Source organism: Mustela nivalis, assembly GCF_964662115.1.
Source record: "Mustela nivalis genome assembly, chromosome: 4".
In the NCBI taxonomy this organism is placed as follows: Eukaryota; Metazoa; Chordata; class Mammalia; order Carnivora; family Mustelidae; genus Mustela; species Mustela nivalis.
In genome coordinates this window covers 152,708,771-152,852,949 of record NC_139023.1, presented here as the reverse complement: position 1 = coordinate 152,852,949, position 144,179 = coordinate 152,708,771, and the positions used below count along the sequence as shown (strand labels likewise).

The window sequence follows — 144,179 nt, the reverse complement described above, 5'->3', positions numbered from 1 at the left end:
CTCTCAAGGTCCTCAGAAGGAACCAACCACTAACACTTTGATTTTGGACTCCTAGCCTCCATATCTGTAAAACAATATATTTCTGTTGTTTTACCCGATTTGTGGTACTTTTTAAATGGCGGCCCTATCAAACTAATACTTGGGGTTCTCTACATATTTTCTCCAAATTCTTATCAGTTCTCCTTCCCAAGTCAATTTGCTGTTGAAATCAATCCACTGATAGGTAGAGGAGAATCTTTAGGCTTAAAAGAGATCTTGGCAGAGAAAACTGATGAGGACTCTTTCTTCCCTGGGCTAGAATAGAATCACCATGTGCTTGGCAAAAACTTGGCACATAGAGATTCCTAGAGGAAAATTTGACTTGGTGAAAGTTTTTCCAATATGCGTGATCTTAGAAACTAGTGAAGAGATGGACTACATCTTCTCTTGACATTGGGAATATGCCTGGAGACCTGGGATCTGCAAAGTCTTCATCCTGCTACTCAGCGGGGACTAGTAGCCCTTCTGCTCCTCTACCATTGGCTCAGAGTTGTAAAAACTAGCCAGACTGTCCCATTTGTTTACTCCTATCACCAGATCTAAAGGCTAATAGAGAAAATAACAAATCATCTAAAGGTTTTGAATGGCCAAAGAGAGGAAAATCCAGTAGGCACAAACACATTTCATGCCAGCAAAAGAGAGTTGCTGCAAGAGACAGAAAGCTGCTTGAACAAATAACAAAAACCCTTAAGAAAACTCAAGTGAAATTCCAATCACAAATGCTTTCTGGATCTAAAACAACAGGATTTCCCAACTAAATACTTCAGTAGGTAAACTGAAAGATAATATGTTCAAATCATGAACCCACTTACAGATACAGAAGATCTAGTAGAAGAACTGTCTCTAAGCAGAGTGAAAATATAAAACAATACAAGTTATGGTAGGGGAAAAAAAAACCTTCAAGCAACATGCCATTTAGAGAATATATACAATAAAAATAACAAAAAATTTGGAATTCCATAAGAAAAAAATTATAAAACTTAAGAGATAGTAAGAAAAAAGTATATAAAGAAATCTTTTAATGAGTTGAATAAAGAACTAAATTATCCAATTGATGAGAGTCACTGAAATTTAGGCAGGTTCAAAAAAAAAAAGCTAGGTATACTTTGTCAATGAGTAACTAATAAATTTAAAATCAAGAAAATTATTACAAGCTTTCAGATCGATTCTAGTGTAAAAATTTAAGTAAACAATCAGAGAAGAAAAAGAATCCAGCAATTTAGCTAAGGGGTAAAAAAGTGTAACTAAGTGGAGTTTATAGCAAGAAAACAAGAGTCTTTTGATATAAGAAAATAGGCTAACATAATCAATATCAACAAATTTAAGAAATAAAACATGATTACTAATATAGTTTGTCAAGATTTGATAAAATTTCTAAATTTCAAAAATAAAAAGGTACATATGTATAATAACTAAATGCAATAAATATTGTCACACATGCTGCAGAAAATATTATGGTGAAAGTTAAAGCATTATAGTATTTTAATAATATTTGTAAATTAAACCATTATTATTCTACAATGATTTGAAGGTTTCCAATAGCCAAATTGTGGAAGGATCTGAGATGCCCTTCAACAGATGAATGGGTAAAGAAGATGGGGTACATATACACAATGGAATATTATTCAGCCATCAAAAATGATGAATACCCACCATTTGCATTGACATGGATGGAACTGGAGGGGATTATGTTAAGTGAAGTGTAAGTCAAACAGAGAAAGACAATTATCATATGGTTTTCACTCATATGTGGAAGATAAGCAATAGCATGGAGGACCATAAGTGAAAGGGGAAATCAGAGAGGGAGATGAACCTGAGAAACCATGGACCTTGAGAAAAAATCTGTGGGTTTCAGAGGGGAAGAAGGTGGGGGAAGTGGGTAACAGGGTGATGTGTATTAAGGAGGGCATGTGCTATAATGCGCACTGGGTGTTACATACAACTAATAAATTATTGAACACTGCATCGAGGATTAATTATGTACTATACAGTGGCTAACTATTATTAATAAAAACATAAATAAAATAAAATAAAACATTTGGAACATTGAAATGACTCATTTAAAACTCAAAACTAGAAAGCTTACAGAAGTAAGAATATTTAGTACGGTCTATTTATATAATTGTCAGAGAGCAAGAATTCCTGTCCCCTTCAAGGTCCTTCTAGCTGGACTAAGACTCAAAGTAACAGGAGACATATTAACAGGAGAAAATAAAATTTAATAGCATGTGGGAATCCACATAGACATGGAAATTCTAAAGACAGGCAGAATGAGGTATATATGTCCTTCTGAATTAAAGAGAAGGAGGTAAGGGTCTGGGTCTTCAAAAGACGGAAACGCAATTCTCAGAAAGAATGAAACAGTATAAATATTTGGTATCCAAATGTTTGCTGGGCCACCCAGAAGACATGAGACAGAAAGGACTTGGATCAAAATGGCCTTGCTAGGTTCCTGCTATATCTAGATCATATCTGCTTGCTACATCTAGATCATATCCTAACGTAGCTATCTATGTATGGTGTTAGCTCTCTTCCTGGAGAAGGTTCTCTGTCTAAATCCTTTAAGGCAGTTGTGGGATGGCAAAGAGCTTTCCCTGAATCTTCTGAGTGGGTCTCAATTGCTTTAAACTCAAAATAATCATTACACCAAAGCAGCATATTCTTGCTCTCACAATTATATAAATAGACTGTACTAAATATTCTTACTACTGTAAGCTTTCTAGTTTTGAGTTTTAAATGAGTCATTTCAATGTTCCAAATGTTATATTTTATTTTATTTATTTTTTTATTAATAAAAAAATATTTTGTGCCCCTTCAATAGGATAAGTATATTTAGATTTAAGTGAAGAGAGGGAAATGGAGACATACATACAAATGGAAAAAAAAGACACTTAATGCTTCCTTAATTTGTGTATTTTTATGAAATTATTTTGATGTGCACACATGTAGAGAAAAAGTTTGGCAAGTTTTTCCATAATAACTAGGGCTTAGAAATCTTAGCACATACTGTTTGAGAGACAGTCTTGGAAAATTATAACTGAATTAAGGGTTTTTAGACCAGATTTTCCTGTGGGCTATCAACACAGTTTTTCTTATGTTCTTCAAATTATATAAAAAGTGCTGACATCAGCCAATCAACATAGTTTTTTACTATATGTACAGTTTTATCAGAATTTTATTCCCTCATATTTATTGGTATCTAAAAATTTAAGACATTTATGATAATATTTATGAGATTAATTCTATAGCTAATAAACAATAAATTTTATTTGTTTTATGAGTTAACCATAAAAATTTTGATTTGTGAATATTGACAGCATCATTCTGTTTAATGTTTAGGGAAATAAAGAAATATTTATAAAAATAAAATTTGTGATTCCTGTGATATGTTCATTCATTTTTAAATTTTTTAAAATTTTTTCACTAATATATAATGTATTATTAGCCCCAGGAACAGGTCTGTGAATCACCAGGTTTACACACTTCACAGTACTCAGCACAGCACATACTTTCCTCAATGTCCGTAATTATTCATTTTTGAAGTTAAAAGACATCTATTACTTATTTAACCTTTTAGCCCCCAATGTTGGAATTATCTTCAGAATATCATGTTTTTTGTCTGTGTAATACTAACTTAAAACACAGAAGCATTTTACCTAAGATACTGTTAAATGTTCCTCTAAATAAATTATGTACATTGTATATTTTCTTTTGAATTGATTTTGTCTATGAATTACATAAATTTGCTTCCAGGCAAAGTATTTAATCATATTTTCAATACAAAAGATTTTTCCCAGTCAGATTAGTATAATTGTTTTCCGATTAGTAATTTACTGTTCTCTTCTCTTCTCTTTTTTTTTCTTTTTCTCTTTTCTTTTCAGAGAGAGAGAGAGATTACATGCAGAGTGAGGGGTGGGGTAGGGGAGAGGGAGAGAGAGAATCTTAAGCAGGTTCTACACCCTGTGTTGAGCTAAACGTCAAGCTGGATCCCATGACCCTGATATCATGACCTGAGCCGAAATCAAGAGCTAGACACTTAATGGACTGAGCCATCCAGGCACCCCTATTTATATATATATATTTTTTGGTCTTATAATAGAAGGTTCATATATGCTTAACTTCCTCAAAAATATTAATCAGTATATAAATTGAAAAGTACTATAATATAAATCCTCAAATGAATCCCAAACTCTTAAATGCCATGTTTTGCATATGCTACATGATCTGTTTGGGGGATAATGAGATTCACTAAATTTATGTATAATTTTGTGCTCTTATTTGTCTGAAACTACACTGATTTCTTTTTTGGTAAGCACAGAAGTTAGGTTGTAGCTGGTATCGCTGATTTTTTTTTTCTTTTAGCCACCATACTGTACAATACATCCACAGGACTTACTTGTAAGTGGAAGTTTATACCTTTTGACCACATTTATACATTTTGCCCATCCTCCAACATGAACTCCCCGCAACAACCAATCTGTTCTTGGTATCTGAGTTTTGTTTTGTTTGTTTGTTTTTAGTTTCCTAAAGGGGTCATACAATATTTGTCTTTCTCTGTCTGACTTATTTCACTTAGTATAATGCCCTCAAAAGCCATTCATGTTAGAACTGGCAGGATTTCCTTCTATTTTTATGATATTCCTGTATTTCTAATTCTATTATATGTATTTCTATTTATAAACATTTCTTATTTCTTTACATGTACATCCATCAGTGGACATTTAGGTAGTTTCCATAACTTGGATATTGTAAATAGTCCTGCTATAAACATGGCAGGGGTGGAGATATCTTTTTGACAGTGTTTTCATTTCCTTTGGATAAGTATCCAGGAGTGGAATTGCTGGGTCATATGATAGTACTATTTTTTATTTTTTAAGGAACTTCCACACTGTTTTCCATAGTGGCAGCACCAGTTTGCTTTCCCATCAATAGTGCAGCACAAGTATTCCCTCTCTTCCACATTCTTGCCAACACTTGTTATTTCTTGTCTTTTTAAAGGTAGTCATTCAACAGGTGTGACTTAATATCTCATTTGGTTCTGATTTGAATTTCCCTAATGATGAGTCGTGGTGAGCAACTTTTCATGTACTGGGGATTACTTTTTACTTGAAAGCAAGAAGAGTTGCAGCTTCAATAATTGTCACACATTTTTTATTTTGAAAAAATAAAAAATTCTTGACTTTTTAAATGAAAAATTTAATTGCAATACTGCCACTCATCTACCCACTCAATAGATTTTGGTGTCCCTCCTCTATACTGTATGCTTATATCAACTTTAAAATTATTATAAGTATTTCAAAGTTTCATTTACATGCTTGTTTCTTTAACTATACCAGGAAGACCTTTAAATATATCTTACATCACAATCTTAAAACTCACTAAATTATCTGACACAGAATATAAGCTAGAGGTCCATTTAGAATGAATGAATAAATCAAACAAGTCAGATCTATATATTTTAATTAAAATTGATGAAACTTTTTTTTGGTAAGTTGGAATTTTTTTATCCAGGGAGATTGGCTTGCCTTCATTTAATAGTGACAGACCTGATGAATGGCCTATTTTCATACCAAAAGTTATTTTTCATATTAAATAGACACCAACAAAAGAGATGTTTCTGAATTAGGTACCCAAAAATAAATGAAACAGCTTTAATGCCATGTACATAAACAAATGTTTCATAGGAGCAGTTTCAAATCTTTGGTCACAAAGGTTAGAATACTATTTGTTTGTATTTTCATTAGTCCTTTTTTGGATGTTTTTGAAATTTTGACTGTCTGGTGTATTTAATATGCATTTTCCCTTTCTTCTGCCCTGAAGGAAAAATGTTAGAAGTGTAAATATTTTAAAAGTATGAATTCTTTAACACCTTATAGGTATTTTTTGTCCCAGAAATATCATTTAATATGCAGAAGAAATTTATTTGCTAAGACCCAAGAATTTTAAGAAAACTTCAAGAGCAAAACAATATTTTTGACATTGGCTATAACTGGCCTGAATTCAGGTACCAGCATTGGCACTCACTCTCCTTGTTACCTTGGAGAAAGTCCTTGTTTTTTACTTATTTTTTATTATTTATCTATAAAGTAAACATTATAATGAGTTTCATACATTCTCCTTTTCTCTTTAATTCTTCTAAAAATCCGACTTCTTTTGAGTGACTTTTGAAAATTCCATTATATTATCTGAAAAGTTTGTAACTCTATTACTATTTGATTTTATGCACTTGTAAAACAACATTTTAATGTTTGGAGATATTTATATTTTATTAATTTTTTTAAAATAACAAGTTTATTGAGATATAATTTACATTTGCACCATAAAAATTCATCTTTTAAAGATGTACATTTCAGGGCACCCAGGTGGCTCAGTGGGTTAAAGCCTCTGCCTTTGGCTCAGGTCATGATCCCCACAGGCTCTCTGCTCAGCAGGGAGCTTGCTTCCCCTGCTCTCTCTGCCTGCCTCTCTGCCTACTAGTGATTTCTGTCAAATAAATAAATAAAATCTTTAAAAAAAATAAAAATGTACATTTCAGTATTTTTAAGTATATTAGTATAACTATGCAACCATTATCTGTATCTGATTTTAGATACATAAACAGTATCTGATTTTAGAAAATGTTAATTATGAAAGAAAGATCCATTAATAGTCATGTCTTGCTTCCCCCTGTGACCAGTCCCTGGGAACTACTAATTTACTCTCTGTCTCCATCAACTACCTAATTCTAAATATTTCATATAAATGGGATCATATAACATGTGGGTTTGTGTGACTATTGTCTGTGACTATTGTGTGACTCCATTAATATGTTTTTCAGGTTTGTTGTCATACATTGATCTTGATACCTTAAATTAGTTTAATGTCTAGTAAACATAAGTGCTTACAGTCCTTTTTTTTTTTTACCTTAATTCAATAGACTTTATTTTTTAGAGTCGCTTTTAGGTTCACAGCAAAATGGAGCAGAGGTACAAAGATCTCCCATATGCCCCAGCCCTATACATGCACTGCCTCCCCCATCATCGACATCTTCAGTTCTTAACATTTGTTAAAATTGATGAGCCTACATTTGAACACTGCTATCACCTGAAATCCGTAGTTCACATTAGGGTTCACCCTTGGTGTTTACCTTCTATGGTTTAGACAAATGTAAAGGGCATGTATCCCCTATTACAGGATCAAACAGGATACTTGTGCTGCCCTAAAAATATTCTGCTCTCTACTCATTCAACCCTATCTCCCAACTAACCCACGACAACTGCTGTTCTTTTTACTGCCTCCAGAGTCTTGCCTTTTCTAGAATGGCAACTGGTTAGAATCATGCAGTCTGTAGCCTTTTCAGATTGGTCTTTTTCACTTAGTAATACACATTTAAGATTCCTTCATGGCTTAACAGCACATTTCTTTTCTGAAAAACATTCCATTCCCTGGATGTACATAGTTTATTTACCCCTGTACCTGCTATTTCAGTTTCACTGATCTCTGCTCCAATTTTTATTATTGCTTTTGTTTTGCATGCTTTGGGTTTAATTTATACTTCCTTCACAAAGTGAAAGCTTAGGTAATTAATTTTAGATCTTGCTTCTTTTCTAATAAATTCACTCAATGCTGTAATTTTACTTATAATTATAATCTTCCATTTTTGCTGGATCCCACAAAATTTGATAAATTGTGTAACTAAGTTCAAAATATTTTAATTCTTTCTTGAGATTTCTTCTCTGACACATATGCTAAATTTAGGAGCATATTGTTTTTCTCTAAGCATTTTGGAAATTGATGGCTTTTTGTTACTGGTTTCTTGTTTAATTCCCTTGAGATATGAGAGCAGACATTGCATAATTTCTATAATTTTAAATTTATTAAGATGTGTTTTATGGCCCAGAGTGTGTTCTATCTTGGGGATTGCTTCCTGTGAACTTGAGAAGAATGTGTAATCTGCTGGTGTTGGATCAACTCATCTATAGATGTCCATTATACCCAGTTGATTCATGATGGTGTTGAGTTCAGTTATGCCTTACTGACTTTCTTCCTGCTGAATCTATCCATTTCTGTTAGAGGTGTGTTGAAGTCTTCAATTCAGTAATATTGGACTGTGCTGCAATAACGGAACAATAGTAAATAGGCCTTTAATAAGGTGGTGGTAGGGTGTTAATGGGGGAGTCTATGATTAAGTCTCAGTCTTTTAATGAGAGTGTGCTTCTGGACTTTGAGCTTCACAAGCGCTTCCTGTTTTTTGGTTTTGCTTTTGCTTTTTGTTTTGTTTCTTAACCCTTTAGATGGTGTAGGATGACTGGAATGGACCAGAATTGGGGATTTCTCTTCCCTCAGGTCATTTTAAAAATATATTTATTTATTTAAGTAATCTCTACACACAACGTGAGGCTTGAACTCACCACCCTGAGATCAAGAGTCACAGACTCTTCTGACTGAGCCAACCAGACACACCTTCCTTCAGGTCATTGAAACTCTAATAGAAAACAGCAGCTTAGGCTTTGCTTAAATAGTTTCTCCTGGGGAAGACATTATTAAGAAGAAGAGAATGCTGTAGTATATTCCAAAATGGTTCCTTTCCCCCTCCCCTGGCAGTGAGAAGGCAGGTATTTTTCTCTGATATTCACCCAGCTAAACTGGTAGAGCTCCAGGAGGTGAAACTTGAAAAAGTATAGGTCTCCTCCTACGCTCTTGAGTCCCCTAAAGTCTTACCCCTCAGACTTATTCACCCAGAGCCTTCAGTAATTCATTTATTCAAGATTCCCTTCCCTGTGACTTCTGCTCATGGGTTTCTGCTCTAGTAAGATGTGATTCTTTGTATTTGCCTCTTGGTTTCTCCAATTTGGGGGCATTGACTTGCTTTGTGACATCACTTCTCTCTTACATATCTAAGACAGTTTATGAATTTTTCAGTTTGTTCAGCTTTTTACTTATTGTTAGAATAAAGTGGCAACTTCCAAACTTCTTACCTGCTGGACCAGAAACTTCAAGTTTCTTATAGTTTTATTTAAAAAGCCTAACCTGATATTCAATTTTTAGGGTTTTCACAGCTTTGGGGATTTCTTGGCCTTTTTAACCATTTTGTATTTTGACCTACAGAGAGGACTTCACTTGAGCCCTTTAATATAGGGCTATTTAAGGCATTTAAGAAAACAGTAGGGTCTATATTCATATATAAGTGAATACCAAGAAAAAAGTAATTAAAAGTAGAGTCTAGTCATATAAATTAAATGATAAATTAGCTTCATTTCAGTTCCTTAATATACTTAGCTCTCTCTTGCCTAAAGAATATAAATTTGGTCTTGCCTCTAAATGGAATATTCAGTGCTCTGCATGGTTAACTTTTCTTATTCTTTACATTTCAGGTTAAATACCCTCAAAAAAGGCTTTCCTGACATATGTAAAGCAGTCACCACATCGATTATTTTCTATTGCATTACCCACTTTATTCATTTATTAGATAATGATTATTTATCTACTTACTTATTTTCTACCTTTCCTACCTTAAATTAAGATCCAAGAGGTAAATATCACTTTTGACTTCCAACTTGCATTTTTCTGTGTCCTAAGACACTAAAGCAAAACAGTGAAAAATATAGGAAGAAAAACTGTCACAGAGGGGTCATGATGAGGAAGAAGAGCAGCAGAGGAAGCTCCAGGGATACTCAGCAGCCAAGGGAAAACAGAAGTGCTAAAACACAAAGCCTTATCTAAAATCCAAGAGTAGTTATCTGAATCCTTCACCCTCTTTGTTTGTTTGTTTGTTTGTTTTTGAAAGATTTACTTATTTAGTGTGGAGGGAAAGAGAGTGTGCTGGGGGAAGAGCAGAGGGAGAAGGAAAGAGAGAATCCTAAGCAAACTCCCTGCTTGAGTGTGGGCTCCAATGCAGGGCTCGATTCCATGACCATGATATCATGACCCAAGCTGAAATCAGCTGTTGGACACCTGATAACTGACAGAGCTTCCCAGATCCCTCAATCCTCCACCTTCTAAGTCTGCTGTTATACCCATAGGATGTTACCAATCGTGTTTCTTTGCCTGTCAAAGCTATAAGACCCATCAGCATTAAACCCCAGCCCAGACCTGCCTGTATCAGGATCCCAGAAGCCAATGTTGGAACCACCAAAACTTCTGGGCAAAAGACTGACTTCGGGGTGAACACATCCTTCTTAATCAAACTGTAAGCCTTCTAGCATGAAGGTGGATCCATCCACTACTGGAGAACTGTGTAGAAAAACCATGGGGTTACTTAATATACAGGAATTGAAAACTACAAAGCAGCAGTAGTAGGTCAAGGAAATGCTAAATGTGCAGACTCTGTGGACAATAACCGTGTTGAAAATGAATCTTTTGATAGCTTTCTAAAAAAGATGAACAAAGAGAACTTGCCCCAAACCTTACCAGACTCTGAATGGGAACCAAATCCTGAAAAATAGAGAAGAGGTAGCCAAAGACTAGCTCCTATCATTAAATCAAGACCAGTTTGTCTCCTATACAGGCCATGAGCAAAAAAAGTTCAGGGAATAGTGCTTTTCTGAAAGACAAAGCTAGTAAACAATTTGTTGGAGAGACACAAATTTGGATTCCACCAGTAGAGTCATAGCAACTCTCCAGAGGAACAAATCTTGCAAGACCAGGAGAAAAACTCCCAAAGATAATTCCCTCTCACTATCTTCAGATCCTTAGTAGGATTCAAGCATGAACGAAACCTGTGGTCAAAGACATAAAAGAAATGGAGGTTAATGGAGATAAATATGAAAGACCAAATAAAACTAGGTTACAGTTGTACACTGTTACTGAGCAGAAAGTAGAACAAACCCTGATGTGTTTCTGGAAGGCCATAACAACAGACATCCAAACATTGAGCAAGATCAGAAATCCACTCAAACTTGTTTTAGACCTTGGACATCATGTACACCGCAAGAATCAAAAGCCATAAGCCAAAGGCCTAATTTGACAGTTGGCAGTTCTAATTCAATCATTCCAAACACCCCTAACACAACAGCAAATGGAACCCATGGGAATAAATGCAGCAATGGCTATAAACCAAAAGCAAACTCTGGATGCCAAGTTGAAAAACGCTCTTCCCCAGAACCATGTTTTCAATGAGACAGCTCCCAAAACCAAACTGATAAGAAAACCATAAATAGAGGTAAAGTCCCAAATGGGACCGAAACTCATCCAAATATTAAGGAGAAGATCACAGCAGAAGATTGAAGGAAACAACTGGAAGACTGGCAAAAATCTAAGGGGGGAAATCTATAAATGGCCTCCTATGGAACTCAAAAAAAAAAGAAGAAAAATAATAAAGGAAATAAATATTTTGTTCTGGAAAAGTATGGAAAAAGAAGATGAAGAAAAGAAAGCAAAACCTAACCTGTCCAATAAAATTAAGAACATTCTCATAGAATGTCTGCAGCCCATTGAAGAGGGTGTACTTTCTAATGAAATAGTGACCACATTGTCCAGTATTCCTGAGGTGAAAAATTTGCTACATTTTGGATCTGCAAATCAAAGTTGTTGGCAAATAAAAGTACTTCTGCTGTTACTGGGCTGTACAAAGAAACCATTAGAAATGAGGCAACACTGGGACAAAAGCTGTGAGAAGTTGTTCTTAATATTCTGCAAGACCCAAACAGAATCACTGAAGGAGTTACTTCTGACTCTTTAGCTGCTGAAACAGATACGGTAACAATAGAAGAGCTGGACAATAAGACAGAATTTGAAGTCTTATCTTTAAAAGAGACAGCAACAACCCAAATAACCAAGGCAGAACAGGATGACCATCCTGGTATCAAGTTAGAGCCCCCTCTCCCAACTCTAGAGTAAGTGGAATGCCAGAAGTGTAAGACATGAAACTCATCATTCTTGTACAGCCTTGGACAAAGACTGAGCGAGTTGTGTCCCATAATCCAGAAATGTTGCGGGTACATGATTTAGTATGGTTTCTCTTAATAAGCTATTAGAAGTGGGAGAAACAGAGTGTTTTATACTCTGTAAAAATGAGGCTTTGCCTGTAATGTTAGGGTTTAAGATCCTTCAATCATAATTTCTCACTGCCTTTTTTTTTCAAGGTGTTTCGGAGTGTCCATGAAAGAAGGAATACCCTTGTCCAGGTGACCTGGAGAAAACTATAGAATGGACAGACAGATTATGGGCTCTTGGAATTTAGTAATTCACTGGACTTACTCAAATTTAATATCCCCATGAGACTGTCTTTGGTTTATTTAAGACTATAGTTTGCCACAATTCTCTAGCATACATACATTTTAAAATATTGAATATTATTAATTTACCCCACAGGTATGGTAAAAATTTTGACTTTATTGATCTACTTTACTCTCAATATAATTCTTATTTGTATCAGAAGTTTGGTGCCACAGTATGGTAGACTTTCCTTCCAGCAAACACCTTAGCAGAGAGGGCAAGTTCTTCTAGCCAGAAAGAGCTTGCTTAGAAGCCAGTCTTTCTGACTAGATGCCACATGACAGACCATCTGGTCAAATCCCCTCATTTTACAGTCAATGCTAGCTGTGCCTTTGCTCAGAGATTGCAAATGACTTTTATATGCAACTTTGACTTCTGTCACAGTGTCCCTGTAGATGAGGGGCAATTCATGTCCTGCCTGGGCCAGGGCTCCTCCAATGAAACACAATTCTGAATTGGGGTAGTCATCTAGCTTTTTATATATGAGTCTAATTATATATTTATTATCCAGAAATGCTTCAAGTAAAAACAAAAGGAAACAAGGGAGAGGGGAGGGGAGGGGACACTTATTCTTTACTTCAATTCTTTGCTCTGCTATAGGACACATGGCCTGAGAAGAGTACAAGCCCCACAGACTAAGACAGGTTGCCTTTCCTTCCTTTTGGCAATTGCTCTTGGAAAGGTAAAATCAGAATCATTATGTAAATGTAAAGTGTAGAAAGCCTAGCCAAAATATTTTGAATTTTAAAATTTTAGCTTTCTTATTATTGAAGTATTATCTAAAACAAAAAAAAAATTGTTTAAAAAAAAGAGACAAGAAAAACAGAGAGGGAGAGGATGAGAGACAGACATAAAAGGGACATAGATATTTTTCTATAATATGAAGTCTTAAAAATTTGAGAACACAGATCAGAGACGACATTTGTGCTGATGGATGGAGACAAGGATGGCATATTTGGCAGCATTCCTGTCCTAGTCAGTGGGGTCCTCAACATTAGCAGTCAGTAATAATTGGTGTAGACCTTAGTACCAAGGTCAGCCCCAGGGCAGATGTTTGAATCTGTGGCAGTAACAGATGGAGTTGTGTCTCTAGTGGGTACTGATAGCATAGTTGACATTTTAAGGATAGCAATAAATGGGATATTCAGGAAGCAAAAGAAGAAAGACAAAATGCTAAAAATCATGCAGTAGTCATGGAGACAACAAAGTTCTTGGAGCATTGACACTTCCAGGAACCTCTCAAAATTGTTTAGGAGGAAACTGAGGAAGACTGGATTTCCTGAAGAGTAAATTGGAACATGAAGTGCCAGAGAAATTTTACTTTGTGGACTTGTTTTTTATCTTTTCTTGTTGCTAGACTAAGATGCCTAAGAAACAAATATTTCCTTTTTCTTGTGTCTTACAGTAATCTAGAGCACAATGAATTTAATATAGTTAGCATGATCTTCCCTTTCTCTCTACAGATAATTACTTCATCACTTGGCATTCATGCTTTACCTTTGAGGCTTAGGATCCTGTGATATTGAACCATATGTCTCATCTGAGTTGTATACCTTGCACCTAGGTTGTGTTAAAATTGTGTATCTTCTTAGAACACTTAGAGGCTGGCAAAACCTTAGGACAATATCAGATAAAATTACATTTTATCTTTATAAATGAACATTAAAAATCAAAAGCATTGTTAAATCTTGACATTTATCCAAAAGGAAATTCAATTTGGAAATTGCAGGGCATTTCTGAAATGAAAGATGAGATTTGGGAGTCAAAACCAAAGACTATGTCTTTTATTTTTTCAGTCATTTTCTTTTTCCCAATGCTGCTCTAGGTAAAACAGGTGTTTATTACAGTCGTTATTGAATTCTTTCCAATTTATGACATAATGTTTTTCTTATTCTCGTAAAACTGTCTGCAAGAATAGGTTTTTCTATATCTAGAAAGTAAGAAATTTATAAGTCTACAAGCAGGACCTATAAAGTAATATCTTTTGCTCAAAAAGATCTCATAAATTGTATATGTAATAGATACTTAAATATTTATTCTCTTTCCTCTCAGGTACACTCTCAGTAAATATGAATCTTTCAACTTTTTTCCTTTAAAGCCTTTTGTATGATATTAAAATATATATGATATCAAATTTTAGAGAAAATATAGTAGCATAATATTGTGAATGAGAGGAGGCAATATAAATATGAAAAGAAATAAGTAAATGGCAGATGTGTATAACCACATATTTTTAGGACAATAGACATAGCCACAATAGAAGTTAAATAAACAATCATACACTTTTTCAGAGTCGGTTCAGTCTGAGGGTGGTGATATACTGCCATTTACAGTACCAGCTGCTTCCCCAAAGAAGTATTTGAGTAAAACTCAAGGAAGTATGATACGTGTTTTCTTCTCAGTCAAAAGAAAGTGATGGATCTGAAGAGAAATATGGAGCACAAACTAGAAAACATGACCTGTGTGCTTTGCTCCTGGAGCTGGAAGTTAGGAAAATCACATTCTCACAGTAAAATTACTCTCTGCCTGAGATGACTTATTTCAAGTGGAGATTTCAACATATCCAATCCTGAAACTAGTTGGGACACTGCATGTCCAGGGTCTCCTATCTCCTAATGGACCACTGCTGGTAAAAGTCTACCACTTCCATGACCTGTGTTTGGGATAAATTTAGCCTAAAAATGTGTTCACATAAATCCTGGGCTTTGTTTGTTGTATTTAAGCTACTCCAGTTTTCTACCTGTTTGATAATTTTTTTTGCCTGAACCCCTTGATCTTTGCTCCCAATGCTGTACTTTTGAAAGCAACTTGATCATAAACTTCAAACCAGTGAAATTACCTCAAACCATTTGAAATGCAGCCCTAACTTCTAAACCAAATTTGACTACATACTTCCAGATTTTTATCCTCCTCCTTGAATAAAGACTTTTTCCAGAGTTTTTTTTCCCGGTTTTCAAAGAATATTTATTGATAAGAAAAAATGTTCCTGACAATTTGTTAAATAGAAACTAGAAGTTATAAGGGTATATGCTTGAACTGAATGTTTGTATACCCCACCTCCTAACCAAAATTCATTTGGTGAAACCCTAACCCACAATGTGGGAGTTTTGGAGGTGGGGTTCTGGGAAGGCAATTAGATTTAGATGAAGTCATGAGGGTGGGCCCCCGTAACAGGATTAGTGCCCTTATAAGAAGAGAGACACCATAGCTCTCTTTCTTTTCTTTTCTTTTTTTTAAAGAATTTATTTATTTATTTGACAGAGAGAGATCACAAGAAGGCAGAGAGGCAGGCAGAGACAGAAAGAGGAGGAAGCAGGCTCCCTGCTTAGCAGAGAGCCCAATGCGGGACTCTATCCCAGGATCCCAGGATCATGACCTGAACCAACTGCAGAGACCCAACCCACTGAGCCATCTAGGTACCCCATTGATCTCTTTCTAACATGTAAAGATACAACAAGAAGGTGGCCATCTATAAACCAGGAAGTAGGTCCTCACTAGGAACTGAATTTGCCAGCACCTTGATCTTGGACTTCCCAGCCTTTAGAATTTGAGAAATAAGTGTTATTTCAGTTACCTTATCTATGTTATTTTGTTACAGCAGTCTAAGCTAACTTATATAGAATACATAGTGAGCTCCCATGTTATTTTGTCACAGCAGTCTAAGCTAACTTATATAGAATGCATAGTGAGTTCCCATGTTCTTCCAGTGTTTTTTGTTTTGTTTGTTTACATGAATCTTCATTTAGGATGCCTAGATTAGAATTGCCTTTAGGGGCGCCTGGGTGGCTCAGTGGGTTAAAGTCTCTGCCTTCGGCTCAGGTCGTGATCTCAGGGTCCTGGGATTGAACCCTGCATCGGACTCTCTGCTCGGCGGGGAGCCTGCTTCCTCCTCTCTCTCTCTGCCTGCCTTTCTGCCTACTTGTAATCTTTGTCTGTCAAATAAATAAATAAAATCTTTTAAAAAAATTGCCTTTAAATTCCAAGAGTTTAGTCCACTGAAGTCCTGCATGACTGACTAAATTTTTTTCTCTAAGATCTCTTCAAGAACTAAGAAATTTATATTTTTGTAAGGCTTATATCAAAGATATATGCACCTAGCTAATATAAAATTTGGACATTTTTATCATGGTCAGAACCATCTTAATCTTAGCATGTACTGGATAAGCTATAAACATATGAACAGACACTGACTATGTATATACTATGTTTTAGGCACTGAGTTAAAATTCACATTCCTTATATAATTCTATTAAGAACCCACAAGGGAGTCACCAATCTTATTTCCTATAATATAGAAGAAGAAACTGCAACTTGGAGAAGTTAAGAGCAGAACAAGAGACCCTAAATGGAGTTGTTTATACTAAGCCCTCAGTCACTAAACTAATATTTAGTCACACTTTTGGTTGTAAGGGAATCTTAAACCAGTCAGTCAGGTATTGTCTGATCAGCACTAGTTAGATAATCTGCCTGGTAGACACCTGCCATCCTCTAAGGAAAAGTGACCTTACAGTAACCAACCACTGGCCTAATATAACTTCCTTATTCCTGCTTGCTTTTGCCTATAAAAGTTTTTTGTGCGTGTGTGTGGATCCTTAGAGCTTCTTTCTATCTGCTAGATTGGACACTGCCTGATTTGTGTATCATTAAATAAAGTCAATAAGATCTTTCAAATTTAACAAAGTTAAATTTTGGCTTGTAGGAAAGGTTATGTAACTTATTTATGGTCAAACAGAGAGAACAGATCTGACTCAGTTCCATGCCTATCCAACTCCAAAGGCAATAGTCCGACCTACATCACACTGACTTTTGTGTATGGAATGTCAATTATTAATCTTACCCACCTCTGAATGGTGGGGTGAAGAAGATGACCTCTTTTCTTATTGCTTTGGACATGGTATACTCCCTTACATTTGAGTATATTTTAGAGTCATATAGGTTTAATTTTCCTTTTTGTTTTAAAATTATATTCAGTGTTTATGACAGCCTAGAGCATATTAGTCTGGCTATAAGAACTCTGGTACTAATGAGTTTCAATTTTAGATAGGTGTTTTGCTAGCCTTGGCTAGCCATTCACAGACACATTTAATTGGCTTTAAGGAGCTCTGAGAGTTAGTTTAGTCTGTCAACAAAAATAGCAAAAACCAAAACAAAATAAAAACAAAAACTAGTGTTCTAGAGTATGGATGGTAATTCACATGACTTCATGAATCAACTTTAATTTTACTTTAATCAATACTTGAATTGCAATCATATGTAGTAAGTTAATTTTATTTATCATCATGAGATTTTAAAACAAATAGTAGTACCTCAAAATAATCTATATATGACATGATATCATGAAATATTAATAATAAATTGGGAATATAAACACAAGAATATTACCATAACTTGGCAAGTGATTTTTCAAACTGAAAAAGCTGAATGTTAATTGGTTAGGAGTAGAATGTACCATTTTACCTGCCAAGTGCCTTGAGAAAATTTCTTCACATTGGAAAAATGATTTGAAAGCCCAAATCTGCTTACTAAATTTTATTGATTTTTATTTTCTTTTATATAAAATGTTACAATCCGGGATGCCTGGGTGGCTCAGTTGGTTAAGCCGCTGCCTTCGGCTCAGGTTATGATCCCAGGGTCCTGGGATCGAGTCCCACATCGTGCTCCTTGCTCAGCGGGGAGCCTGCTTCTCTCTCTGCCTCTGCCTGCCTCTCTGCCTGCTTGTGTTCTCCCTCCCTCTCTCTCTCTCTGACAAATAAATAAATAAAATCTTTAAAAAAAAAATGTTACAATCCATAGATCCCATCTATAAGACTTAAAGACCAAAGGCTACCTGTTCAAGAGAGTTCATAGTTGTAATCCTTAGATTATAAATGGGAAGAAGCTATAAAAGGATGTGTGTGTGTGTGTGTGTGTGTGTGTGTGTGTATCCTTAGAGCTTCTTTCTATCTGCTAGATTGGATAGGTCTACTCCCAGGTCTACTCTGATCTAAGTGAGGTCTTGGAACCACTATTTGTCAATAAAATGTGAATAAAAATGTGTTAGGAGAGAGTTCTTCATGTTTCTCTTGCATATCTGTGAGTCTTGTGAGCAGAGGCATTTACTACATTCTGTTTAAGGCTCTATTTTCAAGGATACTTGAAAATAGAAATAGTGTCCCCTCCTGGAGAAAATGGCAAGCTTGCTTACAGCCATGGAAGATAAAGACAGGGTCTACCTGTCGAGCATAGGGCCATAGGACAAGCATACTTATTGCCTAGTCCTAAAATTATAATGAAAATAATTATAATATTTCCTCAGAAGCAGAGTATAGGTATCATTATGCCTATTACCAAAAATTCTAGTTCTGTAAACTCAGAGATTCTCTCTTGTAAAGTAACCCACTGTGTGTTCAGGTACCTGGCCTTCTCTGTGTTGCCCTGTAGGGTTCAAAGCTTGGGAACTGCCAAAACTAAAAAGAAGCTGACACTCTGGCTGTGCTTATTGGTGTAACTAATAAATTGTCTTTTGCCTCTGATTTCAGAGTCTTGTGTCTTTTGAAAGCATTCATGAAGTTGTGGTAGAGGCAGGGGAGGGAAAAAAGAAAACAAACCCCCAAAAATCCTCTTCAGCTATCCTCCTAGGTTCAAAGAATGGGGCCCTTGGATCAAACTGATAACAGACAGATAAACAAGAGGAAAGAAAAAAAACAGATTTAATAATGTATGTGTACATTACAAAGAAATATTACTCAAGTAGGTGGCCTGAATTTGGTGGCTTATATACTACCCCAAAGAGTGAAGAAGTGTGGGGAAGAGGCTAGACAAAGCAAAAGAGGGTTGAAGCCTCTTGGGGAGGGAGTAAAATGTGGAAAGGTGACTAGGAGCATATGGTAAACAAGAGTTGTTCAGTAAGGTTTGCTATGCAGAATCTGGGCTAATAGGAGTCCAGTCATCTCAGATGATTAAGTGTCCCCCTGGTAAGAGTTGTTCTCTTCCTGGTATAGGAGAAGACACATTTACAAATGTAAATTTACTTTATACATGCAAATTCCCTTTACCAAAAGAAAAAAAAAAAAAAAAGCTCTGTTTTTAGAGCTTTTCCTATGTCTGTTCTTCAATTGCCTTCAGCTCAAAATAAGCCTCATGTGAAAGTGGCATATTTTAGGGTTGCATATTCTGGTCCCCTTCACAGGTTAGCTGGCAAGTAGGGTAAAATCTCAAACTCTTCACAGTTCTTGATGGTTTTGGCTCTGAAGATGTGACGCTGACAGAGACATGGATTTTTGGAAGAGGAAGGACAAAAGCCCTGCATTCTGGGATCAGTGATACGAGAAAACTACCTAGGGAGGATTATCACTCAAGTGTTGAATGGGGAGAAGGAATAATGGGTAGCACTTGCCCTGTCTGCTAATGAAAGTTTAGAGGCCGAGCTGCAAGAAGTATGTTTGAAACAAATGGCACAATGGTGACTTGGTCATACCCACTCTTGTCTGGGCATGCAGAGGAAGAGGTATTATCAGGAAGATGGGGTGGGCATCTCCACAGCCTCATCTGAATGGCAATGTAATTGTGGCTACTGAGCCAAACAGTTTCTGAGCTAAAATAATGTTGGCAATGAGTACCTTGCAGTGCAATTTGGAACTTGACGTGTATTGAAAGCTTTAACATTTATTTGGTTGAACCATAGGTGACTGATAGCTGAAACTGGAAACAAACTGCAGTGTGTCTTTCTCACTAATGAGGAGCCACTCTCTCCGTCACTGAGTCCTCACTGGACTACTGGACTCACTCTTCTACTATTCCAACTTCATCTGCTTTTAAGGTAAAGCAGTAGAGCAAAGGTCTTTCTGATCCCAAGGAGGACCAAAGGTCATATACACTTTGAACTTTGGGATAAGGAGGACTTCAAACTTCTATTCCTCTGTTGGATTGGGTAGCCAAACAGATAATGAACTCACTTCCATGGTGAGAGGAGTGCCCAAATACAGCTAAGGCAGTTTGGCTAGTGTTCATAATAAGTGAGAGATGTTAATGTGACCTTGTAGGGATACCCTTTGGACCAATTCAATGTACTTTTTGGGACTGCCTCTACATCTGGTAGGGCAGGAAGTGATACGTTATATGATTTACTTCTCATGCCAGTTGTGTCAGGGAGATGCATATAGGAGTCAGTGTAGAGAAATGCTTCTGCCTTTGCTGTACTGCAACCCCACCAACCTCCTTGAATTTCAGTGACTAATAATTTTGATAACTGGAACCTATTGTGGATTGAATTGTATCCTCCCAAAAGATGTGTTACCAGTACTTGTAAATGTTAGCTTATTTGGAAATAAGTTCTTTGTAGGTAAAATAAAGTTAAGATGAGATCATAGAGAACTAAGGTGGTTTTAATCCAATGACTGATGTCCTTCTTGGAAGTACATTTGGGCACAGACACACAGACAGGAAAACACCACATGAAGGCCCAAGGCCCATAGAGTGGAGGCTGAGACTGGAGTGACACAGCAGCAAACCAAGGAATGCCAAGTCCTTCTGATAACCACCAGAAGGAAGGAAGAGGCAACGAAGGTGTTTTCTCTGGGGCCTTCAGGGAAAATATAACCTTGCCGACATCCTGATTTCAGACCACCAGCCTCCAGAGCTGAAGGAGAGGTAATTTCTATTGTTCTAAAGCACCCAGTTTGTGGTACTTTGTTATGGCAAGTACTAATATATAGGGAACTAATAGATGCCTCTGGTTTCTACCTAGAATTGCTACCAGTTTTGATTCATTACCTCCCTGACATGACACTCAGGTACAGACCCTCTGAAAAGGAGCTATTAGTTGCTACTGACCTTTTATCAAAACTAAGAGTCTGGGGGCGCCTGGGTGGCTCAGTGGGTTAAGCCGCTGCCTTCGGCTCAGGTCATGATCTTAGGGTCCTGGGATCGAGTCCCACGTTGGGCTCTCTGCTCAGCAGGGAGCCTGCTTCCTTCTCTGTCTCTCTCTCTCTCTGCCTGCCTCCCAGTGTACTTGTAATTTCTCTCTGTCAAATAAATAAATAAAATCTTTAAAAAAAAAAAAAACACTAAGAGTCTGATTTATGGAGTCATTGTGAGTCTCCTGTCTGATATTCTCGTTTTGGGGTGGTTCAACTCGGACGTGGTGACCAAAAAAGATAGGAAGGCCTAAAAAAGCCTTGTTAAATAGAAATGGTAGGTTCTAGGTTCTAGAATACAGCCAGCCTTTTTTCACTGGAATCTATTTTATATTTAAAAAGTGGCAGCTGTTCCTTTGGGAAAACATAATATCCCCCTCCACAGCCTAAAGTAAAATTGCTAGCTCAATGGGACCCACAGTTCTCAGAGATTTCCCTAAATGCCTGACCTTGGATCACTAATGGTACCCACTAATCTGAGTTACTTGACTATTCAGTCTCAGCCCTAACTATGCAGAAATAAAAGCACCGGTATTCACTCTACTCAGTAGGTACAAGTAAAAGCTCTTATCCTATCTCTGGCCAATACCCTCTTCAGTACATTTTTTTAAAATACATAATTTTTCAGAAACATAAGCTATGGCAAATGACCTAGCTGCTTGGTATGCCATTTTAAACTTTGTAACCTGGCAGATTAAAGACCTCCTTCCTTGAAATTATGAATGGTAGAAACAAACTGCAGTTGCTGTTCGGACTCCCTAATTCCTAATTCACCCATGTAAATATTCATGATAAGGGCCTGTTTTCTGATAATACCAACTAGATCAACAACAGGCTCATAGATGAGGTGTTTAATGAATCTACTATCCACAGCATTTGGTATTACCAAACATTAGAATAACCTTTTCAAAAATTGACTTAGAACATTTTCTGACTCTACATCCTATACCTCTTTCTTTCTTTCTTTTTTTTTTTTTAAGATTTTATTTATTTATTTGACAGAGAGAAATCACAAGTAGTCGGAGAGGCAGGCAGAGAGAGAGAGGTAAGCAGGCTCCCTGCTGAGCAGAGAGCCCGATGTGGGACTCGATCCCAGGACCCTGAGATCATGACCTGAGCCGAAGGCTTAGTGGCTTAACCCACTGAGCCACCCAGGCACCCCCTGTACCTCTTTCTAATCCACATACCCTAGAAATGCAAATCAGTCAATGAATGCAACTATCTCTAGAAAGGTATCACGTCCTCTTGGGTGCTGCTTGGGTAATGATCAGGATGAAAATGATGGAGGTTAATGGACTTATTTTGAAAATTCAAGAATATGCGTTGACCATTTCTGGGTATGATACTTCTTTCTTTCCTCCAGCAATAACTCTCATCTGGCCTGATCGGTGTGCCCTCTTGGTGGCAGTCTACTGTTTACCAAGTCCCCTAGAATGACCTGTACATGACCTTTTTGGGGATGTGTAGGGTTTCCTTAAGTTTTATAAAAAATCCCTTCTATTTCTTGTATATGAATTTTACAGACAAAAGGTTTGTGTGTGAGTAGAAGATAATTGAGAGGGAAAAAAATGTAGATAGAGCTAACTGGAAAGGAATTTATGGGTGGCAGATGTAGGGTAGCTCCCCAGGATTCCCATCTTCTAATGTATATGGTGGCAGAAAGCTTAGCAAAACTGTCTCCTGATGTCAAAGGAAAGTAGAATTATAAATGAAGAACTTGTTTGTTTAGCTAAAATGATATCTAAGCAAAGTAAGGAAGGTAGTACCTCTACTTATGGTAAAATGGTTTCTCTCCTCTGCTTGTAGTAAAAGGGAGGAGAAGGAAATTTAAGATAAAACTGTTAAACAAAAATGAATCAGAACTTGATGAATTTGGAAATTCTTACCATAAAATGGCAAAAGATGCAAAAATTCAGACATCATTTCTGAAAACTTGGCTTAGGAAAACTGCCAAGGATGTGGCTGTATAAACTTTTGCTAAAACTTCTGAAAAAAACACAGAGCATTCCTTCACACAAAGGGCCCTTTGAGGAGATTAAGGGTTTGCCTCATTGATCCTCTTAATCAAACCACAGGGCCTCCAGGAGGCTTAAGGGCATTTGACCCTCATCTATCACAGCAGGAAGCTAAAACAGAGAAAGGATTAATTTGGAAAAATCTGTGGAGGTGAATTTTGTCAAATGGAGTTAACCCCATCGAAATCAAAGGGAGACCTAGAAAGTTTTGAGAAGTTTATCTAAAAAAAAAAAAAAAAAAAAAAAAAGGAAGGAAAGAAAAGAAAAAGAAAAAACCCCAAACCACCACAGTGCACTGGACTGAAAGTGACAAAAACAGTGTAAAGAAAAGGGAATTGTCAGATCTCCAAAATTCTACTGGCAGGAAGTAGACGGATAAAATTATTCAGCTTCAGAAGTGTGCTACCTCCATTAAAAAAAGGAGGAATCCAGAGAATGAAGCTGAATGACATGGAGAATTATCCTCAGATCTTAAAAATGAATCAAGAAATGCCAAACATTTGTCCAGCTATATTTCAGATCTGCCAGTGACCCCTCTGTATCCACCCCCAGCCCTCCTTTCTGACTGGAACTGTAACAGGGTAGCAGAATATTTATTCCATCACCCCAAAATAATGCCTTTTGGCATAAGAATTAGTTTGAGCTGATTATTTTGAGAAACTGCAGACACAGAAGCTCTGAAAGCAGAGTAGAAGTTATCCTTTTGTAAAGAACAGCTCTATTTATATGGACAATTTACATTTAAAAAGGGGACCTGTACCACGGAGAGAGTTATTATCCACAATAACTTGTTGTCTGAGAGATTGATCTGCGGGGCAGGACAACTTTTGTTTACCAAACATTTCCTCCACTCACTTTCCCTTGAATTGCCTCCCCTTCCCTCAACACCTTTCTTTTGTCTTCAGCTGCAGATGATATTCAAGGTGATTGGTTGGGCCATTTTAGAGGGTTATTCAGGTTTCCTGGGTATCTCCCATGTGCACATGAGGTATCCATACTAATAAAACTTTTCTTTTTCCTCCTTGTTAATCTTTTATTACATAGGTCTTATCAAAGGTCTAAGAAGGTTAGAGGAAATTTTATTTTAGCTTATAATTATCTATAATTCTTATTCTATGTTAGTCTCACTACTTAATATTGGTGTTCTGGTTGTTGAAGTTGTCTTTAGTTTTGCAGGTGCACCCATGAAGAAGTGTGCCCAAGGAACTTTTAACACATTACAAGCGGGAGCCACATCTGCATCTGAAGGTTATTTAAATAATGAGATTTTGGACTTTGGACTTGAATGAATGGCACCCTTGAGAACCTTGGGAGGCAATGAATGTATGTTGTTTATATTAAGGGCATGAATTCCTGGGGGTCAGAGGACAGATTGGGTATAGACTCTAGGGTGGCTCTTTATAATTCTTTCCTCCTTATGTAATCCCTTTCCACTGATTATGGGCATGACCAATTGTTGCGCGATTTCTTTTCCTTTAGTGCCTGCAGTTCCTGGTCACGCCCGATTCAAAGAATGAAGAGGTAGACCAGATGAAGAGTGGTGGACAGCAAAGCAAAATTTATTGAATGAGAGTACAAACTCCTGAAGAGGCAGGGGACCCGAGAAGGTTGCCAGGGAAGTTTCTAAGTCTAGGAGTTTTATGGGCTTTGTTCGCTTTGCGCTGTTTTAATCTGATTAACCCTTCACGTGCCTGTCACCCAACTAGGTTTTTGTCATCTATCAAATGGGAAAGGGTGGAAGGCTCCTTCCAGGGTGGTGTAAAATCCTTTAAAGGGTGGTTTCTTCTTGTGGGGTCGGGGGGGGGGGGCGGTTGTCCCTCACTGCCTTTCTTCCAACTATCTTTCATTACTATGACAATAAAGCTGATGTTGCTCCTATGATTGGCCTTACATGTCCAAGGTGATGTCATGCCCCTGCTGTGATTACATTATGGTATCTGTGTACTGCTGGTTCTGAAGTAGCACGCTACTACATAGCAAGGAACAACGGTTTAAAGAATTGTGGATGGCCTCTAGTTGCCAAGGCAGTCTCCAATAAGAAATTAAAGTTTAGTTCTATAGCCACAAAGAAATAAATTCTGCCAGTAACTTGAGAATTTTCAATAACTTAGATTAAGCGATGTCCAGACTCTTGACCTACAGAAATTTGAAATGATAAATGGCAGTTGTATTAAAATGCTAAGTGTCTAATAATTCGATACATAGCATGGGAACGTAATACAGGGGCAATAGAGAGAGAAAAGCCTTAGTACTTTGGAAAGAAACACCTTAGCTTCCCAGATGTAGGGAGAAGAAAGGACATTGAAATTTGTTTTTTTTTTTTTTTTTTTTTTTTGGTCTTTCTGACTACATAAGGATTCTTCCTTTTGGGGGAAAAATGACCCATTATATGTGATGGTTAATTTTATGTGTCAACCTGACTGGCAAAAGGATGATCAGAGAGCTGGTAAAACACTATTTCTGTGTGTGTGTGTATCAGGGTGTCTGTAAAAAAGTATCATTTGAATCAGTAAGCTGAGTAAAGAAGATTTCCCTCACCATTGCAAGTGAACATCATCCAATCCATTGAGGACCATTAGAACAAAAGGTAGGTAAAGGGCAAGTTCACTCTCTCCACTTGAACTGCAACATTGACTGTCTCTGCCTTCAGACATTAGTACTCTTGATTCTCAGGCCCCATATGAGACTGGAACTGACATGATTGCCTTCCCTGGTTCTTAGGCTTTTGGGCTTGAAGTGGAACTACATCCCCAGCTTTCCAGAGCTTCCAATTTGCAGATTGTAGATCATGGGACCTCCAACATCACAGAAGCCATTCTCTCATAATAAATACCTGTTTCTGTTTTGGATCTGTCTCTTTGGAGAATCTGGTCTAAGACATTCTCTCACAGACAGTTTCAAGCATCTTTAATTTTATTACTGCTGGGTCTATGGTTTATCACTAAGTAGCTCAAACATAATTTGATCATCAGTCTCATTGATAACTCTATGACAGCAGAGGGTGTCTCTAGCTTCTCTGTACCTTCCATGCAAAGCAATTGTCACCACCTCCAGATAATTTTTCCACCCCAATTGTCACAGCTATAACTCAGTCATTCCCTGAGATGGATGATTGCATGTGGATAGTGACATGGATAATGAGACAGTTTTCACTGACAGCTTTCAGGTAGTCCTTCCAAAACCAATGACTGGACTAAATTATTCAAGATGAATAGTAAATCCCAAGGCTTATTAGCAAAACAGGAACCCATGTTGGAGGTCATGGGGCCCCCAGAAAGATGTAGGAGAGGGGTTCCAACAGTCCCAAACAACTCTCTTATTCTCAAGTCATAATTTGTGCCCTAGGACTACATTTTTTATATAGAAATTACTTATTAACTTGCCTTTCACCCAAACATATATTTACTTATACTTTAATGGTAATTATTAACAAAATTCAAAATGTTTTTGAGAACATTGCCTTTAGATCAGGTAGTCATTAGATAACTATTGAGACTTTCCTCAAATGTGGCTACCACTGTCTACTTGGGAGAACTTCCTGGGGAAAAAAAAAAAAAAAACTATCTCATGAATTAGGTCAATTTCCCTGCAATGGAAATTAGCCATTTAGAAAAGGTGATGCAAGATATGTGCTCACTTCGGTTGGCATGATGCCATTTGGGCCTTGGAAACATTCCAGTCAGTCTCAACTCACAGGCTAGGATTGCCTTAGACGTTATAGTGAAGAGTCAAAGAGTAGTCCATATGATTACACAACCTGCTGGGTTAATGCCATGGGCCAATTTCAATGGAGAAACTTGAAAAAGCCACCTAGTTTTCTAAGGTAGACCTTATTGGTTCATTAGACTTGCTCTGCTGGGACATTGATGGGCATGTTTGAGATTAATATTGTAGGTAGACTACATCTGGCTCTTTGGGATCCTACTGATACAGACTTAAATGCTATACAAGAAAAATGAAGGAATTTTATCATATTTTTCAGAGTAGCTGATCAGAGTAGCTGATTTAGTGTAACCTAATGGGGAATTTTATCAAAACCCAAGAGGATGCCAAAAGGATGGATAGACATTTTGGTGAAAAAATTCTCTGTAGAATCTCTTATGTCTCCATATTTTACAAGCAGAGACACCGAATGTCATTGTCCTGAACTGTCTTCAGGAATGTATACATAGATCATATCTTCCTCTGAGACAAAGAGTATGGATACTTACTGCCTAGTATAATAAACATAATATTTTCCTCAGAGCAAACAACAGACATGCATCTTGCCCGTTACTAAAGATTCATATTCCCTAAACTTGGGGTTCCTTTCCAGTGGAATATAATCCACTACATGCAAGTACCATCTGGCCCTCTAGGTGTCACCATATGAAAATGAGGACTCAAAGCATAGGAGCAAAATATATATTGATACTCTGGCTACTGCTGTTGTAATAAACTCTCCTTTGTTTCTGAGTGAAGGATCTCATGTCTTCAGCAGCATCCATGAAATTGTGGCATTCTTGTTAATTTGTTAACTCGTTAACTTGCAAGTAAGGTAAATTCTGACCTAAGATAAATTCTTGATAAAGTCAGAAGTGTCACTTTTGGGTCAACACAAACAAGAATATTATATGCATGTTCTATGTCCACCTCCCCCCTCTTTTTTTTTTTTTTTACTTCTATTGACCAGCACCATATACTGAAAGGAACTGTTCCTTTGAATTGCTTCGTGGAAGATAGCTCTCTACAGAATAGAAAAAAACTGGTAGTTCTGTTAAATAAGAGAGAAATAAGTTTTATAATGAACTAACTCACTGAAATGTTGGGGTTTATTTGTTATAGTTATGGGAAGTGTGCATTAATTTGATCAAGAATGAAAGATTAACAGTGTGACTGGCCAGACAGCACACATATAAGGTCTCCTAAAAATGGTTGTAAAAACCAGCTAGAGATGAGTGCCTAAGACAGTTCATCTTAGTAGGCAGCAGAAAGGTTGATTCTGTTTATTCATCTGCCAAGTTATATAAATGGCAATTTCAAGGCCTAAAAATCCCATACCCCCCTAATTTCTCTTGAAGTTTGGCATCTTGTCCTTGCTAGATCCCTGAACATTATTCTAGAACCTGTTGAGCAATAAAGGACTTGCCTATCTGTTATTGATTGTGTGTTCCCCCTAGAAAATGCTGTTTCCGCAGGGCAAGTTTTTGTGCTATCTAGGTATTCTTTGTTGATTTATTATTTCACACATCTTTATGATTACTCTATTTAATATAGAAATAGTACTGGATGAGGGTGCTACTGCAACTAATCATAGACATATGTGGCAATTTATCAATGGCTGAGCAACAGACTAACAATATTTTAGGATAGAATTGTTAGATAACTGTTATGTTACAAATATTTAGTAAAAATCACTGCTTACCACAATATGGAAAGTGGACCAAGATTTCACTAGACCTGTAGCTCTTGGGAAAATTAACTCTAAAAACAACAACAACAAAAATCATTATTATAGGTGGCATTGTTACAAAACCTGGACTGGATCCTGGCAGAAGAACCAAGCGGCACTTGGAGACTTTGGAGGATCAGAGGTTTAACCCTGGTGGGCTCAGAGGAGGTTGTTCTCCAAAGGTCTGAGCCCCGAGCAAAAGCAGGGAGAGGAATTTATACCATTCTACTTCTGCATACTTGGTACTTTTGGTGCAGGCAGGAAATGGGGTATGAAAGAAGAACCCAGAAGGGCTTTGAGACAGGGACTGGAATTCTCTTGCTCATTTGGTTGGCCATCTTAGAGCACAGCTTTTCCCTATCAGCATTATTATTATTATTATACCTTTAGAATAGGATTCTAAGAAATAAGTTAGTTCATGCAAGAATTATCTGTTTTGAGAGCTAAAATGAGAGGGAATAAAGAAATTGGTAGTGTAGCAAAATAGGGAGACTCTAATATCCAGAAGGGTAAATAAGACTAAAAACAGATTTAAGGCAGCAAAGTCCTAGTAGGATTTTTCTGTTAATACAAATGACTCAATCCTGAAGCATAGGTAAGTTATGGATTTAACTTGCCCTTTTAATTCTATTATTTTGGGTGGCCACAAGATAACCACCATTAAAAGAGAGTAGAAGGTGTGGGAGACAAAAACCAAGAGATAAGACATATATGAAGAGTGTTTTCTTTTTAATGTGACTCTTTACTTATTTATTTATTTTTGAGAGAGATAGTCTGAGCAAGGTGGGGCAGGGGAGAGGGAGGGAGAGAGAATCCCAAGCAGGCTCCATGCCCAGTACAGAGCCTGACACAGGGTTCGATCTCATGACCCTGAGATGTCACAACTCTGAGATCATGACCTGAGCAAAAACCAAGAGTCCAAAACTTAACTGACTCTGACACGCAGGTGCTCCTGAAGAGTACTTCTAAGAAAAGACTCTGGTATGGTTCCTGGTACCTACAACTGGTTAGAAGAAAAACCTGCCCAAGTTGTAGGTAATTTTATTGCAAAAAAAAAGCCAAATTCCTGACACAGAAAGCCTTTGGCATTTGTCAAAATGTCATTCCTTAAACTACCATCAGCTCCCCAAACTTGCCTAAGCAGAAAGCCAACTACCAAAACTCTACACCCATCACAGATTATGTAACATTAACCCCCACCTCACCTGTGTCTAGGCGGGAAGGCAAGAAAGGAAAAGCCATGCAGACTGCAGTCCAGGTTCATAAAGAACAATGTTCTGAGTTGTTAGTTTCAGAGAACAGAGTCGGGTTCTAATTACATAGCTTCCACTGCTGCCAGAGCAGGTCTTCACGGTGTCCTCCCACAGGATTATATCCTTGGTGTGTTCTCCCATTCTTCTGTTCTCTGAATCTTGAGGCGGTTTTTCGTTTTTTGTTTTTGTTTTTGTTTTTGTTTTTTTGTTTGTGCGCGCGTGTGTGTGTTTAAGATTTTATTTATTTATTTTTGAAAGATAGAGTGAGAGAGAGTGTGTGAGTGGGCAGCAGAAGAAAAAGGAGAAGCAAACTCTGTGTTGAGTGTGGAGCTGGGGTGGGGGGAGGCGGCGGGGGTGGTGGTGGGCGGGGTTGGTATGACAACCCAGAGACCATTACCTGAACTGAAGTCAAGGGTCACACGCCTAGCCAACTGAGCCACCCCAGGCGCCCCTGTTCAGGTGTTTTTATTATGAATGTCTTGTCCCTGCTCCTCAGCTGTAAAATGGATGGACATATATTGTCTTCTAGTTAATAGGACATAAGACCATAAGCGTATCAGACATGAAGATCTTGGATTTTGAGCAGAGGTCTCTGAGGCCTTGAGGACTATCTGAGTCAAAATTTAGAAGCAGTCTGATTGAAGGAAAGCAAGCTCCACATGGATACATTAGTGAGAAAAAGAATTTTATTGTGTTAAGTCACCAAAATTGGAGATTTCTTACAGTTATACCCTAAATTGGTGATTCTCAAACTTATGTTCATTTTCAGTTCCTAAAAAAGCCTTTTTATACATTTTTTTACTTGTCACTCCTTCTGTTAAATTTTAACACCGTAGATATACTCTGTATCTCTTTGTATACCTCTACCCGCCAAGAACCAGCTTTTGTCCCCTTGGGGGCGCCATTGCCCCAGTGGAGAACGCACTGCTCTTCAAATTCCCCACCTATCCCTGCATACTAATAGTTTCAACTTTGTTTCAAGTCCTTGAACTTACCAAACTCTTCTTAAGTTTACGAACTTTCTGGCTTATCTTTTTTTCCGTGAACACTCTCAATTTCAATCTTTGCATTACTGATTTTCTCTAATTTTTCAAAATATTTCTTAACATTTCCTTAAATGTTAGTTTCACAGAAAGAAACCTGATTTTAAAGTGGTTCCGCCACTATAATTCTTTATACTCTTCTTTCATGGTATGTATGACAATTTGTAATGATATATTTGCCTGTTTTTATTCTTAATGTTTATTTCATTCACTATTGTTGGGATAGGGAAACTGAAGGGATCCAAAAAAAGACCACCTTTCTTGCCCTTTTTCCTTCTTCTATTCTTGCTAAGATCTGTACCCCCTGGCTTTCCACACCCGTTATAGTACTGATAATGCACGTTCTCCTTATAAAGTTCAAGGAGTTAATGATTTTTTGGAGGCTTCCAGTATAGTCTAAAGAGTGACTGGGCAAAGTCATCATGAATGTTTTCTAAGAATATTGACTCAAGAGACCTTGATGCCTAGATCGTTGGCTACAGGGCATAACTGACTTATGGAAGACAGGTGAACACTCGCCCTTGTTTTTACCCTTTCACCTATGCCTGAGAGGACACATACACCAGACCATAATCCTCCGTAAAAACCCCAGGCTCCAAGAGAATATGCCACTCTCTCTCATTTCCTTTCTGAGTTCTCCAGACACTCCAACTACTATACTCCAGCACTTATGTTACTCAAGCAACTCTGCTCTAACTCCTCTCTGTTCACATTTGATTTCCATCCTGCACAGAGCCAAGGGCTTTTTTGACTGATCTCGTGGGATCTTGAGTGATCCCTGGGTCCTCTGACCCAGCCAGACTGCATCAATAGGACACTCCATACATTCTTAGAACTTAATTTTGAAATAAAACTTCTAGACCCAAGACAGAGCCACTGCAGCCCAGGATGCCCTGTCTGCAAAATGAAACTTAGGTAACTTTTGTTACCATTTGTTGTTTGTGACCATTTGTTGCCATTGTGAATGTTCCACATTACCAGATATACAGTATATACAGCCAACCACTTCCCAACTGCCAAATATCTATAATGGTTTCCTTGTTCTAAATAAGGTCAGATATGCAAGCTAGACAAACAATTTAAGCCAAATACTCTTTGTTTAATCCCTGATTGACTTGCTGGGCTTAAAGGAAATCTCTGATCCCCTAGACAGTCATACTTTTTCTGCATTGCTACTTCCAGCAATCTACAAAACTTCTGTTTGCCCAACATTCCTTGAGAAGAGTGCCCCCCTGCTTGTAAGAAGCGATATTCCCCAATCCATGGATTGTATTCTCTTGAATAAAGGATATCAAATTCACTACTCAATTCCTTACTTTTGTCATTTGATATTACCCAATTAATATTGAAGAGTATTATAAAAAAGTAAACGTGAAAAAGGAAAGGAAGGAAGGATAGAAGGAAGAAAAGAATCTACAGTAGGTCAATTCCACTCTTCTTTTTTAATCTTCTTTTCCTCTCCACTTCCTCTTTTGATTTCTAGAGTTCAAAGTTATACCCAGTATAGAGGAAGAAAAATAATTTTCCCTCCACCCTTCTGAGTTCAAGGCTGAGAGCTCTTGTAATAAAAGATTAGTTAACAAGAGAAAAAAAAAATAGAAGTTTATAAACAAATATACCTCATGCATACAAAGGAGATACCCAGGGTATCTGAGTAACTAACTCTCCAATCTGGACTGAGCCACCACCTTAAATACAATTTTCAACTAAAAACAAAAGAAAGAAAGTGTGTATTTTGGGGCAGCTCTGGGAGTTTACCAGGAAAAGCAGAGCAAACAAGGGTAAGATCTGTTATATCATTAAGTCAGTGTTTTCTCCATTGATAGAGTTTTAGGTGATACAGACTCCTCTTTCTCTTTATGGTACAGACAGGGAGATACTCTTAAAAATGGAGATTTCCTTGATAAATATAATTTTCCTTAATCAAAGAACTTCTTTTTTTTTTTTTAATTTTATTTATTTGTCAGAGAGAAAGAGAGAGCACAAGCAGACAGAGTGGCAGGCAGAAGCTGAAAGAGAAGCAGGCTTCCTGCTGAGCAAGGAGCCAGGGACTCCATCCTGGGACCCCAGGATCATGACCTGAAGCAAAGGCAGTGGCTTAGCCAAATGAGCCACCCAAGCACCTCTAAAAGAGCAACTTACACTATTCTCTTCAGAGCTTCTCTTATATCTGTAGTTTCTCAAAAATAATCAGTTCAAGATTATTGTGCCAAAAAGACATATTTGGGGAGGCATATTGTGCTACCTTTCACAACTTATGTGCTTTGTTGCTCTGTGGCATCAACTTATGGCATAATTGACCTAATAATAATCAATATATACTGGATAGTTTTAATCACATAGTCATTTGATGCTTCACAATCAGACTAAGGCCCCAAATTCAGAAGCTGTACTGAAAGTGGTATACAGTTCCCTAGTGAAGATGTGGAGGTCTCATACCAAAACCTCAGCTGTCTGTGCTGTCAATCTCTTATTGGAGTATTCCAAGGACTCTACATAATGTTTTCTGTTGTTGTTGGTTAGCTTGTTCTTCTATAACAGGGCTCAGAACACTATGGCATATGGGCCAAATCTAAGTCAGGGCCTGTTTTTGTAATTAAAGTTTTACGGGAACACAGCCAAACTCATTTGCTTCTGTGTTGTCTGTGGCTGCGTTTGCACTACAAGTGTGGAGCTAAGTAGTTGTATTATAAGAGAAGGGTTGAATAGTTGCCCTATATCAGCAGAGTTTAATAGTTGCAGTACAGACCCAATGGTTCTCAAAGCCTAAAACATTTGCCCTCTGGCCATTTGCACGAACAGTTTGCTGACTGCTGCTCATAACATTATTGGATCTGCTAGATTATACACCCCAAGTGGCAAAGCTGTTTGTACTGCAGCCTACATCTGCTGCTGAACCTTTTTTGCTCTGGACCCCACTTGAGACTGGCAGCCTTATAAGTCACCTGATAAGTGAATCAGAGCAAGCAGTGGAACTCCTTCTTAGTGACAGAAATATCCAATATCCTGGCATGTTCTAGATCATTGGAAATGAAAAACTTTGAAAGTTTCATAAATGTGGCAGGCCTTTTGTTTCAGCAAGCCCTTGACTTAACAAGGCCTATGGAGTATTTGCTACTTCTGCTTACCAAGTCCTTAACAAAGAGTCAAAGGGATGTTCTGTAGAATAACCAGATAATCATGATCCCTTCAGACTACAATGTGGCAGAGTAGAGCAGAATTAACGCAGTCCTTGGCCAAGTTCATGTACTATTTACTGTTCATTTCAACGAAATGTGTTTGATTTTGTTTTTTGTTTTTGATTTATTTGATTTTCCCTCCTGAGAAAATTCCTGCATCTAGAAATGAAATGCATTTACTAAATTAACATTTATTATATTAGCTTTCTATTGCTGCTATAACTAATACCACAAATTTAGTGGCATAAAATGACACAAGTTTATCATCTTGCAGTTCTGTAGATCGTAAATCCAGCACAGATCTTACTGGACTAAGACTAATGGCGGGGGCGGAGAGGAGTCCTTTCTGGAAACACTAGAGAAGTTTCCTTAACTTTGCCTTTTCCAGTCTCTAGATTTTCCCTACTTTTTTTGGCCTCCTCCTTCCCTGTTTAGAGCCAGCAATGTTGAGCTAAATCCTCTCACACTGCTATCTCTGGGGTTCTCTTCTTCGTTACTCTTCTCCTTTAAAGCACCATTTGGGCCCACCTGAATAATCTAGAATAATCCTCCCATTTTAAGGTCTTCTGCTTAATTCCATCTGCAACATTAATTCTCCTTTGCTATGTAACCTAACATATTCACAAGTTCTGGGGATCAGGACGTATACATCTTTGTGGGGACTTTATTGTGCCTACTACAACATATACCAAGTGTAGAATCTGTCTGGTTTTGTTCTAGAAAACACACCAGATCTGGCACAATAGCTGTGAGAATGGGTCTGTCACATAGTTAAATACATGAAGCTTCATTGTCATTTACAATGACGTATCTGAATTTTCTTTCAGGTTACTATTTGGGAATTCAATAAGTACATAAATAAGGATGACAAAACTTAAATTTTTTTAAGTCTTTAAGTTTGGCATCACTCTTTACCATTTGACTTGAAATACAGTTTTTCTGATTTATTCTCCCAGCAGGGAAGAAGAAGCATTATGAGAGATTTCTGCTTATACTTTTCTACCAAAATCATTCTCATTCTCATAGCAGGAAGTCAGTGTAAGGGTTCTGTGAGCTTCTATGTATAATCATGTTAACATACTTAGGAACTGGGAAAATGACCACAGAGGGGGTGGATGGATCTGTTGGATCTGCTGTAGATTGAGGTGGCCCAGGAATCTATCATATAGCTCTACTCCCTCAACCCACTCTAAACCATAGATTATGATGATGTTTTGTTTTTTATTTTGCCAAATTTAGCTCAGACTCCTTCCCAACAGCTCTAGGAAGATCTGTAAATTACTTGTTCTACAATATGTGTGACTTTGGATATTGGATATAGGTCATTTGGGGGAAGAACGGAGGAATCACTCCTGTATACCCTTACTGTTGTACCAGAATCCTTCAAAATAAGGACCTGATTTGCCTTTTAACCTGCATTCATAAGATTTTCAAAAAGGAGGCATATCTTTTGCCAACCGAGATATTTCTCTGCATAGACCTTAGTGATACAGAATATATTATTAACAATATACACTATGGTAGGGCAAAATTCCAAGTTGGGCCCCAAGATTTCTGCCCTCTAGTATATACATCTTTGTGTAATTCCCTCCCCTTGAGTAGGTAATCTAATAGACTTTTGATTAATCTAAAGGGGGATCATCTGAGCGGGTGTGATCTATTTTGATGAACCCTAAAAGGGGACTGAGACCTTCCTGAGGTTGGAGAAACAGGAAGTATTGGAAGATTCATGACAGCCTCTATGAACTAAGAACAATGCCTGGCCAACAGCAAGCAAGAAAAGTGGATCTCAACCGACAACCACAGGCAACTAAATTCTGCCAATACCTAAATGAGTTTGGGCAAAGACACTAGATGCAATGACATCTTGACAAGCACCTTGATTCAATTTGTTGAGACCCTCAACAGAGGACCCAGATAATCTGTGCCTAGACTCCTAACACAGAGAAATTGGGAGAAAATAAAATTGTGTTAAGAAACTAAGTTTGTCACAACCTGCTACCCAGAAATAGAAAACGAATGCACATTTCATACATTTAGCATGTTTTAATAATTATCCTGCTAATGAACTAAGCAAAGTGTTATAAAAATGTTTCTGGTGAAATTAAACAAAATCGGTCTGGTACTCCATGTATTGTTAAGAGTGTGTGTGTGTGTGTGTGTGTGTGTGTATGTGTGTGTGTGTGATTTTAGTTACTTTTCTATTAATCTTTTTAATTAATATAATTGCTATAGTCTGAATGATGTCTGTATCCCCTGCTCAAATACATGTGTTGAAATCCTAACCCCCAAAGATCATTAGAAGGTAAGATCTTTGGGAGTTGCCTAAGTCATGAGGATAGAACACTCATGAAGGGGACTAGTGCCTCATAAAAGAGGCTCCTAAGGGATCCCTAGATCACTCTGTCCTCATGTAAGGACACAGTGGTTATGAACAAACAACACCCCCATCAGACTGTGACCATGTTGGGTGCTTGATCTTGAACTTCTGGCCTCTAGAACTGTGAGAAATAACATTTTTCTTGCTTATGAACTACCTAGTCTGTGATATCTTGTGATAGCAACCTAAGCAGACTAAATTATCATAATCAACACACCTGTGACATTTCTTTGTGGTGTTTTTATGAGCATTTGAAATACTTGGCTTCTATTTTCATACACTTACATTTATTCAGATATATCAGAAGTAAGAATGTTTCAGGGTCTATTTTATATTTTAATTACCAGCATTTTCTTGCATAATGAACACAATTGTATTTTGTCCTCTTTTTTTTTTTTTTTTTTTTTTACTACTATGCTTAAATGTGAGTCAAATAAATTTGTCTACTTGTTTTAAGGAAATTATTTTGCCTTCATATTTGTTACAGTTATAGTTTGAAGAAAACCAGATATTATTTTATTTTTTCTCTTTTTAGAAGTAGGTATATGATATTCTCCTTACATCAATTTAAATATATAATATTCCATTCTACACTCTATTTAAATGCTCTTTTTCTTTTACTCTGCCTGATTTTACATACAACTTTACTTCTAGACTATCTTTTATTTTTAAAAATTAAGGGGCACTTGAGTGCTTCAGTTGTTAAATGTCTGCCTTCAGCTCAGGTCGTAATCCCAGGATCCTGGGATTGAGTATGCTTCTCCTTCTCCTGCTTACCCTGCTTGTGTTTTCTCTCTTACTGTCCCTCACTGTCTAATAAATTTAAAAAAATTCTTTAAAAAAATAAAAATCCCTATAGCCAGCCAACAATTAATATGAAAGAAACATCTAAGCATCCACTGTTCATTGACTTTACTGCCGAAGTCTCCTGCCTGGTGATTATAAGACTAATAACTGTTTCAGGTTACTTACCATGGTAACACAAGTCAGTGGGAGAACTAGGAGGACTTAAACATAATTCATTACTTTTGGATCATATCAATGATATTTCATGTGTGTGTGCGTGTGTGTGTGTATGTGTGCATGTGTGTGTGTGTGTATGTGTAGGAATGAACAAAATGACAGAAAAATTCAATTATCTGTCCCTGAAAGTGAGAGTGCTATATAAAAGAAAATTACCCTTAGATATTGCAATGCTGATGCAAATCATAGCAAAATAAAATAAAGCACAAAAAGGATTTTGAGTTTACAAGTAAGGCCAATCAATCAGACATCATCATACAAAATACCTGAGGTGTCATGAAAACTCAGAAATATTAAATTTGATTATATGGAGTATTCCTTACAGCTTCTAATTCATTATCCTACACATTTACTGTATGCAGATATTCCTTACTTTATCGAGAATAGAGTAGAATGCATTGGTGCTTTCTCTCTCCAAAATACAACTAGACAGAAATACAGATTTAAGCAAGAATGTTTACATATACAAATTTGTTTTGCTTTGTCTCAGGAAAAAACTCCCCTGATTGAGATTTCATATATGCCATGACAGCCAGGTCAGAATTGAACTAGAAATGATTGAAGGAGAAGACCTTCGTAGTGAAAAATACATAATTTATGAAGGCATAGTTGAGTTTATAAAGTTCAGAGAAAATGAACAGCTTTGTTAACTCCCGTGAGAAATGAGGAAAAATTGGGGTCTAACAAGAGATGAAATTGTTTAATTAATAGTATAACTGGAGTATGTGTTTGAAAAAGGGCTTGGGTAATTAGGTCATTTAAAATAATCCTCCTGAATACAATATAGATTATTACTCTAATTATCAGATGAAAAGCTAAAAACTGTAATATAAGAATGGAATTTAAAAACTTACTTAAAAAAACTTTCAAGAAAAAAAAACTTTCAAGAGGAAAAAAGTTTTCCTCATTATTTATTCCAGTTTCCTGTCTCAGTACTTTTTTTTCTTTTCCTTTTCCTGGTGATGACTCAAACTTAGATAAGGTAAACACATCATGGATAGTGGGAGTGGGTTTTTCAGGCTGTGTGTGGTTCCCACATTACAGTCTGAGAGGCAACACGGCAAACTATTTGAGAGCATGGTCTCTAGAACCAATCTCCCTGATTTCTAATTCCAGTTTAAACACTTATTAGTGTCTGATCTTGGGAGGTTAATTAACCTATGGTTCCTCACCCATGAAATAAGATTGTGGGATCTATACCATAAGGTTATTATAAAGGTCAAATGAGGTAATACTTTCAATGCATGTAAAAACAGTGCTGTGTGTTTATTAAGATCCATATTTAAAAAGAAAAGGAAAGAATCAGCAGACTCCAAATATGATCACTTGTGCTAAGCCCACTAAGACTTAATACCCATCCTAAATGTAGTTACAACTTCCCCTCAGGAATGTAATCCTAACCGGTTGGTGTGGAATCTTCCGGTCAGCAGCAGTGAGGTAATGGACCACTAACCTCCTTCTTTATATTTGCACTAGATAGGTTACCTAAGTCTGAAATATACTTTCATTTGTTTGTTCATGATTTCATTGTTCAGGCATTAAAACCTATCCCTTTCTGTAACTCTTTGGGACTCCTTTCTATCTGCTAATTGGAATGCTGCCCAATTCATGAATCATTCAATAATGCCAATTAGATTTCCAAAATTACTAGCCTGAATTTTTGTTAATTAAAAGATTTGGTGGCAGTGGTGGGATTTGAGGTGAACTTCTGACATTATGGGACAATGAAAAATACAAGCATAGTTTCCACAAACTCCTTTTTGAGAGAAATCAAAACTCTCTCACCATTGCTGAGGGCTATTAGCTAAGTTCTTAATTCTGAGCTTGCTTTCTTTGGATCAAGCTCCTGATCCAATTGACTTTGTAGCCAGTTCTATATTTGTGTGGAATCACTAGTTCCACATTGGGAACTTCTGATAGTTTGGACCACAATTCCCAATTTGATTGGTTACCCTAGTCCTCAGTTTTCTCCCCAGATTCCACACTGGGAACTGCTTACTGCGGTTCTCCATTTTTTTTGGAATCAGTCTGCAGTTCTCATTTGTTTAGGACTGCTAGTTCAGTCTGTCCTTCAGTTCCAATTTCCACATTTGGAATTGTTGGAGGTGAAGAATTTAGAGGTATGGTTAGAACCAAAATCTGTGGACTGCTTCTAATACAGAGTAAAAATACAGAGTAAAAACTTTAGAGTCTATAAAGTTTCAGATAAATATAACTAAATCTCATCTTAAATTGCCTCAATCTCTATTAAAGCCTGAGGCTGCACAAAGCCTCACTCTAATAGCAGAAGATCTATTTGCCCAGGGGCTAATCATTCCTTGCACCACCTCCCAATATAGACCCTTCTTGCCAGTTCAGAAAGGGATGGTAATTTCTCCAGCACTTGAGTTCCTAACAGCATAGTTATTCTCCACTTCCTAATTGATCTAAACCCAAAACTCCTTTGTTCAAGTCCCACTGGACTCACAACAGTTCATTGTTATGGACTTTAGTCTTTCTCCATCCCTGTAGACCTCCACAGGCAATATCTATCTACCTTTACTTGGAACAATCAATGATAGAGCTGGGTAACTACACCTCAGTGGTTCATTGAAGCCCCTTTTTATTTCTTCCAAGTACTCCACCTCGATTTAAGCACCCTTCATTTCCCTGGGAAATAGAACTTATTGCAATATTTAAACAACCTCCTACATCCTTCAACATGGTGACAGTCTGCTCCTGGATTATATAAATTAAGATAGACAAGCAATGATTGTAAATTAAACAGTTGGGGCTATGGGAAACTCAGGAAGGCCACTTTTTTCTTCCTAGCTTTCTTTCTTTCTTTTCTTTTTTTTTTTTTTAAGATTTTATTCACTCATTTGACAGACAGAGATCACAAGTAGGCAGAGAGAGAGAGGAAAGCAAGGCTCCCCACTGAGCAGAGAGCCCAATGTGGGGCTCTATCCTAGGACCCTGGGATCATGACCTGAGCTGAAGGCAGAGGCTTTAACCCACTGAGCCACCCAGGTGCCCCTCTTCCTAGCTTTCTTGAAAGCCTATCTTTTGGTTTTTACATTCCTTCACCCACTATGGTGCATTTATGAATAGGCAATTATGAAGAGATTTCTATAAAACTGCTAAGACATCTTACTGTTAATATCTGACCAGTTGGCCCACAATCTTACACAAACTATTTTTGTCCATGGAGACCTCAGACCTCCTCCCTCAAGGCTGTTTAAACACCTAAAGTTAGACTTCATTCATCTGCCACTTAGTATGGGTTATCAATATATATATATATATATATAAAAAATATATATAGATATATATATCTATATATATATATATAGATATATTTTTTTTTTTTTTTTTTTGTCAGAGAGAGTGAGCACAGGCAGACAGAGTGGCAGGCAGAGGCAGAGGGAGAAGCAGGCTTCCTGCTGAGCAAGGAGCTTGATGTGGGACTCGATCCCAGGACAGTGAGATCATGACCTGAGCCGAAGGCAACCGCTTAACCAACTGAGCCACCCCAGGGGTCCCAGGTTATCAATATATTCTTGTTAGGTATGTTTTCCAGATGGTTTTAAGCCTTCCTTTGCCACAAGGCTGATGCCCTCATAGTGGCAAAGAAACTGTTTGAAAATGTGTGTCTCATTTGGGGTATACCTTCCATAATCTCTGGTGACCGAGGTACCCACTTCACTGGGTAAACCATAGGAACCTTAACAAAACCCTTGGAAACTTCTTGGAATTAACACTGTTCCTATCACCCTCAATCATCAGGCAATGTCAGGAGAACTAATGGGGTCCTCAAACTCAAAACTTTCTAAACTTGCTGAAATTACTAGATTCCTTGGGCCTAAGGATCTGCCTCTGGTTTTTATGATTATTTGAAGTGTGCTCTTTGGAAAACTTGAACTCCTTCCACATGACATACTCCCTGGTAGAATAGTGTCTATTGATACATAACCTTCTTCCAATCTTTGGTGTCTCATGCTAGTATAACCAGATACCTTTGCTAAAGCCTATCATCAACAGGTTTGATAGTTTCCCTGGACCCCAATTCCAAGGGTCCTTTTGGTTACAGACTAGAGCCTGGTAATTAGGTATTCTGGAAACAGTCCTTCAGCCCCAGTGGAAAGAACCTTACCAAGTGCTCCACCACTGACACTAGTGCAAAATTAAATGATATTAAGCCTTGGGCACACATATCACAACTAAAGAAGTCTCTATCTGGCATCTGGCCTTATAAAGATGCTGGAGACCTCTGAATCTAATTCATCCAGAAGAAAAGTAGCTGACACCAAGGTAGACTGTTTCCACACAAGACATCATACTTTAACTAAATGTGAAAATTTTACTCTCTTTCCCTCTTTACTCTAGCATTGGCTTAGAAAGATAATGTCTATCTGTATCTCCCAGTCCATTGCTCAAGCAGATTACCTTTCAGATTGTTGGACTTGTAAAAAGTTCTGATCTATCTATAGTGCAAGAGATCCCCTGGTCCTCCCTGTGAAGGAGAATATTTCTTCTATTCCCAATGTCACTGTAAACTATAATTGGCCCTCCCCCCTGCGCCTTAGAACTTTCTTACTGAGTTTCACTTTTACAACCAGAATATCCAAAACTTTGTTTTTACTTTCTGATTATAACTATACATCCCTAATTAGATGCAATTACTATATAAATCTTAGTACATTTGGACCCCCTGTTCCTATGATTATCTAGATCAGATCTGCCCCTATTCACTGAGATATAATACCAGCACCACTCATCTTCACAAGGTATTTAGAATGACTCTATTTGAGGCTAGAAGATTTTCTTCCCATATGTGCTAAAAGCCTGCCTGATCCCTGGCTAGAAAGGGCAAATACAGCAATCCTTGTGAATGAATCTATTAACAGTACCTCCTTAAAAAGAATGATTTATGTTCCAATAGGGTTTGTCTTTGTCTTTGGTGGTTATCTTTCTCCTTGGACCTATGGATGTCTAGGTGACTAGTACAAAGCCACACAATGCCTCTTAGGGTATCTAACTGTGCCCCTAATTTTTCACAAGTAAACTAAGATACCTCATTGGTCAAACGCCTGGGTTTACCTTTTTTTAGTTAGAAGGACCTATCAGACAGAAGGACTCAGGATTTGTTTCCTTTGGCAGAGTCATAGTTCCCTGATTCGGAGTAAATGCAAATGAGAATGTACTCAAAAAAACCTCTTTGGGCACCTGGGTGCCTCAAGTATTAAGCACCTCCCTTCAGCTCAGGTCGTGGTCCTAGAGTCCTGGATGGATTCCCGCTTCAGGTTCCCTTCTCGGTGGGGAGTTTGCTTCTCCCACTTCCTCTGCCTGCTGCTCTGCCTGCTTGTACTTCCTCTCTCTCTCTCTGCCTCTGTCAAATAAATACATAACAATCTTAAAAAAAGAAAAGAAAAGAAAAGAAACCCCTTAATTATTGAAAAGATGGCAGATTCTATTGCTAAGAATAGCTGCCCAACAAAGATCCTTAGACTCTGGCCAAAGTTGTCCTTGATAATACAATAGAATAGCTCTTGATTATTTTTTAGCCAAATAAAGAGGACTCTGTTGTGGTCAGCATTACCTGCTGATTAACACTTGCGGGGAACTTTAACTCAATTATAAAAGATCACTAAGCAAGCCATTTGGCTTAGAGAGGTGATACCTTCAGAGGGGGTCTTTTATTTGATTTTGGTTGATTTGGGTCTTAAGGACCATGGCTCCAAAGTGCACCAAACACTGGGAATTATCCTGCTTATTACAATCATAATGATGTCCTGGGGCATTGTTTACTCTCAAAAGCTTCAAACTCGTGTATGCAGCCACTAACCATGAAGCAAATGGTATTCCTAGGACTGGAACATTAGAGAAATGAAGAGAATGACCAAATCAAAGATTGTGAACCTGAAGCTATGACCTTGTTAACATCACAGGGGTTAAGTAAAAACACCCTAACTTACAGATGCCACACAAAGGAACAACAGAACTGTGACAACAGCAGAACAGTAGTTGAGAGTGGTGCTAATGCCTTTAATTTTGATTACACTCTTTCAATTAAGCTGAGAGTCTGATCAAAAGGGGGGGATTGTTAAAAAAAGAAATAACACATGATGTGATGAGTACTGAGTGTTATATGCAACTAATGAACACAACATCAAAAACTAATGATGTACTGTTTGTTGGCTAATTAAATTTAAATTAAAGAAAAGAAAAAGAATAAACAGGCCCCAAATGGAGTCACTTGTGCTAAACCCATGATGACTTAATACCTAACTTAACTGCAGTTACACTCTTCTCCAGGAATATAGTCTTAACTGGTCAGTTTGGAACTTTCTGATTAACATTAATGATGTAATCTGCCCACACAGTCTCCTACCATAGGTAGGTTGCCTGGACCTGAATTTTTTTTTTTTTTTTTTTATAATTTCCATTTCCAGACTTTAAAAACCTTTCCTTTTCATTTCTATTTCTTAGATGGGATGCTGCCTGATTCATTAATCATTTGATAAAGCCAATTAGATTTTCAAATTTACTCAGTTAAATTTTTGCTTTTTAACACATAGTAAGATGTAGTAAATAAAAATAAATAAATTTACTTCTTTTATATTTAGTATACCACATAATGTAACAATCACCATATCAACTTCAAAGAAAGATATTGATATGAAATTTGGTATGATATATGATTTTGGAAAAAGTCATCACATTTGAAATAACTCAGCATGAAATAAGCCAAATTTGTGAAATGTATCATAGTAATTATACAGACAATAGTAAATTTTCATTAAGATACTATAAAGAAAGGAAACATACTTATACCAAAGCTCATGGTACTGATCAGGTTTACCATTATTTCACCCTTGCTCAAAGGTACCTCGAATATGCATAGAGACAGTGACCTCAGTCACTTTAGCAGAACAATTTATAATCACTATATTTAAGTGATATAAAATATTAGGAAAAAACAAATACCAAAAACAAAGATGCTTACATAGTTTTTTAATCTTCTTTATATCAAACATACGAATGCTTTTAATATCTTTGTGTATATCCATATTTGAAAGTTATCTCACATTTTTGATAAACAATAAAGACAAACATTGAGGGCTCTGCAAGTTTACAGACACTTGTAAGTTAAGATAATTTCTGAAAAGTGTTTCTATTATGTAACAGTGTTTTGGTAGTAACACTAAACTCTGCTTAGTACAAAACAAGGATTTAATCATAGCCTAAGCCTGCTCTCTTCATTAAAGTCTCACTAATGAGCAACTGCGAAGGCAATATTTCATTCTGAAACAGGAAGTTTGTACTTTCAAATTTAAATACATTTAAATTAGCATTTAAATGCATCCTATAAACATATATCAGGCAGGGTTATTATTCAAATAGTATTGAAGTTCTAGAACCTAGGTGAGGTTTGGTGGGCTGAGGTCCGGAGCCGATGACCAAGAAAGAATTCTTGAGACATCTTTGGTGCAAAATGGTGGTTTATTAAAGCACGGGGACAGGACCCGTGGGCAGGAAGAGCTGCTGCCCCAGGTTGAGAGGGATGGCAGGTTATATACCTTGCGGTTGGGGGAAGGTGAGGAGAAGGCATGGGAGGTTTCAACAGAGTTTTCACATGTTAAGGAGGGCCTACAAGGTGCCGGGGCGGGGTGGGGGGGAGCCCTTATGGCTTGATCAATGTCATCTTTAGTTTAGGCATTAACATCAAGATAGTTGGGAGATTCTTGGTGGGGTATTATGATCCTACATTCCCTTCTACCTCAGCCTCCTCCAGTTTATGGTGGGGAGGAAGACATTAGGGTTTCAGGAACTGAGAGTTATCTGCCTCTGGAAATTTGTGTTATTGATAAGTTAACCTCCCTGTTTAGGTCTCTAGGACATCTGTAGAGCAAGGGAGATTCCTGTTCTGCAGGACTGCGATCCCTGCAAGTTAACTATTTATTGTTTTATGGCAGTCAGGGGTGTCTGAGGAATACTACACCTATTACGGAGGGGAGTGGGTGAAGAGGGGGTGCAAGGCGCCAGCTTTTGCTTTGTCTTCAGCCAGCCTCCTGCTCCCTCATAAGTATGATCATTATTGTTGTAATTATTATGTACCATTTAATGAACATTTACTGTGTATTTGGAGTCTTGCTAAATACAGTGTGTTTAATTCCATGGATTTCTGATGACTGCTTTCCTGTAAAAACACAGAATATATTATACATCTCACTTCAAGCATCTCATTTCATACTAATGAAAGGTTGAAGGAATCTGATGTATTTTTAATTGTTACTTTTTAACAGTTTTATATATTCTTTAGAATTTAAGAACTCAGGAGAAGTTAGTTTTTAAAATTATAAGCCATTCATTGGTTGGTTTTCTATTCTTCTGTGAATTTTGTGGGTTTTATTCTGAAATGTCTTTTTCAAAAAAATGAAACGTTTAATATTTTTATATTTTTTCTAATTATTTGATTAATGTTCTTTTTATACTGTAAGGACCTATTTAGAAACTGTCCCTGCTCCCCTTCCCCCAGGGGATTTACTTGGAGACAAGTCCCGGAAACCAGCTTCAGGTAACAAAGCCCAGATACAAAGGTGGGTCAGGCCAGGTGGAGACATCCGATCAGTGGGGGCGATGCATACTGTCTCCCTGGTTACCAAGGAGTATGGGCCCCGCCTTTTGGGCTCCAATCCCAATCAAGGTGTAATAGGCTGGTTCAAATATCTACTAGTTGGTCACCTAACATCACTGTGCAGCTTTCTCTGTGTGTTACAATCTCATTGGCCACCTGTGCATGGCCAGTCCCAACCACATGGCTTTTGCTTTTAAAAGCTAGTCTGTGAAACAGAGAAGGGTCGCCCTCTCTTGTAAGAGGTGCGGCCCTGAACGTTTGGTTAGATTCTTGATGCTTGGCCCGAAATAAAGCTTTGCTTGACCTTCACTTTGTATCAGTCTTGCTCCTTTAATCACGGACCCATTATTGGGGCATAACAATACAATGCAATTTTCTGTTTTTGTCTATTATTTATATTTTATAACTTTAATTCAAATATATTCTTATTAATTTGGAAAAAACACCACAGTTGCTATTATTACATAATGGATCCCTACAAAATAATATTGAATATCATAAGTGAAACATTGTTTTTTATATCCAAAATTGCTTTTTATTTTGGTTAGATTATCAAATATTTTGCTTGGTAATCTTTCAGTGCTTTCCTTTAGTTGCATGACTTTGATATCAATGCATTTGTTGAGACAAAACCTCATTGAAGAGCTGAAATAGCCACATTCAACCACTTCCCTTGTTCCCATGAAAGTCTATAAAAAAACAAATAAACGAAAAGTCATCATGGAATTAATGTCACTGAACACCAAACACTGTCAGTATTAAGTATTATAGTTGGAAGTGTGTTAACTTGGACATTTCTTTAAAATGAAGAAATTTGCTAATCTTGTAAGGATTTATTTAGCCAGAGCACTTCCATCCGGTTAAACAATAACTTTGTTGTTTAAAACTTAAACTGTCCCTGCTCCCCTTCCCCCAGGGGACTTACTTAAAAACAAGTCCCGGAAACCAGTCCTAGGTAACAAAGCCCAACAAGGGTGGGTAAGGCCAGGTGGAGACATTTGATTAGTGGGGGGGGGTGCATACTGTCTCCCTAGTTACCAAGGAGTATGGGCCCCACCCTTTTGGCACCTTTTGGGCACCAATTCTGACCAAGGTGATAGGTTGGTTCAAATATCTACTAAGGTAAATTGTAATTCAATTGGTCACTTATGTGTGACCTAGCATGACTGTGCAGCTTTCTCTGTGTGTTACAATTTCATTGGCCACCTGTGTGTGGCCAGACCCAACCACATGGCCTTTGCCCTTAAAAGCTAGTTTGTGAAGCAGAGAGAGGTCACCCTCTCTGTAAGAGGCGCAGCCCTGAACGTTCGGTTTGATTCTTGATGCTTGGCGCGATATAAAGCTTTGCTTGACCTTCGCTTTGTATCAGTCTTGCTCCTTTAATCACGTACCCATTATTGGGGGACCTAACAATGTCAAATTATTTAATTGGATTTATCTTTCAAAGACTTTGGTTTAAAAATAAAGAAATCTTTCTAAATCTTGCTGTTTTAAATCATCTCAGTGAAACAGTGATCACATTGCTTATGAATAAAATATTTTGTGGTACAAGATGTTAGGCTAAAACCCCACAAGTTTAACAGATAACAATTCAATAAGATACTGTATTATGTTAACATTATTGGTCATCTTATAACTAAAAATAATTTATCACTGCATTAAGGTACATTTCACTTTTGTGTATGTATATGTGTGTGTGTTTATACATACATACATGTACATATATGTATACACATAAAGGCACATACACATTACATATACATATATGAACATGCATATAAAGAATAACATGTGTTTACATGTATATCATATAACACATAACATATATGCACATGTATATAGATGAATAAAAATAAACAATATAAAAGCACAGGTAATGGACACTAAATTTTTCTATTAATAGCTATTTTGCACTTTGATATTTGAATGATTTCCTATTATAAATTCATATTGAAGTCCATTTTCAGAACATTTACTAATAGTTAAATTGTGTTTGCTAAAAGCCTTATGGTAACTTTAAACATAAATAAATATTCAATTAAATGCTGAATAAACTTCGGAAATGTGAATGCTACAGTTTATAAAAAAAATTTTTGGAGGTTTTTTCTATTTTATTAACAAGTAATTAGTTTTGTAAATGTTAAATATCAGATGTTTTTCTATTATTTATTTAGTCCTCCTCACCACCCCCTTACGGTGGTAACAGTTTGCTGAACTGCAATATTACATCACAACCACAATATTAACATTGATACAATCCAACCATTTTACTCAAATTTCTAATTTTGCTTATACCCATTTATGTGTGTGTGCCTGTGCGTGTGGGTGCATTTAGTTTGCCACAAGTTTATCACATGTGTAGGCTCATGTGTCTACTAACCCAGTCAAAATACTTAACAGCTCCAGCCTCACAAGTTCTTTCATGTTGCTCTTTTGTAAGCACACCTACCCACTTCCCCTCCACCCTCTCCCATTGTTCCCCAACCCCAAAATGTTAAATAAATGGTGTCACACAGTATGCACATTTTGTAGATTAGCTTTTTTACTTAGCATAATTCTCTGAAGAGTCACTGAAATTGTTGTGTTTACTCTTTTTATTGATGAGTAGGATTTTCTAAAATGTATGGACCAGGACTTTTTTTAACCATTCTGCTGTTGAAGGGCATCTGGACTGATTCCAGCTTATGGCTATTACATATAAAGCGGCATTAAAAGATAAGCTGAGGCACATTAAAAATTTGAAGAGTTTATTTGAGCAAAAATAAATTCTTCTTGAGCAGTCCCAAACCAGGAGTAGTTAAGAGTGTTTCACCAACAAGACAAAGAAGAATGATCCATACAGAAGAGATAAAAAGCAAAAAATTATCTGATTATCTGACAACTTAATGCATAGTTAGTTGTTTGTGATCCTTAGGTTTTGATTTCTTTAACTTTGAGTTGTTTGCCAGCTTAGACTTAATTTTCTGCCACCATAGCATTTGAGAAACCTCAGTCTAATGGCTTCCTTGTTTAATTAATTTAATAATGATATTAGCACTACTCTTGTTCACTATCAGGTTTCAATTATTCTTGTTTCATCATAAAACTTACAGGTATTATGTTCATCATACCATCTTGTTCGTCTTGTTTCTGTTTCTCCAAGCACAATGAGACCACCTGGGGTACTGCTGATTTTGTAAATGTGCATTTAACATGCTTATGAATGTAAACATCTTGAGTCTTAAGAATACACAACACACCAGAAAGACTACACTAATGACTAGAAGGAGGATCATACTGAGACTTTAGTATTCTCCTTTGCCAGTGCCCCCATGAACCAAACCGGTTGTTATCAAATAAATCAGAGAATGACTCTGAAGGAGCACCAACCTGTTTGAGCCAAGTGACTTCTTTGTTAATTTCTTTTATTCGTTGCAGTACTAGTGTTGAGTCAGGCACGAGAGGTGGTATTTGCTATGGCACAGACTCCTCATTTAGCCAATAAGTTATCTAAAGCAATTCTGTTACCTAAAACTACCAAAGCAAGGAAGGCCAGGAACTTTTGTTGTAAAGTTACAGCCTTAGCAGTGCATGCAATGGTAGTTGCCAGGGTTAAGGAACATTGTCTTCCCATACATGAACAGAGGGAAAAGCCATGTTGTGAAAAAGCAAAAGGAATAAAGATTTTATATTGGAGATGAAGATTTCGATCCATGATCCTGGGATAGCAATTCACCTCAAGACGCCATCTACTTCTAGGAAAAAGACTGGGATCAATTTTAATTTTAGGTATCTAAGCGGCAGGCAGTTCCAAGAGTCTGGAAGAACCCTTTTAAATTGAGAGATGTAGATCCTAGCTTCAAGTCCCTGAAATTTGACAGCTATCTGGGAGTGAGAAAGGCCTGGAAAAGCCCCTTCCCAGAAAGTCCAAAGAGTTTTTGTACATGAAGATTCCAAATCAGAAAGGTGGGAAAAAATTAGGAATATTGTTTAGAGTTCATAACCAGATATTTGAGAAAACCAGTAGAATTTAGCATCCAGATCTCATTTCTAGCAAATATAATTACAGTAAAACTAATTTCTTGGCAAAAAAAAGTCTAGTCTCATTGAATTTGGTCTGATGATTTATATAAATGCAGCAAAAATAGTGATTGACTATATACGCTATTTTAAAATCTGCTTTGCTGGAACTTTTCAAAAACAATGTTAGATTGGACTTATAAAGCCTCTCCGAACTGAGGAGTCATGTCAAAGACCATCAGACTTCACCCATAATGCCTAGAGTTTTGGGTTAATTTCTTTCATCTTGAGGTCTTCAAGATATCTCGAGTTTTCTGGACCTGCCAGGAAGTAACTTTCCTTATTTACTTGGTGAGGCTGCCAGGCACCCTATAAACAAGGTACCAGTTTTTTTATTTTTAATTTTTATTCTTTATTTTTATTTTTAACAAGAGCCTTCATTGACTCTGTAAAGTCATCTTTTTTTTTTAACTGTGTTGTTATATTTGATTTTATGCATATTCCCAAATACGACATTCCATTTAGAGCCTTGGTTTCCAATTGTGTCCTGTTATCAGGAGAACAAATTCTTATTGAACTTATGCAAATAATAATATTGCTAAAAAAAAAAAAAAAAAAAACAAAAAAAACAAAGCAACTCAGTAAGTTTCCAAATTCTAGAGGGATCATGTAGAAATAAAAATTAAATGTTTCAATTCTATTTACAAAGTTATACTTACCAAATTGCTGCAAGTCATAGATAGCTTAAGAAAAATGAAAATGTTTCCATAAATCTGGGAAAACAACACAGTAAGGCACTAGGAATGTTTCAAAGAAAAAGTTAAGAAAATTTATAATCATGCTTATCAGTTTATTCAGTCCCATATTATTAATTCTTACTCTGCTTAAATTCAGTTTTTCCACTTGTTCTCAAGATTCCTACCTATTTCAGCAATATATCTTATAGTTATCAGAAACCTGTTTTCTAGAGTACTTGTCAGAGTTCTTTCCATAAATCTCTCTAAAGATGAACACCTTTGCAAAAGTATCTGAGTAAAACAATAACTGTCCGTAAATGACAAGAAGGCTATAAAACAGCTATGACTAAGGATCTGATGACATTTTATTCAGTAAGGAAATGCCACTATTTCTGTAGCATATTTGTAACAATTGGGTCATGAGAGTATTGGCAAATTTCTATGAACTTCAAACAATTTCTGAAATAATTGTGAACAAAACTTAACTCTTTTAATATTGAGAAAATTCAGTTTTTTCAAGTAATCAAAGACCTGATAAAGACAACATGAAGCATAAGAAATTATTATGATGACTTAAAGTCTTTTTTTTTTTTTCTGGAAAGATTACCTGAAAGATAAAGAAAAGCTTTTTACATCTCTTATAAAAAGCACATCAAAATAGTTCAAGAAAACTTTGTCCTTTTAAGAGGGAGAAACCAAATTTTTACACCAGTGTACTTTCAATATTGCCTCATTATTTTAAAACTTTAATAAATCCATTTCAATCTAGTCAACTTGAGCATCCATGAAATTCCTTTCCTGAAATTCCTTTTCCCTAAACCTAAACTTTTAAAAATAATTACTCAGGTTTTTTCTTGTATTTTTCCTCTTTCACATTCTGAAAAACAAATAAACAACAGTCATTCTATATTAAGACAGAAGTAGTCTTTTTCCCTTAATAAAAATATGTCCTTCATACTTGTCTTTAACCAAAAAACACGTTTTACTTTCCTTACCTACTTCCATATACAGATTTCTTTTGGCTTTATTATTTCAAGTTATTTATTTATTTATCAATATTTATCAATATTATTATTTTTTTATATAATTTTTAATTTTTTATAAACATATATTTTTATCCCCAGGGGTACAGGTCTGTGAATCACCAGGTTTACACACTTCACAGCACTCACCAAAGCACATACCCTCCCCAATGTCCATAATCCCACCCCCTTCTCCCAAACCCCCTCCCCCCAGCAACCCTCAGTTTGTTTTGTGAGATTAAGAGTCACTTATGGTTTGTCTCCCTCCCAATCCCATCTTGTTTCATTTATTCTTCTCGTACCTACTTAAGCAAGAAATTTTGAACTGCCTGTTAAACTAGAATTCTGCAAGTCCACTGAATTCTAGTGTAACAGGCAGTTCAAAATTTCTTACTTCTTAGTTTTCAGTAGAAATTAAGTTGCAGTTCAAAATTTCTTACTTCTTAGTTTTCAGTAGAAATTAAGTTTTTTACTGAAAACTAAGAAGTAAGAAATTTTGAACTGCCTGTTACACTAGAATTCAGTGGACTTGCAGATTTATGAATGCATTTCATAACTTGTAAAAATATATCTTCCCTCTTAGTAAATTTATCCATGTGGCACAAGACATGTTTAATGATAGACCCGAAATATCTTTAGTTTCTTTGCAATAAGAAGCCAAAGCTAGATAAACTTGAATTCATTGTTTCAACATTTTATTTTATTTGAAAATGACTGATATTTAATAAATACTCATTATTTAACTTAATTTATTATAACTTAACATTTTCAGGTTGCAAAAGGATTTTTTCAAAGTAGACATATCATAAGCCATAATTATTGCTGAAAATTTGATTTATAAACTTTTACTTAGATCACTTAACAGTTTAGAGCTTTATCTTACTGGATCTTATCTGAGTTATAAAAATTAGAGCTAAAACTAGATTAGGTAACCATGCTGTTTTAGTAAAATTTTGTCATAAAGTATTTGTTATGTTTGAACCAAGTAATGACATAACTTTGCATATTCTCTGTAATGCTCTGTGTATATTACAGAAGGCTATTGGGCAGCATCAAACACCATCATGAGACAATTTCAGATAACTAGTATGTTTTAGCTTTTGAAGAGAGTTTGCTGTTTTAATAGATATTTTGCAAACAGAATTCAAAATGAACAACTTCCTTTATATATTAATTGCATTTTAACTACTGAAGCCTGTTTATTTTGTTCAATAGTCAGCTAGGATATTGTTCTTAATATAGATTTTAAGCTAAAATAACTGTTTTTTTTTTATATTACTCTATATCCCATAAGTAATTACTTATTCTTTTTTAAAGTTACTGATTCTCTCTCTCTTTTTGGGGGGGGGGTGTTAAAGATTATTTATTTATTTATTTGACAGACAGAGATCACAAGTAGGCAGAGAGTCAGGCAGAGAGAGAGGGAGGGAAGCAGGTTCACCACTGAGCCAGAGAGCCTGATGCGGGGCTTGATCCCAGGATCCTGAGATGATGACCTGAACTGAAAGCACAGGCTTAGTAACCCAGGCACCCCTAAGTTACTTTTTCTTAAATGTGTTGAGATATCTAAAAAAATTTCGAAAACTTTTCTTATATTGTGTGCTGAAATTAGGAAGAACTTCAAAGCTCATCTAACTGCTCTTAGTAAAGATATTAATTCATAAAACTCTTGTAAGGTGGCAAACATATCAGAGCTGAGTAGAATCTGTCGCTCTCGCCAGCAAGAACGACCAGGAGACCTCAGTGAAGCAAGCTTTATTTCTGTGTAGCTGTTGGGATCTTTCTCTCCCCCGCCCATGCATGTCTATATATACCAAGGTTGCACAACCAATCACTCGCAGCCACATAGATACAAAATCCGAAGTTCCGCCTACTGGCTCGCATCCAGCCGCCATCTTAATGGCGTGTTTACTTTCCGGCACCAAAAAAGTCCTGCGGCGCCCCGGGCCCTCCCAGGGGCCCAGCTGGAGCAGCTCCGCACCGTCACCACGGGCGGCAACGGCTTGAGGCAGCGGCGGCCGAGGCAACGAGCGGACACAGCAGAGCCCAGAAGCATTACTGCACATGCGCTACAAGCCGCTGGGGCACCGACAAGAATCAACTGTAATTAACACAGTATTTTTATAACACAAAACAATTGGTACTAACCAGGAAAAACACATTATGACTTTTTGATTAAAGTCCGACCCCCTCACCCAGTTGTTAGCCCAATAGGAGGAAATAGCTTCTCCAAGTCTATCTTCACCATTTGACAGCATTCTTTTTTTTTTTAAGATTTATTTATTTGACAGAGGAGACACAGCGAGAGAGGGAAGACAAAGCAGGGGGAGTGGGAAAGAAAGAACTAGGCTTCCCACAGAGCAGGGAGCCCAATGTGGAGCTCTATCCCAGGACCCTAGGATCATGACCTGAGCAGAAGGCAGATGCTTAATGACTGAGTCAACAAGGCTCCCCACTTGACAGCATTTTGGACACATAATAGATGCTCAATTAATACTTGTTAATGAATTCAATGTGTACCAAACATGGTTTAGTTTCCCTTCAGTGGATGAGTAACTACATTTCAGAGAAACAAATGACTTTTTATTTATTAATCTAATTTTGTAATTTTTTTAAGTTATAAAATATTTGGGAGTCTTTTAGAAAAATTAAGAAGTAGCTAAAAATGTCACACAGCCATGTTAAGAGTATCACACTAGTCTTGCTTCTAAGTAACCAAGGTGTGACAAAGAAACGAAGCAAAAGGAGAGCCCCTCAGAGAAGAGACAAAAAGAAGTTAACAGGCAGCAGTGAAAGCTCTTAGAGATTAAACAACAACAACAAAGCAATTGTTAAGGATTGTTTCTTAAGAATTATAAAATAAAATCATAATTGATGTTTAAAAAAGCACACTGATATTGCAAACCATAAGTTCATTTTTTTTTCCCACTGTGTAAACTGGAACAAATGGCACAGTTTAAATATTTCCATAACTCTCTTTCTTTACCTTTGTCAGATAATTCAGGATTTAGCAGAACTTTTTTGGTGAGTTAGAAAGACAAATACATCCTTGCTACACATCAACAGATGAATAGGCACAAGTGTCTACAACACTGTGCTAGTACACAGTGCTCTCTAAAAGTTTTCACCCAGCATTAAGCCTACTTCCATAGCAAAATGTCAATCAATGGGAAAGATCACAGAAAGAGAGTGTTAGTGGACAACAAAGTGACAGATGAGTTTTAGTAACTTCAAAAAACTGCATTTAGATAAAAAAAATTTTTTTAAATATTCTATACTGTTGAAGAGAGTCTTTGAGCAATGTGACCCAACAGGAGATATGTGATTGTAGATCATGGGCCAGAGATTCTGGCCAGAGTGTCATTCAACCAAAACTGGCATGAAAATTGCTTCTGTATTAAAGGAAATTAATCACATTGTGGTGGTAAAAAACACCAAGCCCCAACCTGGAATTGTATGTGGAACTCTGATAACAGATCCTAAGCCCATTTATTAGTGACACTGAAAAAAGAAAAATTCAAAATTTAAATTTTAAAATTTAAAATTAAAAAAGGATAAAATTTTAAAAAATTTAAAAATTTTTAAAAATAAAATTCAAATTTTTAATTTTTAAATAAATAAATATATTTATTTAGATAAATAAGTCTATTTAAATAAATAAATTCAAATAAATAAATTTGTTTGAATGACTACAAATAAATGAATAAATAGAATTTTTTTGAATAAATTTTTTATTTTAAAAAATTTTAAAAAGGATAGAGAAAAGTAGTTGTGGTTTAAGAATACACCAACATCTTATTTATTTATTAACTTGAGAGAGAAAGCACAGGGGGATGTAAGAGGGAGAGAATCTCAAGCAAACTACACCTGAATACAGAGCCCAATAGGAGGCTCAATCTCAGGAACCCTGAGATCATGACCTGAGCCAAAACCAAGAGTCAGATGCTTAACCGACTGAGTCACCCAGGCATCCCTCATCTGGAATTTAAATTAGATTTTGTTTTAATTAAGTTGGTAATACAACATACACATTTAAATAAATTGTACTTCTCACTATACTGTGTTACTCTGGGCCATGTATTATAACAAAGAAGGAATTTTGTATATTCCATATTATTTAATATCATAACATTATTAAACAAAATGATATTTGGCCTCATAAATATTACCTGGCCTCACAATACAAACATTGGACATAATGGACATGATTTGATAATTTAGGAAAGGTGATCACACACACGTCTGTGCACACATACACACCCATATCCCACTTTTGTTTTCTTTTGACTTTTCGTATAATCTTCTGGGTGGGTCAAGTTTGAGAAGTAAAATGAAAGAATTTAGTTTCTTTGAGAACTGCTTCTTACATGTTGGACTTTGTTGTTGTTGTTCTTTTAAGTTGTAGGGGCTCAAACTCACCACTGTGAGATCAAGACCTGAACTGAGTTCAAGAGTCACTTTACCATCTGAGCCACCCAGGTGCCCCTACACTTCAAACTATATAAGAAAAAGGAAATATAAATCTATTTGGATTACTATCTGTTTAACCTGAGAATAATCTCCCTCCAAAAATAAACTAGAGATTGACTTATAGGTCTGTAGATATTTATATATGGATACATATGGGATCGGTGGGAATATCTTTCAGGGTCTTGCCAATGATTTTAATCTGAAATGACATTTCCTCTCTGATATTAATATATATTACTGAGATCGGGATTTCAGTCAAACTCTTAGTTCACAGCACTATTAATTATAAAAGTTAATTTATTATATGGCCTGATATTCTGATAAATGGGACTGCTGTTGAAAAATTACCCACACCAATTATGGAATACAGAACTAAAATATAAAATTATTATTGCTAGTTCCATCTAAACAAATTCATTGCTTTTGAAATTAGTGTTGAATCATATAGTAAAAAAACACATGAGTTATTGTTTTGACTTATAAGCATACTGTTCATAAAAATTGATTATAACAATCATGCAAAAGTGGAAATAGGAAATTAGCATTTAAAATTATTTTCTAATTTACTCTATGATTTATTATAATCTCCCAACTATTCTATGCAGCTAATGGTCAACTGACTTTTGAGAGAAAGTGGCTGTGTTTCAGACATAGTATTGGAAAACTCTTTAAATTTACTTCAGCCAAAATAGTTGGAAAACTGCATTAAAACAATAGCTACTGGAGCATCTGGGTGGCTCAGTGGGTTAAAGCCTTTGCCTTTGGCTCAGGTCATGACCCCAGGATCCTGGGATCAAGTCTTCTCTCTCTCTGCCTGCCTCTCTGCCTACTTGTGATCTCTGTCTGGCAAATAAATAAAATCTTAAAAAAAAAAAATGGCTACTGGGTTCTGATGTTATTTCAGAGATGTGGAGAATTAGATAGTACCCCTGCCTTTACAATAAGAAAAAAACTTAAAAAGCTGCAAGTTCATGATTCTCCAATTAAATCATGAAAGCTGCAATGGGAAAATATTAAAGTAAAATCAGGAATGTCAGAAGCACTCTCAGGGAGAAACAAGACCCAGGAATTTGCTTACTTGAGACAGAAAATATTGAATGGTGCATAAGCTGGTGAGAAGAATCAACCAGATTTTGGCTGATTGCTGAACTCTGAGTATGGGAGAGTATGAAAGCTGGAAGCCATAAGAGACAACTATGTTCACACTCCTTTACAAGCTTTTCTTTCATGAACCCCACCAGGCATTTACAGAGAAGATTAGAGATACATATTTGATTCTTTTTTTTTTTAAGAAAACTTGTCCAATGGTGCAATCTGGAGAGTGAAACAACATCCACTGGCTAATTTTCCACCCAGTGTCATCAACTATATATGGAAACAGAGCCCTAATAAGCAAGGCCTGAGGGTACAGATAGATGAGAACCCAGTGTAGTTGTGAGAGAACAAAACTTTAACTCCATCCCCCACCCCCTTGTTTCAAAGAAGGGTAGACTGCATACTCAGCCCAACATTACCTCTAGAGGAGGGGAAGGGATATTTGCAAAGACATGTTCCAAGTACCTAACTAGGACTGCAGCTTAACCAGAACTTCAGAGAGTGACCCTACCTCTCTAGCTCCTGACCACTATACTGACATGATCTGAGTAAAAATAAAAGTAGAATTTACTGGAGAAAGATGTAAGGGAGAGACCCATTCTGGTGAGCAGCACCGAGTGGAGAATAAATGTGAAATTTCATATAGAAAAAGAATATAGCTAGAACTGACAGTGAAACTATTAAATCCTGCTTAATAAAAGCAAAAGACTATCCCTACAAAATATTTCTTATAGACTCTTCTTAATTCCCCAATTTTATATCCTCTGAACAGAAAAGTTATTAGATAAATAATTGTATTCTCTTAACTAAGAAACAATAGGGAAAAGAATAAAGTGCACAATGAATGAAGTTTCTCCAAGGGGGAAGCAAGTGACCAATATCCTGCTATATCATGAAGTCTAATTTCTCTAAATATTAAAGGAAAAATCTTGCAAGTTTTTGCTTGATATGCCCTTATGATATCTGCCATATATCCTGACACGTTTATTAAACCTCTCCCTGGGAGTCAATGACTATCATGGGCCAGGGACCTTGAGCAGTCATCAAACACTTTCTATGTCCCAGTCCAACTGTTACCATCAGACCTTTAATTGAGCAACATTCTTTCCTCCTTTGTGACATCACATCCACTAAATAAATGGGGTGGTGTGGGGGATTTACTGTAAAACAGATGCTCTCCTGATGGCCTACTTGACATTCCTGAGGACTCTCAAAATCAGGTCATAGATAATTTAAACAATGATTTATCTGTATTCTTAGTAGACATTGAAGGTCTAAGAAGTAATCACACTTCTGGGCACAAATGGTGTTACTTTTCTAATATTATTTGGACTGAATCTATCAATTTCAGATTGAACCCTCCAAACAGCCACCAAGATTTGCATCATAGTCTGAAACCATAACCAAAAGGGTACCAAAATCAAAATGATAAAAATCTAATAGATAAATGAGTCACTAATCCCTGTGCTTTTCCTTATAATGATTTTATTCTTTAGGCTAAAAAAAAATCCAAAGAGCCAAGATATAGATTTGTTCAGAATCTCAGCAACATAAATATAATAATCATTTCCTATTTATCTGTAGTACCAAATCCAAGTGTAACACAAAGCTGTGTATTTCACAGCTGTAAATCTGTTTTCTGTTTTTTTTACCCAACGAGCCATTTCTTTGCGTCCTCCTGGGAAAATTTAAGTCCTCAATCAGAACTTCAAGAGTCTTATACTTTCCTATATTTTGTTTTTTATCTCATATATTGGTCATCTTTTGTTGTACTCTAAAATACAATTGGACTCTGGAACTGATTCTATCTACTTAATGTTTTATCTCTAATAGGCTATGCACTTTCTGAAGAGAAGTAAAAATTTTGTTAAAGATTATTTTTTGGAACATAATTTATTCCAAGGAAGGGTATGTTTCACTCCTGAAAAAATTGTAACACTTCAGAAATTTCCCAGGTTACTAACTAAGAGATCACAAAAATGATTCCTAATGCTCACTAGAAGCTTATGGGTTCCAAATGTATTAATTTCCTATTGCTGCACAACAAACTAGCACAAACTTAGGTACTTAAAACAGCATACACCTATTATATCATCATGTCTGAGGGTCTGGAGTCCAGAAGAGGCTTAGATGGGCCTTTTGCTAAGGGCATTGAAAACTGAAATCAAGGCATTAGCCACATTGTAGTTCTGTTCCAGAGTTTGAGGTCCTTCTCCAGGCTTATTAGGTTATTGATAGAATTTAGTTCCTTGTGTTTATAGCATTAAGGTACTCAGCTTTTAAAAGCTGGGGCTATCCACTGGCAGCTTTAAATTCTACTTTTCAAAAGTTGGGAGATTATGCTGAGTGAAATAAGCAGAGTAAGTCAATTATCATATGGTTTCACTTACTTGAGAAGCTTAAGGAATAACATGGAAGGCATTAGGAAAAGGAAAGGGAAAGTGAAGTGGGGGAAGTCAGAGGGGAAGATGAACCATGAGAGACTGTGGACTCTGAGAAACAAACTGAGGGTTTTAGAGGGAAGTGGGTGGGGAATGGGTAAGCCTGGTAGGTGGTATTAGGGAGGGCACGTATTGCTTGGAGCACTGGGTGTTATACACAAACAATGAATCTTGGAACACTACATCAAAAACTAATGGTGTATTGTATGGTGGCTAATATAACACAATAAAAATTAAAATAAAATTTAAAGAAATCAGTCTACAAAAAATAAACTTAAAAAAATAAATCCTACTTTTCTTCTCCCATAGAATGGAAACCCATGACTCTAAACACTGTTTCTTAAATGTCTAATAGATTTATTAAAAGACCCCTTAATAAGTTTATTACAACATTCCTAGAAATCTTGGTTTAATCATGTTGGTTTGTTGATTATATCTTAAGAATAAAATCAGAAAAACATCAGGCAGGATACATTGTAACAGATCTCAACTCACCCTAGAATATGACTCCTTCCTAGAGGGCAAAAGTATGTCCAGATAACTGAATTTGTTGTGGTCCCAAAAACTTCCTGTTTAAGTGAAAAGAAGGGGTATATATATATATATATATATATATATATATATGAAATCCTTTTGGGATAGTCTATTATTTCAGAAAACTTTATAAAATATAGAAATGCTTAACCTAAGAAGAAACCCTAATTTAGAATGGTTGGCAGATGGGCATTTAATAGCTCTAATGTTGGTTTTTATTTTAAAAAAAGATTTTATTTATTTATTTGACAGACAGAGATCACAAGTAGGCAGAGAGGCAGGCAGAGAGAGAGGAGGAAGCAGGCTCCCTGCTGAGCAGAGAGCCTGATGCGGGACTGGATCCCAGGACCCCAGGATCACGACCTGAGCCAACGGCAGAGGCTTTAACCCACTGAGCCACCCAGGCACTCCTTAATGATTTTTAATAAGTTGGCTATTTTCAAGATAGAACAAGGAATTCAAAAATATATCAAAGCAAAAGGAAATGCCCTGGTTGATCAATATGTCAAACATTATACCTAAACAAAATACCACTTCTCACACACACACACACACACAAAACCACAACACCATGTATTTGCAGAAATTCAAGGAGAATATTATGAAATATTATGCAATGCCATCCTTTTGTTCCAGAGTTAGAAAACGGCATTTATTACATGGAAATAATCCCTTTCACACTTAAAAGTGGCTGCCTGTGACCTCAAATGAAATCTTAAAAAGACTTTATATGTCATTACCTGCACATTTAGGACAAATTGGACAGTGTACTCAACATTAGTGAAGAAACAACTTCATTATCTTTTAATGATGGTGCCAAAAATGTATAATATTATTTGATAAAACTATGCAGAAATTTGGACCCAAACCACATCATTGGGTGGTCCCTAATAACTGCTATTCAACTGGCAATACAAAGGCTTGCTGGCTATTATCCAAAACCTGGACTGGTATGTGCTTTCTTGTTAAGTGGATTTCCACATTAAGGTTAGTAGCTGGGGACATCTCTTGTTATCCATTTTGGCCCATCACTTTTAATTCTCAGAAGAAGAGTTAAGTGAATGCAAGAATGGGATAAACTAGGGCAGCCGGTTGACTAAATTGTTTAAGCATTGGACTCTTGGATTTGGCTTAGGTCATGATCTCAAGATTGTGAGAGCCCCTGGTCAGGCTCCTCATTTGGTGTACAGTCTGCTTGAGATTCTCTCTCTCTCTCAAATAAATAAACAAATCTTAATGAATGAGATAAACTAGACCTTAATCTTAGGACCTAAATCTTAACCATCCAAAGGGAATTGTGGATTTTTTTGCTCTCAGCTCAAGCCTCTTCATTTTTTAATAAAAAAGTCTGAAATAGGGTGGATTCTACATATCATAATTCAAAGACTATTCAGGGGGAACAAGAAAATGTTAACAACTCTTGGCCAAAAATATCGCGTAATTGAACAGGAAGCAATTAGTTCAGAATAGAGTCATTTTAGATATAATGTTCATTTTTTGAGGGTGAATGTATGTGGTTTTAAGAAAAGACTATTGTGCTTGCATTCCCTACAAGTTTCTCTGTAACTTTATATATTACTATTAATATTACCATTTACTGTATTTACTATTACTATTACTGGGGAACAAGGAATCATTAAATTGAATATTTTGGCTAAAACTCCCATATTGGTTCTGCAGACTCTGGATTAGGAAAAAAGGTGCTTAGTTGCATACTGATGATGACACAATTGTTTGCTCATAAGCAAGAAATTCAGCAATACCTTAGATCCTGCTCCAAGAATGTATTTGCCAAAGTGCTCTTGTAACCACTCAACTTAAGAGTAATAGTAGATCAGTATTTAAAGAACCATTGTTGAAAAAGCTAACATTTCCTGTGGTAGTGCCAATCATTTTGTGTGTTTAAACAAGTTTAACAGGGGACTGTTAGCCGTAGTAAAGTGAGAGTCACTGCTTTACAAAGGATAACAATTTTTTTTTCCACAGAAGACAATCATTATTGCCCTTACACTCCAACAAAATCAACAACAACACAGTGTTTTATCATGTATTAAGTTAAAAGTGAGGAGGGCAATAGATAACTTTGTCAGCTTGGACAAGTCAGACATAAGCAATTACAAATAACACAGTAATCCATGTCTATATTCTTAGAGCCTAACAGTGAGCCTAAAAAGAAATGTTCTAAAAAGTGTAAACCATGCTGCTAGTTTTCACAAAAATAACTTCTGGGGTATACAGTATATATACTTAACATGGTCCTTTGGAAATAAAATAGAGTATCCAAAAGTGTTATTGAGTTAAGCAAAGATGTTTTAATGGGCCATTAAATGAGAGGTGTGGAACAGAGGTTGCATAATAAGAGCAGTATATAATTATGTATATATAGAATGCATATCTATAGATTGCTCTCAGAAAATAGACAAAAATATCCATACAGATTAATATGTAACATTCTCTTCAATTATAAAAAGACATTGAGACCTAAACTTTGTGTTTACATTACAGATACATATAGGAGAACATTCATTCTCACATTAAAATGAATGTTACTCCCAGGATATGAGAATAAAATAAAGATATGTATCACTGCATAATTGGTGAAATACAAATTCTATGTTTGAGTGTTACATATTCTAACTGTATACTCCTTGTTAACTTAAGATCAATATTTAATCTTTGAAAGGTATGAAAACACACAAAATAAGTACTCTACAAATATAAATCTATGAGACAATAACTGAAAAGATACACACCCACCTTAATAGTTGTTACTTTTGGAAAGAAGCATGAGATTAAGGATAAAAAAGGAGTTTTCATTTCTTATTCTATAGAAGTCTGAATTGTTTAAAAATGAGCATGTATCCTTGAGTTACTTTTTTTTTTTACTTTAAAGATAATTAAAATATAATTATGATTTAGATATCCAAATATATCTGCATAGATACTTGATAATGTTTCAAGAAAATATTTAGTCATGTGCTTGGGTGGGTCAGTTGGTTAAGCAGCTGACTTTGGCTGGGGTCATGATCCTAGTGTTCTGGGATTGAGCTCTACAACCAGCTCTCTGCTGTGCAGAAAGCCTTCTTTTCCCTCTGCGTCTGTCTCCCTCTCTCTCTCTCTCTCTCTATCTTTCATGAATAAATAAATAAAATTTTTAAAAAAAGAAAAAATAGTTGTCAATTTTAAAAGATACATGTAAATTACATAAAAATCAAAGCAATCTCTGTCTTTCCACATATACATGTGAAATAAAATGCTTTTTCTTCATCTTCAAAAAGTATACAAAATAATTATATTATAAAAATTTTGTTTGATAACCAATTTAATAAATTGGTCTTAAAATTTGGATAACTTCCAATAGTATAAGTGAATAAAATGCAGAAATTAAATATTTTCTATGAACACAAACTTTATGCATGAGAGTGCTTTGGAAGGAAAAATCTTTTTCACAATAGGGATGATTATAAAGTTTAAAGTATAGCATTGTTTAAAATGGAAATGTGAAGATGAAGGTCAAAATATGAGTAAAAAATGCATATTTGATAATGAGATCATTTCACACAGGATTTTTAGCACCCAGAAGCCACTTTAAAGAGAAATGATTAATAGTTCTTAAAATTCACTTTACATAGTGTTATAAGATAATCCACTTAACTATAATATATCTTTTTCACATTTCATATAACAAAAGATAAAAATGTTAAGTAGTGCTTTTCCATGGAGTACTAAAAGTTACATACTGAATGACATCAAAAAGGAGAGTTATAGAAATTTCTATTTATATAATAATTACATGCATTTTCTTGCAGGAGTAGCTGTGTTTTATTTATTTATTTATTTATTTATTAGCTGTAGTGCTTTTAATATTTATTTATTAACAACTAATGTGGGCCATAGAACAACCAGGGCCATTCCTAAGTGTATCTTTGCCTCATTCACCAGTACCAATTCTCTTTATGCTCAGCACACACATTTTGTTATTGCCATACTCAAATATTTCCAATTTCTTATTCTTATGTTTTCAAATGTGGCAAAATTTCTTCATTTTTAAAAATTGGGGTATAATGGCATATAACATTATGTTAGTTTCAGGTGTACAACATAATGATTTGTTATTACAAAAGAATAACCACAATAAATCTAGTTAACATCTGTTGCCATACATAGTTTTAAATGTGTGTGTGTGTGTGTGTGTGATGAGAATTTTTAAGATCTACTTTCTTAGCAACTTTCAAATATGTAGTACAGTATTATAAAGTATAGTGATCATGCTGTACATTACATCCTCATGACTTACTGATTTGTAACTGAAGGTTTGCATCTTTTGACCCACTTCATTTCACCCACCCTTCAACTATGGCAACTACCATTTGTTGTGTGTAACTATGAGCTTGGTTTTTGATTTTTAAACTTTTATTCTTGCCATTTTTTTATATTCCATATACAAGTGAGATAATACAGTCTTTATTTCTGTCTGACTCATTTTACTCAGCGTAATGCTGTCAAGGTCTACCCATATTGTTGAAAATAATTTTATATATATATTTTTTTCTTTATCCATTCATCCATTGATGGACACTTAGGTTTTTCCATATCTTGGTTATTGTAAATAATGCTACAATGAACATAAAAGTGAACACATCTTTTTAAGTTAGTGTTTTGCTCTTTTTAGATAAAAACCCAGAAGTGGAATTGCTAGATCATAAGGAAATTCTATTTTCAATTTTTTTTTTTTTTAGGAAATTCACATTTTTTTCCTATAATGGTTTCCCCAGTTTACATATCTACCCACAGTGCCTACGGGTTCCCTTTTCTCCACATCCTTGCCAATAACTTTTTATTTCTTGTAATTTTGATAATAGCCACTATAATAGGCATGAGGTAATATATCATTGTGAGTTTGATTTGCATTGCCCTCATAATTAGTGATGTTGAGCACCTCTTCATGTACCTGTTGGCCATGCATCCATATGTCTTCTTTGAAATATTTTTTGATCTGATTGTTTTTTGTGATTGAGTTATAGGAATTCTTTATATATTTTACATATTAACTCCTTATCAAATATATAATTTATACATAGATTTTTCCTATTTCACAGGTTTCCTTTTCATTTTATTGATTTTTTTTTCTCTGTGCAGAACATTTTTAGTTTTATTTAGTCCCATTTATTTATTTTTGCTTTTGTTGCCTTTACTTTTGGAGTTAGATCCAAAAAAATCACAACCAATACTGATGTCAGTGCCAATGTTTTTCTCTAGGAGTTTTATGATTTTGAAACATACATCCAAATTATTAACCCATCTTGAATTAATTATTTGTGTATGTTTAAGATAGAGGTATAGTTTCATTCTTTTTCATGTGACTGCCCAGTTCTCCTGACAGCATTTGTTGAAGAAACTGCCCCTTTCTCGTATATTCTTGACTCTTTTGTTATAAATTAATTGCCTATATATTCATGGATTTATTTCTCAATTCTGTTCTGTTCAATTGATACATGTGCCTATTTTGTTTAAGATTTTATTTATTTATCTGAGAGAGAGAGAGAGAGAGAGAGAGAGAGAGTATGCAGGGCTCAATCCCAAGGCCCGGAAATGAACACATGAGCTGAAGGCAGATGCTGAACAAACTGAGCCACCCACAGGCCCCTTTATGTGTCTATTTTTATGCCAGTTCCATTCTGTTTTGATTCTGTGGATTTGTGGTATAGTTTGAAATCAAGGAGTGTGATGCCTCTAGCTTTAGTCTTCTTTTTCAAGATTGTTTTGACTGTTTGGGGTCTTCTGTGGGCATACGGATTTTAATATGGTTTGTTCTATTTTTGTGAAAAATGCCATGGGAATTTTGATATGGATTGTATTAAATCTGTAGATTGCTTTGGGTAGTATGGACATTTTAATGACATTAGTACTTCCAATCCATGACAATGGCGTATCTTTCTATTCATTTGTCTTCAAATTCTTTTATCAAATGTCTTACAGTTTTCAATGTACAGGTCTTTCTCCTCCTTGGTTACATTTATTGCTAAGTATTTTAACTTTTTGATAAAATTGTGAAAGGAAGTATTTTCTTAATATGCCTTTCTGATAGTTATTAGTGTATAGAGACAACACATTTATGTATATGGATTTTGTGTTATGCAACAATACTGAATTTATTCATTATTTATAACAGTTTTTTGGTGGAGCCTTTAGAATTTTCTATATATAGTGCCATGTCATCTGCAAATAGTGACAGTTTTACTTTTTTCTCTCCAATTTGGTTACATTTATTTCCTTTTTTAAATTAATTGTGCTGACTATGAATTCCAATACCATGTTAAATAAAAGTGGCAAAAATGGGCACTCTTATTCCTGATCTTAGAAAAAAAGCTTTCATCTTTCACTATTGAGTATAATATTAGATGATGGCTTGTGATATATAGACTTTATGCTTTGAGATACACTTGATATATAGTTTTTTAAGAGTTTTTATCATGAATAGATGTTGAGTTTTGTTAAGTGTTTTTTTCTGCATCTATTAAGAAAATCATGACTTTTATTCTTCATTTTATTAATATGGCATTCACGTTATTTCATTATTTATTGTTCTGCATCCCTGGAATAAAGTCCACTTAATCATTGTATATGATCCTTTTAATGTATTATAGAATTGGATTTGTTAATATTTTGTTGAACATTATTATATATGTATTCATCAGGGATATTGGCCTATAATTTTTTGTGTGTGCCATTCTTCTCTGATTATGGCTTCAGGGTAATGCTGGCCTCATAAGTGGGTTTGCAATTCTTTCCTCCTCCTCTTCTTCTTTTTCATTATTTTATTTTTTTCCTAAAGAGCTGAGAAGGATTAGTACTAATCTTTCTGTAAATGTTTGGTAGAATTTACTGGTATAAATTGGTAGTAAAGTCATCTAGTCCTGGTCCTTTGTTTCTAGGGAGGTTTTTGATTACTGCTTCAATCTCCTTACTAATAACTGGTATGTTCAGATTTTATATTTCTTCGTGACTCAGTCTTGGTAGATTGTATGTTTCTAAAAATTTATGTTTTTCTTCCAGGTACTCATATATGTTGACAAATAGTTATTATATTGTTTCTTATAATCCTCTGCATTGCTGTGGTATCACTTATAGAGGCAACTCTCTGATTCTTGAGTTTATTTATTTAAATCTCCTCTCTCTTTCCTGGTGAGTCTAGCTCTTTAAACTCTCTGACTCTGTCAGTATTGTTTATACACTTAAAAAAAAAACAGCTTTTAGTTGGATTATTTGCTTCTGGGGTGCTAAATTGTACAAATTCTTTACATATTTTGGATATTAACCTTTATCAGATATGTCATTTACAAACATCTTTTCTCATTCATTCAGTAGGTTGCCTTTTAATTTTGCTGCTTCCTTCATTGTGCAGAAGTATTTTATTTTGATGTAGTCCCAATAGTTTATTTTTGCTTTTATTTCCCTTGCCTCAGAGGACATATCTAGAAAAAATGTTGCTATGGCCAATGTCAGAGAAATTACTGCCTGTGCTCTTTTCTAGGATTTTTATGGTTCCAGACCTCACATTTATATCTTTAATCCATTTTGAATTTATTTCTGTGTATGATGTAAGAAAGTGGTTCAGTTTCATTCTCTTGTATGTAGCTGCTCAGTTTTCTCAGTGCCATTTTGAAGAGACTGTCTTTTGGATATGTCAAAGATTAACTGAGTACATAATTGTGGGTTTATTTCTGGATTTTCTATTTTATTGATATACTTGTTTGTGTACCAGTACCATATAGTTTTGATTACTATAGCTTCATAATATGACTTAAAGTCTGGAATTGTGATACCTCCAGTTTTGCCTTTCTTCTTCAAAATCACTTGGCTATTTGAGCTCTTTGTGGTTCCACGTACATTTTAAGATTTTTGTTGTTGTTGTTGTTGTTGTTGTTGTTCTAGTTCTGTGAAAAAATGCTCTTGGTATTTTGATAAGGATTGCATTAAATCTATAGATTGCTTTGGTAGTATAGATATTATAGCAATGTTTGTTCTCTCTATGCATGAGCATGGGATGTCTTTTCATTTCTTTGTATCATCTTCAATTTCTTAAAAACTGTGCAGAAGAAATGATCAGACATTTCTTCAGTAAAGACATCCTGTTGGCCAACAGACATATAAAAAGATGCTCAGCATCACTCATTACCATGGAAATGTAAATTAAAACTATAATGAACCATAAAACTCACATCTGTCAGAATGGCTAAAATCAAAAACATGAAAAACAACAAGTGTTGGCAAGAATGTGGAGAAAAATAAATTCTCTTACACTGTTGGTGGGAATTTAAACTGGTGCAGCCACTGTGGAAAACAGTATATAAGTTCCTCAAAAATTTAAGAATAGAGTTACCCTATGATTCAGCAATTGCACTAATTTACCTTAAAATACAGAACCACTGATTCAAGGGATACATGCCTTCCTGTTTATTGAAACATTATTTACGATAGCAAAATTATGGATGCAACCCAAGTGTTCTATAGATAAATGGATAAATAAGATATTGTATATATACATAATGAACTATTATTCAACCATCAAAAAGAATGAAACCTTGCCCTTTGCAATAACATGGTTGGAGATAGACGGCATAATGCTAAGCAAAACAAATGAAGGAAAGACAAATGCCATATAATTTCACTCATATGTGAAATTTAAGAAACAAACAAACAAAAATAGGCAAAGGGAAAAAGAAAGAGACATAGAGATACAAACTATGAAACAGAAGTATATCTCCTAGCTATAGAGATCAAACTGATGATTACCAGAGAGGATGTGGGTGGGGGTAATGTATAATAGGCAATGGGGATTAAGGAGTACACTTGTCATGGTGAGCACAGAGTAATATATGGAGTTGCTAAATCACTATATTGTACACCTGAAATTAATCTAACACTGTATGTTATCTACACTGGAATTTAAATAAAAATTTTAGAAAACCAATTTTTAGTTTAATTAATCTCATCATTGTATTTTTAATCTCTATTTTATATATTTATGCTCTAATCTTTTTTAATCCCTTCCTTCTACTAACTTTTAACTTCATTTGTTCTTTTCCTAGTTCCTTTAGATGTAAAGTTAAATTGTTAATTTGTGACTTTTTTTCTTGTTTCTTGATGTAGGCATTTACCATTATGAACATACCTTTTAGAACTGCTTTTGATGCATTTTATAAGTTTTGGTGTGTTTTCATTTTCATTTATCTCAAGGTATTTTTCTATTTCTCTTTTGATTTGATTTTTAGGTATTTTTGGATTTTACAGCTTTCTTTTAACTGATTTCTAGTATCATTCCCTTATGGTCAGAAATGGTACTTAATATAATTTCAGTATTCTTAAATTTATTATTAAGACTTGTTCTGTGACCTAACCTATGATGTATCCTGGAGAATGTTACATGTCTACTTGAGAAGAATGTGTATTTAGTTGCTTTTGGATGGAATGTTCTATAAATATCTGTTAAGTCCATCTGGTCCAACATGTTATTAAGGGTAATGTTTCCTTATTGCATATCTGTCTGGAAGATCTTTCCATTGATATAAGTGGAGTATTAAAGTTCCATTCTACCATTGTATTGCTATCTTTTTCCTTTTTTAGTCCTGTTAATATTCACATATTTAGATGCTTATATGTTGAAAGCGTAAATATTTACAAATGTTATGACCTTTTGTTGGATTGACTGCTGTATGAGTATGTAATGTCCTTCTTCATCTCTTTGTACAGATTATTTTTTAAAGTTCATTTTATCTAACTATAGCTTTGTCAGATTTTTTTGTTGTTGTTTCATTTGGATAGAATATATTTTTCCATCCCTTCATTTTCAGTCCATGTGTTTCCTTACAACGGAAGTAAGTTTTCTGTAGGATATCTATCTATATCTATATAATCTATATATCTATATCTACCTGTATATAGATATGCTTGCTTTTTTCTTCCAGCCATTCATCTGCTCTTTGTCTTTTTATTGGAGAATTTAGTCCATATACATTAAAGTAATTGTTGCCTTTTAGTTAATTGTTTCTTGGCTATATTGTAGTTCTTCATTTCTTCTTCTTCTCTTGTTCTCTTCCTTTGTGTTTTAATGGCCATAGTGGTATGCTTACAGTTTACCTTTTGTGTAACTACTATAGGTTTTGCTTCATCACTATCATGAGGATTATATATAACATTTATTATAGTCCATTTAAAATTGATAATTTAAGTTTGAATGAATTCTAAAGCTCTACATTTTTACTCTCTCTAACATTTTTTGGTTTTTGGCATCATGTTTTATACTTTCTATCTTGTGTATCCCTTAATTAACCATTGTAGTTATAGTTATTTGTACTAGTTTAGTCTTTTAACCTCAATACTAGCTTTTTAAGTGATTAATTTTTACCTTACTATATATTTACCTTTATCAGTGAGATTTATACTTTCAAATGTTTTCCTGTTACTAGTTAACACCTTTTATTTTTTAGCCTAAAGAATTTTGTTTAACATCAATGGTGATGAACTCTTTTAACTTTGTCTGAAAAGTTCTTTATCTTCCCTTCAATTCTAAATGATAGCTTTTCCAGGTAGAATATCTTGGCTGGAAGTTTTTTCCTCTCAGTACTTTGGATATATTGTGCTACTCCTTCTGACCTATAAAATTTCTGCTGAAGTAAGCCTTACAGGGTTTCCCGTGCACATAAAAAAGTGTTTTTCCCCAACTGGTTTAAGATTATCTCCCTGTCTTTAACTTTTGACATTTTAAATAAAATATGTCTTGGTGTATATCTCTTTGGGTTCATCTTATTTGGGGTAATTTGGGCTTTCTTGGTGGATGTCTGTTTCCTTCTCCAGCTTAGGGAATTTTTCAGCCATTATTTCTTCAAATAAGGTTTTTTCACCTTTTTCTTTCTTTTCTTTGGACACCCCTATAATGCAAATAATCTAACTTCACTTTTTTTCTCTTCTTTTCTTTTCTTTTCTTTCTTTCTTTCTTTCTTTCTTTTTTTTTTCTTTCTTTATTTTGCTTTTCTTTCTCTTTCTATTTCTTCTGTGATTGGATGAATTTCACTGAAATGGCTCTGGGTTCATGGATCCTTTCTTCTGTTTCATCCAGTGTGTTGTTGAACCCCTCTAGTTTTTCAACTCAGTTATTGTATTCTTCAGATCTGTGACTCTATTTGATACTTAAAAAAAATATTTTAGAGGCACCTAGATAGCTCAGTTGGTTAATATCCAACCCTTGGTTTTAACTCAGATCATGATCTCAGGGTTCTGAGATCAAGACTCCATGCTTAACATGGAGTCTACTTAAGATTCTCTCTCCCTCTGACCCTCCCTCTATTCAGGTGTCCTCTCTTTCTTTCAAATAAATAAATGAATATTTAAAAAATTACCCTTTGGGGATTCAAGTTGGCTTAGAACTTGTAGAGTTTTGGGGATCCTGGATGGCTCAATTGGAAGAACATCTGACTCTTGTTTTTGGCTCAGGTTGTGATCTCCAGGTTGGGAGACTGAGCCCTATATTAGGCTCTGCACTCAGTGGAGAGTCTTCTTCCCTCCCCCTCTGCCTCTCCCACCCTCCTATGAAATAAATAAATCTTAAAAAAAAAAAAGAACTTGTAGAGCTTTGTTATTTTTTGTTAAGTGCTTTAAGCACTCTTTCTCCTTATAAAAGTGGTGAATTTAAGTCAACATGAAGTAGGCATTTAGGACATTATTTTCTGGCATTAAAGAGAAAATTCTGAATTTTAGAAATGAAGTGTTTTACTAATTGGAGAGAACAAGTTAGCCCATAAATATCCTGATATATTTTCATAGTAGCCTTAGTTAGAAGGCATAAAAATTAGTTGATGTGATAGAAATAAAGAAGTATTCACAGGTATCAGAGATACATGTATAAACTTTTCTCTGAATAGTCATATATTATAAACCTGCACTGACTAAATAATCACCTTCTATCTTGAAAGCTACAGAAAGCACAACTCTTATGAAGATCATTATCAGAATAGGCAAAATTCAAACATAAATATAGACATGTGCATTAATAAAAACATAATTTACAATAATGAAAAATTAAGAAAATTAGAATAATACTAAGTATACAACAATGGGAAATTGGAAGTTATGACACCCTCATACAATGGACTATTAGGAAGCCATGAACGTATTTGTTTCCCAAGAGTATTTAATGCTGTAGGACATGCTTATGTTGTATGGAAAAAGTAAAAAGAAATGGAAAATTTAAAAAAAAAACTATTTTGCCACATGTCATGAAATATTGTTTCAAGAAGGGCTATTAATAAGTCCAAAAACTATTAAAAGAATTATTTGTGATAAACCAAACTTTCGTTTGGTTCTAAGACCCTTTCACAAAGACTACTTTTTTTTTTTTTAAAGATTTTATTTATTTATTTGACAGAGAGAAATCACAAGTAGATGGAGAGGCAGGCAGAGAGAGAGAGAGGGAAGCAGGCTCTCTGCTCAGCAGAGGACCTCGATCCCAGGACCTTGAGATTATGACCTGAGCCAAAGGCAGCGGCTTAACCCACTGAGCCACCCAGGCGCCCACAAAGACTACTTTTCATAGACTGTTTCGACAAACTTGTTCTAAAGAACATTTGAACACAAGTGGGAATTTAAATATGCACTAGATATTAGATGGTGTTAAAAACAATAATTGATTTTGTTAGATTTAATGCTATTTTGACTATGTAGGAAAATACTTTTTTTAAGATTTTTATTTATTTACTTGACAGAGAGGGGTTTTTTTGTTTGTTTGTTTTGTTTTGTTTTTAGGAAAATACTTCTTTAGAGAATATTATCCAAGATGGAAAGAAGTTGAAAGGAATATCTGTGTTTTTCCAGTAAAGATGTTGTGCTATGGGGGCACCTAGGTTGCTCAGTCATTAAAGCCTCCCACACTTGATTTCAGCTCAGGTCAGATCTTGGGGTTATGAGATTGCGCCCCCCTATGGGGTTCCCTGCTCAGTGGGGTCTTTTTGAGAACCTTTCCTCTGATCCTTCCCCCTGACTTATGCTCTTTTTCTCAAATAAATAAAATAAATCTTAAAAATAAAAAAGGAAATCTCTGTGTTTTTCAAATAATGAAAAATGCATACATAAAGGCAGTAGATAAGAAAAAAACAATAAAGGTATGAGACTGAAAATAATAGATAAAAGGTACTAATGAGGAAGTAAGGTAAAAGATTAGGTAAAGGTAGTAGATAGTTTCTATAGAGTAAGAAGAGGAATAGTCTTTGAAAGCAGATCATCTGTATCTGATCTTCTGAAATGTAGAGCAGAGGATTTTGAGGTGCAGTATACAAAATATTATTTGTTTCACACCACTGTGATATGAGTATATGTGGCTAATGCTCTGAGCAAAAGCACAGAAATTGTGAAATTACTCTTTCTCTTAAATGTTATTTTTGTAAAACTCATTTCTAAAAAATTTTTTTTAAGATTTATTTATTTATTTGACAGAGAGAGAAAGAGAGAGAGAGAACAAGTAGGCAGAGAGGCAGGCAGAGAGAGAAAGAGAAGCAGTCTCCCCGCTGAGCAGAGAGCCCAATGCAGGGCTCGAGCCCAGGACCCTGAGATCATGACCTGAGCTGAAGGCAGTGGCTTAATCCACTGAGCCATCCAGGCGCCCCTATAAAACTCATTTCTATGGAAATAAATTACATAATAGTATTTCTTTCACAAAACCTTCACATGTATCTGCCAGCCTGGTAAGGTATATATTTTCCTTTATGCACAGCATATATTCCTATTCTCTTTTTGTATATGCTGGATTTGGGAGAAAAAATATCACATAATGGTTACCTCAAAACATGTCAATTGTTTACATACTATACATATCTCATTTCATACCAAATGTTATTTGTTGCTCATAGAGTGGGGAAATCTTCCTCATCTCTCCTCCCATTCTTCTCTATGACATCCGTTTGAACTGTCTTGATAAACTTTCAAGAAAAGAAGTTATCAACATAACCATGAGGTAACATTTTATTAAATATCTTCCAAATTTTTCTTCCCCACTTTTGTTTTTCTAGTCCTCCAACTAATTACCAATATAAATCATGGGAGTTACTTAGAAAGTGCTGTGCTTTACATCCATTGTTTATATCTAGGCTTCAGCCAATTTTATTTTCCAACTTTGTACAATTTTGGTAGAATCTAATCTATTCTCAGGTCAACCAATATATTTTTTCCCATATCTTATAAAACTACTATTAATGTAAGATCTGTTTTTAATAGCAACACATTTTCTCTATGTAAGTTTTAGAACATGAAATCATTTATATACTTCAGATAAAAATGAAGTTTATTATATAATTTAATGCAATATTGTAAATGTCTTTTCTATATATTGAAAATCATACTCTCAGTTGGAATTTTTTTGTTTTGTTTTGTTAGTCACATTCTAAAGTTCTCAAGCATTCTGTATTTAAAGAAATAAAATGATAAAGCACATTGGTCATTTCTACAAACTAAAAATCTATACTGTGATTTATTTCTTATAGGGCAAATTTTAATCAAATTATACAGAAAAACAATGTGAAAATTTCAATATTGTATTTTCCTGCTGATATGTTGAATATATTAAAATACTGACAACTATAGTAGTTTTCAAATAAGCTGATGAATGGAGAGGTTTTTGAAAAAATAATTGAAGAAATATGTTTCTCTGTTACAACATTTATGTAGAGTCTATGATCTAAACTGAAATGGTGAATGATGAAATTAAAACATCTAAAGGAAAAAATTTCTTTTATAACAACAAATTTATATATTTTAAAATTAGTTGATTGTTTATATTCCTCCCTCAAACTCTTACCAAGGATAATAATTTTTTTCTTAAAATATATGTATTGGATGGAACTAGAGGGTATCATGCTTAGCGAAATAAGTCAATCAGAGAAAGACAACTATCATATGATCTCCCTGATGTGAGGAAGTGGAAATGCAACACGGGGGGTTAAGGGGGTAGTAGAGGAATAAATGAAACAAGATGGGAATGGGAGGGAGACAAACCATAAGTGACTCTCAATTTCACAAAACAAACTGAGGGTTGCTGGGGGGAAGGGGTTTGGGAGAGGGAGGTGGGGTTATGGACATTGGGGAGGGTATGTGCTATGGTGAGCACTGTGAAGTGTGTAAACCTAGTGATTCACAGACCTGTACCCCTGGGGATAAAAATATATTATATGTTTATAAAAAATTTTTAAAAAATTAAAAATAGAACTACCATATGATCCAGAAAAAAATATATATGTAAAACCTGAATATTATAATTAGAGATTATATAAAAAATATTTATCAATTTTCTTAATTATAATTAATTTTCAAATAGAAAATATAAGTTCTGTAGAGAGTGCATGTAAAATTGTAGACAATTTTATACCTGGCAGAGATAGAATGACATTTTGTATGTAGCTGTATAAATAACATTCACATCATATTTTGTACTTCATTTTATGAATGTAATAATCAGAACCATTTATCAGATATACATGGCTGATATCTAAATAACCTTAGTTATGGACACCTGGATAGCTCACTCAGTTAAGTGTTTGCCTTTGGCTCAGGTCATGATCCCAGGATCCTGGGATCCAGCCCACTCAGGATCCCTGCTCAGTGGGGAGTCTGCTTCTACCTGCCACTCTCCCTGCTTGAGCTCTCTCTCTCTGGCAAATAAATAAAATTTTAAAAATAAAAAATAAAATAACTTTAGTTATAATTTTAAGGTAAACAAAGCAAATATTTAAATATAATGGAGCTTTAAATTTAGATTTACATCTGATTTGGACATGCACAGAGCTTGATTCTGTTATTTGACAAAAAAATAGTACATGGTATTGTATACTATAAATTATGTGATACTAATATATTTTTGTGGATATTTTATATGTGTCGAGCATTTAAAAAACCTTTATTAAATAGTGGAACACATATTATTAACTGTTACAGTAGAAAATATGGAAATAATTCCTATGTGTATTTTTTGCATTCATGCTCATCGGTGGTCAAATTTTACAATAGCTTCTAAGAGTACAAGAGTATAGAATTCAAGGGAAGTTTTCAATAAAAAGATTTCAATTTTCACATGGAGTTCTAAATACACAACAAAAATAAAAATAAGTAAGTCCATAGATAGCCAGACTCAAACAGTTATGGTAATGATTAATTTGAATATCAGATCAAAATGGAGTCATTCTATTAATTTTCCAACTGTTAAATTAGTCCATGATTATTCTTTTTAACCACTAGGGTCTTGGTTTGGTAGAAGTGAATATGTTTCAAAATTCCTTAAGTATTTCAAAATATGAAGAAAAATTCAAATCATATTTAAACTTCAAATAAAAACTGAAATGTAACTGTCACCAGGAAATATTAATAATCACAATGTAAATAAAACACAGTGTTTCCTTTTAAGTCTGTTGACAGCTTTAACTAATTAGTTGAAATATCCCTACAGATACAATCATGATTAGCCAAAGTCCTAAAAATATCATGGCTGACTTCTGATTTTACCTTTAACATTTTAAGGACCTAAAAGTTGTCACATACAATTTTCAACAAGAAAAATTTTAAAAAGGTAAACTGAAATCAGTGACTTACATGGGATCCATCAGAGAGTTGAAGCCACAGAACAAATTATTATCTGATATCTAGACACAGGAAAATATCACACTTGGGGTCTGTTTACTTGGAGCAGAAGTTAATGAAGCAATAAACTGGTAGGAACATTTTAAGAGTAATTTTGAGTGTAGGCTAGCATTAGAGCAAAAAACTCCTTGGAATAGATGTTACCTAATGAAGCCCTTTACCCTTTTGTGGGTTTTACTTCCAGGAACCCTACCAAGTTCAAATGGTGAAGCCAAGAGAGACATCCTCATAAGTCCAGAATGGGGTAGGGCAAAGACAGCATTTTAAAATAGTCCCAGAACATTCTTCAAAACAAATGTTTACTTTTGAAAAAAAACTATTTGGTCAGAGCTTTATTTCACTTTGGAGTAGGGCACTTACCCAATTGTACCACCTGTAGCTTTCCTGTCTCATTTAAGGAGAACTGCAAAACACTTGTGAAGACCACAGACCGTGGACAAAAAATCCACTAAAAAGTTAAAATTTAACCAAAAGGTTATAGAATGCTCCCTTTCTCTCATATCATAATACCACATTAATAGGGTTCCAGTGTATTAGCAGTAGATTATAGCTATAAGAGCTAAAAGGTGCAGACTCTTTCTAATAGTCATTAAGAAAGCCTAAGGCAACAGGGGAGGCCAAAAAATAAAAATAAATAAAGCTAAAAAATTTGACATCTCTGATACCTACAGCTAAAACAAACATTAGACATAGCCCAATTCTAAGGCAAAGTAACAAAACCTTAAACCAAAGACTTATTTAGCCTTTTTCCTCTTATCTGATACATCATGTCCAACTTTCAAGAAAAAAGTTACAACTAGAGCTGAAGGCAGAAAAAAAAAATAGTGTAAAGAGACAAAGCACACATCACAACCAGATTCAGAGATGACATACATTTTGGAATGATCAAACAGAGAATTTAAGTATAAATAATATGTTAAGGTCTTCATTAGAAAAGCAGATGACGTGGGGAGCCTGGGTGGCTCAGTGGGTTAGGCCGCTGCCTTCAGCTCAGGTCATGATCTCAGGGTCCTGGGATTGAGCCCTGCATCAGGCTCTCTGCTCAGTGGGGAGTCTGCTTCCTCCCTCTCTCTCTGCCTGCCTCTCTGCCTGCTTGTGATCTCTGTCAAGTAAATAAATAAAATCTTAAAAAAAAAAAAAAAAGAAAAAAGAAAAGCAGATGACCTGCAAAAACAGGTGGGCAATGTAAACAAAGAGATAAAAACTCTAAGAAAGTAGGCATGCCCGGATGGCTCAGTTGGTTAAATGTCTGTTTTTGGCTCAAGTCATAACCCCACAATTCAGGGATGGAGTCTCATATTGGGTCCCCTGCTCAATGGGAAGCCTATTTCTCCCTCTCCTGTCACTGCCCCTGCCTGTGCTCTCTCTGTCAAAGAAATGAAATCTTGGGAAAAAAAAAAAAAAAAAAACCTCCAATAAAGTAGTCTTAGAATGTTAGTAACAATAAACACAACAAACACAACAAAATACTTTAAAAAATGAAGAATTCCTTTGATGGACCCATCAACAGACTGGCCGTAGCCAAGGAAATAAGCAGTGAGGTGAAAGATGTGCCACTAGAATTTTCCCAAGCTGAAAAACCTAAGAGAAAAGAGAAAAGAAGAATGAAAAATAATTAACTGTGGAACAATTACAAAAATCATAACATACATATGATAAGAATACCAGAAAAAGAAACAAGAAAAAGGGACGTGAGAAATATTTAAAGTAATAATTGCTGAGAATTGTCAAAAATCAGTGAAAGCATAAAAACACAGAGCCAACCAACACCATCCAAGATAAATACCAAAAGCCGACACCTAGGCTTGTCATATTAAAACTATGGAAAATCAAGAATGAGAGAAAAACTTGAAAGAAGCCCAGGAAAAACACCTTACCTTTTGAGAAACAGGGATCAGAATAGCAGTGGACTTCTTAAAAACTGGAGTCCATGAAAGCAACAATAAAGTGGAGTGAAATATTTATACTGTTGGAAAGAAAAATTCACCAAGCAAGAATTCTATATCCAGAGAAATTACTCTTCAAACACAAAGTTTCCCATGAGGAAATTTATCATCAGCAAACCTGCAGTGCAATAAATGTTAAAAAAAAAAAAAAAAGTTTAGGGAGGAGAAAAAAAACTATACAGATCAGAAGCTCAGATATACAAAATCAAAGAAGAGTGTTGGAAAAGGATCAAGGTAAAGTAAAATACCTTAGCTTTCTTATTTGTAAGTAATCTAGATATTAACCATTTAGTAGTTAAAACAATAACAATATATTGGGTAGTTATACCACGTATATATGTGAGATAAATGGCGGCATAGTCACAGAGAAGAGAAATTTGAGAAAACTACTATACCTGCACTGTATATAAAATGGTCTGTTTAGGTAGGTTAGTTATAAATGCATAGTGTAAATTATAAACCAAAACCTAAAAAACATTATCAAAGAAGTATAAGTGATATGCTAAAAGAGAACAAAAATGAAGTCATAAAATACTTAAAACCAGAGAAGTCAGAAAAATAGGAGTAGAAAAGAAAGACAACAAAGGACAAATGCAATGAGTACAAAAGTCACAAATATTAAAGATATTAATCCAACTATATCAATTATATATTAAACACATCAACTAAAAGATAAAATTGTCAGAGTATTGACTAAGCAGAATTCAGGAAAAGGAAATTTATCAGGGATAAAAATAGTTAATGACAAAAACTCTTAGGAGACCGAACAGTGTTTTATATGCATGTATCTCACAATAGAGTGTCAAAATATAGAAAGCAAGAACTAAGAGAAATGAAAGGGGAAACAGACAATCTACTACTATAATTGGAGAGTTTAACTCCTTTTTGTAGTAACTGATAGATCCAGTAGGCACAATATCAGAAAGGATATAGCTGACTTGAACAGTACTCTCAATATACTGCATCTAGCTGAAATTTTTAGAATACTCCAACCAACAGGAGCAAAATACACATTCATTCAACCTCATATGGAATGTTCTGGGTCATAAACAATCTAATAAATTTAAAAGAATATAAAACATACAAAATATTCTTAGGTCATTATAGAATTACGTAGGAAATTAAGAAAAATTTTTAAAAAGTTGAGAAATTCTCAAATATTTGGAGGGTTTAAAAAAAACCTACCCATTAGCTCCAAAAAAATTAGGTTTAAATATAATAAAACATGTACAGAATCTATATGCAGAAGAATACAAACTCTGAAGAAAAAAATCAAGGATATCTTAATAAAAAGAAGAGAGTCCATGTTTATGAATTGGAAAACAATACCTTTAAAATGTCATTTCTTCCCAAATTGGTCTATAGATTTAGCACAATTCCAATAAAATCCAGGAAACTTTTTTTGTAGATATTGGAAATGGATTTTAAAGTTTTAAGGAAAAGTCAAAAACTTAACCTAAAAAATTTTGAAAAATGACAAAGATTGAAGACTCATGATATCTGATTCATCATAATTTATAGTAATAAAAACAGCATAATATTGGTGAAAAAATAAACACTTTAGTAAAACAAAATAGAGACCTAGACACAGACCCACATAAATGCAGTCTCCTGATTTTCACCAAGGTAATAAATGTAATTCAATGTAGAAAAGATCATCTTCTTGACATGGTACTGGGAATATTAAACATGAAAAGATAAGAACTTTACAAGATCCACAAATATTCACTAAAATGAACTCTAGACACAAATATGAAACATGAAACTGTAACACTTTCTGAAGAAAACACAGAAAAATGTCTAAATGCTTTGGCAACAATTTTTTGGATAAAACACCAGTAGCATGATCCATAAAAGAAAAAAAATGATACATTGGATTTTATCAGTATTAAAGATATATGTTCTGTTGAAGATACCATATAGAGAATGAAAAGTGTTATGGTCCTAAAGAAATTATATGCAAAACACATATATGATAGTAGACTTAATCTAAAATATATAACTCACATTTAAATCTCAACAATAATACAAAAGCCAAATTTTAAAAAGGGGAAAAGATTTGAACAGATTGTCCCATCAAAGAACATGTACAAAAAATAGCAGACAGCAAGCAGCATCATTTGTTATTAGGAAGTTGTAGATCAAAACAAGATACTGCCACATACCCCTAAGAATAGGTAAAATCCAAAAACTGACACGATCAGAATGCAGACTACAGGTAACTCCCATTCCTTTTTTAAAAAATTTTAAATATAATTTTACCATAAAATCCATCATAGTCATCAGCATTTATGCAAACACTTTGAAACTTTTTCAGTATAAATGCCATCAGATTAATGTTTACAACAGATCTATTCTTAATCACCAAAAACTAGTAGTCACCAAAATGACCTTCAATATGTAATGGAATAAACAAACTGTGGTATATCAATATGAAGGATACCATTTAGTAATTAAAAAAAAGAAACTATTAACCAATAAAAAGACATAGATGAAACTTAAGTACACACTGTAAAGTGAAAGAAGCCAATGTATATGATTTCATTTAAATGAGACTGTAAATGATTTCATTTAAATGAGATTCTGGAAAAGGCAGTACTAAGACAATACAAGGATTAGTGGGTGTTAGGAATTTGGGGGAAAGTACATAGTTCCCCGTTCCTTATATATGGGCTGTGCAAAATGTCATACTGCCAAAGAGTACAATATAAAAGGGGCAGGAAGGAGTAACTTTACAGTGGAGAAACTGGACAGATACTACCAAACCATTTGATCAAGGTCAACATTAATTATGATAAATCATGTTATAGTAGGTACCCCTTTATAAAATCCATCTATGAAAAACCCACAGCAAATACATTCTCAAAGGGCAAAGCCTGAAAACCTTTCCCTTAAGATCAGGAACATGATAAGGATGCTCGCTCCCACCATTATTGTTCAACATAGTAATAGAAATCCTAGCAACAGCAGACAGCAAAAAGAAATAAAAGGTATTCAAATTGGCAAAGAAGTAGTCAAACTCTCTCCTTACAGATGACATGATATTTAATGTGGAAAACTCAAAAGACTCCACTCTCAAATTACTAGAACTCTTAAGCAATTCAGTAATGTAGCAGGATACAAAATCAATGCACAGAAATCAGTTGCTTTCTTATACACTAACAATGTAACTGTAGAAAGAGAAATTAGAGAATTAATTTCATTTACAATAGCACCAAAAGCTGCAAGATGCCTTGGAATAAACTTAACAGAAGAGGTAAAGGATCTATAGTCTAGTAACTATGGAACACTCGTGAAAAAAATCAAAGACACAAAAAAATGGAAAAATAGTCCATGCTCATGAATTGGAAAAATATACGTTGTTAAAATGTCTATGCTATCCAGAGCAATCTATACTTTCAACACCACTACAATCAAAATAACAATGGCATTTTTCAAAGTGCTGGAACAAACAATCCTAAAATTTGTATGGAACCAGAAAAGACTGAGAATTGCCAAGGAAATGTTGAAAAAGAAAAACAAAGCTGGGGGAATCACATTACCTGATTTCAAGCTATATTACAAAACTGTGATCACCAAGACAGCATGGTACTGGCACAAAAACTGACACATAGACCAATGGAACAGAATGAAGAGCCCAGATATGGACTCTCAACTCAATGATCAAATAATCTTCAACAAAGCAGGAAAAAATATCTGGTGGAAAAAAGTCTTCAATAATCAAGGCAAAAATGGGCAGAAGATATGAACAGACACTTCTCAAAAGAAGACTACAAATGGCTAACAGACACACGAAAAAGTGTTCATTATCATTAGCCATCAGGGAAATTCAAACCAAAACCACACTGAGATACCTCCTGAGACCAGTTAGAATGGCAAAAATTGACAAGGCAAGAAACAAGTGTTAAAGAGGTTGTGGAGAAAGGGGAACCTTCTTACACTATTAGTGGGAATGCAAGTTGGTACAGCCACTTTGGAAAACAGTGTAGAGGTCCCCCAAAAAATTAAAAATGGAGCTACCCTATGACCCAGCAATTGCACTACTGGGTATTTACCCCAAAGATACAGATATAGTGAAAGGAATGGCCATATGCACCCCAATGTTCATAATAGCAACGTCCACAATAGCCAAACTGTGGAAAGAGACAAGAAGCTCTACAACAGATGAATGGATAAAGAAGATGTGGTCCTTATACACAAGGGAATATTACTCAGCCATCAGAAAGGATGAATACCCAACTTTTGCATCAACATGGCTGGTACTGGAGGAGATTATGCTAAGTGAAATAAGTCAAACATATTAAGTCAATTATCATATGGTTTCACTTATTTGTGGAACATAATGAATACCCTCCAGGGCATTAGAAGAAGGAAGGGAAAAATGAAGGAGGAGAAATGAGAGGGGGAGATGAACCATGAGAGACTATGGATTCTGGGAAGAGGGGAGAGGACTGGGGAGATGGTTTAGCCCAGTGATGGATATTAAGAAGGGCATGGATTGCATGGAGCACTGGATATTATATGCAAACAATGAATCATGGAACCATTACATCAAAAACTAATGATTTACTGAATGGTGACTAATGTAGCATAAGAGAAAATAAATTTTTGTTGGTTAAGCCAAAAAAAAAGAAAGAAAGTCGATACCCTTGATATGATGTCATGAGAAATATTATATCTTTCCTTACAAAAATGTATAGTTTCAGTCTAATTATGAAAAAAAATCAGATAAACCTTCAATTCAGGGATACTCTACAAAACACCTGCCAGAACTCCACAAGAGAATTTTTGTCATCAAAAACAATGCCACAGACAAAAAAGCCTAAGAAAGCATGGCGGCTTATTATAATATGGTATCTTGGGTGGAATCTTGGAACTAAAAATAGACATTAGATAGAAAATTTTAAATTCATATAAAATATAAGCTTCAGCTAATATGTGTCAATATTGGTTCATTAATTGTGAAAATGCACCATATAAGATGTTATTTATAGGGGGAAAAATGGGCATGGGAGTATATGGGAACTCTTTGCAATGTATTTGCAATTTTTTTCTGTAAATCTAAAACTGTTTCAAGAAACAGTTGATATATTTTTTAAAAAGTATTGAACTATCATGGCAACCTTGCCCTTTTCATATATTCATGCCTTGAATGCTAACAAATATAAAATTAATTAAATGACTCTTTTGTTAAAAATAGGATGAAAGGAGACATCTTACAATGTGCTAGGGGAATGCAGTTTTCCCTTTTACGCTATTTAATACAAATGTTCTCTGACAGAATTTGTTTTACATTATTAATCCTGAAAGAGTTTTCATACTTCTTATACTAATGCCAAAATTAAGGATTCAGGAAATGTATCCATATCAAAGTAAAAAGGAAGTGGTTATCCAATTTCCTATGTAAAACCTTGTGCTCTTAAAAAACTGAGAATTGAACCAGACGGAAGATAAAATGTTAGATAAAAATTGATGACAAAAATTACTTTAAAAGACTTTGGAAAAAAATCTAAAAATCCATGATGTGTATTTTCTTTTTTTCTTGCTTGCTGAAAGATAAGTGAGAGCAAAGTTACCATCCATATGTTTCTACAGATATGGAATCACACAAAGAAACACTGTTTCAAACAAACACTCCATTCAACTTCTCTCCAGATCCATTTATTTAGAAAAACTTTTTCCTGTTCAGTGTAAAGAAAGCATATTTTTTTGTTGAAGAATAACCTGGGGATATGATAAATCATTTGTTTTATTTAAAAATAATAATAACCATTATTTATTAAATACATAGAGTATGGTAGGCATTGCCCTAAGTATTTAAACTGAGTTATCTTACTTTAACCATAAAAACCTTAGTAGGGAGTATGTATTATTATTTTATTTCATTTCCATTTTACAAAAAAAAAAAAAAAGAAACCAAATGTATGATCATTTAATCACATATCTAGTAAGCATAAGTGCTAGAATTTGATCTCAGGAATAGTGCTTCAGACTCATGTCCACTTTGCTCCCTAGTCATAAATGAACAAGACTACTTAGCCTACAGAGAAACTTTTCCTCAATCCAGGAGAGTATAATATTTGTAAATATTTATGCATCCACCTAAATGTATAAAGAAAATTTTAACAGACCTATAGATAGAAAAAGACAGCCAAGAATGAGTTGGAATTATTAAAAGGTAATATTGAGAAGTCTTTAGTAGACTAAGAAAAAGGAGAAGATATAAATAAAATCAGAAATGAGACAGGCAATGCTACAGCTGATACCACAGAAACACAAAACATCGTGAGACTACACTAGCAATTATACACTAGCAAGATGGGCAACTTAGAACTGGAAAAATTTTTAGACACATGCAATATACCAAGACTGAATCATAAAGAAACAGGAAATCTGAATATAAGGATAGTCACTGGAAATGCTTGAGTACTCATACAGAGCTGTCTCTTTAATATGTATAGTCCTAGGAGACATAAATGTCAACCTTCATTAGCTCCCAGAGCTAGGTGATTGAGGAACCAGGTTCTTGTTTGGCAGCCCTAACAGTTGGAGTGCTAAATGTTTTTTAAAAAGCTTCTTCTAGAGAGGAGCTGGAGACTTGGTTTGGATAAGGCCATCAGCTCTTCCATGTTCCGAAGAGGATTCCAGTAAGCTCTCACATGTAACCTGATTAGAAGCCAAAACCTCAGGCATAGATGAAAAGTATGCATCATGTTTCTTCCAGAAAGAGAAACCAAAACTAGGCCAGGACACTATAGGAAAGGAAGAGGAAGAGGAGGAAGAAGAGGGAGGAGGAGAAAGGAGGAAGAGAGGGAGGAGAGGGAGGAGGAGGAGAAGAAAGAAGAAGAAGGAGAGAAGAAGGAGGAGGAGGAAGGAAAAAGAAAAGAAAAAGGAAGGAAGGAGAAAGGAGGAAGGAAGAAACTAGGAGATGTGCGTTTTTGTCTCCTTTCTCTTCTCTGAGCTCAGTGCTTGGGAATATACATCCACCAGCTTAAAAACTGCTTCTTTGTTTGTTATAGTCCTGTGTGGATTCAAGACCTATTGGCTATAAGAGCTACTTGATCCTTCTAAACTTTACCCACTTCCAAAGTTGTTTCCACAATTGTAGATATTTGTCACCGAAGCAGCTCCCATTTCTCGGTAACAATTCTGTCTTAGTTCATTTAGGTTGTTATAACAGAATATCACAGACTGGTTGGCTTAAACAAAAACATTTATCGCAGTTTTGTTTTTTGAGAAGTGCAAGATCAAACATGTTAGAGGAGTTAGTATTTGGTGGGACCCACTTTCTGGTTCATAAGAAGGTTCATTCTTTTACTGTGACTTCACATAGTGGGAAAGAAAAAAAGAGAAAGAGAAAAAGTGCTCTGGGACCTTTTATAATGGCAATAATCCCGTTTATAAGGGCTTCACCAAGGCCCAACCTACTCATACCATCACATTAGAAGTTAGAATTTCAACACGTGAATTTTGGGAGACACAAACATTCACTGCACAACAATACTATAAACAGAATTCATAAATTATCAAGTGTTCTCCTAGATTTATATATCACACACACGTATATTTTGCAGTATGTGCTTTTTGAGATTGTTAAATTTGTTAAAAATGCATGCTACCCCAAAATGTTTACATACAGCTGCCAAAGATGTCTTTATGGTGGTTATTTTGCTTGAAATAGGTTTTCACAACTTCTACCTCTATCACAGACTGCATCTCCTACCATTCTCTGCCTCAAAACGTGTTGATGCAAAATAACATCCTTCTCCACACATACTTCTTATTTTACATCTCTTGCCTTTTGTTTTTTTAAGATTTTATTTATTTATTTGAGAGAGAGTAAAAGAACCCACAGAGGGAGAGTGAGAGGGAGAAGCAGCCTCCCTGACGAGCAGAGAGCCTGAAGTAGGGATTGATCCCAGGGTCCTGAGATCATGACCTGAGCAGAAGGCAGACGCTTAACTGACTGAGCCACTCAGGTGCCCACATCTCTCGCCTTTTGAGCATTTTGTTACTTCTCCCTTAGGAATGATCTTTTCTGATTACTTAACAGAAATTCCATGTAACTTTCCAAAGTGTGAATACCTTCTCTCCCAGAAAAGACTCTGTGTAATAGCTTATTTGTTTAAATTTATATTTCACAAGTTGATGTGAGGAGTTATATATCATTTGTATTTATGTATTCAATAGCATGTGCTATTATCATTTGCTTTGTATAGCACACCTGGGACTGCTAGATGGCCATAGCAGGACAAATAGATGAATAACTGAGAGAATTCTGGAAAAAAAAAAAAAAACTATGATACCGATGAGGTGGCTTTATCCTATTGTCACTTCTACAGCAGTGCTCTCACTCTCTGGGAAGCCTGATTCCTGTTGTGGATTCCCAGAATCCACAGAATAACAATTTTTCTTCATTTCATTTCATCACTCTTCCATTTAGACCAAGAGAATAGTGTTCCTGCCGGTATAACATTTTAAAAATCTTACTGGCTTTTTTGGTGAATGTTAAGGGAATCCACACCACTAGACACAAAGGCTCTCCACAGATCTTCCTGGATAGCTTTCTATCTATTCCTGGTTTCTGCTGAAATGACTGATTGAATCTAAAGTCCCATGCTTATTTCTTCCCTACTTTTAAGAAGTTCAAAATTTGGTGTGGTCGTCAGAATACACATACACACACATATAAACATGAACAACCTAAATATGGTAATTTAAAGGGGGAAACTGAAACCTTCCCAAATGCAAATAAAATGCCAGTAAATACAGACACGTGAGACTGTTTAAAACAGCAGTAGTGGGGAGGACCAAAAGAGTTTGCAGGTATCAAAAGAATGAAACTGTACCACTTTCTTTTACCATACAGAAAAATAATTAAAAATAGATCAAAAACCAAAATGTGAGATGGGAAATCATTAAAATCCTAGAAAAGAAGATAAGCAGTAACTTCTTTGACATAGGCCATACCATCTTCTTACTAGATAGGTTTCCTGCAGCAAGGAAAACAAAGACCAAAATAAATGACTGGGACTTCAACAAAATACAGATCTTCTGCACAGCAAAGAAAATAATCAACAAAACTAAAAGTCAACCTTTGGAATGGAAGAAATTATTTACAAATGACATATCCGATAAAGGGTTAGTATTTAAAATATGTAAAGAATTTATAAAATTCAACATCCCCAAACAAGTAATCCAATCAAAAAATGGGCAGAAGGCAAGAATAGACATTTCCCCAAAGAAGAAATAAAGATGGCCAACAGACACATGAGATGTTCAACAATGGTCATCCAGGAAATACAAATCAAAATTACAATGAGATATCACCTCACACCTGTCAAATGGTTAAAATTAACAACACAAGAAAAAACAGGTGTTGGTGAGGTGAGGTTGTAGAGAAAGGGGAACCCTCTTACACCATTGGCAGAAGTGCAAACTGGTACAACTATTCTTGAAAAAGTGTTAAAAATAGAACTACCCTATGACTCAGCCATCTTACTACTAAGTATTTAACCCTAAAATACAAATACAAAAATACCAATTTGAAGAAGTACATGCATGCCAATGTTTATAGCAGTATTATCTATGATAGCCAAGTTAAGGAAAGCCCAAATTCTCATTGTCTATGAATGGATATAGATGTGGTATAAATTCAGGAATGGAAGTAAACTTTTTAATTTTTTATTTTTTATAAACATATATTTTTATCCCCAGGGGTACAGGTCTGTGAATCACCAGGTTTACACACTTCACAGCACTCACCAAAGCACATACCCTCCCCAATGTCCATATCCCACCCCCTTCTCCCACACCCCCTCCCCCCAGCAACCCTCAGTTTGTTTTGTGAGATTAAGAGTCACTTATGGTTTGTTTCCCTCCCAATCCCATCTTGTTTCATTGATTCTTCTCCTACCCACTTAAGCCCCCATGTTGCATCACCACTTCCTCATATCAGGGAGATCATATGATAGTTGTCTTTCTCTGCTTGACTTATTTCGCTAAGGATGATACGCTCTAGTTCCATCCATGTTGTCGCAAATGGCAAGATTTCATTTCTTTGGGTGGCTGCATAGTATTCCATTATGTATATATACCACATCTTCTTGATCCATTCATCTGTTGATGGACATCTAGGTTCTTTCCATAGTTTGGCTATTTGTGGACATTGCTGCTATAAACATTCGGGTGCACGTGCCCCTTTGGATCACTACGTTTGTATCTTTAGAGTAAATACCCAATAGTGCAATTGCTGGGTCATAGGGCAGTTCTATTTTCAACATTTTTAGGAACCTCCATGCTGTTTTCCAGAGAGGTTGCACCAGCTTGCATTCCCACCAACAGTGTAGGAGGGTTCCCCTTTTTCCGCATCCTCGCCAGCATCTGTCATTTCCTGACTTGTTGATTTTAGCCATTCTGACTGGTGTGAGGTGATATCTCATTGTGGTTTTGATTTGTATTCCCCTGATGCCGAGTGATATGGAGCACTTTTTCATGTGTCTGTTGGCCATCTGGATGTCTTCTTTGCAGAAATGTCTGTTCATGTCCACTGCCCATTTCTTGATTGGATTATTTGTTCTTTGGGTGTTGAGTTTGCTAAGTTCTTTATAGATTCTGGACAGTAGTCCTTTATCTGATATGTCGTTTGCAAATATCTTCTCCCATTCTGTCAGTTGTCTTTTGATTTTGTTAACTGTTTCCTTTGCTGTGCAAAAGCTTTTGATCTTGATGAAATCCCAATCGTTCATTTTTGCCCTTGCTTCCCTTGCCTTTGGCATTGTTCCTAGGAAGATGTTGCTGCGGCTGAGGTCGAAGAGGTTGCTGTGTTCTCCTCAAGGATTTTGATGGATTCCTTTTGCACATTGAGGTCCTTCATCCATTTTGAGTCTATTTTTGTGTGTTGTGTAAGGAAATGGTCCAATCTCATTTTTCTGCAAGTGGCTGTCCAATTTTCCCAGCACCATTTATTGAAGAGGCTGTCTTTTTTCCATTGGACAATCTTTCCTGCTTTGTCGAAGATTAGTTGACTGTAGAGTTGAGGGTCTATTTCTGGGCTCTCTATTCTGTTCCATTGATCTACGTGTCTGTTTTTGTGCCAGTACCATGCTGTCTTGATAATGACAGCTTTGTAATAGAGCTTGAAGTCCGAAATTGTGATGCCACCAACGTTGGCTTTCTTTTTCAATATCCCTTTGGCTATTCGAGGTCTTTTCTGGTTCCATATAAATTTTAGAATTATTTGTTCCATTTCTTTGAAAAAGATGGATGGTACTTTGATAGGAATTGCATTAAATGTGTAGATTGCTTTAGGTAGCATAGACATTTTCACAATATTTATTCTTCCAATCCAGGAGCATGGAACATTTTTCCATTTCTTTGTGTCTTCCTCAATTTCTTTCATGAGTACTTTATAGTTTTCTGAGTATAGATTCTGTGTCTCTTTGGTTAGGTTTATTCCTAGGTATCTTATGGTTTGGGGTGCAGTTGTAAATGGGATTGACTCCTTAATTTCTATTTCTTCTGTCTTGCTGTTGGTGTAGAGAAATGCAACTGATTTCTGTGCATTGATTTTATATCCTGACACTTTACTGAATTCCTGTATAAGTTCTAGCAGTTTTGGAGTGGAGTCTTTTGGGTTTTCCACATATAGTATCATATCATCTGCAAAGAGTGATAATTTGACTTCTTCTTTGCCAATTTGGATGCCTTTAATTTCCTTTTGTTGTCTGATTGCTGAGGCTAGGACCTCTAGTACTATGTTGAATAGCAGTGGTGATAATGGACATCCCTGCCGTGTTCCTGACCTTAGCGGAAAAGCTTTCAGTTTTTCTCCATTGAGAATGATATTTGTGGTGGGTTTTTCATAGATGGCTTTGATGATATTGAGGTATGTGCCCTCTATCCCTACACTTTGAAGAGTTTTGATCAGGAAGGGATGCTGTACTTTGTCAAATGCTTTTTCAGCATCTATTGAGAGTATCATATGGTTCTTGTTCTTTCTTTTATTGATGTGTTGTATCACATTGACTGATTTGTGGATGTTGAACCAACCTTGCAGCCCTGGAATAAATCCCACTTGGTCGTGGTGAATAATCCTTTTAATGTACTGTTGAATCCTATTGGCTAGTATTTTGTTGAGTATTTTCGCATCTGTGTTCATCAAGGATATTGGTCTATAGCTCTCTTTTTTGATGGGATCCTTGTCTGGTTTTGGGATCAAGGTGATGCTGGCCTCATAAAATGAGTTTGGAAGTTTTCCTTCCATTTCTATTTTTTGGAACAGTTTCAGGAGAATAGGAATTAGTTCTTCTTTAAATGTTTCGTAGAATGCCCCCCGGGAAGCCGTCTGGCCCTGGGCTTTTATTTGTTTGGAGATTTTTAATGACTGTTTCAATCTCCTTACTGGTTATGGGTCTGTTCAGGCTTTCTGTTTCTTCCTGGTTCAGTGGTGGTAGTTTATATGTTTCTAGGAATGCATCCATTTCTTCCACATTGTCAAATTTATTGGCATAGAGTGGCTAATAGTATGTTCCTATAATAGTTGGTATTTCTTTGGTGTTAGTTGTGATCTCTCCTCTTTCGTTCATGATTTTATTTATTTGGGTCCTTTCTCTTTTCTTTTTGATAAGTCCGGCCAGGGGTTTATCAATTTTATTAATTCTTTCAAAGAACCACCTCCTAGTTTTGTTGATTTGTTCTATTGTTTTTTTGGTTTCTATTTCATTGATTTCTGCTCCGATCTTTATGATTTCTCTTCTCCTGCTGGGCTTAGGGTTTCTTTCTTGTTCTTTCTCCAGCTCCTTTAGGTGTAGGGTTAGGTTGTGTACCTGAGACCTTTCTTGTTTCTTGAGAAAGGCTTGTGCCGCTATATATTTTCCTCTCAGGACTGCCTTTGTTGTGTCCCACAGATTTTGAACCGTTGTATTTTCATTATCATTTGTTTCCATGATTTTTTTCAATTCTTCTTTAATTTCCCGGTTGACCCATTCATTCTTTAGAAGGATGCTGTTTATTCTCCATGTATTTGGATTCTTTCCAAACTTCCTTTTGTGGTTGAGTTCTAGCTTCAGAGCATTGTGGTCTGAAAATATGCAGGGAATGATGCCAATCTTTTGATACCGGTTGAGTCCTGATTTAGGACCGAGGATGTGATCTATTCTGGAGAATGTTCCATGTGCACTAGAGAAGAATGTGTATTCTGTTGCTTTGGGATGAAATGTTCTGAATATATCTGTGACGTCCATCTGGTCCAGTGTGTCATTTAAGGCCTTTATTTCCTTGCTGAACTTTTGCTTGGATGATCTATCCATTTCAGTGAGGGGAGTGTTAAAGTCCCCTACTATTATGTACTATTGTTGATGTGTTTCTTGATTTTGTTATTAATTGGTTTATATAGTTGGCTGCTCCCACGTTGGGGGTATAGATATTTAAAATTGTTAGATCTTCTTATTGGACAGACACTTTGAGTATGATATAGTGTCCTTCCTCATCTCTTATTATAGTCTTTGGCTTAAAATCTAATTGATCTGATATAAGGATTGCCACTCCTGCTTTCTTCTGATGTCCATTAGCATGGTCAATTCTTTTCCACCCCCTCACTTTAAATCTGGAGGTGTCTTCGGGCTTAAAATGAGTTTCTTGGTGGCAACATATAGATGTGTTTTGTTTTTTTATCCATTCTGATACCCTGTGTCTTTTGACAGGGGCATTTAGCCCATTAACACTCAGGGTAACTATTGAGAGATATGAATTTAGTGCCATTGTATTGCTTGTAAGGTGACTGTTACTGTATATGGTCTCTGTTCCTTTCTGATCTACCACTTGTAGGCTCTCTTTTTGCTTAGAGGACCCCTTTCAATATTTCCTGTAGAGCTGGTTTGGTGTTTGCAAATTCTTTCAGTTGTTGTTTGTCCTGGAAGCTTTTAATCTCTCCTTCTATTTTCAATGATAGCCTAGCTGGATATAGTATTCTGGGCTGCATGTTTTTCTCATTTAGTGCTCTGAAAATATCATGCCAGCTCTTTCTGGCCTGCCAGGTCTCTGTGGATAAGTCAGCTGCCAATCTAATATTTTTACCATTGTATGTTGCAGACTTCTTTTCCCTGGCTGCTTTCAGGATTTTCTTTTGTCACTGAGACTTGTAAATTTTACTATTAGGTGACGGGGTGTGGGCCTATTCTTATTGATTTTGAGGGGCGTTCTCTGAACCTCCTGAATTTTGATGCTCGTTCCCTTTGCCATATTGGGGAAATTCTCCCCAATAATTCTCTCCAGTATACCTTCTGCTCCCCTCTCTCTTTCTTCTTCTTCTGGAATCCTAATTATTCTAATGTTGTTTTGTCTTATGGTGTCACTTATCTCTCGAATTCTCCCCTCGTGGTCCAGTAGCTGTTTGTCCCTCTTTTGCACAGCTTCTTTATTCTCTGTCATTTGGTCTTCTATATCACTAATTCTTTCTTCTGCCTCATTTATCCTAGCAGTGAGAGCCTCCATTTTTGATTGCACCTCATTAATAGCTTTTTTGATTTCAACTTGGTTATATTTTAGTTCTTTTATTTCTCCAGAAAGGGCTTTTATATCTCTTGAGAGGGTTTCTCTAATATGTTCCATGCCTTTTTGGAGCCCGGCTAGAACCTTGAGAATTGTCATTCTGAACTCTAGATCTGACATATTACCAATGTCTGTATTGATTAGGTCCCTAGCCTTCAGTACTGCCTCTTGTTCTTTTTTTGTGTGTGTTGAATTTTTCAGTCTTGTCATTTTGTCCAGATAAGAGTATATGAAGGAGCAAGTAAAATACTAAAAGGGTGGCAACAATCCCAGGAAAATATGCTTTAACTAAATTAGAAGAGATCCCAAATCGTGAGGGGGGAGAAAGGGGATAAAAAGAGGTTCAAAAAGGAAGAAAGAAAAAAAAAGTAAAAAGAAAAAAAAGAAAAAAAGAAAAGAAAAGAATTTAAAAAAAAGAAAACAAATAAGAAAAATATAAAAAAGAAAATATATATATTAGATAAACTAGTTAAAAAACGTTAAAAAGAAAAAGGTAAAAGTTAAAAAAAATTTTACCAGAAGGTGAGAAAAAAAACAAAAAATGAAAAAGAAAAAAATTAAATTAACTGCAAGACTAAAAAAAATCACAGGGAAAAAGCCATGAGTTCCGTGCTTTGCTTTCTCCTCCTTTGGATTCTGCTGCTCTCCTTGGTATTGAAACCACACTCCTTGGTAGGTGAACTTGGTCTCGGCTGGATTTCTCGTTGATCTTCTGGGGGAGGGGCTTGGTGTAGTGATTCTCAAGTGTCTTTGCCCCAGGCGGAATTGCACAGCCCTTACCAGGGGCCGGGATGGGTAATCCGCTCGGGTTTGTTTTCAGGAGCTTTTGTTCCCTGAGCGCTTTCCGTAGTGTTCCAGAAGACAGGAATACAAATGGCAGCCTCCTGGTCTCCGGCCCAGAGGAGCCTAGAGCCCAGGGCCCCACTCCTCAGTGTGCCCTCAGAGAACAGCGCCCAGTTACTCCCGTCTGCCTGACCTCCGGCTGGGCCCAAGCCCACCGAACCTGCGACCGATTCAAGGTAACACCGAGCTGCGAGCTTACTGTCGGCTCTGTCTCTCTAGCCGGCTTTCCCGTTCCAATACCCGCAAGCTCTGCGACACTCAGACACCCCCGATCCTTCTGTGACCCTGCGGGACCTGAGGTGACGCTGACCCCGCGTGGGCTTCGCCCCGGTTTAGCCTCTGGAGCCATGTCCCTCAGCTTTTAAAAGTCCTGGTTTTGTGTGCCGTTGCTCCGCCACTTGCTGGGAGCCAGCCCCTCCCCCCGGGGTCTATCTTCCCGTCGCTTTGGATTCACTTCTCCGCCGGTCCTACCTTTCAGAAAGTGGTTGTTTTTCTGTTTCCAGAATTGCTGTTCTTCTTCCCTTCGATCTGCCGATGGATTTTCAGGTGTTTGCAATCTTTAGATAAGGTATCTAGCTGATCTCCGGCTAGCTGAAGTAGTCTCAGCCTGCTACTTCTCTGCCATCTTGACTCCTCCCTCGGAAGAAAACTTTTTAAAGAATTCTAATTAGTATAGAATCCTATGTTAATTCTAAAAAAATTTATTATTTGTTGCATTCAACAGTTCAAGGATTGATTTTATTAGCCAAAACCAACTATAAAGTGCTTACAGCAACTTTATTTAAAAATATCCCAGGGGTACCTGGATGGCTCAGTCAGCAAAGCATCCAACTCTTGATTTTGGCTCAAGTCAAGATGTCAGGGTTGTGAGAGCAAGCCTGGCACAGGGCTCTGCCCTGAGTGTGGAGCCTACTTAAGATTCTCTCTTTCTCTCCCTCTACCCCTCCCTACCTCACTCACACACTTTCACTCTCTCTCTCTAAAACAATAAAATAACATAACATAAAATAAAATAAAATAAAATAAAATAAAATAAAATAAAATAAAATAATAAAGTAAAATAAAATTGCCCCAAACTTGAAAAATGTTTTTTTTCTTACTACTAGGGTAGATAAACTCTAATATTTGCACAGTGTAATAATATACAACAACAAAAAGAATGAACTACATCTAAAATATCATAAATGAATCTCACAGACATGATAAAGAGTGAATGAAACCAGAACAAAACAAGTACATATTCTATAATTCCATTCATAAGCATTTCAAGTTTAGGTAAAACCTATCTATAGTAATAGAGGTTCAAATTATGACCATCTCTGGAAGCATTAGATATTCACTGGGAGGAAGAATGAGGAAGCCTTCAGGTTGTTAAAAATACCACATATTTTGATCTGGGAATTGGATATATTTATATTCACGTGTGTGTGTGTGTGTGTGTGTGTGTGTGTATAAAATAGTTAATAAGATCTTACTTCTTGGCTATCCTGGTTTATAACTGTGTGACTTCAGGCTATTTATTCTGTCCAAATTCTAGTTTCCTCCCAAATAAAGGTGGATTAACATTACTTCATATAGTTAAAGTACTTAAAATAAAGGAATATAAAGTTAAAGACATAAAATGATGTCTGGCACATATTAAGTACTCAATAAGTAATTAACATATATCTCTAATATATGATAAACCAAAACATTTTGAAAACATTTGAAACATTTGAAACATTTTTGTTTCAGTTAAATAAATTTTTGTATGCTTCAAAAAAAATTCACTTGATTAATCTTGTAAAGAGTCTGCAGGGGTGCCTGGGTGGCTCAGTGGGTTAAGCCGCTGCCTTCGGCTCAGGTCATGATCTCAGGGTCATGGGATTGAGTCCTGCATCGGGCTCTCTGCTTGGCAGGGAGCCTGCTTCCCTCTCTCTCTCTCTCTCCGCCTGCCTCTCCATCTACTTGTGATTTCTCTCTGTCAAATAAATAAATAAAATCTTTAAAAAAATTATATAAAAAAAGAGTCTGCAAACTATGTTCAGTATTAAATTTGTTACAATTCAAAATAAATAATTTGCATCAAGAAGGCTAATTGTGCTAGATGAGATTTTGCTGAGTATACGTTTAGTCTCAGTTATTTTTCAGGAAATGATTCTTAACTGGAAACTCTTGGCTATGACATTATGTAAAGGAAAAAAAAAAAACACCTGAAAACATAACTCAGACATATACATCATTTTAGGGACAAAATATTAGCCCCATCTCTTATTAAATTAGTTTTGAAAGATTGCTTACTGTTAGTATATCTTTTAAACATATAGCAAAAACATTTTAGTTAATGAGATTTACACGAAGAGGAAATTGAAATATTTAATGACCCATCTTTATTCTATCACGTCACTCAGCTGTCATGTTCTTCCTATCTGCCATTACATAACTTTTCCTCCTTGACAAAATGCAGCTTAAAATACCAAATTTTCACTTTCAATTTCAAACTATAACCCTAAGTGACTCTTACACGCATTCTTTGTGATACTTCTATATCTAGAGAAGATCATTGTTTATTCACTACATATTAGATATCTCCATTCCTTAAATTCATTATGTATTAGATATTGTCATTCCTTATATTTCTACCCTGAGTCTCTTTTCCTATCATTTTATATATTGTCTCAACCCCATACCTTCTCATCTATATATTGGTGATGCCCAATTTTTTGGTCTTCAAATAGGACACATTTCTGAATTTGAGAACTTTATTTTTAACATAATTGTTCTCCACTTGAGTTTTCTATAGATACTTCTATTAAGCTCAAAATTAAATGTATTTTCTCACCAAACCTGTACCTCTCTCTTAATATTCTATTACAGTAAATGGCCACAGAATTTGCCCAACAACCCATTAGCAAGAAATACTAAAAGGTATCATACACATTTCTGTAATATATACATATACATACATACATATACACCTTGTGTTTTCATATTGAGCTAGCCCTAAAAATTGTATGGACCATGCTTCCATTTCCACTGTATCACTTGTTTTTTGCCTTTCATTCACCTCCCAAAGCATTGTAATACCCTTTGACAGAATTTCTGCTTCAGGTTTCAGTATCCCCAATCTATTCCTCACTACAGCTAGAGTCACACATTGTAAGTGTAAAATGGCGATATAACCCACCTCCTTAGAATCCCTCGGTTTTTCCTCATCACTTTAAAAATAAAAACTTTATGGGGCACCTGGGTGGTTCAGTGGGTTAAAGCCTCTGCCTTCGGCTCAGGTCATGATCCCGGGGTCCTCGGATCAAGCCCCGCATCGGGTTCTCTGCTCAGTGGGGAGCCTGTTTCCACCTCTCTTTCTGCCTGCCTCTCTGCCTGCTTGTGATCTGTCAAATAAAAAAATAATAATAATAAATAAAATAAAAAATTTATGTAATACGATACTTAAAAAATATAAACTTTATAACAAATACAAGGCACATTTTGGCTTTCTATTCCTCTCCAAATCCTTACACACAGAGCAATAAAGTAAAAACTGAAGATAGGATGCCCATATGTGGCAGATTCTCTCAAATATCTCGACTTTCTACACCATGGTATCTCTGCATGGAGCAACCCTCCTTTTAGTTTTTCCTCTCCCATCAATCCAATCGATGTGTTAGGGATGGCATTCTATATGCCAAATATTATTCTGTGTATAAAGTCACCACGGTCTTTCTTGTGATTCTTCTATTATCCTGCAATACTCAAGTTATGTTTATATCCTCTGAAGTCATCCCTAAAGCCTTTTCTGATCAAGATTATTTTCATGATGGCACATTTCCTTGTTAATGCTAAATTTAAATCGTGGCTTGTTGATGGAGGGGCAGTCAGTAAGTTTTAATAAATTCTCTCAGCATTGTGAAATATTTCAAAAATATATACTCTAAGTAAAATCATCAAAATGACTGGGGAAATCCAGCTTAAAACAAGTGTCCTAACTCCCCACAACCACCCTTTCCCAACCTAAGCTTCTCTTATATGGAAAATCTGAAGCCACCATGGCCCTGATCATACTGCATCATGATTGTTAGTTTATTTTTTAAAGCCCTAATGTTATTTAAACTCTTCAAAGTTAATTTCTTCAAGCAAAGTGTGAGTTTCTTGACAACAAAGACTATATATTTCTTACATATAAAAGTAAATATACTGAAGTAGTGTGAAAATTAGAAAGCCTTTAGTCCAATATCCAAACTAAATGATAGGGAGAATCTGTAACTTGTCCAAAAATGAAAGTCTCTCTGCATTATAAAATGTTGGAATACTTCAATGTACACAGCTACTTACATGTAAAAAAGTGTTCTGAATTGAAGGAGGTACACAAGGCTGCTATGAAATGTCTTTCCTCTAAAAGTAATGACAAACAGAATTGACATTGTGTCTTAAAATATTTGTATATTAAAATTTCTATTAAAAACTGGTAGTTAACTGGGGTGCCTTTAGCTCAAGTCATGATCCCTGGGTCCTGGCATCAAGTCCCATGTCAGACTGTCTGCTCAACAGAGAGTCTGCTTCTCCCTCTGCAACTACCCCCAACCTACCATGTATGCTCTCTCTCTAAAATAACCAAATAAAATCTTTCAAAAAACCCAATAGCTGGCTAAGGTATATATCCTAAAGAAAAATATATTGCAAAAAAATTGTGCATGAGACACAGAAATGATATGAGTAAGAATAAAAATAATTAGCAATATTTTTGAAAAGCATATTCATACTATCAAATAAAAAATCATTAGTGTGCTCTTTATTGCATAGTCTTAATAAATTTCCTTAAGATACATATGTCCTTCTATAATATACATAGTTAATTAGACTCTTTATATTTGCCCATTCCCTGTTATAATTCACACTCTGGGTAATACTGGAATGCTTACTAAGTGCTAAGCACCTCGCTTTATGTTTTACATGTACTATTGATTTCATTTTAATTTTTACTTAAAATCATCAAGAATCATATAGACTGAATATCTGCATTTCCCCCAAATTCAAAAATTGAAGCCCTAATCCTCAGTGTGCCAGTATTTGGATGTGGAGATTTTAGGAGATAGAGCTAGATGAGGTCTTGAGGGTCATGAGGGTGGAGCCCCTATAAGGGGGGATGGGATTAGAGCCCCTATATATAAGGCAATGAAGAAAAAAATGTTTTCTCTCTCTCCACCATGTGAACACTAATACCCTGTAATACAATGTGAAGGAAACTGTCTGCAAACCAGGAAGCAGACTTTAAGCAGGAATCAAATCTGTCAGATCCTTCATCTCAGACCTCCCAACCTCCAGAACTGTGGGAGAAATAAATGTCGTGTAAGCTAGCCAGTCTATGGTGTTCTTGTCATACAACACCCCAGACTGACCTGGAGAAAAACTAGTACTTGGAAGTGAAAAGTTGCTATAAAAAATACCTTAAAATGTGGAATCTGTTTTGGAATTGGACATAATTACCTTAGCAGGAACACTGCCAATTTAAACTGAAGAGGGCGGAGAGAAAACAAAAGGTTTTAAGAAAGGTTGTGGGCTTCTCAGACCCCACATTAACAGATCATAAGCTGTTTGGCTGCAAACATATGCTACACTTTGAAACACGGGAAGAATGACCCCAAAGTCCATTCTGAGATCTTCCAACCGCATGTCCAGAATCCTCAAGCTCAAGGGCTTCCACACCAGTTTCACGGTTGGCACTTCTGGCCAACAGAGCAATGGGGATGGTTTCCTGAGCCATGATGGCTTGATCCTCATTCAACAGTGCCGCAGGGATGTGACTCCCACTTCACTGGGTTCTCAAGATATAACTGTAGATGCCGCTTTCAGGCGACAGGCTTGAGCAATGGAAGGGCCCACAGAGACCACCAAGCTGAATGCCCATAGGATCATTAAGCGACCCGCCCTAAATAACCTTGGCCCTAACTAACCAATGGACTACTTATAACAAGGCACAGTTACCAAAAAAGGAAAACTCTATATGTTCCCATATTCCTCACTCCATATAACTGTGGCCCTTACCACTATCTCTTGGCAGACAGTCTCACCTTCACTGTCCTACCTGCCTCCTTGTGGTGTATTCAATAAACATCCATCTCCTTTGTTCTGTCTTCGGTGATGGCTTTATTGGTGGTGGGGAGGCAAGTGGCTTCCACCAATTGAGTCACCCCACATCTGGGAACTCCCATACAATGCAGAGAAATACCACAGTAACTGTCACCCTAATTTTCATAACTCAATAATTGAAATTAGGCCCTCTACCTAACAGAGCCCCTTAAAATGCACTTGACAATGAAATCCTCTATTTAGAAACAGTAGGTTCTTTATAATGTGCTGAAGACTAACTTTTGCTACTTTAGATTTTTTTCTTGCTCCTTAAGTCCACCATGTAATATCACATTTTAACTTTTAGAATAGCCTCAGCATTCTCTTCAGCATCCTCTTTGTACTTGAAGTCATTCCTCTCACCCATATACCTTCTTCCATCCCCTGCCTACTGATATTCAGTGTGTCATTCTTCAAAAGTCATTCTGTCATTCAAATTGAAGCACACATCTTTCCCTTACCAGTTCTCTGCAGCTACATTTCATTGTTGCCTCTTCAACAAAGAAATACATTGCATTTAGTAATCAACTTGATTTCATTAAGATATATTTACTTGTGGCCTTGTTTAATATCCTCATAAATATTTATTCCAAATCTCTAAAGAGAGATTTTATTTACTGTGACATATAAGGCCCAAATTAAAAAAAAAAATGTGCCCACAGATAAATTTCTCCAATTCCATACATATATTAATGGGAAAGGGGTGTGTGAAAATGAGTGAGGACTCTAGCTTTCTTTTGATTTACATTTGCAGTGTATCTTTTTTCCTATTTTTTCACTTTCAGTTTGTGAAGGTCTTTTTTTAAATTTTTATTTATTTTTTTAAATTTCTTTTCAGTGTTCCAGAATTCACTGTTTATGCATCACACCCAGTGCTCCATTCAATATCTGCCCTCTGTAATACCCACCACCAGGCTTACCCAAACTCCCATCCCCCTCCCCTCCAACCCCTCAGTCTATTTCTCAGATTCCACAGTCTCTCGTGGTTCGTCTCCCCCGCCAATTTCCCCCAATCTTGCTTCTCCTCTCCCATCTCTTCATGTCCTCCATGTTATTCCTTATGCTCCACAAATAAGCAAGACCATATGATAATTGACTCTTTCTGCTTGACTTATTTCACTCAGCATAATCTCTTCAAGTCCCATCCATGCTGATTACAAAAGTTGGGTATTCATCCTTTCTGATAGAGGCATAATACTCCATAGTATATATAGACTATATCTTCCTTATCCATTCATCTGCTAAAGGGCATCTATATTCTTTCCACAGTTTGGTGACTGTGACCATTGTTGCTATGAATGTTGGGGTACAGATGGCCCTTCTTTTCACTACATATGTGTCTTTGGGGTAAATACCCAGTAGTACAGTTGCAGGATCATAGGGAAGCTCTATTTTTAATTTCTTAAGGAATCTCCACACTGTTTTCCAAAGTGGCTATACCAACTTGCATTCCCATCAACAGTGTAAGAAGGTTCCCCTTTCTCCACATCCTCTCCAATACATGTTGTTTACAGTCTTGTTAATTTTGGCCATTCTAACTGGTGTGAGGTGATATCTTAATGTGGTTTTGATTTTAATCTCCCTGATGACTAGTGATGATGAACATTTTTTCATATGTCTGTTAGCCATTTGTATGTCTTCATTGGAGAAGTGTCTGTTCATGTCTTCTGCCCATTTTTTGACATGATTATCTGTTTTGTGTGTGCCGAGTTTGAGGAGTTCGTTATAGATCTTGGATATCAGGCTTTTGTCTGTACTGTCATTTGCGAGTATCTTCTTTCATTCCATGGGTGGCCTTTTTGTTTTGTTGACTGTTTCCTTTGCTGTGCAGAAGCTTTTGATCTTGATGAAGTCCCAAAAGTTCATTTTAGGTTTTGTTTCCTTTGCCTTTGGAAACATATCTTGAAAGAAGTTGCTGTGGCCAATATCGAAGAAGTTAGTGCCTATATTCTTCTCTAGGATTCTAATGGATTCCTTCAGAATCTCACATTGAGGTCTTTTACCCATTTCAAGTTTATCTTTGTGTATGGTGTAAGAGAATGGTTGAGTTTCATTTTTCTACACATAACTGTCCAATTTTCCCAGCAACATTTATTGAAGAGACTGTCTTCTTTACACTGTATATTTTTTCCTGTTTTGTTGAGGATTAGTTGACCATAAAGTTGAGGCCCATATCTAAGTTCTTTACTCTGTTCCACTGGTCTATGTGTCTGTTTTTGTGCTAGTACCATGCTGTCTTGGTGATTAGTTTGTGAAGGTCTTTAGGTTTGAAGGTTCCTGCAGACATCAAAGGTTTTGATTTATATCCACTCAGCCACTCTATGTACTTTCATTGCAGAATACAGCCCATTTTCTTGTGTGTCTTTTTCTTTCAATGAAATGTTGATTCCTTTCTCATTTTCTTTCGTGTGTTTACTATCAAATTTTTTTCTCTGTGGTTTACCATGAGTTTTTTGTTTTGTTTTGTTTTTATTTTTCTGGAAGCCTTCCAGTTTCCTAGTGTAGCTTTCTCCCCCCCACACTTCATTTGTGTAACAATTTAATTAGAAGTTTAAGCAGCTGTACTTTCTCTTTGAGCTTGCCCCTCACATTTAGATAAACTTAAGGGCTTTTTTTCCTTCTAATTTTAATACTTCATTATTAATTAAACAAAATTTTGGAGAATATAATTCATTCCAGGCATAAATAACATCAATCTCTGTCAGACATTTTCTAATTTTGTGGCTATCAGGCTGATTGTAGCAAGATATGGTTGCTGCTTTTCTTTAGGCTAATAATCTAGATAATTAATTAGGTGGCTAGTGGCATGTAAATATTAACACTATTCATATAATTCTATAGAAAGAACTGTATAGGAGGAAAAATGAGTTTTGAAAGGAACAGGGAAACTAATTATTATCATTATTTTGCAATTGATAATACAGGCTTTCAAATGACAACAGAAGATATTGCTGGAAATATTGTTTTCAGAGTCTATGAAATAGAGGTTTTTTAAATGAAAATAGTTGATGTTTTTTAGAGAATAACTTTATAAAAATTGTTATTTATTAAATGGAGTGGCTGTTATGTCTTTCACTCATACATTCAAAGGTAATATAGTAATCAGGGATATTCAAATTCATATTTGGCAATAACTACTAGAAAATACATAGTTTTGAAGAGAAAAAAGTTTTGTTGATTATAATGCTTTAAAAACTAAGGGTTTTGATTAATAATTAATTATTTATAGATAAAAGAGTCACCTTAATGTATTAAACATGAAAGTGTACTTTATTAAGGTTTATTTTTATTTACAAAAATAATTGTTACTTTCTATTTTATTTATATATCCATCTATCATTTGCACATTCTGTGTTTATAGACAACATTGACTTAATAGCTTTGAAAGGGAAAACCTACAGGATTGCAAGGTTTTAAAGTCCAAATTTTTAAAAGGATATGTTTGTATTATACATCAGGGTCATTGAGATAAAACCTGATCCATTTTGAATTAATTTTCAATCTTATGTCATCATAGGTCATTGGGATTTCCCTTCCTCTAGAGTGAGACTCACTCAAGTACTTGAGACTCACTCAAGTACGTTGAATCACGATAATAACCATTCATAAGGCTGTTCCTCTGAACTGAATTTTGACATTCCAATTCATATGTTGAAACCCTAATGCCAAATGTGATGATACAAGGCCTTGGGAGGTAATTAGGTTTGAATGAGTTCTTGAGGGTGGGACCTGTAAACGTACAGCGAGAACATGGTCCTCTGCAAACCAGGAAGAAAGTTCTGACCATGTTGATCATGTCGGCACTTTGATCCTGGACTTCCTAGTCTCTGAATTGTAAGAAATTGTTTCTCCTATTTGACTTACCCAGGCTATGGTATTTTGCTATAACAGCCTGAGCTAAGACAGATTTTGGTACTGAGGAGTTAGGGGTGATTAAAATCTACCCAAAAATGTGGAAGTAGCTTTGGTGCTGGGTAATGATTAAAAGTCTGAAAGAATTTTGAAATCCCTGCTAGAAATATGGACATTAAGAGAGATACTGGTGAGAACTCCAAATAAGTAAGTAAATAAATAAATAGCATTAAAGAAAAAGTTTCCAACCCCTTTGAGAATTTATAAATAATCATGTGCAGTGTGTTGATTAGAAATATAGTTGTAAATGTTAAAGGCCCTTCTGGTGAGGTCTCAGAAAGAAGTAGAAACATGTTATTAAAAACTGTAGGAATGGTAATTTTGTTATAAAGTAGCGAAGAACTCAGCTGGATTATCTGTGTGCTTTGGTGTTTTGTGGAAGGTGAAATTTGCAAGGGATGAAATTAGATATTCTAGAGTTTAAGCATTTCTAAGCATTGAAGTAGTGACTTGGTTTCTCTTGAAGGCCTATAGTAAAATAAGAGAAAATAGATTATTAAGGAAAGAAGAGATTGTTGAGCAAAAAGAAACTGGAATTGAAATATTTCAAAACTCCTCAGTCTGTACATATTGCAAAAATTTTGAGATAGCATTTTCAGAAAACACTAGGAACGTGGCTGGGTTATCACTTGATAAACAGATTAGGAGATTATAGAAGCAGAAAAATTACGAGTTGAACTGAAGGGAATTGAGAAAAGAAAAAAATAAAGGAAGGCTGCAGGATGTTCTAGATTCTGCAGGACCAAACGATAGACCTATTTGACTGTGAACATTTTTCTTCCTTTCTTCCTTTCTTTGAACATATGCTTTCTTCTCCACTTGCTGATGGCTGCCTTTTGACTGTGTCCTCACATGGAATTTTATGTGTGTACATTCCTGCTTTTCTGTATGCCCTATTTTGTTTTCTTTTTATAAGCACAACAGTCATATTTTATTAGGACTCACACTAAGGGCCTAATTTTAACTTAATTAACTCTTCAAAGTTTTTTTAAAAATTTAATTCCATTATAGGTAACATATAGTGTTATATTAGTTTCAGGTTACAATATAGTGATTTAATAATTCCATATATTACCCAGTGCTCATCAAGATAAGTGTAATCTCAATTCCTTTCTGTTTCATTCATCTTCCCACCCACCTCCCCTCTAGAGTCAGGGAAAGACAAATACCATTTGATTTCACTCATATGCGGAATTTAGAAGCCAATCAATTGAACAAAGGAAAAAAAGAGAGAAGGAGAGAGAGAGAGAGAGAGAGACAATCCAAAATACAGACTCTTAATTAACTCTTTAAAAGACAAATTTTTAAATATAGTCACATTCTAAGTTACCAAGGGTTAGAATTTCGGCATCTTAATTTTGAAAAGCCAAATTTCAATTTATAACATATTCCTTTAATTTCCTTTAATTTTTAAACAGAAATAGTTTATGGGAAAAATAGTATCTGGTATTTAATCAATAAATAACATATTGCATCCCACCTCCATCTGATGGTCTGTTAATTAAATCCCAAAAAATAGTTGAAGAGGAAAAAAAAAATAAGGTCAAATCATGTTAAACTGGTATTTGTTATTTTTCTCCAAACAAGTTTTTCATTTTGTTTCTGTCTTGAAAATATCATACCTAACAAGATTATTATAGTTTTCAAAATATATTTGAAACAATGATATAAGTATAATGTATGTATTTCCCAAATTATCATGATTTTGTTATATGTGATTTATATACACATTTGTTTGCTATAAAGCATCTAAAAAAACTCCACATATCATTTTACAACTGAGTCTCTGAAAAAGTATATATTCTTATACAACAGCAAAACCGGTATTATTTCAAAGAAAATTATCAAGTGTTTCCTTGATATGAACTAACATGCAAGATTTTCTGATGTCACAAAAAAAATAAACCATCTGTTTATGTGAATCAGAATCCATGAAGGTCCATGTATTACATTTGTATTAGATTGTATCTCTTAAGTTTCTTGTATTTTAGTTCTGTCTCCCATCCCCATTTCTAGTGCTGCTGTTGTTAATGCCATTAATTTATTGAGAAACCAATATAGTTGTCCCAGGGAATATACCACATTCTGCATGTATTGTTCATATTTTCAGGTACATTTGAAATTTTTCCTGTTCATCTGTTTTTCCATGTAAAATGAAATTTACTCCAAAGGTTTGATTACAGCCAGGCCCAGTCTTTTAGCAAAAGTACTTCATAGATAGTCCTGTGTACTTCATATTATATCATGAAACACACACACACACACACACACACACACACACACACACACACACACAGACTGGTTGTCTCACTTTTTTGAGATACTAAAATGTATCAATGGATTCAGGTGGCAACAGCTCCTGCTTTTCCAGCTGTAGAGTGTTCCAATAATTTTTCATGTCATGTTACCAATGATTGATGACTGACTTAATTATTAACACTAACTTGTTTTGTACTGTATGTATTTCTATTTTACAACACCATATCCAGAGACAGCAAAAGCTGATAACTTCAAATAGAAACTTTACATATGAAATTAAGTAATCAGTATGTATGAAAAAATGTTTACACTTCTTACTGAATTTTTAATTCTGTTATTTTAAAGTTTATTTTTCCACCCTTTCATCTACCATACAGAGGATTTGCCTATAAATTTTTCTACTAAAAATATAATCTAAAATGCAATAACCAATTTATAGAGAGGAAAACATATTGAGCACTATATCGTTCTTTTTGTTTTAAAGATTTTACTTATTTATTTGAGAGAGAAACAGAAAACATAAGGAGGGGGAGGGTCAGAGGGAAAGGGATAAGCAGACCTCCCACTGAATCAGGAGCCAGACTTGGGGCTCCATCCTCAGACCCCGAGATCAAGATCTGAGCTGAACTCAGACTCTTAATTAACCACCAAAACACCCCATATCATTTTCCCCCCAAAGATTTATTTATTTGAGAGAGAGAGAGAAAGCATGAACAGGAAAGGCAGAGGGAGAGAGAATCCCAAGCAGACCCCGTGCTGAACAGGCAGGCCCACTCAGAGCTGGATCTCAGGACCAGAGGTAAAACCAAGAGTCAGATGCTAAAGTCGGACCGTATCAACCAGGCATCTGAAATATATATATATATATATCCCACATCAGGCTCTCTGCTCAGTGGGGAGCCTGCTTCCTCCTCTCTCTCTGCCTGCCTCTCTGTCTACTTGTGATCTCTGTCTGTCAAATAAATAAATAAAATCCTTTAAAAAAAAAGACTGATGATTCACAGACCTATACAGACCTGTACCCCTGAAGGAAATAATACATTAATAACACACTATATATATATATATATATATATATATATTATATATATATAATATGTATGTGTGTGTGTATACATATATATATATATATATTTCCCAGTGTCCGTGGGGGAAATAACCCCCAGTGTCTGTGGGGGTGACAGAGGGGAGAATGGAGAAAAAGGGAGAGTAGAAAGGGGCAGTAAGCTGAAGTATAAACTGATTCTAAGTGCGAAGTTATAGAACCTAAAACCTTGTTCCCCATCTTGCCCAGCTGCCAGGAAGCTCAAAGCCACTTTTTACATTCAGCAGCAATGGACTCGTTCAGCCTAGTTTTGAGGTTTCATCCAGGTAGGGCCAGGGTAGATGTCAGGAGCTAAGCTGCCCCAAGCACCCCCTAAGAGCATCAGATAGAACAGTGGGCATGAATCAGGGTCTCTCAGTAGACCAGACACCGGCATTGAGTGGCAGGTGGTAGGGCTGAGCAGGTGCCCACACAAAAAAAAAAAAAAATTGATCCCAGGATCCTGGAACCATGACCCAAGCCAAAGGCAGAGGCTTTAACCCGCTGAGCCACCCAGGCCCCCCTGTAAATCATCAGTCTTACATAATTCATAGCACTCACCATAGCACATACCCTCCCCAAAGTCCATAACCCAGTCAACTTATTCCTCTCCCCCTACCCCCTAGCAAACCTCTGTTTCCTGAGATTGAGTCTGTTATGATTTGCCTATATTTTTAAAGGTTTTACTTATTTATTTGAGAGAGAGCAGGAGCAAGTTTGGGAGAAGGACAGAAGGAGAAGCTGACCCCTGCTGAGCAGGGAGCCTGGGCCCATCCCAGTACCCTGAGATCATGACCTGAGCTGAAGGCAGGCACTTAACCCACTGAGCCACCCAGGTGCCCTCTATCATTCTTAATAGAAGAATGTCACAATGACACTTGGAGGGAGAAATGTTCTAGTTAAAGATGAATCTAGTGATGTCTTTATAGAATGGATAAGATTTTTTTTAAATGTGATTTGACTTTTCAGGGGTGTCATAATACTTTGAATCAAAATACTTCATGATAAGTGAATCAAAACAAAACGGGTTGGGGCATATAATTTATTTGAAACCCAGTGATAATTGTTTCTCTAATTATTGTTTTATTTCTTATTCTAAAATAGTTTAGGTATTTTTTTCCTTTGGCATGTCTGCTTTAAATATAGAATATATTTAATGTAATGATAATAAATAGGAATAATTTAAATATTTCTGTACAAGTCAAATTAGTTTTTAAAAATTCTAGATTGTTATAGAATTCTTCTCATTTTCAGTAATGAGCATGAAATGTTCCCAAGTGCATTAGAGTCATAAGATAAGCAATAGAACTAATGTGAGTTGTTATTATACTTTAGATTTGCTTTATTTACACTGACTACCTATGTTTAGTTTTTTTTTTTTTTTAAGATTTTATTTATTTATTTGACAGAGAGAGATCACAAGTAGGCAGAGAGGCAGGCAGAGAGAGAGAGAGGAGGAAGCAGACTTCCTGCCGAGCAGAGAGCCCGATGCGGAACTCAATCCCAGGACCCTGAGATCACGACCCCAGCCGAAGGCAGCGGCTTAACCCACCGAGCCACCCAGGCGCCCCTGTATGTTTAGTTTTATATCAGTTTAAGTCATGAGTCCATACAAGAAGGAAACTTAAAGCAGAATATATAAATAGCTTTGAAAAAAATAAAATACATAAACTTTCAAAATTGACCTTTGTAGTGATAAAAAGAAATATATTAGCAGCAGTAGACCCACTATGACATTGTGATCACTTCCTTGTAATGAATCATTAAATAAACGTGCATTATAAATTTCTCATGCCTCGGGGGGAAATATGCGAGACTTCTTATACCTCATAATTACAAATAACTTACTAGTTTCTTGAATTTTATGAAACTCATTTCCTAATTTGAAGCTCAAAGGTCCTTCTCCCTCACTGTTGCTATTGGTATTTTGGGATACAAGGGATAGTTCTGGGGAAAAAAGGAGGGGCGGGGAAAGTAGCTGCACCCTGGAAAATTCAATGGCCACAAAGACTTTCCCATCACGTGAAAAGACTTGTCACTGGAAAAATTACCCTCCTTATTTTCTAGCACTTAACTTACAAAAATTATCATTAGCATCTTTATCTCTTTCAACATCATCATCATCGGCTTTTTTACTATCATTGTATATTTTATTCTTTTTTTTAAAATTCGTTTAAAGATTTTATTTATCTGAAAGAGAGAGAAAATGAGCAGGGGTAGGGGCAGGAGGAGAGAGAGAGCCAGACTCCTGGTTGAGCAGGGAGCCCGGCTTCACCCCAGGACCCGACATCATAACCGGAGGGGAAGGCAGATGCTCAACTGACTGACCCACTCAGATGCCCCACTACCATTGTATTATATTTTAAAGAAAACCACACAACTAAAAGCAAAATAAAAAAACAACTTCCATATAGGATGTCAAAATTCTACTTCTCAACTGAATTCAAATTAAACATTAACTGAGAATGATTTCCATCTTAATAATAATGAATCTTCCAGCCCCTGAATATAGAATGTCTATTTCTTTAAGTCTTCTTCCATTTCCCTCAGGAAAGCTTTGTATTTTTCAGTGTACAAATCTTGCACTTTATTTTGTTTTGCTGTTTTTGTTAAATTTCTTTCTAAGTATTGTGATTTTTAGGCTACTATTGCTTGAAGCATGTTCTTAATATAAATTTTTGACTGTTCATTGATTGTACATAGAAATGTATTTGATTTTCTTTACTATTGATCTTGTATCCCATGGCCTTTCTGTACTTATTTTAAGTTTTTAATATGTTTCTTAGTACTTTTGATGTGCAGGATCACACCATTTGTACAGTTTTACTTAATCCTTTTCAAACTAGATGCCTTTAATTTCCCTTTTTTGCTTGACTGTACTATGTTGCATTATGTTAAATTGCTTCTATATATTAAGTACACTTTTTTCCCTGAAAGTAACATGGGGAGAAGTTCTAAGTTTGTGCTTTCTCATTTTTTCTCTATATTTCTCAAGTTTTCATTGCATAATCAATGAATTATAATTTTTTACAAAATTTACTTTAATCCACATTTTTTAAAGAAACTTTTTATTTATTTATTTGAGAGAGAGAGATTGAGTGAGCAAGAGACAAAGAGGACCAGCAGGGAGCAGGAAAGGGCAGAGGGAGAGGGGAAGCAGACTCCTTGATGAGCAGGGAGCCTCAGTAGGACTCTATCCCAAGACCCTGGGATCATGACCTGCGCCAAAGGCAGATGCTTAACTGACTGAACCACCCATGTGCCCCACTTTTATCTATACTCTTTTGATAATTTTCCAATTATTTCATTTGAAATTACTCCAGATCTGTATACCAGAAAGAAAATAACAATGTTGTTGAAAAAAAAGAAGTGCTTTATATGGTATAAATCAATTTATGCTATATGTGTACAAGTAAAAAAGTTTATATATATATATATATATATATATATATGCATATAAACACACACATATATAACTAAATGATAACAAATAACTTGTTATTTTGCATATATAAATTCAATCCATTTATTCTCTCTTTTGTTTCAGAATTTACATTCTTGTTCTTAGCATAATTATGTATACAATTAAAGAAAGAATTGCACCATTAAAAAAAAATCACATGTTGAGGTCCAAACCCCAAGTACCTTACAATGTGACTGCATTTGGAAATCCTTTAAAGAGATAATTAAGTTAAAAAGAGATCATTAAGGTGTACTTCAATCCAGTATGAGTGGTATTCTTCTAAGAAGGGGAAATTTAGGGACACCTTGGTGATTCAGTCAGTTAAGCATCTGCCTTCAGCTCCAGTCATGATATCAGGGTTCTGAGATTGAGTCCCATGCTGGGCTTCCTGTTCAACGTGGAGTCTGCTTCTCCCTCTGCACTTCCCTCCTGCTCATGATCTCTCTCTTTCTCTCAAATAAATAAATAAATAAACAATCTTATTTAAAAAAAAAAAAAAAAAGCCAGGGGGAAATTTGACACAGACGTTTACAGAGTGAACATAATCTGAAGATTTAGGGAAAAGAAAGCTTAACGGTGGCTTGGGAAAGAAATGGTCCAGAACCTTCTCTCATGTCCCTTAGCAGAATCAATTCTGCCAACACCTTGATCTCAGAACTGTAGCCTCCAGAACTGTGAGAAAATAAATTTCAGTGGTTTAAGCTATCCAGTGTGTAGCTCTTTAACATGGCAGACCTGGCAGAATCATACATACTTGAATCCCACCAAAGTATTATACACCTTTTTGAAAAGAATTATATTTTTGTTGTATTTATGTATTTAGTAACTAGGACAGTGATAGTCATTTGGTCTTTAGTTGAAAATCATCAAGTGTCAGAGAAGATATCCTCTGCTCCCCTAATTCTGGGTGCTCCAATTGATGCATAGAAACTATTGTCATAGGGGCAACTGGGTGGCTCAGTCAGCCGAGCATTTGCTTTCAGCTCAGGTCATGGTCCCAGGTTCCAGGTTCTGGCGTGGGGCTCCCTGCTTGGCAGGGAGCCGGCTTCTCCTCCCTCACTTGTGCTCTCTAGCTCTCTCTCTCTCTTTGTCAAATGAATAAATAAAATCTTTAAAGAAAAGAAATTTAGAAACTATTGCCCTATCTCTAAGAAAAGTTCTATAATTGTACCAGTTTTCTTATATATTAGACCTATATGTTCTTATACTTATCTATATAGTATACATTATATATACTACACAGATACTATATACATATACTGACTCCCTCAGATCAGAATTAAAGAACCACAGAGTATCAAGGCAACCTCTCCATCTTTTATTCTTCGTTTGAGATAAGCCTTTAGGCTTTATACTATGATTTTCTTGGGAAGATAGGCAGTTTTCAGACTTTTTGACAGTCATTTCTTGTCCAGGACATAGAATCTATTAATCAATTATAATAAAACTGTGCTTTATAACTTGAACTTCTTAATTCATTACAACTAATTAAGTAATTAACAAGATAAATAGACATGTAAATGTTAGGTATGACTCAGTCCAGCTCAGTACATTCATATCTACAGGCAGTTGTTTTTGTAAGATATTTTGCGCGGGATAATAGTTCTGGGAAAAGGATACATGAATCAAAATAAATAAAAATCATGGTCTTTTACTTCAAGTAATATGTTAGTTTGAGAGATAAGGTTATAACTCTAAATAAGCTTACACTTAATTACTTAAATGAGATTTATGCAAATCTTGCTATATAAGAGAGGTTATGGTGTAAGAGACAATCACCAATGTGATATCTAATAAAAGTTTCATAGCTTCTTTGAACTTACCACATTCTTTCCATTGTTCTCTCTTACCTGACAACCTTGCTTCAGAGCTTACTGAGAAATAGAATCCAACAACAACAACAAATTCCTCTTAGTACCACAGATAAATCAAGAAATACAAAATTTGAGGGTTTCTTTACCCTAGCAAAAACTATTTTATTTCATTTGGTTTGATATTTCATTTTAAAACTCCATTTTAGAGGTGCCTGGGTGGCTTAGTCATTAAGCATCTGCCTTTGGCTCAGGTAATGATCCCAGGGTCCTGGGATGGAGCCCTTCATTGGGCTCCCTGCTTCGTAGGAAACCTGCTTCTCCTCCCACTCCCCCTGCTTGGGTTCTCTCTCTCTCTCTCTCTCTCTCTCTCTCTGTGTGTGTGTGTCATATAAATAAATAAATTCTTTAAAAATAATTAAAACACCATTCTATTTGGTTTTGTTTCATATTGGTTAAATATGGAGTGGCCCAATATATAAAATTCAATTGGTATGTACAAATATTTTCAAAGTTCCTAAATTAGAATACATAATATATATTTTCTCTTCAAATAGGTAAAACAACTTAAAATTTAGATATCCAATAGATAAGTAGAAACTCTAAGTTTAAACCAACACTAAACAATAGAACTGTTCTAAACTATTTGCTGTTCAATAAAAACAAAATTAACACAAAGACTCATGTATTCTACCTGGGTAAAGGCTTAGAAAAATTAATATTAAAATGCATTAGAAAAAAAAAAAAACAAGGCCATTTGTTTAATAACATTGACTAAACTGATCATTATACTCTTTAATCTGGCCTAGAATAAAAAACAGATCCAATTTTTTTTTCTCATAATAGTTGTGAGTGTTTTGTTACTTTAGTCTTCTGTCTAATATTCTGGTAACAAAATATTATCACACAGTCATTTATTTAAGTTAAAGAAAATTAAATGCTCATGTTCAAATTTGTTCCACTTGGGCAGTTTGACTGAAGTCAGAGAAGTAGAAAAAGATCAGTGAGCTGAATACTGCTGACCTAGACTACTAGACTAGAAGGTTTACTGGAAAGACACCAAGAGGGTGTGATACATACCCAGAGAAAACCTCTCTTCTGCTCCACATCTAGCTTCCAAGATTAGAGGAGTCATAAATAACTACTGTTCCTGTGGATAACCTCAGCCAGCTCTTCTTACTATCTTTTTCCAGCCTGAATTCTAAGGAATAAACTTAATGAAGATTTACATGGCTTAGGTTCTTTATCAATAATGAAATATCTTCCAGAATTTTTCTTTCATGAAAATTATATTCCATAGTGTGTAGTGAATATATATGTATATATACATATATGTATATATACATGTATCTCAAGCAAATTAAATAGATAAAGGAAAGACACAGAAAACAAATAAAAATATTAGGGTTTTACTCATGCAAACATGTTTATCTCAGAAATCTCATCTAGTGATGTCCCTTTCTCCAGGCATTTTGTGAAATAAGCTATCTTCATATTAGAACTATAAATGCTTTCAGGTGATTCCAGCTCTCTTGAAATCTCAATCAAGAAAATGTTCAGCCTGGAAGTACCTTTCCCCATTAATATGAATCCATATAGGAAATATAAACATGAATATCAAATTCTTTTTTTTAAGATTTTATTTATTTATTTGACAGATCACAAGTAGGTAGAGAGGCAAGCAGAGAGAGAAGAAGGGAAACAGGCTCCCTGCTGAGCAGAGAGACTGATGCGGGTCTTGATCCCAGGACTCTGGGATCACAACCTAAGCTGAAGGCAGAGGCTTAACCCACTGATAACCCACTTAACCCAGGCACCCCATCAAATTCTTTATTAAACAGGAGTAAAATCAAGAACCCTTGTTTTAGTGATATAAACTAATTTGAAAGTCAACCATAGTAAACAGAATGTAGGTCTTCAATCACAGACACCATGAGGAAGTGTTGGAAGTCAGGGAGTTATGAAGGCACTGTACAACAGAACTACATACATGCATTGAAAGAACAGAAGGTTTGAAATATGTCATGAGTTTATCTGTTAGTCTGGAAACTCAGACACTCCAGTTCTCAGTTTGTCTGACACTTTTAAGCTTCACCTAGATGTCATGTTCTCTGTGTTATTGTCGTTGTTTCTTTGGATCCATCAGTAGTAGCTAGTTTGTTGTAATGTAAAGCAGGTGTGAGCATCAGTTGAGTTCAGGTTGAGGATTTTGGCCAATTCAGTCGGTTGAATTGATGAAGTCTGGAATGAGGCTACTTAGGGAGAGGAGTAAAAGCCAGTAACTTACTGAAAAAATTACAGTATGAAATTTTAAAAAAGGTATTCAGTTAAAGTTTTTATGATTTTGAGAAATAAGTTTAGATGAGAAAACAAATTGAGATTTGTGTAGGATTGGTTTGGAAGGTTTACTGAAGAGCAAGAAATAAAAGTCAAAAGCAATTAGTCAAATCATTCCTGAATTAGGGGTTTGGAATTATCATCAACAGTGCAAGCAATAATGCTCTAACCTCTGAACCATATTGTGTATGGGGATTTAAAAATGGGAAGCTTCTAGATAGAGAGCTTCAAACTGTTGAGAGCCAAGTTTTAATAAAAGCATTATGTACCAGGAATTCTCCAGGAAAAAAGTGTGACTAGAAATAATATTATTGTTGGTTTTTGTGAAAGAGGGATCTAGAAATCACAGAATAGTCCAGATGAATTTCTTATGTTAGCCATTCTAATAGGTGTATAATGATAGCTCATGTAGGTTTGAATTAATATTTTTCTTCCGGCTAATTATGTTGGTGATATTTTTATGTTCTTATTATACATCTGTATATCCTCTTTGAAAAAACGTTTATTTATGCCTTTTAATCATTTTGTAATCAGATTGCTTATTTTACAATATTGACTTTGAGAATTCTTTATATATTATAAATACAATTTCTTTTTCAGATATGTAATTTAAAAATATTTTCTTCTAGTGTGTAATGTCTCTTTTCATCCTTAACTGAATTTTTGGCCTAGAATTGTATTTATTATTTATTTACTTACTTACTTACTACTTCCTTATTTGATCCCAAGATCATGACCTAAGCCAAAATTAAGAGTCAGATGCTTAACTGACTGAGCCACCCAGGCAGGCACCCTGAAGAATTTGGCTTACATTTTGTTCTTAAAGTTTTATAGTTTTTCATTTAACATTTAAGTGTTTGATTAATTTTGAGATCTTTGTTTGTTTGTTTAAGATATGTTTTAATTGATTGGGAGGGAGACAAACCATAAGTGACTCTTAATCTCACAAAACAAACTGAGGGTTGCTGGGGGGAGGGGGTTTGGGAGAAGGGGGTGGGATTATGGACATTGGGGAGGGTATGTGCTTGGGTGAGTGCTGTGAAGTGTGTAAACCTGGTGATTCACAGACCTGTACCCCTGGGGATAAAAATATATGTTTATAAAAAATAAAAAATTAAAAAAAAAAGATATGTTTTAGTTGAGGTTTATTTTATTTACTTATGGATGTTCAGTTGTTCTTTTTTTATTATTGTGACTTCTCTGCTGAGATTTTTCAATGTTTTTGTTTGTTTCCAGATATTTGTAACTGTTTATTGAAGCTCTTTTTATAATGACTGCTTTAAAATTCTGGTCAGACGGGGCGCCTGGGTGGCTCAGTGGGTTAAAGCCTCTGCCTTCGGCTCAGGTCATGATCCCAGGGTTCTGGGATCGAGCCCCACGTCGGGCTCTCTGCTCAGCAGGGAACCTGCTTCCTCCTCTCTCTCTCTCTCTGCCTGCCTCTCTGCCTACTTGTGATCTCTGTCTGTCAAATAAATAAATAAAATCTTTAAAATTCTGGTCAGATAATTTTAGCATATGATTTATCTCAATATTGGCATCGTTTGTCATTTCTCTTTCAAATCATGATTTACTATTGGTACGTATATTTTATAGTTTTCAGTGTACAAGTCTTTCATCTGTTGAAATTTATCCCTAAGTATTTTATTCCTTTTGTGCAACTATAAATGAGATTGTTTTCCTAATTTCCTTTCAGATTATTTATTGTCAGTGCATGGTAATGCAACTGATTTTCATGTTAACTTTGTGTTCTACACCTTTAATGAATTCCTATATTATTTTTAACAGCTTTTTTCTTAGAATTTTTAGGGTTTTCTGTATATAGGATCATGTTGGCTGCAAAGAGAAGACAATTTTATCCCTTCCTTCACAATTTGGATGCCTTTTATTTATTTATTTATTTTTCCTAGCCTAATTACTCTGGCTGGGACTTCCAATAGTATGTTGAACAGGGATAGTGAGAATGGGCATCCTTGCTTTTCTCCCGATCTTAGAGGAAAATCTTTCCTTTTTTCCAAATTGCATATAATGTTGGCTCTGGGACTTTCTTTATAGCCTTTATTATGCTGAGGTAATTACCCTCTATTCCTAGTTTTTTGAGAGTTTTTATCATGAAAGTATGGTGAATTTTGTCAAATACCTATTCTGGGTCTTTTTAGATGATCGTGACTTTATCCTTAATTATTTAAATTTGGTGTATCACTGTAATTGATTTTTATATGCTAACAACCCTTGTATCCCAGGGACGAATCCCTCTTGATCATGGTGCATAATTGTTTATAGTAGTCCCTATGATCCTTCATATTTCTGTAGTATCAGTTGTAACATCTTTTTCATTTTTTATTTTATTTATTTGAACCCTGTGTCTTTTTTTCTTGTTGGGTCAAACTTAAGGATTATCAACTTTGCCTATTTTTTTCAGAGAACAATCTCTTAGTTTAGTGATCTTTTCTATAGTCTTTTAAGTCTATAATTCATTTATTTCTGCTCTGACTTTTGTTATTTCCCTCCTTCTATAAGCTTTCAGTTTTGTCTGTTCTTTTCCTAGTTCCTTGAGGTACATAATTAAGTTATTTGAGGTTTTCCTTATTTCTTGAGGTATCTATCACTATGAACTTTACTTCTATTGCAACTTTTCCTGCATCCCATAACATTTAGTATGTGTGTTTTCATTTTTATTTGTCTCAAGGTATTTTCTAGTTTATTTTCTTATTTCATTATTGACCCATGCTGTTCCAGAATATGTTTTAATTTTTCAACCCACTTGTGAATTTTCTGCTTTTCCTTCTGCTTTTGATGTCTAGTTTTATTCCATTGTGATTACAAAATATACCTTAGTGTAATTTCAAAATTTTAAATTTGTTAAGGTTTTTTTTTGGTGACCAAATGTGTAATCTATTTCGGAGAAATATCCATGGATACTTGAGAATAATGTGTATCCTGCTGCTATTGGGTAGAATATTCTGTATATGTCTCTTAGATAGATTTGGTTAGTGGTGCTATTTAAGTCCTTTATGTCCTTGTTGATATGTAGTCTAGAGGTTCTGTAAGTATTGAAAGTGGGGTATTGAAGTGTCCTACTATTATTATAACACTATTTTCCCCTTCTGTTCTGTGAATATTTACTTTAGATGCATATATATATGTGTGTGTGTGTGTGTGTGTGTGTGTGTGTATGCATTTCTTATGTCAGTTTTGACTTAGATTCTCTTCTATCAGATACAAGTGTAGTCATTTTCTCTCTCTTTTGGTGACCATTTACATAGAATATCTTTATCCATGTTTACTTTTAGTTTGTGTTTTATTTTTTTAATTTAAAATGAGTTTTTTTCTACTCAGCATATATTGAGCCTTATATTTTTATTAACATATAATTTATTATTTGTTTCAGAGGTACATGTCTGTGATTCATCAGTCTTACACAATTCACAGAACTCAATATAGCACATACCCTCCCTAATGTCCATCACCCTGCCACCCTATCCTTCCCCTCTAGCAACCCTCATTTTATTGCCTGAGATTAAGAGTTTGGTTTGTCTCCCTCTGTGGTTTCATTCACTTTTCCCTCCCTTCCCCTTTGATCCTCTGTCTCATTTCTCAAGTTCATCATATCAGTGAGATCATGTGATAATTGTCTTTCTTTCACTTATTTCACTTAGCATAATACCCTCTAGCTCCATCCACATCATTGCAAATGGCAATATTTTGGGTTTTTTCAATGGTTGCCTAATATTCGATTGTATAAATATACCACATCATCTTTAACCATTCTTCTGTTGATGGACATTTAGGCTCCTTCCATAGTGTGGCTGTTATAGACATTGCTGCTATAAATATTGGAGTGCACGTGCCCCTTCGGATCACTACATTTGTATCTTTAGGGTAAATACCCAGTAGTGCAATTGCTGGATTATGGGTAGCTGTATTTTCAATTTTCAAGAAACTCCATAGTGTTTTACAGAGTGGCTGCACCAGCTTGCATTCCCACCAACAGTGTAGGAGGGCTCCCCATTCTCCACATTCTCACCAACACCTGTCATTTCCTTACTTGTTAATTTTAGCCATTTTGACTGGTGTAAGGTGGTATCTCACTGCGGTTTTGATTTGTATTTCCCTGATGCTGGCTAATGTTGAGCAATTTTTCATGTGTCTGTTGGTCATTTGGATGTCTTCTTTGTGGAAATGTCTGTTCATGTCTTCTGCCCATTTCTTGATTAGATTATTTGTTCTTTGGGTGTTGAGTTTGCTAAGTTCTTTGTAGAATTTGGATACTAGCCCTTTATCTGTTATGTCATTTGTACATATCTTTTCCTATTCTGTCGGTTGTCTTTTGGTTTTGTTAACTGTTTCCTCTGCTAAGCAAAGCTTTTGATCATGATGAAGTCCCAATAGTTCATTTTTGCCCTTGCTTCCCCTGCCTTTGGTGATGTTTCTAAGAAGTTGCTGCAGCTGAGGTCAATGAAGTTGCCATTGAGCCTTATTTTTTAAATCCATTCAGTCATGAATAAATAAATAAATCCATTCAGTCACTTTGTGTCTTCTGATGAGGAGTTTAATTTTAAGTTATCAATAAGAACCAATTTAATATTGATATTTTGTTACTTTTCTATTAATCTTTTTTTTTTTTTTTTGGTCTTTTCCTCTCATCTTCCATTGTGTTTTGTTGATTTTCTGTTTGCATATTTATGGTCATTGGTTCCTTTCTCTTTATTTGTCTGTAATTTCTATAATGTGTATGTTGAGGGGGGTTACCCTGGGGCTTATATAACATATCTTATAGTTAAGGTGGCCTATGTTAAGCTGATAATAACTTAAGCTCAATCACATACCAAAATTCTATACTTTATCTTTCCTTCAGCTTGCATTTTATCTTATTGCCACAGTTTACATCTATTCCTATAGTGTATCTTTTGACATGGTTTAGAGTTATAATTATTTTGAATACTTTTATCTCTTTTATACTAGAGTTAAAAGTGTTTTACTCACTACAGAGTAATATCATATTCATATATATGTATATTTATGAATATATGTATATATATTAATATATATATTATATATGGATATGAATGCATATATATTTTTGTCTTTCACTTCTTTACCCTCTCATGTTGCTATTTAGCATCCTTTTCTTTCCAACATGAAAAAGTCATTTTAGCATCTCTCATAAGGCAGTTTTAATAGTGATAAACTCCCTTAACTTTTGTTTGTCTGGGTGTATCTTTATGTCTCCTTTATTTTAAAAGACTATTCTCTCAATTATAGTATTCTTCGCTGACAGGTTTATTTTTTCCTTTAAACATTTTGACTACATCATTTCACTGCCTCCAGACCTGCAAAACTTCTGTTCAAAATTTCATGCATAGTCCTATGGTGATTCTTTTGAACGTGGCATATTGCTCTCTCTTGCCACTTTCAAAATTTTTTGTGTTGACCTTTTGTAATTTAATTATAGTAAGTCTTGGCATGGATTCCTTTGGTTCTTCTTATTTGAGATATTTTGGGCTTTGTGCATCTGGATGCCCATTTCATTCCTTAGCTTTGGGAGAGTTTTAGCCATTATTTCTTTGAATGAGTTTTCTGGTCCTTTCTCTTCTTATTTGGGTACTTCCACCACATATATCTTGGTCTTCTTGCTGGTGTTCTACAAGTTGTTTATTTTCTTCATTCTTTTCCAGTCTTTGTCTCTCTTTTGACTAAATAATTAGCCATGACCTGTAGGAGTACAGTGATCCTTTTTTTCTGCTTGATCTAGTCTGATGCCTTTTGTGGACTACCTGGTGTCATTGAGCCATGCTTAGACCTGGAGACAGGAGGAACAGAAGCCAGGATTTCTGTCTCTTTATGTCTCTTGGTGGAGAGGTGGGAGATACCAAGCTTTATAATGGAGACTCCTATTTCCTGCTTTCATTTCTGAGCTGAAATTGGGTCAGATTCTTGGGATTTTGTGCTGCCTCTGAAGGCAGATCAGTTAACTAGTTACCTGGATATTGATGAGGATTAGGCTTGCCTTTCAGGGCTATTATACTCTCAAAGTAGGGGGATTAAACAGTCCACCAGTGCACTGACTATGGACTATGTTTTGCGTTGACCTATAAGTCTTTGAAGTTGCCACTCTGAATCACACATGTGTCTTGGCTCAAGAGCAGGTGCTGAAACACCTTTTGGACTTTTTATTGTGTGTTTGTGTGTGTGTGTGTGTGTTTCATTCTCTGTCATTCATTCAGAAAGAGCAAGCTGTTCTTGAGTTTTTTTGGTCTATGCTTGGGGTTCTATGTTAAAGACCTCCCCAGTACCCAGTTTGGTCTATATATGAGGAATTAAAGGAAAACTCAGTGAATTCACCTGGCTATCATTCCTCAAGCCTTGAGGTCTCTAGCCAATCTGCCCTTTGATTTTTAGCTTTCAGAGGTTGTTTATTTTTTATCATTGAATTATTTTGGGGGTACTTAGTTGAATTTAGAGGCAATATGCAAGGAAACTGAGTTTATAGGATCTTGTTTGAGAAACTTAATTGGCCACAATTTTCAAACAATGTTCTGCATTGAAAATGTAATAAACACTTTTGAGTAACACTCCAAGGAACAATAAAAGTCAAGTCAATCATTTTTGTTATATAAAGAATTAAGATAGATATTATAGAAGATATTAACATTTGTGAAAGACACAATAATGCTCTTGAGTATTTCCAGTCTGAAAATCCAAGTAAGGAGAATAAGGTAAGGAAGAAAAAAAGAAATTGAGATAAACATTTTTGCTCTTGGGTGGTGTATGGTAAGCACCATAAAGGAGATGACAGAATAACATCAGAGTGCTTAAAAAAAAAAAAAAGTATCTTATGTAATAAGTAATTTATCACTTGAGTTTGAAAAAAAGAAGAGGTATTATTACTTATGCTAACTTAACGTGTGTAAATTGAAACAATCTCAGCAATATATGATCATTTTACCTTCAAGACCCTTTTGTTTTAACAACTTATTTTGGAAATGTTCATGATATGCATATTTATAGAGTAACACAATAAATCCTTGTTTTCCCATCATCATTCCCAACCTTATTTTCCTTTCACAGTGTGTTCACACACTGAATTATTGTTATTATCAAGACAGTGTGTGTTCTGGTCAAAAGCACTAGGTTTACTAACTATAAATCTATGGCCAGTTTTCATTCTTTTATATACCCTCAGCCTCTCTCTGCTCTGTCAATATGTAAGAACAAATCTAGGAAGTTTCCTGAGTCATTCCTTGATCAAAACACTAACTACTTTTATTTTGTGCCTCTCTCTTTTTCTCCACCAGGCATAACGACTTTCATCTACATGCTTTACTTACAAGGCTGATATTCTAATGGTTCAATTCTGCCAGAAGATAGATCCTCAATAATTAGCCCTGCACACTGACCAGCTCAGGCTAAGAAGCCAGAGCATCTATGACTATCAGTTTTGCCTGCCTTCTTCTCTGGACTAGTGTTTACATAGTGGTGATTTTATAATGACTATGATTAAAGCTCTGCTGGACATGAGGATCATGCTTCTGCTGTACTGGCTTGGGGTGTTTCTGTCCTTTTGTGGACACACTGAGGCTGACCACTCCCAATACAATAGTCGCCCAGAAGTGGTGATTCCTTTGAAGATACTTGGCACAGGCAGAGGCGTGAAGCCTTCAGACTGGCTCTCTTACAGCCTGCATTTTGGGGGCAGGAAACACATTGTCCACATAAAGGTCAAGAAGTATTTGCTGTCCAGGCACCTCCCAGTGTTCACCTACACAGATCAAGGTGCTCTTCTTGAGGACCAACCCTTTGTTCACCATGACTGCTACTATCATGGTTATGTGGAAGGGGACCCAGAATCCCTGGTTGCCCTCAGTTCCTGTTTTGGTGGCTTCCGAGGATTGTTACAGATAAATGATAGTGCTTATGAAATTAAGCCCATGACTTTTTCTACTAAATTTGAACATTTGATATATAAAATGGAGAGTGAGGAGTCTGAGCTTTCAGAAATGAACTCTGACTTTGTGCTAGAGGAAATTGTACCCCAACTGGAGTCTCAAGAGATTAATAATTTCACTCAGAAGCAAAGTGGTTATGGGAGCTGGTGGCGCCATTTTTTTATTGTTGAACTAGTAGTGGTGGTGGACCATACTCTATATCTTCATATAAAAAAGAATATTTCAAAGTATACTGAAGATCTATATACTATCATAAATATAGCAGATTCTATTTATGAGATATTGGGTATTAGATTGTTATTGTTTGGTATGGAGTTCTGGACTGAAAAAAACTACATTGAAGTTAATGATACAAGTAGATCTCTGAGATATTTTTGCACTTGGAAAAATGGTAACCTTGCTCCCCGCCTGCCACATGATACTGCACATCTTTTTATGCATAAACCAATACGAGGAATGAGTGGTTTAGGTTATGTTAGAGGGATGTGTCAACCACTCCAGAGTTGTGCAATTGTTACTATGTTAAACAGATCCTTGGCCTTGGTTGGAATTGCAGTAGCTCATCATATTGGCCATAATTTGGGTATGTTTCATGATGGTAATTTTTGTACATGTGGACACTTTAGATGTATAATGCATACTTCAAACCCACCAATAACAACATTTAGCAATTGTAGTCTTTCTTTTTTTTGGTTATATACTATACATGAAGCAAAATGTATGCTCTACGAGATATACACAAAGGATATATTTTCAAAGAAGCGTTGTGGGGATGGTATTGTTGAAGAAGAAGAGGAGTGTGACTGTGGACCTTTACAGAATTGTGCAAAAGATGCCTGTTGTCTATCAAACTGCACTATGACTTATGGGTCTGCTTGTGCTCACGGACTTTGTTGCAAAGACTGCCAGTTATTACCATCTGGAGAAATGTGTAGAAGAGAGTCCAATGAATGTGACCTTCCAGAGTGGTGTGATGGATCATCCCCTCAGTGCCCAGATGATGTGTATGTGGAGGATGGAATTCCTTGTAATGAAAGTGCCTTTTGCTATGAGAGGAGATGTAATGACCGCAATGAACTGTGTAAGCAGATTTTTGGCCCGGAGGCAAAGAGTGCAAGTCAAAATTGCTACAAAAATATAAACACTCTTGGTGACCGCTTTGGTAACTGTGGTACCCACCAGTCTTCATATGTAAAATGTAATATCTCAGACATCCTGTGTGGGAGACTTCAGTGTACGAATGTGAGAGAAATTCCCCTTTTGAGGGATCATTCTACTGTGCATCAGTATCGCTTTAATGAGGTCACCTGCTGGGGTCTCGACTACCACTTTGGAATGCCCAAACCTGATATTGGTGAAGTACAAGATGGCACAAGGTGTGGTGAAGAACACCTCTGCATTGACAGGCAGTGTGTCCATATATCTCGCTTGGATAGTAATTGCTCACCTGAGTTCTGCAACATGAGGGGCATTTGCAACAACAGACATCACTGCCACTGCAACTATATGTGGGACCCACCCAACTGCCTAGTAAGGGGCAATGGAGGTAGCGTTGATAGTGGCCCACCCCCTAAGAGAGAAAAGTTTAACAAAAGTTATGTGTTATGGTTCTCGCTTTTTTGGTTGTTTCTCTTACTATGTTGTCTTCTTTACCTTTGTCTGAAAAGAAAAAAGAAAGAGGAAAAAGTTCCAACTCAACCTGCAAAGCCAGAGCAAAAGGTTCCGAGTGGGGCTGCAACGCCAACGCAAAAGGCTCCGAGTGGTACTGAAACACCAGCGCAAAAGGCTCCGAGTGGGGCTGCAAAGCCAGCGCAAAAGGCGCCGAGTGGGGCTGCAAAGCCAGCGCAAAAGGCGCCGAGTGGGGCTGCAAAGCCAGCGCAAAAGGCGCCGAGTGGGGCTGCAAAGCCAGCGCAAAAGGCGCCGAGTGGGGGTGCAATGCCAGTGCAAAAGGCTCCGAGTGGGGGTGCAACGCCAGTGCAAAAGTCTCCGAGTGGGGCTGCAAAGCCACCTCAAAAGGCTCCGAGTCGGGCTGCAAAGCCAGCGCAAAAGGCTCCAAGTGGGACTGAAAAGACACCTCAAAAGGCTCCAAAGTCTCCGAGTCAGACTGCAAAACCACAGCAAAATGTTCAGAGTCAATCCAGCATATCAGTTCGCCAGAGTCAAAGTGGGAAACAAAAGTCATCAAGCGTAAAAAGTGCACCTAAATAATCATGCATTAAAAAAAGGGAATCCCTGGAATATTTCTTACTCTTCATTATATTAAGAAATTAGAAGACTAATTTTTCCTAAAATTTGGGTTTTAAAAAAATATTTTCTGGGAGAAAACATGGCACATGGGTTGTGTACAGTTTTTTTAAGTTATTGCTTCTCAGCTTCAAATCCCCTTCCTATTTTATACACTGCATTGCTTGGGCCACATTCCTGCTGTACCAGGCCACTTCCCATAGAGATCTGCAACAGGGAGAATGAGTGAGAGTTCGGAAATCTGGGAATCTTATTTGTTTTCCATGTGTCAATATCACCTCACTAAGGTTTTACACCAGCAGCTATACTTAGTTCATATATATATGTATACTATCATATATAATATATTATTATATGTAATATGTATTATATATATATATATTTTTTTTTTTTACTAAAACATTTGTTTGTGTATATATATTTAAATATATTTTAATTTTCTCCAGTTCAACTTCATTGTCAGCCTGAGAGATACCAGCATAGCTGTCTGGTGTGTCATCCTCAGAGTTCTGAGTCTCAGATCTTTGAGCTTTCTACTAATATCCAAAATCTTTACCAGCTCAGCAGAACCTACCCTCAGAGTTCTGAGTGTCAGATCCATGCAGTTAGCCCTACAGTCTTTTAGATTTAAGTAACCCCTAAGCTTTTCCCTTTGCTCCTCAATTCTTTGAATGAAATTAGTTAATATTTCATGGCCACTTGTCAGTTAGTAGGACAATGTCTCCCTTAACTTGTTCTGTTCTTCCATATATGTTTACCCAATTCTGTCCCTCTAAAATCATTGATGCGGTTTTACTTTTTCTGACCAATTCTTGACTGTGACGGTACTAATCTTGGTATAATGAGGGAAATGAAAGTGAGGAAGTGTCAGAAAATTTTGTTTGAGATTTTCTTTACCACTGACCTTTACCACCTTGATTAAATTACTTAAATTGTTTATTGCAATTTTCCAACCAAAAAAAGACAGGATAAGATGATAATAACAGTTGTCTCTCAAATTTGGGGGTTTCTTAGGTTATGAAATGAGATAAAGAGAATGCTTTCAATTCTAGGTAGGTATTGGGAGATAAGAGTTTTTTTTTTTTTTGCCCCCCCCCGAAAACAACTATAAAAACAATTGTATAATACCAAACACATTTTTTAATTTTTAAAGTATTAGAGAACTGTGAAGGAAATGAAGGTTAAAAGACTTAAAAACTACAAAGAAAGGAAAACAATGAGAAATGTCAATACTTTTTCTCCTCAAACAAGTGTCTGTTCCCAGTAATGTGATTAGTCTGAATAAAAAGTAAAGATCAATTGGCCATTCCTGTTAGAAGACGTCTGTTGAAGAGAAATCTGAAAACTCTAGTGTGTAAAAGAGAACAGGTTGATAGATTTTACACTTAACAGACATCAAATTCAAAATCAGTTTCTCTACATCACATCTGCTGATTTTAAGTCCTCTGTGGGAGGCTAGGAAGACAGGTTGAAGACTTTAAAGGAAGTATCTATAATCTGTTGTACTCAGGGGACAAAGACCTAGTGGAAGGGAATTTTCCTAGAGGACATGTACTGTCTTCTCTTTAAAATATTAGCCTGATTTTGAAGGATATTGGAATATAGGGTGGAGAATGAGTATCAGAAAATAATCAATCACCAATTGATATTATAGCTGAGAAAATAGAAGCATATGGGCTCTCAATAGAAGGTACAATAGGATATATGTATCTTGCAAAAATTACAATATTTTCTGACCAAACTCAATCTCTAATTGTGTTGCAATTATTAATCACTCAGACTATTTTCCAAACATAAAAAAGATTAAAACTTATGAAGTCAAAGTTAACTCTATCCTGTACTCCTATGGTTCTTTATATATAACATGTAGTAGACAATAAAAATTATCACACTGGGGCACATAGGTGGCCCAGTTGGTTAAGTGACTGCCTTTGGCTCAGGTCATGATCCTGGAGTCTCAAGGATCCAGTCTTGAATCAGGGTCCCTGTCCAGCAGGGAGTCTGCTTCTCCCTCTGACCCTCTCCCCTCTCATGCTCTCACTCTCTCAAGTAAATAAATAAATTTTTTTTAAAAAAATCACATATATGAAGAGAAAGTCATTATGGCCAATAATAAAGGGAAAACAACAACAAAAGCAATAAAAGAGAAGCTAGAAGTCATCTAACTAAAAGATGATCCAGAGAGTGGAAAAGATGATAATGACCCAAAACCCACCATGATTACTATTTTAAAGAAACTGAAAGAAAAACAAATTAACTATGTACCCCTGGGGATAAAAATATATGTTTATAAAAAATAAAAAATTAAAAAAAAAACAAATTAACTATGTGAAAGAAGATAGATTCATCTCACCAGAAAATTAGAATCTATTCAAGGTTATCAAATACATAGTCTAGAGTTGGAAAAATAAAATATCTAAATTTAGGAATTTGTTGAGCACTTCGAATTATAGATTTCATTTTTCAATTAACAGTTAACTGGAAGAATAGTCATTGAAAAAAATCAGTTACACACATGGCAAAAATATTAAAGATTAAGATAACTAACATGTAAAACATATCAATAAACCTAAAATCATTAGAATCTCCAGTTGAGGAGGAGAAAGATAATAGAATAGAAATAACATAAGTCAGAGAATTCCTCAGAAACATGGAAACACATCATCTCATTACTTTGAGTAACTCAGTGAATTTCAACCAGTATAAAAACACAAACACACACCTAAAAATATCATAGTCAAACTTGAAAATGAGACACTGAAAAATCTTAAAAGCAGCCAGATATATAATACCATATCTTAAAAGGAATAATAATTAAGTAGTTGGCTGACCTCAACAAAAAGTCTGAATGCAGAAGATAATCAAATAAGATATTTATTCTATAAATATAATTGCCAAATTAGAATTCTTTAGTTTTTAAAAACAACCTTCAGGAATAAAGAAGAACAAAACTTTCTTTTGATAAACAAATCATTGCCAGCAGTTACCACACAAAGAAATATGTTTCTTTTCAGTCAATAAAAACATGATACCAGGAAGAAGCATGAATGTGCAGGGGAGTATAAAATACACAAAAAACCACTATGTGGATAAAATAAATTAATATATGAAACAATACTATCTCATGGATTATAAATATCTACAGAACAAAATGCAAGCATATTTATCACAAAAGCTGGGAGGCATGCAAATTAAGTTAACAGGTCTAAGCAGTTAGCAGTACTGGGAAGAGGTAAATTAATGATATGGATTGTGCTACGTGACATTGAATATGCATACCACCACTTTGAAGGTAACTATGAAAATGATAAGATTATGAAATAAAAGAAATTGAAGAAAAAAGCATAATAAATGGCATTTGATTACTGTAGATATAGGCATGTGAGGGAAACAATGCAGATATGTGAAAATGGGAAAAATAACAACTATGGTAAATATAAGACCTATTTAAAATAAATCACATTAAATAAGTAAAAGACTGACATATTTCATTATGTAAAAATCTAGAAGTATAAAATCTAGTAGAATACTCTTTTTTAAAAACAATTTAAAAATAAAGACCTAGAAGATGTAAAAATTTGAGAAATAATTTTATGCAATATTAACAAAATTAATTTAGTGTTAATTCCTATTGTCCAATAATGAAGACTCTGAGGTCCAAAGACCTAGAAATAAGGAGGAATATTTTTTAATGATAAAAAAAAAAATCATTGGGAGATAGGACATCCTAAATATGTAAGCATCCACTAATATAACTTCAAATATATAAGGAATATTATGGAGATAGACAATCCACAATCACCAAGGGGGAGAATTTAACCCAATTCTCCCTTTATCCCTATAGTGATAGTAAACACAGACAGTAAATCTGCAGGATAACATTTTCAATACATAAATAATAAACTAGATCCCTTATATATATAAAGAAAAGGAGGGACGCCTGGGTGGCTCAGTGGGTTAAGCCACTGTCTTTGGCTCAGGTCATGATCCCAGGGTCCTGGGATTGAGCCCCAAATCAGGCTCTCTGCTCAGCAGAGAGCCTGCTTCCTCCTTTCTCTCTGCCTGCCTCTCTGCCTGCTTGTCATCTCTCTCTGTCAAATAAATAAATAAAATCTTAAAAAAAAAAAAAAAAGAATACTAAACTCAAAAGTGGCTAAATTTGATTCATCTGCATATAGACTATTATAGAGGGTCCAGAAGGAAAGCCCCAACAAGTCTCGTATTGTTTTAATCAAGAAGAGCAGTTTCTCTAAACCTTATATATTTAACATAGAAGTCAATCTCATTAATGATAACTAGAAAAACTCCAGTTGCCTGGTACAATCCTGGCACTGGTCTACGTCTGATTACCAACTAAGATTTTGCAACCAATTCTCCTGTACAGTGGTGGTACTCTACATCACAACCAATTCTCTTATACCAGCTAGCTATTCTACAGCTCCACTCAATTCTAACACTGTCTACTGGGAGATAGCACCAGATCACACATATTAAGGGCTCGGACCTATAAGACTGTTTGTTCCCCAATTTGTTATCTGTACTTCTGACAGACCAGCTATAGTTTGGAGGTTCTAATGAGCACCTCCTTGGGCTTGATTAATTTGTTAGTGTAGCTTACAAAGAAACATTTTACTTACTAGATTTTGGTTTTATTATAAAATGATATAATACAGGAAAAGCTAGATGGAGAAGATGCAAAGGGCAAGGTATGTGGGAAGGGGAAAGGGGCTTTAATGTCCTCTTCAGGCACACAACTCTCTGTGCCTCACTATGTATTCACCAACCCAGAAGCAATCCAAACCTTGTCCTGGAGTTTTATGGAGCCTTCATTACCTACATAATTAAATCATTGGCCATTGACAACTGAATTCAATCTCCAGCTTTTCTTTCCTCCACAGAAATGGTGGTGGGGGACAGGGTGAGACTGAAAGTTGTAACTCTCTAATCACATTGTTGGCTACATTGGCAGCCAGCCACCATCCTCATGTGATTTCCAAAAGTAGCCTCATTAACATAGCCAAAAGACAAAGTTATTTGGGACTGGATAGAGAAACTTGATTATATTTTTATATAATGGTCTCCTCACATAGGAAATTTTAAGGGTTTAGGAGCTCTGCCAAAAATAATGAAGGCCATATATGTATTTTTATTATAAATCATAATATATCACAGCCAGAAATAAAAGAATATATATATAAGAATATATTTTTAATAATCTATATGCCAAGGAGGAATAAAAATAAAAAGAAATTTTTTGAACTGAAATACTAATAACTACAATATATTAAGTTACATAGTATTCAACTAAGGCAGTGTCTTAAAGAAAATGTAGTCTTATATGCCTATGTCAAAAAAAAAAAAAAAAAAAGGAAAAGACTGAAGATGCACTGAATTAACTTTCCATGTCAGACAGCTAGAAAAATAGCATCACTTTATATCTAAGGTAGTTATAAAGTTATAATAAAACTAGGAGAAAAAAAGCCAATTAAATTAAAACAGGTGCACAATGGAAAAAATTAGCAAAGATAAAATTTGATTCATAGAATTAAAATATTGTGAAACCTTCATTTGACTAATGAAGAAAATAGAGAAAATACAGGTTACCATGAGCAGGAATGAAAAGGGGATTTCACAAAAGAGCATATATAATGAAAGCTTAGGAAATATTTTGCCAATATACTTGATGAATTGGATAAATAAATAAATAAATTTACTGAACAATCTTAATTACCAAGTCAACATTAGAAATAAATATGAAAAAGATTGAACTGGTGTTCAAAGAATTGGCCAGTCCCAGATAACTTTTCAGTCAATTATAAAAACATAAGAAACATATGCCATTAATTTTATAAGGACTTTAAAGGGAAAAAAAGAATAGCTCAAAACTCTATGAGTCTTCGGGTATCTTAATTCTCAAACATGACTGGGCAAAATTGGCAAAGCAATTTATTTTCTAAGAGTTGATCTAATGTATTTTTTAAGATTTTATTTGTTTATTAGAGAAAGGTCAAGTGGGTGCTGGGGCAAAGGGAGAGGGAGAAGCAGGTTCCAAGGGGGTTTTTCTAAATACAAAATTATATAAATTATATAAAAATATAATCAAGTTTCTCTAAAAAAAAAATACCAAAAAATATCTATAGGAAACATCATATGTAATGGAATTAGGTAAGACTTTCTAATGACACTGATGAGGAAACAGAAATGGCACCTCCTTGTCATTTCTTATTGGATGTGCTAGACAGAATAATATGAAAAATATAAGTAAAATGATAAAATGATGTGAATGGAAGAAATTATACCTAGAAATTATATTCTAATACAAAGTATTAGAATTATTAAATTAATAGAGGAAGGTTGTTAATTAAAAGGTCAGTTTCCATGCTCAATTTCTAGCAGCAACAAAGGATAAAGAAATGAAATTAAAAAATAGTTTTATTTATATCAGTATCAAACAACATTTTGCAATATATACATATCAAATCATTATGTTGTACATCTTATACTAATGTTATATGTCAATGATATCTAAAAAAAAAAAAAAAAAAGAAACCAATTGAGACTTTGCCAGTGCTACAAGCTAGGGGAACAGATTCGGGTTTACAAGGACTCCAGTTACAGAAATATGTGTGACTTAGACCTACATCCTACTTCCAAAATTGCTAAGAAATCAGCAGCCGAAAAATACTTTTGATAAGTGGAGAGAGTTCACATTCCCACAGTGCTTGAATTCCTAGGCTCTGCTGAAGTTGAATGCAAAGTAAACAATAAAGTTTTAAAACCAGAACCCATCCGCCTCTAAATCAAACATCAATGAGATCAGTTGATAAATTCAGTCCTTTGCAAGAGATTAGTACTTGAGCTAACTGCATGTGAACTGAATCTAATTAAAGCTATAGCCCAGCACACAACTCATTTTGTGAAGGAATCTGAATTGAAAAAAAAAAAAAAGTTTGCATCTATTGAGATGATCATAAGATTTTTTCCGTTATTTTTTTATGTGGTATATCATATTTAAGGACATCACATACACATACAAAAAAGCAAATTACAGGCTAGTATCTCTGATGAACATAAATATAAAAGTTCTCAACAAAATACCACCAAACTGAATTCAATAGCACATTAAAAGGCATTGCCATGATCAAATGAGATTATCGTGGAATGCAAGGATGGTTCAATATATGCAAATTATTAAACCTGATAAAATTCAACATCCATTCATGATGAAAGCTCTCAAAAAGTGGATTTAAAAGGAACATAACAGTATGGCAAGCCCACGGCTAATATCCTAGTCAATGGGGAAAAGCTGAAAGTTCTTCCTCAATCATGAGGAATAGACAAGAATGCACACTCTCACTATTTCTATTCAACAAAGTACTGGAAATACTAGTCAGAACAATTTACCAAGAAAAAGAAATAAAGGCATTCAAATTTTAAAAAGGACAAGTAAAATTGTCTCTATTTGCATATATCATAACATTATATGCAGAAAACTTTAAGAAATTTATTAAAAAACTATTAAAACTAATAAGCTAGTAAAATTACAGAACACAAAATCAACATGCAAAAATAGCTTTTCTTCAATGAAATAATAGCTATCTGAAGAAACATTTTATTTTATTTTTTTATTTTTATTTTTTTTTTAAGATTTTATTTATTTATTTGACAGAGAGAAATCACAAGTAGACGGAGAGGCAGGCAGAAAGAGAGAGAGAGAGGGAAGCAGGCTCCCTGCTGAGCAGAGAGCCCGATGTGGGACTCGATCCCAGGACCCTGAGATCATGACCTGAGCAGAAGGCAGCGGCTTAACCCACTGAGCCACCCAGGCGCCCCTGAAGAAACATTTTAAATGAGCCATATAAAAATAACTTTATTTACAAATAAATTTAACCAAGAAGGTGAAAGACCTGTGTATGGAAAACTATGGAATACCAATGAAAGAAATTGAAGAAGACACAAATAAATTGGGATACTTTGTACTCATAGATTGGAAGAATATTGTTAAAATTAACAATTATCGGGGCACCTGGGTGGGTCAATGGGTTAAAGCCTCTGCGTTTGGCTCAGGTCATGATCCCAGGGTCCTGGGATCGAGTCCCGCATCAGTCTCTCTGCTCAGTGGGGAGCCTGCTTCCTTCCCTCTCTCTCTATCTGCCTCTCTGCCTACTTGTTATCTCTGTCTGTCAAATAAATAAATAAAATCTTAAAAAAAATTAACATACTATCCAACGCAATCCACAGAGTCAACACAACATTTATCAAAATTTGAATGACACTTTTCACAGAAACAAACATTCCTAAAATTTGTATAGAACCACAAAGGACTACAAATATCCAAAACAATCTTGAAAAAGAACAAATGTGGAGGCATCACATTTCCTGATTTCCAAAATATTATTACAAAACTATAGTAAGAAAGACAGTATGATATTATCATTAAAACATACACAGATCAATAGGACAAAATAACACAGAAGTAAATCCGTAGATAAATGGTCAATCTATGACAAATAGCCAAGAATATACAATGGAGAAAGGATAATCTTGTCAATGAATGATGCTGGAAAAAGTGGGATAGTCACAAGCAAAAGAATGAAACTGGATAACTATTTTATGCCATACATAAAAATAAACTCAAAATAGATTGAAGACTGGAATGTAAGACTTGTAACCATAAAATTTTTAGAAAAAAACATGAAGGTAGGCTTTTTGACATTGATCTTGGCAGTGATTTTTTTGGGGGGGGTGGACCACAAAAGCAAAGGCAACAAAAGCAAATTAAACAAATGGGATAAAATTAACTAAGAAGCTTCTCTGCAGTAAAGGAAATCAATAAATAACAGTCCTTTGCAAGAGATTAGTAAAAAAAAAATATATTTGTAAATCATGTATTTGATAAGGAGTAAAATCCAAAATATATAAAGAACTCAAACAATTACAAAAATTAATAATCATTTAAAAATTAAGCAGAGCGAGTATTTTTCCAAATAAAACATACAGATGGCCAACAGGCACATGAAAATATGCTCAATATCACTAATCATCAGGGAAATGCAAATCAAAACCATAATGAGTATCAAATTCTATCTGTTAGAATGACTATTATCAGAAAGAAAAGAAATTGTTGGCAAGAATGTGTATGAAGGGCAACCCTCCTGACTATTAGTGGGAATGTAAATAGATGCAGTTACCATAGAAAACGGCATAAAGTTCTTTAAAAAATTAATATAGAACTACTATTTCATCTAGCAATTCCACTTCTGAGTATAGGTATGACTTGTTTTGGTGCACATTGCTTTATTGCACTTTGTAGATATTGTGTGTTTTACAAATTCAAAGCTGTGACAACCCTGAGTCAAGCAAGAATATAGGCACCAATTTTCCAACAGAATATGTTCACTTCATGTCTCTATGTCACATTTGTGGAAAAGTTCACAATATTTCAAACTTTTTCATTACTGTAATATTCAAATTTCTGTAATCTCATGATAAAACATTAAGAGATGAGGAGTGGCTTCTTATGGATGAGCAAAGAAATTGGTTTGTTAAGATGGAATCTAATTCTGGTGAATAACAAAGGACTTAGAATATTACATTAAACATGCTTGCCAACAAAAAAATTTCTGCTTACTGAAAGGTCATATGATGCTTAGTGTTTTTTAGCAATATAGTATTTTCAAAGTAAGGTATATACATTATTTTCTTTAGACATGATGCTACTGCAGACCTTAAATAGGTTATAGGATATTGTAGACATAGGTACCAGGAAATCAAAAAATTCATTTGACTTAATTTACTGTGATATATTCTTTACAGTGATGGTTTGAAACTGAACCCAGAATATCTCTAAGGCACACTTATATTTATCTAAAGGAAACAAAAACACTATGTCAAAGAGATATTTGCATTCCCATATTCATTGCAGCATTAATTACAATAAGTTAAACATGTAAACAACTTAAGTGTCCATCAGTGGATGGATGGATGGATGGATGGATGGATGGATGGATAAAGAAGAGGTGGTAGATATATATATATATCTCCCTAAAATTATCTGATGACTAATAATTTCCATGGTCTTCAAAGAAACCCGAAGACATCAGACTATAAATGGACAAGAAATTAATTATGGAAATTAGAGCCCCAATTTTTTTTTTAGGAAACCATAAAAAATGATTACATGATTTATTCAACTTCCTCCAGATTGATTTTTTTCCTCCATAATCAGACCTATTAAATATAGGTAATTATTCTTACTGAGGCCATAAGCAAACATTTTTATCTCCTCCTCAGTATAAAACTCCTCCAATATACTCCTTAATTATTCAAAAGGGCTTCTTGTGTTTATCACATAAAAATGTGTCCTGTATGTGGACATGTGGTCATTTTAAGTACTTACATAACTCTTTCATTAACTCACATTTTATTAAGAGCCAAACATAATTACTTAACAAGAATGACCCAAGACACTAGATTTTATCTCTCTGAATTGAGGTTTTACTCTGGTCCAAAGTTCCTAGATCAAAATATATGATACATGATTTCTGTGACTGTCCCCCACCAAAATGAAACAAATTATAAAGACTTAAGAGACACATATTAAATCAATGGTTAAATAGGCTTGGGGTACCAGGGTGGCTCAGTTGGTTGAGCATCCACCTCTTGGTGTTGGCTAAGGTCATGATCTCAGGGTTGTGAGTTCCAGCCCCACCATGGCTCCATGCTCAGTGTTGAGTCTGCTTGGGATTCCCTTCTTCTCTCTCCCTTTTTGTCCCTTCCCCTGCTCACACACACTCCCTAAAATAAAATATTTTTTAAAAATCTTAAATAAGTGAACATTTCTCAACTATTTATTGGTCACCAAAACAAAAAATAGTTAATACTTCTCTTATACTTGGTTACAGGTTTGCGAACAAGATGAAATAAACAATCAATTATAAAAAGAAAACCATGATATTAAATAAAGTTAGTCAAATTAACCCTTAGTCTTACCCATCTGATTAAGTATAGATTATATAAAAAATTGGATAGAGCCAATTTTTTTTGCACAATGTATATTGATATTCTCATGCATGTATCACTCCTACTCACCTAATATCTAGGAAATTGCATGTTCCTATAGAGCCATTAAATTAAGCCAAAGAGATTAAAACCTTCATGGTCCAATTTTGTCCTCTGTGAATGGGTTGTGACCAAAGCTATGGAAAAATGAGAAAGTCCAAGTAGGGAAAAGGAACAGATCTATACTTATTGAGATGGAAGTGTAAAGGAAAGACACTGTCTGATCATACTGGCAAACAATATCAGAGAAAATCCCCCCCTTTCCCTAAAGCTGAACTCTCAAATATTATAGCTAAGTTTGTTTCTGTGATTTATCCCAACCAAACTGCTAAACACAGACTTCCAAGATTAGCATTTTAAACTGCTAGCTAGTCCATTTACTGATTAAATTTACTCCTGCATTACTTTTTTTGTTCATCTCTCTTTTCATCTGATTTTTTTGTTTTTTCTTGCTGACAATTCAACAGTTCTCCCTTAGAAGTGAAGCATATTTGTGTGTATAGATACTTAAAGTCTCTGAGATATTGGATATTAAAGAGATGTAGAGATGATTATTGATGTCTGTTTTCTTTACAGAGGTTTTGACACTGGGGGCAAACTTTCTTTCTAAACCTTCAAGTGTTCTATAATATGATTCATTGTTAAGGAAACAATCTGGGAATAGGAGAACAGTATGAGTGAAAATACTGAAACTGAAATGCTTAAATAAGCATATTAGTAAGATGAAGGTAAGAAAGCTAGTTGGATTTATTCGTATTGCATAGAAGTAAAGCTTGGATGCGGGTGGTGAAGCCACAGCTGGGAGGGACTTTAGGCAGCTGCCATGGTGTGTGAAACTGAGAAAGTCTTGTTGCTAGGAAGCTAAATCTTGATCTTAATCAAATGAGAAGTACAAGGTAAGATATTTATATTTCCCTTTGTCATGTGAGATCTCTAATAAAATTTTGTGTACATAGCAGTGGTGATAGAAACTGTAAGCTAAGAGCTATACTTAGAAAGGATCATGAAAACCTCACTAATTTTTCTATCAGTAACTCATTTAAGAAGTTTAGCTGTAAAGGAGGGGCGCCTGGGTGGCTCAGTGGGTTAAGCCGCTGCCTTCAGCTCAGGTCATGATCTCAGGGTCCTGGGATCGAGTCCCGCATCGGGCTCTCTGCTCAGCAGGGAGCCTGCTTCCCTCTCTCTCTCTCTCTCTGCCTGCCTCTCCATCTACTTGTGATTTCTCTCTGTCAAATAAATAAATAAAATCTTAAAAAAAAAAAAAGAAGTTTAGCTGTAAAGGAGAGAAGCACCCACTGTTTGTGCATGCATGACTATATGCACAAACCACACGCACATGCACATATACACATATAATAGGGTTCTTTCTAGCGGAGTGTTCGTATCTTGTTTAGGATTCATTGTTTCATATCATTGTTTCATTAATATAGCCTGTTGTACTTTATTTCATTGAGATCCACAAAAATGTGTTTTAGGAAGTTGTTTTGGTTTAGAAAACAGTGATTTAGGCTATGAATGAGAATAAGAGGGAGGTTGTAATGAGGGTACAGATATTGATGAATTTGAAGAAACTAGGAAGGAAAAGCCATTTATACAAGTTGCATAGGAAGTCTGACTGTGTAATCTGAAGTCAATAAACTATTAGTTGAAAATATTACACTTATTAAGGAAAACACACTATCAGAAACTTTGGCTTCTGGAATCATCAAATACAATAATTAATGAGGACAAAGAGTCTGACTCAAAGGTTCTTTGACATCTATTCTCCTCTTGTTATCTGTTCCCAAATTGAGGTGTAAGGAATAAATTCTGACAAAGTTTTATATAGGTTTCATTTCTTTTCAACAATACCATATTATTTGTTAGTAATCCTTTTCTATCACAATGATATTGAGGACTCTTTAGCAAGTATGGAACAAATGCATATCATGAAAACATAAAGAACAAATTGGATTTTACTTACAATTTAGAGATGTGTATCCTCAGAGGCTTCATATTGTGATCTTGAGTTATTTTCTATTTTTCTTGATATTTTGTGTCATGCCTATCCACATTAGTGATAACAGTTTGTTGTAATAGTGGAGGAATCCATTCGTTTTAGATTGAGAAGCAAGACATAATGGTTGGATTAATGGAGTTCAGAACAAGGCTACATGAGAATGGAAGAGAAAAGAATGTGTTATTGAAAAAATGGAATAAAATAGAAAGAATAGTTATTTGAGTCCTCTATGAATTTGAGGAATCATTTTAGATTAAAAATAAAAATTGTGGGATGCCTGGGTGGCTCAGTTGGTTAAGTACCTGGACAGTACTTACATAAACTATGTGTTCTTTTCACCTTAATAGTGAGGATAATATTTAGCTTGAAACAAGTCCTTTCTTCCTATCTGCAACCTGATAGCAAAGTTTAATATAAATATTTAATTCTGTATTAAATAAGGGTAATGAGGAATCCTTGGTTTAAACATTTAAACAACCATGATTGAAAGTCAACACTAACACCTTGTGAAAATAAGAATAGCGTAGAATTTCAGTGAAGTGCTCTGTGCATTAATGAAGAAATTCAGAAAGTTAAACTTGTGGACAACAAAAGACATAATACTAAATAAGAATGTTTGAAATAAACATCTATTCATAATGTCAATCTTTTGACTGGAAGTCAGGGTATCTCCTTCTGATTCTGATTGTGTTTCTTTCTTTTAAGCATCCTCCTAAACAGAGTATGACATTTTCCACATTAGTGATAACAGTTTGTTGTAATAGTGGAGGAATCCATTCGTTTTAGATTGAGAAGCAAGACAAATAATGGTTGGATTAATGGAGTTCAGAACAAGGCTACATGAGAATGGAAGAGAAAAGAATGTTATTGAAAAAATGAAATAAAATAGAAAGAAAAGTTATTTGAGTCCTCTATGAATTTGAGGAATCATTTTAGATTAAAAATAAAAATTGTGGGATGCCTGGGTGGCTCAGTTGGTTAAGCAGCTGCCTTCGGCTCAGGTTATGATCCTAGCGTCCTGGGATCGAGTCCCACATCGGGCTCCTTGCTCGGCAGGGAACCAGCTTCTCCCTCTGACTCTGCCTGCCACTCTGCCTGTGCTCACTCTCGCTCTCGCTCTCTCTCTCTCTCTCTCTGACAAATAAATAAATAAAATCTTTAAAAAAAATAAAAATAAAAATAGGAATTGTGGTCTGTTAAGATGGAAGAGCCAAGATGGTTAAGAATGATAATGCAATACAGGTCATGGCCGCAGGTTGAAGGTGAGTTGTAAAGGTAAAAACAAAACAAAACAACAACAACAACAACAACAAAAACCCACACCCTGAATGTTATATAGGTTGTCCATTTGCTTGCTAAACATAGAATATGGATAAGATTGTGGAAAAGAAATTTATAAATCAGAGATGAAATTCTTAGGGGCGTAAAAGTATATTAAAAAGGGAAATAGTGATTTAATGAGATGGCTACCAAGTTTAGACTTTTGGAAGCAAATTTGGTAATCAAAGAAAACTATGACCAAGTATTTAGTCTGTTTGGCACATGGGGATTCTGACAATGAGAATCTTCCCCTCTGCACGTCTTCAAAATTGTTGAGATATAAGTTTTAGTAGAATTAAGTAGAATTAAGAACAAGTAGTTCTTCATTAAGAAGTGTGAGTAGAAAGGCAGTTGGTGGTGCTTTTTATGAAAGAGACAGGAAAATTATTCCAGAGAGAAAAGAGGTCAAGGCATACTTAATTAAGGTAGAAAAAGTAAGCAGACATTAATAAAGCATTCAGGAGGTTATAGGGTCTGAATCAGGCATTTTCATTTTTATATTACCTTCTATGAGAAGGGATATTTGATCAGTGTGTTTTAGATCTCTCATAACAGACTTCTCTTTCCTCTGTTTCCTTTTTTTTTAACTGGACCAGAGGTGCTTACTGTTATTACCTTAAATAATCCCATATTTTTATAACCTAATAGAGATTGGATCCTCTCTACAAAAATAAAACAGGCACATTATATGTAAAATATGGAATGCAATTTTATAAGCCCTTCAGGTCTATTCATATCCCAACTACTCTACCCAAATTTGGCTGTTGGCCATTAACTTATTTAGGCCTACATAATTCATTTATTTTTACCAAGTGTTTAGTACTGTCTGCACCATTATGTGGTTTTATTAATTCTTTAATGAAGAAAGAATGTAACAAAAGAGTATTCTAGCTAATATGCTAGTTAGTACAGGTATTTCATTTTCACAAATCTGAGGTAAATATATTTGAAGGTTGGTCTCTTTAAAAATGTAGAGAGGGGCGCCTGGGTGGCTCAGTGGGTTAAGCCGCTGCCTTCGGCTCAGGTCATGATCTCAGAGTCCTGGGATCGAGTCCCGCATCGGGCTCTCTGCTCAGCGGAGAGCCTGCTTTCCTCTCTCTCTCTGCCTGCCTCTCTATCTACTTGTGATTTCTCTCTGTCAAATAAATAAATAAAATTAAAAATGTAGAGAGTTTAATGCTTTTGTCTCACAAAAATAATCTCACCTTTCCCAGTTTTTCTCTTTCCTTTTTGGATTTATTAATTTCCTCCTAAGTACTAAAGCCATGTCTTTTTGTCCCTCAATCTTCAACTATTTCCTAATACATTTAATTTATTTTATATTTTATATGACCACAGGACTTCATACTTTATTTTTCTTAAGAATGAAATCAATTGTAAACACAGTTTGGTAATATCTCTCACCTCAAAGTATTTCCCATTCAGACTCTATCACTCTTTATTGTTAATTGAACTAACTAAGCATTACAGTGGATACTAATAATTGAGACCTTGCAATTAATGCTTTGCAGATTGACAGAATTAGAAGAGAAAAACATGGGGGAAAAAAACAGTAAAGAAATAATTGTGCTGTGGGGTAGTATATGTGACCTACCATAAAAGAGTTTGTGATATAATTTATGACTGTTTCTCATATATACTTCTCTTGAGGAGTGGGACCAAATAACTTATCACTTGAAATTCAATGGAAAATTATGAATATTTATGTCAAGTCAACATACAAATTTAAATACCCCCCAGAAAACCAACATTTATGTTCATTTTTTCCCCAAGATCTTTTTGTTATAAATATTGGTTGTGGAAATGTTCACAGATATTTATATATTTAGAGAGCAGTATAGCAGTATAATGAAACCATATATGTCCATTCTCTAGGTTTAATAATTATCAACCTATAGTTAATTACCATTCTCTTTGTAATGAGGATTGTTACCTCAGTTTTTGCATGTGTGTGTGTGTGTGTGTGTGTGTGTGTGCGCGCGCACGTCCATTCCCATGGTAAATGGATTTCTTACACCTCAGTTTGAATCTGGAGGTGTTTTGAGTATAAAATGAGTCTCTTGCAGGCAGTGTATGGATAGGTCTTGCTCTTTTTAGCCGATTTGATACTCTGTGTCTTTGGATTGGAGCATTCAGCCCATTTACTTTCTGAGTAACTACTGAAAGATAAGAATTTAGTGCCATTGTATTACTTGTGAAGTCAGTGTTTCTGTATATTGTCTCTATTCCTCTCTGGTCTATGTTACTTTGGGGCTCTCTCTTCACTTAACGGATTGCCTTTAATATTTCTTACAAGGCTAGTTTGTGATCACAAATTCTTTTAGTTCTGTTTGTCTTGGAAGCATTTTATCTTTGAATGACAGCCTTGCTTGATAAAGTATTCTTGGCCACATACTTCTCTCTTGTTGCACCCTGAATACATCATTCTAGTCCTTTCTGGCCTTCCAGGTCTCTGTGGGTAGGTCTGCTGCCAGTCTAATATCCCCTTTCTTGTGTATCATGGACCTCTTTTCCCAAGCTGCTTTCAGAATTTTCTCTTTGTCTCTAAGATTTGCAAGCTTCACTATTATATGTCAAGGTATTGACCTATTTTTATTGATTTTGAGTGGGGTTCTCTGTGTATGCTGGATTTTAATGCTTCTTTCCTTTCCCAGATAGGGAACTTCTCTGCTATAATTTTCTCCACTATACCTTCTGCTCCCCTCTCTTCTTTTGCTCTGGGATCTCAGGTATTCTAGTGTTGTTTGGCTTTATAGTATCACTTATCTCTCTAATTCTCTCCACATGATCCAATAGCTGTTTATCTTTTCTTAAGCTTCTTTATACTCTATCATTTTGTCTTCTATATCATTAATTCTCTCTTCTACCTCATTTATCCTAGAAGTTAGAGCCTTCATTTTTTATTGCATCTCATTAATGGCCTTTTAAATTTTGACTTGATTAGAGTTTAGCTCTTTTATTTCTCCAGAAAGGGAGAAGTATCTTTATAATCATTATCCTGAACTCTAGCTCCAGCATCTTACTTATCTCCATACTGATTAGGGCCTTGGCAGTCAGTACTGGCTCTTCTTTTTGAGGAGTTTTTCCATCTTTCATTCTGTTCACAGAAGAATAAATGAACAAGAGAACAAAATGCTAAAATGACAACAACAACCCCAAAGAAATATACACTAAGCAAACCGGAAGAGACCTAAAACCAAAATAAATAAGTAAAAATTCTTAAAAAGAGAGAGAGAGACTATAGTCAGACACATGAACAGAACAGAGCAATACAGTGGATCCTGTGTTATTTTGGTCTACTTGCTAGAAAACTGGATCCAAATTGTAAAGAAAGAAAAACTTAGAAATGTACAAAAATAAGATCAAATACAATGAAAGGATAGAATATAACTGTAAAAATGAAAATTTAAAAAGTCTTAAAAAAGAATTGATAAAATAATAAATTGGTTGAAAAATTAAAAAAATTAAAATTGAAAGACTATAGATTCATGAGAAAAACAAATACGAATTCTATATACATTTTTGCATAGCACTGGAAATTATGGTTCTGTGTAAACTTGTTCTTAGCAAGATGTTCTTGCTGATCTTCAGGGGAGGGGCCTGTTGTGTTGTTTTAAGTGTCTTTACCCCAAGTAGAACTACACCATTTTTGACAGGGTCCAGGATCCAGATTGCTCTATGTGGCTTTTGTTCCGTGAAGACTTTCCATTCTGCTTTTGAGGAGGAGAATGAAAATCTCCAGCCCCAGAATCAAAGGTTCATGTCCCCCACTCCTCAGTGTGCCCTCAGGGTAAAGCAGTCTATCACTCCTCTCTGGCTGATCTCTGTCCACACTCCGTGCTCACCCAGCCTATGACAGAGTATTTCTATCTCAGGAACATGACCCCATTTCAAGTCTTCAAATCGTACAGACTCCCGCAGTGTGCACTCACATACTCCCCCAGGGTATGGAGGAAGGGGAGTCTCACTATGGTTCTGCCAATTGCTGGGCCTGTGCTTGGTGAGCATTTGCCTGACCATGCCACGGTTTATGGTTTATAGCAACACCAAGCTAAGAGCCCACTCCTGGTCTTGCTGATTGCAGTCAGCTTCCCCACTCTGATGCCTGGGAATTATGCTGCCCTCAGACACCCCTGTTCTTTCCATGACTGCAGGGATCCTGAGACTACACTGTCCCACCTAGGATTCCACCCTGTTTCACCACCTGAATACCGTTTAGGCAGAGATGTCCCTCATTGAGAGCAGAATTCTCAAA

General features: G+C 35.5%; 1 protein-coding gene and 1 pseudogene across 4 annotated transcripts in view; both read left to right on the top strand.

Annotated features, from left to right (window-relative positions):
- Window positions 1-12,076, top strand: part of LOC309863149 (cytoskeleton-associated protein 2-like pseudogene) — a 24,314-nt pseudogene extending 12,238 nt beyond the window's left edge. The window contains exon 2 of the transcript in view: window positions 9,987-12,076. The product of the transcript in view is annotated as a cytoskeleton-associated protein 2-like pseudogene (transcript). The remainder of the gene's footprint in view (window positions 1-9,986) is intronic.
- Window positions 12,077-58,556: 46,480 nt separating this feature from the next.
- ADAM29 (ADAM metallopeptidase domain 29) lies at window positions 58,557-125,526 on the top strand. 3 transcript variants are annotated; one of them, XM_082726935.1, is made up of 3 exons: window positions 58,569-58,612; window positions 74,269-74,372; window positions 122,650-125,526. In XM_082726935.1, the coding sequence occupies exon 3, from the start codon at window positions 122,842-122,844 to the stop codon at window positions 125,506-125,508; it is 2,667 nt and encodes an 888-aa protein (XP_082583061.1). In that variant the 5' UTR covers window positions 58,569-58,612; window positions 74,269-74,372; window positions 122,650-122,841; the 3' UTR covers window positions 125,509-125,526. The 3 variants fall into 3 exon arrangements, 2 of the variants coding, with proteins under 2 accessions (XP_082583062.1, XP_082583061.1); XM_082726936.1 differs by lacking the exon at window positions 74,269-74,372 and having other exon boundaries at window positions 58,557-58,612; XR_014310679.1 differs by lacking the exons at window positions 74,269-74,372; window positions 122,650-125,526 and adding an exon at window positions 60,624-60,762 and having other exon boundaries at window positions 58,567-58,612.
- Window positions 125,527-144,179: the final 18,653 nt, after the last annotated feature.

Bases quoted from the DNA above. Each gene is read 5' to 3' on its own strand.
- ADAM29 (XM_082726936.1), top strand. From the start codon at position 122,842: ATGACTATGATTAAAGCTCTGCTGGACATGAGGATCATGCTTCTGCTG.